The 144,179-nt window shown below is 40.7% G+C and overlaps 2 protein-coding genes across 3 annotated transcripts; both read right to left on the reverse strand.

Moving 5' to 3' along the window:
* Positions 1 to 6,289: 6,289 nt before the first annotated feature.
* On the reverse strand, positions 6,290 to 71,819 carry cplx1 (complexin 1). 2 transcript variants are annotated; one of them, XM_026183839.1, is made up of 4 exons: positions 71,422 to 71,819; positions 70,532 to 70,650; positions 18,460 to 18,635; positions 6,290 to 7,919 (listed from the first exon to the last, which is right to left on the reverse strand). In XM_026183839.1, the coding sequence occupies exons 2-4, from the start codon at positions 70,560 to 70,562 to the stop codon at positions 7,725 to 7,727; spliced, it is 402 nt and encodes a 133-aa protein (XP_026039624.1). In that variant the 5' UTR covers positions 70,563 to 70,650; positions 71,422 to 71,819; the 3' UTR covers positions 6,290 to 7,724. The 2 variants fall into 2 exon arrangements, with proteins under 2 accessions (XP_026039624.1, XP_026039633.1); XM_026183848.1 differs by lacking the exon at positions 71,422 to 71,819 and adding an exon at positions 70,881 to 71,080.
* Positions 71,820 to 104,055: 32,236 nt separating this feature from the next.
* LOC113031618 (uncharacterized) lies at positions 104,056 to 107,126 on the reverse strand. Its single transcript, XM_026183863.1, has 5 exons — positions 106,637 to 107,126; positions 105,497 to 105,747; positions 105,162 to 105,329; positions 104,946 to 105,041; positions 104,056 to 104,495 (listed from the first exon to the last, which is right to left on the reverse strand). The coding sequence occupies exons 2-5, from the start codon at positions 105,638 to 105,640 to the stop codon at positions 104,178 to 104,180; spliced, it is 726 nt and encodes a 241-aa protein (XP_026039648.1). The 5' UTR covers positions 105,641 to 105,747; positions 106,637 to 107,126; the 3' UTR covers positions 104,056 to 104,177.
* Positions 107,127 to 144,179: the final 37,053 nt, after the last annotated feature.

Here is a 144,179-nt window from a genome sequence, read left to right on the forward strand (position 1 = left end):
ACGCAAAAAACTAAATGCAGTATGGCCGAGTATTTTTCATTTGCTTCATTCAGTATTGTGGGATTACGAAAAAAGCTATCAAACCTGGATTGTTAGATCATGAATTAACTGTGGTTAACCACAAAAAGCATCAAGTCATGCTAGCTTTAGTTGGACATTTACTTTTTCATATATAGACAAGTAGGTTTGGATAGCCTCAGGTTATCACTCAGGTTATCTGTCTATTATTGTCATTTAGATTTATTGTTAATAGAGTTATATATTATATCACAACAGTGCGACAGCAGTTCTGTCCATGTTCCCATTAAGTTTTTTATAAAAGAGAAAAAAACACTGATTCCAGTTTCAGTGTGAATGTTGTAAAGCCAGGAGTCAGTGCCCAGTAGAGAGCAGTTAATTGACATCGACTGTTGCATGTCTATAGGACACCAATAGAGCCGTGGCTCTCCTGCTGCCTAAGTGCTGCTCAGAGAGCACAAAGGCTGCTGGGTTTGAAAAAGCTGCCTCAGTGCATGAATGCTAATGGAATTGATTTATACCTCCATTTCCTCCACAAGGGAGACTTGTGGACTTTTATTGCAGAGGGGGAACCAAGACCCTTCTGTGTGCTCAAAAGTGTGACGAGGTTGAAATCGTAGGAGGCAACTAAAATCATGATTTAAACAGAGTCCAGAGCTGTTATGAAAATCCACTGGGGAAATGACTGTGAGAATATAGTGGCACACACAGAGACAGATGTTGGTGGTTTTGGGTGTGTTTTAATTTATTTTTAAAACTTTTTAAAACGTATGTAAAGTGAAAGAGAAAATCTGTCCCGTCTTTTCTTTAACAGTGATCTCAGTTAGCGTACTAGTAATTTCGCAGCCTCGACTCTGGTGAAAATAGAAGAATATATGGGCTTTCTCTGAGTTAAGCTTGAGGAAATGCTTTGAATACATCTTTGCTTCATTTGGTGTTGTGAATGACTCCAGGTAACTTTAGAAAAGACATTTAGTCCATTTTTTATTCAAAAATTTGAAGGTTGTATTTAGTTGTTAATCTTAATATATTGCTGTTAATGCCATTTTAAATACTAATAATAACAACCTGTCAAGGGATGGGAGTATCTATGCGTGAAGAGCCGGCAGAGCATAAATTGCTCAGCATCTGTTGGAACAGACAGTAAGAAAGATTTTTCCCCATGTGCACTGGAAACCACATGTGGTTTCTGAAGTTCAACAGAATGCATCCAAATTGCCTGCTTTATCACACAAGTGAAAATACTATTATTTATGGATAAATTAACGTGTTTGTTATTCTTGTAAAAAAGCTGTGTATTTCTGAAAACACACGGCAGCGCTGCAGAGAAGAATGAAGAATGTCAGCATACCTTTACCAAGTGGAACTTGCTGATGCATGAGTGGGAGGTACATAAATGACAAGCCTTGAACAGTAAATGCTAAAATGTGATGCTTGTAACCTTGTGGGCAAGGAACATTAGAAATCCAAAATAGTGAGATAAGGAATAAACTCAGAAATGTCAAAACACATTAATTGAATAATTTGGTTTTACTTTCTGCCTGCTTTCTGTTCCCAAATTAAAACCAGCGCAAAAGTAGGGTGCCATCCCTCCTCGGCATTCCTTTATTATCTTTTCAGTGGATTTGTTTGATGTTAAAGGTCTGCTGTTACCCGTAAACCCATTATCACAGACGCACTTATGGCAACCAGTTTGCTATGAGAGATATGCCATTTGCATCTCTTTGATGTCTATGTACTCACTGTGACACGATCACAAGTCAGGTCTGCCTCCAATCACGATTTGAACGACAAACTGCATTCTGTTTACAGCCCTTTTCGCTTTTATTGAATAGATGTTGAAATTCCTTCTGAGAAAAAAAAAAGTAAAAAATGCACAACAGTCATGTTGAGATGAAAAACAGGTTTGACTGACACAAACAGTAACATGTGAAATACATTAAAGGTTTTTGCACATACTTCCTCAACGAATGCCATGCAATGGGATATGATCCATGACGGCAGGCCACGTCTCAGAGTCACAAAGCGGGGATGATCCCGCCTCCCAGAAACACACTACATGACTCTACCACTCCTTCCATATATTGTTTTCTTTTTTTTCTCTTGTACACACAGGTAGCTAAAGACTTGCTGCTGTACTGTTTGAATGCAGAAACACAAGACGATGAAAAATCATATGAAATCACTTTATTCTCAGTGTGCGGTGATTCCATTTTTGCAGGAAAGTTACAGACCGAAATATTAGTCTAAAATGGCATGCAGTGAGGCTAACAGGTGGCGCTTTGAAACACAGAGAGGACACGGAACGATTATATCAACAACCTTGCCTACATCGCACACCATAAGCATGCATACATGTTGGTCAACAAATAGGGAGCTACAGAGAAAGAGAGAGAGAGAGAGGAGGGGGGTGAGAAGATTTTGCAGTACAAAAGAATACACTAAATGAACATGTTTTTTTTTTCTCTCAAAATATCAACCACCAGAGGACAGGACCGGCTACAGACAAGAAAGAAAAACATACTGCACCAGACTAAATATCTTCTCAACAAGTACAGAAAAGAGAGAGACAGATGCAAGAAGAGAGAAACGTCAGACAGTTACATTCAAGTCACATCAAAAGATTTTTTTTTTCTTTTTTGTGCCATGTTTTTCAGGCAGCTTTTTAAATTCTATCAATGGCTGTATGAGTGGCACAAATGACTGACTGGGTGTCTGACACAGTCTACTGGACAACAGGATATTGATTACGCATGACTTGGGCAGTTTGTTTAGGCAGTGATCAAAAAGCCATTTGGAGCGCAATCAACCGACATTTACAAGATGATGATGATGATGATGATGAATGAGTCCATGATTATGTCAGTGGATGAGAAGCAAAGCTTGATCTGATTTCAGAGCACACTCACTCATAGCCTGAAGGAATGCACGCGCTAACGACGTTTGCTAAGGTGTTGTCGTCCTTTGCAGGGGCAGTAATTGTAGCTTTCTAGATTATTTTCTGGGCCAAAAAAAGAGATATTTCACTCATAAAGAAAGACCGTAGCTATAGGCTTGCTAATCCGCTAGCAATGAAAATATAAAATTCTTTAGCCGAGAACCCAATGAGACTCTAAGTGAAGGCTAAATATGTTTAACGTCTATGAAAAACATTACTAGAATACCTGAGAATTTTAAAATAAATCAGATATGCAGGAACTAAATGGGAATGACACCCCTTGACTAGGTCTAATACTACCAGCACTATTCTTTGGTTTGACTGAATAACTGCTGTGATGATGGATTTGAGTGCATGAAACATCTACTGGCTTCTAGCTAGCTGCTAACACACTGTAGGAACAGAGGCTGGCAAAGGCAGTTTACAGGTACAATAAAATCACAGGAAGTTCAATAAATGTGCTCTACAGATGATCTTACCACACTGTGCCATTTGATTTTGTTTTAACATATTCAGGGTATATATGTATATATTCACCATGATTACAGAGCTCACAAAACACAGAGAGAAGCTAAATTTCCCTTTCTCTACGCCACAGAAATACACAAGATCAGAATTAGTGTCATTTCATGGTTAGCTAGCTTAATAAAAACAGTCATAATGTGGCGAAACAGCTGGTTTTGAAAACCCTAATTTAACACCTACCTATGGCTACTGTGCACAAGTATTTTCCAACAAAATTTAACCGATCACTGCAAAAAGCACATTTATGATTTCCCCTAGACTTCATGCGGGACTTTTCCTAAATGGCAGCTAATATAACCTCTCCGCAGCAACATTTTAGTGCCATTAATCAGATTCAGTCTAGATAAATTTTGCGGTTACAGCATCAAATTTAAGTTATTCATTGTGATGTACTTGTAGGCTGAAAAGGCATTTACTGAGGTGTAGTGTAAATCTAAGTTTGCGTGTTACCAGCTCGAGTCTGGTGGAATGTCTGAAATATCTGGAATGTTTAACAAGACACTGGGAATGATGGAGAAATTTAAAGAAAAGGCATGAGGAGGATATATTTATTCCGTCCTCATTTGTTTTTAAATTTGTGCTATTACAGTTACCTGCAAGGCAGAGTAAACTGTAAACTATAAACAGCAGGTCAATGTTATTTTTTCAAGATGCCAAGGATGACTTTGATTTGTTAATGTCTGCTTGTAAAAACCTGCAGTTTGTAACTCTGAACACAAACCCTGGATGCCGTATGTCACGTGGATGAACACTTCTCACAACATTAAACGAATCATCCCACTTTCTCTCTTCCTTGTTTTAAGTAAATACCTCTGACCAATGAAGGCTTAACACTAGGAAGGCCCAGAGCCCAGCCATTTGGCTTTTCTACCTTTAAAACCCGGAGAGCAGCCAAATGGCTGGTAGGCTTTTAGCTAAGCTTTAGCTTCAGGCAAGTGGAAGCTAAATGGCTAGTCATTCATATGTAAATTGGGTTGTTACCGGGGAATTCTGGAGGGAGGGGAGTGGGGGTGTGTGGATGAGGGGGGGGGGGAGCTGCTAAAAGCGGTGAGCTTCCTTTTGTTTCATCTTGATGCATTCTCAATCATCCAGGGAAACAAATCTCCAAAAGTCACCAACTTGGAGTGTTTCAGTTTGCCATCTTAGGGAGAAATCAACACACATGGGTGTATGTCCTTTGTTGCTGAGATTTATTGATAAAAACAGTACAAAAAATCAACCATTTGTACACATTTTTACAAATAATTATAAAAAGTGAGTGAGTACATTTCAACATTTTCAGCAATCACTCACAATCCTGGCACTGCCATGGTATCTGTAGTCTGCATTTACCACATGTGTATCTGTTGCAGTGAACACATCGCACAGTGGCATGATTGTTCTTGCAATTGTGTTTGACCTGACACATGGCTCTTTTTCCAGGGCTCGGTGTGGAGGGTTGTGTCAAAGGCAACTGTTCTTTTCTTGCCTTCTTCGCAGCTACATGAGAGTGAGCTAACTCCCTTGCAAGCTCCACCAGGAAGTCCACCCGTCTTTCCTTCGTCCCGGAGCATGCTTGATACAGCACATGTGCATTCAGTGCTGCCATGTCAATCATGTTATAAAACACGGCAACTGGCCAGCGCCGTGTTCCTCTGCGGACAGTGTACTCCCAAACCATCTGGTCCATCTGGACCATCTGGGTTTTGTGCCTCGCCCCGCGCTGAAACACAAAAACGTGCTCCCCAGGATGGAAGCTGGCTCCAGCAGGTTTGTGAGGACCTCAGAGCTCAGCTTCAGGGCCTGCAGGGGGATGTCTGATCACAGCTACAGCTGCAGTTATTATATGATATAGCTGTTTACAACTAACATTTAAACTCTCCATTCCTTCAACCTCTGCTGCCACGCTGACGGCGTATGCGGCCAAACGGAAGAAGACAGTCTATATTCTTAGCAGCATGCACGGCGTGGTTCAGACTGATAACACTACCAAAAGGAAGCCAAACACTGTCACCCTTTACAACAAAACAAAGTGTGGCGTGGATGTGATGGACCAGATGGTTCGGGAGTACACTGTCCGCAGAGGAACACGGCGCTGGCCAGTTGCCGTGTTTTATAACATGATTGACATGGCAGCACTGAATGCACATGTGCTGTATCAAGCATGCTCCGGGACGAAGGAAAGACGGGTGGACTTCCTGGTGGAGCTTGCAAGGGAGTTAGCTCACTCTCATGTAGCTGCGAAGAAGGCAAGAAAAGAACAGTTGCCTTTGACACAACCCTCCACACCGAGCCCTGGAAAAAGAGCCATGTGTCAGGTCAAACACAATTGCAAGAACAATCATGCCACTGTGCGATGTGTTCACTGCAACAGATACACATGTGGTAAATGCAGACTACAGATACCATGGCAGTGCCAGGATTGTGAGTGATTGCTGAAAATGTTGAAATGTACTCACTCACTTTTTATAATTATTTGTAAAAATGTGTACAAATGGTTGATTTTTTGTACTGTTTTTATCAATAAATCTCAGCAACAAAGGACATACACCCATGTGTGTTGATTTCTCCCTAAGATGGCAAACTGAAACACTCCAAGTTGGTGACTTTTGGAGATTTGTTTCCCTGGATGATTGAGAATGCATCAAGATGAAACAAAAGGAAGCTCACCGCTTTTAGCAGCTCCCCCACCCCTCATCCACACACCCCCACTCCCCTCCCTCCAGAATTCCCAGGTAACAACCCAATTTACATATGAATGACTAGCCAATTTAGCTTCCACTTGCCTGAAGCTAAAGCTTAGCTAAAAGCCTACCAGCCATTTGGCTGGTGGCGGGTTTTAAAGGTAGAAAGGTAGAAGCCTGGGACTGCCAGTGTTAAGTCTCGCTACAGTAAGTAGCCACCCTCGCGTCTTTAACATCGACTAACATTAGGGATTAACTTCAAACACACAACAATGAAGATTGTCTGTTATTGCTGATTTGGGACTCAACTCCCATCAGTTAAACCAACGGACACGAGACAACTTCATTTTGAACAATATATTGCACTATTGTCACTGTCTGTTCACATATAGTGTATTCACAACATAGTTGTGTTTGGGAAGTGTCTTTTTAAAAAGTAAAATGATGAAAGTGTTAGCACGATTCAAAATTAACAAGCCTGGGCAAACGTTTACATTTCCTATTACAAAAAGCTGAGTGTGCAACACCACAGAAGGAAAAGAACTTTGTTTTTTTAAGCCTCAAACATGTATAGCCAGTGACTTTATAGAATTTAAGGATTTCATCTTACTCTTTTTAAGACAAACTTTATGGAGAACATTTATAATTTCCACCATGGAAGAACGTTTTAGACACAAAGTCAATTATCGCTTACTGTACACGGTGGTGGATGAGACGTTAACTAAATAAAAATGGAAAACCAGTTATTGCCTCAAATTTTCAGTGTATTTTGCTTCATCATAACAAAGGAAATGGTATCCATATATGTACTTCACAACTTTACTGCATGCTTAAAAAAGTAAACAAAACAAAGCAAAACAAAAAAGTTTCATTTCAACTGAATTCCTTCACTTTTGAGTTTACAGGTGTATTGGCTTTGCCAGTGTTCGTACTACACATTTACATTAAAACAGTGAGAACATATGGGACAGTTTGTGGGAATGATCCTAACCAAGGAGAACCAATAAAAATGCAAGTATATATACACTGTATGTATCAAATATTAGCAAGAACATAACAGGACGATTCAATTAAATTTGATATGATTTGGATCATTTCTTACAAGTTAAAAATATGGCTTATACTCTTAGTTATCTTGTTATACGTCATATTTCACTGATATATAGTACTCTTTTTATATAACCGAGGCTATTTACAAACAAAAAGGGTGGATGATGGGTGATATCTGGTCGTATTCTAAGTGCTGGGCATTTTGAAAACATGGCATCAGTTTGCCTTAAGTAAAGACATTCGATCTGTGTAGGTGTTGCATACTTTTTAAAACACGATAATAATCACAGGTTATCAAGAAAGATCTCTGTCAGAGATATTAAAAAGTATGAATCACTGTGAGATCAGAAAGTTTAACTTAAGGGCAAAATCACAGCATGTTGTGTAATTCCAGGACACTTAGAAGTTGAGTTGACTGGGTGGGAGGGAGGTGAAGAAAGGTGTGGCTGCAGCTGGAGGTGGGGCAGGGTGGTACAGCATTGATTAGATGGACATTGTAAGAAGTTAACCATTTTCCTGCCAGAACGCTGTTACTTTTTATTGAACATATCCATGAGTGGTGCAGGGATGAATTTCATGACCGTATCCACGATGCTCTCTTCTTCCTCCTCATCGCCGCAGCCAGCAGGAACTGCTTTTTTCGGGCGGGTGAGGCTGCCCTCGGAGGCCTGCTCCATAGCAGCTGCTGCCTCGGCTTCCTTCTCCTCCTTCTTCTTGATGCCATACTGCACGGTAAAAGGGAAAACAGGTAAAAACAAAAAATAGTTAGAAAATGAACACCCTGTAGAGGTTGCAATCAAGACAGAAGCAAAGGATGTTACCATAAAACCACCAAATCTGTACAGGTAGGCTAGATGGATGAGTTGACAAAAAATTGAATTTTAGCATAATTCCTTTAAGTTCATGTAGTCAGTTTTGTTACAATGATGAAAATGGTTCTTTCAGTTGAATAAAGTCTATCCTTCAAGCTCGGGTCCTCTACCAGAGGCCTGGGAGCTTGAGAGTCTTGCGCAGTATCTTAGCTGTTCCCAGGACTGCGCTCTTCTGGACAGAGATCTCCCGATATTGTTCCCGGGATGTGCTGGAGCCACTCGCCTAACTTGGGAGCCACTGCACCTAGTGCTCCGATTACCACTGGGTCCACTGTTACCTTCACCCTCCACATCTTCTCCAGCTGTTCTCTGAGCCCTTGGATTTTCTCGAGTTTCTCGTGTTCCTTCTTCCTGATGTTGCTGTCATTCGGAACCGTTACATCTATCGCTACGGCCGTCTTTTTCTGTTTGTCTACCACCATCAAGCCCGGTTGGTTAGCCACCACCATTAGGGGTGTCTCCCATTTTGACCTCGGGACTTCCAGGCCATACTTGGCACAGATGTTTCTGTATGCTATACCGGCCACTTGGTTACAGCGTTCCATGTATGCCCTGCCAGCTAGCATCTTGCACCCTGCTGTTATGTGCTGGATTGTCTCAGGGGCATCTTTACACAGCCTGCACCTGGGCTATGCTTCATGCATGAAACAACACCCCATTCTCATTCACATACTTCCACTATGTGTCAAACCCGCTTGAGTCTCACAAGATACACAAAGTGTCCTTTGTTGTTGAGTTGTGTTGCCTAAACATAACAAAGCATTGACCAAAATTTCTAAACAGAACAGTGTCCTGACTGACAAACTTAAGCCTTTCCCTACCACAACCCCCTCAAACTCCTATTTACCTAATTTGTTCTGTTCTTTGTTACCAGATGAAGGAGCTCTAAAATCACTCAGCATCTGATATTAGTATGGAGGGTTCAAAAGACACCTATGACAGCAAGATCTGACAGCAAAGCTGTATCTGATGACAAGGGATTAGAATATGCAGTTTTATTAAATTTGTATTAAATATTTACCAACCAACCTGCATAGTTAAGGCCAAAATTCTTCACCAATTATGATCAACTAATTTTGTCAAGAACTTAGGGATAGAAATATGAATGAGTAATAAATTTCATTGTTACATTTCATTAAGCAGTATATTTGCCTCTTTTTAAACTCAACCCTTTATAAAGTCTATTCCTTCTGTCAATTAGTGTCTGTCCAAAAACGTATTTATTATATTTGTAGACACAGGGCCTTAAGCTAGTTAATTGTTATTTTGTTTGTTTTGTTTTTTGCTTTAAAGGCTTGCAGAGAAAACTAGGATTCACTTTAAAATATCAGTTTCTTTTAAATATAGGAACATAAAGACATGAATATTTCAAGCAATTCCAGGAGGTGGTGACTGGTTAAAGCAATAAGTATTCTTATAAAGTAACAGATTTCTTAATTTGCATGGTTTAGCTTGAGGCTACACGCAAATTAGGCTAAACACAATGTATACAGCAACCTTTAGGTCCTGTTGCAACTGATTTCTGCAATTAGATGCAGAAAGAAGTTCAGGTTCTTGTTTTATTTTTGGTTATGTTTTTGTGGGTGTATATGGAGGCTTGAACTGCTGCTAGCTCTAATTTAACCTTCCTGGATATTTTATATAGCAATTACAGAGGCAGAGGCACTTGGCAGGTGTCCTGGACAAGGTTTGCTTTTAAAAAGCCCATTTTTAAGACTACTACTAAATCAAGAGTATGTTTGGAGAACAACAAGCTTGTTAAAACATTAAAGACATCAGCTGGGAAATGCATTCCACTAGTAAGTCCACTGACACAGCCATACTGTAATGTCTGTGAACAACTGCATTGAAGATAGTATGGAAATGATTTTGTATTTTATGAGTGATATTGTCACGGTTTGCGGGGGCAAGCCGTGTGGAATATATATAGGACCAAAAGGCGGCAGCTCTGGTGCAGGTGAGTGTTTATTAACAACAAAAATGCAAACAACAAAGGCGCTAGGAACATGAAACTGAAACCTAAACTGGGTAAACAACACAAACCAAGAATGACGGTGCAGGGAGGTCCGGGGAAATACATACAGGGAGACCGAGGGGAAACAACACAGACGAACCAGCAACTACTATGACAGAAGACACAACTTAAATACACTCAGAGAACACAGGGGGATTACATACAGGTGGGGACACAGCTGGGAGTAATTAACATGACGAGACTAGGGAGGCAAACTGAAAACACTCACATAAGACACAGACCTTCACAATAAAACAGGAACTTACACATGAAAGGACACAAACTAAGAAACGCGGACTAGATACAGGAACACACGGGCAGAACAGAGTAAACACTAACCAGAGGAAGAACAGAACCAAAATCGCGAAGAGAAAACACAAAACGCTGGGTCAAAAGGACCCAGGATCATGACAGTACCCCCCCCTCAAAGGCTGGCTCCAGACAGCCCAACAAGAAACAAAACAGCCAGAAAAAACAGAAAACAACCCGACCAGGGCGGGCGGCGGGGGCCCAGGAAGGAGGGCTCGAAGCAAAACAAAACCGGAGCACCAGAAGGCCAAAAGACAAAAACAAAAAACGAGCCCAAAACCAAAAGAAACGAAGCACACCAAAACACAGGAAAAAAACAGAGTCCAAAACAGAAGAGTTCAGGGGGCCGACAGCACAGGAGTCCAAAACAGTTCGGGGGGCCGGCCAGGGGGCCGACAGCACAGGAGTCCAAAACAGTTCGGGGGGCCGACCGTGCGGACGGCAACGGCGGCGACGTGGATACAGTTCGGGAGGCCGGCCGTGCGGACGGCAACGGCGGCCACTCAGGCGATGGCGGTCCGGGGGCCGGCCGTGCGGAAGGCAGCGGCGGCCACTCAGGCGATGGCGGTCCGGGGGCCGGCCGTGCGGAAGGCAGCGGCGGCCACTCAGGCGATGGCGGTCCGGGGGCCGGCCGTGCGGAAGGCAGCGGCGGCCACTCAGGCGATGGCGATCAGGGGGCCGGCCGCGCGGAAGGCAGCGGCGGCGCCCAAGTGTCAGGCGCACCGGCCGAGGCTTGGAGGGCACAGGACCAGGCGACGCTGAAGCAGAGGCAGGACCAGGCGTAACAGAAGCACAGGCAGAGGCCGGACCAGACGAGGATGAAGACTCGGATGAAGCCGGACCAGACGAGGCTGCAGCTGGCGATGAGGCTGCAGCTGGCGATGAGGCTGCAGCTGGCGATGAGGCTGCAGCTGGCGATGAGGCTGCAGCTGGCGATGAGGCTGCAGCAGGCGAAGGCGATGAGGCTGCAGCTGGCGATGAGGCTGCAGCAGGCGATGAGGCTGCAGCAGGCGATGAGGCTGCAGCAGGCGATGAGGCCGCAGCAGACGAAGGCTCTGAGGCCGCAGCAGACGAAGGCTCTGAGGCCGCAGCTGACGAAGGCTCTGAGGCCGCAGCTGACGAAGGCTCTGAGGCCGCAGCTGACGAAGCACAGGCTGGAGCTGCAGCTGACGAAGCACAGGCTGGAGCTGGCATAGCAGATGGTGGCTGGATGGGCTCCTCGGGCCCTCCAGCTGATGTGGCATGGTGCTGGTGCGGTTCTCCTGAACCCCCAGCTGACGAGGAAGGTTGCTGAACGGGCCCCTCGGACCCTCCAGCGGAGACAGGAGGCTGAACGGGCCCCTCGGACCCTCCAGCCGACGAGGCATGAGGCTGGTGTGGTTCTCCGGAACCACCAGCTGACGAGGAAGGCTGCTGGACGGGCTCCTCGGGCCCCCCAGCTGAAACAGGAAACAAAGGCCGGAGCGGTCCGTCGGACCCTCCAGCGGAGACAAGAGACGAAGGCCGGAGCGGTCCCTCGGGTGGCTGCTTAAACTCCAGGGGTCTAGAATCAGCTGAGGACTGGGACCTAGCCTCTGGGGAAGCCCTGGAGCGGCAAACTGTGCCAAAGGCGGCTGAACTACAAAAAGCACCTTGAGGTAAAATTATACTTTCTCCCTGCATGGAGTGAGTATGTGAGACCACTATTACTGGAGCCAGAGTTACGGGTAGCGGGGGCACTGGAGCTACTGGGGCCTGCGCTACAGGCGGCACTGGAGCTACTGGGGCCTGCGCTACAGGCGGCACTGGAGCTACTGGGGCCTGCGCTACAGGCGGCACTGGAGCTACTGGGGCCTGCGCTACAGGCGGCACTGGGGCCTGCGCTACAGGCGGCACTGGGGCCTGCGCTACAGGCGGCACTGGGGCCTGCGCTACAGGCGGCACTGGGGCCTGCGCTACAGGCGGCACTGGGGCCTGCGCTACAGGCGGCACTGGAGACTGAGCTGAGGGTGGCACTGGAGACTGAGCTGAGGGTGGCACTGGCTGCGGGGGAGCTAACTGGGCTGAGAGTGGCTGCGCGGGAGCTAACTGGGCTGAGAGTGGCTGCGGGGGAGGTGATATGCTGTTCACAAAGTCATCTGCCGCACAGAACACCGCCCCTGAATGAACAGTCATACAGTCCGCAAATGGAAAACAGTCCTCACTCACCACAGCCAGCGAATTAGAAGTCCGAACGTCCAGCTGTGGGGTGGCGCGCTTGCGGCGCGATCGGCGTCTCCTCCCCGCAGACGGCTCCGACGGGCCGGGCAAGATCACATCCGGCGAGTCGGGCAGCGAGGCAGGAGTGGCTGAGAGAAGGTGCGGTGTGAGCCGGAGAAAAGCCTGCATGGTCGGAGGAAGCGAGTCCAATAGCCATGGCAGGCCGGAAAAGAGCCGTTGCAGCCGGTCTTCTGCTGCGCGGCGAGGCTCTTCCGGGGGATGTTCCAGCCATAGGCTGAGAAGGATCTCCACATTGTATGTGATGTCGTCCTGGAGCTCCTCGGACGGATTTACTGCCGCTGGGTCCATGGTGGCTGGTTCGTTCTGTCACGGTTTGCGGGGGCAAGCCGTGTGGAATATATATAGGACCAAAAGGTAGTGATGGGACGTTCTGTATCGAGGCTTCGGAGCGTGTGTCGAGTAATGGAGGGGGCATTTCCGCGAAGCGCGTATCGAGGCTTGCTTCATTTATGGGAGGAGCTGAAAATGATGACGTCCGAAGCCTCGCTGCCCGGCTGTACCACGTGACTGGTTCATGAAGTGGTTCGAACTTTGCCGCGAGATATGACAGCGATATAAACCCCTCAGACTTCATTCAAAAATGTGGGTGTTTGATGGAGAGTTGCGGTTAGTGAGAGTTTGGAGACCGTTTGGAGGTTTATGAGAGTGAGGAAAGTCAGGAGAGAATGGAGCCAGCTAAGAAGAGGAGGATGTCCTCCCCTGTGTGGGAACATTTTGATCTTATTCCTCCCAACAAGGTATGTAAATTTCTACAGAAGATGTATTTTCATGATACTGATGGTGCAATACAATTTATGTTGAGCTGTCTTGACTTTTGTACAAGGTGAAGTGTTTTCTATGTGCCAGGGAGCTGGGATATAACAACACCTTATCCATGCTTAGGCACTACAGAGCTTTGCATGAGAATAAGGGGGACACCGATTGTGGAGCAAGACCAGGTGAGCCATCAAATGCAATGATAATATAGGATGCAGTAATGTTACTAAATGATATAACAATATTATACAACTGTTATAAGTTACGTATGTGATATTTATATTTGTGCTTTATCTTTATTGTCTTTCCTCAGGAGAACAATCTCAAATAGATGAAGACCTGGTCAGCATGGTGATTGAGGACTCCCAGCCATTTAGCATTGTGGAGGACAAAGGATTCAAAAGATTTGTTAAATCATTAAATCCTAGCTATGTTCTCCCCACTAAAAAGGTCATAAAAGCAGTGAAAATTTAGTTTTTACAGAATAAAATGTGAACAGGCAGTGTGTAGCTGTCCATACCTCAACGTTACAAAAGCACAACCACTGTCCACACCCCAACCACACCTCACCTCACAGTAAATGATCATTTCCATTTCAAGCATTTCCAAATAATCATTTCCCATACTGCCACTATAAATATACACAGTATACTGCCATCACTACAATATACATGTTTTACACACTCCTTTTGTTGTTGACATTTACAGGCTGTGTGCAAAATGCCACACTCTTCAAATTCATGCCAGCTATTATTTTTACGTCCAGTAGGTGTCCTGCTAGAGCAAATGAAGCTTCATGAAGCTTCGCGTTGGGGTGAACCAATTGGATGAAAAGCTTCAGTGCTTCATGGGGCTTCATCTGCCCATCACTACCAAAAGGCGGCAGCTCAGGTGCAGGTGAGTGTTTATTAACAACAAAAATGCAAACAACAAAGGCGCTAGGAACATGAAACTGAAACCTAAACTGGGTAAACTAACAACACAAACCAAGAATGACGGTGCAGGGAGGTCCGGGGAAATACATACAGGGAGACCGAGGGGAAACAACACAGACGAACCAGCAACTACTATGACAGAAGACACAACTTAAATACACTCAGAGAACACAGGGGGATTTTACATACAGGTGGGGACACAGCTGGGAGTAATTAACATGACGAGACTAGGGAGGCAAACTGAAAACACTCACATAAGACACAGACCTTCACAATAAAACAGGAACTTACACATGAAAGGACACAAACTAAGAAACGCGGACTAGATACAGGAACACACGGGCAGAACAGAGTAAACACTAACCAGAGGAAGAACAGAACCAAAATCGCGAAGAGAAAACACAAAACGCTGGGTCAAAAGGACCCAGGATCATGACAGATATGCCCATAACTAACCAAACACTGTGACAATATGACATGAAACATGAAACAAACAAGTCCAGACAGGCTGAAATAATTCATCGTTATTTCAACACGTTAGTTCAAGCACCACAATTGAACCTGAAGCTTTTATGAATTCAGAATAGATGGATAGATTGAATTTGTTGCCATACGGAAACTAGGATCCTGACCTCAATTTCTGCATTAAACCTGAGGATCTGTGTCCAGTTTTGTGTATTTTGTGCATTTGTGGTCATAGATTGAGAAAAATCAATACAGGAGGACTGCAAGGAAAAGGTTGCAGTGCACGGGGAGGTCAGCGGGCCGAGTGATAGTTGATCTTGAGGCAGGGAAGGGGAAAATGAGCTGCACTGCTCCATGACCTCTTGACTGCTTTGCCAGGCACACACTAATGTGATTCTGTGGCAATAAATATCTTAGAGGAGGAGTCGCAGTGTCCATTTCCACTGCAGAGAGGAACACAGGGCATAAGTGGGTATGTCTGTGGAGTGAAGCTGTATGACTGTTTGAGGGAACAACAGCTGAAAAAAAACTGTTGCTTTAAATATTTTTTGTTTTTTGCCTTCATGACTAAACCACTCTTTTGTCAAGATCTTATGTTTTTTCTCTTTGAGGTTTGAGGCTCAAAGACTTAATTACAGTTTAAAAAATGAAAAGACAGGCCTAAATCAGGTATCATAAGGAAAGAGTGGGAGTCGACCCTGGACAGGCCAACAGTCTATCACAGCACTAGCACAGCGACAGACTATAAGTCACATTTATGGCTGATTTGGATTAGCCAACAATGATTTTAGACATTATTTTTCAATTATACCGCATACTAAATTGTGTTTGATTACAATATATTATTTTAGGCTAGACTGGCTCAGATCAGGCCAACAGAAGAATCCTTCAGAACTGTTGAATTGTAGGTTTTCATTTCCTCGGTTCAGTTAAATCCACCGATTTTCAGAAACAGCATCAAATACTGATGTTTTGTCACATCTCAGCCTTAACCATCAAATGGTGAGGAACGACATCAATGCTAAAGGACAATGTTTGTGTATCTTTAGGTGGGTCAAACTCACAGCTCATCGGGTGTATTTGCTTGTAAACAATCCCTTGCATACATACACTGGGTAATATGCAATGTTAATGTTAAGTTAACAGCTTTTCCAAAACCTAACCAAATGCTTTAGGTGTCTTAAACTAAGAGGTGTCTTAAAAACAAAAAGAAAAAAAGAAAACCCAAGTGAAAATTAAGCAAAACAAAAACATGAAACTTCCATATAGGACACAAACTGCAGTCCCTAGCAAACGTTTGACTCACTCAGCCCCTCCAGGCTGCAAACGGACTGTCAGAGGTTGAGTGGTTGGTGGATGTTGTTGCCATTTTAAAAAATGATGTAATCTCTCAGCACTGATGCTTTCCTGTGTCCTCAGTAGTACATATGAGCATAGATATCATGTCGACTGCTTTACTGACAACATTTTATATACCAGTAATAATTCATAAACTGTCACAAATCTTTCAATACCAAAAGTATATTAACACTCCAGCTGCTGCAGTTGGAAAATGTGGGAATCCTCATATACATATCTTCAACAATGACTATTTTAAAGATGTGACTATGAAGAAAAGTTTAACTTCAGCAAGATCGAGAAGCTAAATATTTTTTGACTGGCTGGAGGGGTGTATCTTACTTCAGTACCTAAGAAATATTTCTTCTGAATTTCCGACAGAAATAAAACAAACATTGGTGTAATTGGTTGATGTAGCTCTCTTCTATAACTCCCTCTGTTTCCACTCGGTCTCTCTTTCTTTTTTAGACTTGTTCCACAGTAACAAAGACTTGCATCAGTTGAAATGAACAGCCATGCTTAGTCAGCCCCTCTCACCTTGCTATAATCAAACGCTTCCCAAAGATATGCTGTCATATTGCTCTTTTTTGAGAGAGCGAGAAGGAACTCCAAACATAGTTTTATAAGAGCTACACATAGAAAAGTTTCAGTCTCTCTCAGGGCATTCAAGTCAAATATCTAATGCATTATTAGCAGTGTCAAGGGTAACCCTTCCCGGCAAGCTGCAGACACTTTGATCATCATATCTTATTACAGCTTAATCAAATATTAATTTAGACATTATCAAAGCCAGAATTATCTTGGTGACATAAAAAGGGCCACTAAGTCAAGAATTTCCATTGAACTTTGAAAATGAACTCCAGAAGGGAATATGTTTAAGGATCTATATCCAGTAATTTAAAAAAAAAAATTAAGAGTGCAGAGTTTTAAATCAAAACAGAAGGACTAATATATAGTCCAGTTTTTTAAACCTCCATTCTCCATTAGCTAATTCATTTGAAAGTGCAATTTGCAGTATAAAGCTTGATTTATAGTACTTGTTGAATCCTAATAGAGCCATGCCAGAGAGGCTGATGCTGTTGATTATATTTGTGCAATGGTCTCGCTGCACTGTTTTGTGACCATGAGTGAAGCTGAGCTGTTTATGACGGGCCTGAAGCTAATCGGTCTCGAACAACAGTCACCAAAATGCAAGAGATGTTTTTTTTTTTAGAGCCGATTGAATTTATTGCAGCCAGTGTATAAAAGATGGATGTAACCACCATGACTTCACCTTCTGGTTCTGACCCTGCAGTTTGAAGCCTCAGTATGTTTATCACTATGTTTTTTTTCTTTGTTTTGTTTTTTAAGTCAGATGTTGCAGTTTTTGGATCAGAAAGGGTAACTGTTGAGTTATTAGCCAATATCACCTAGACTGGTTTGCAGCCTGGATTCATGGCCCTGTGTGGGCTGAACACAGACACATATATCACTGACGACTTTAGTTAACAAAATAGTAAAACCAAAACTGAAGCACAAACTTCTGGACAGTCTGTACCTCATCACAAAAACAAATATTTCTCAAATAATTTCATTACAAAAGCTCAAGCAGCATAAAATGAGCAGAAAGGTCCAGATCAGTGACTCCAACTGTCATCAAACACATGTAAAAAGTGCACGTTTTTAAGGAAGCCTGAGGAAATGCAGGTTTTGGGATGTTGAGTTTGATGCTTGGTTTATAGACATGTTAGCAGAACTATACGAGAAGCAAAAGCAGCATCTCTCTACGACTAAAGCCAATCCCACTTCGTTTTACAGAAGTTATATTTGGTTTTTTTACACTGTTTCTATTCTCTCCTTGTCCAATTTAGGGTCAGTCGGAGGCTAGAGCCTATTCTGTCTAGGGCAAGAGGCGGGGTATGCCCTAGACAGGCCAGTCTGTCACAGGGCTAATACAGACAAATGGGCAAGTGTTCATACTCACATTCACAGCTAACGTCAATTTAGAATCACCAGTTAACCTAACCCTACTACTTGCATGTGTTTGGACTGGGAGAGAAAGCTGGGGAGTACCCGGAGAAATGACACAATCTCCACACAGAAAGGCCCCGGACAGGTGGCGGAGCTGAACTCACGACCTCACGACCTTCTTGCTGTGAGGCTGTAACCATGCTGCCCAAGTTTACATTGCATATTTCTACTAAACAGACCTGTTTGTAAGCATGTATAACAGCTGAACAGCAGTTTGTTTAGTCTGTGGACTGGATAACAGTTTAAGAACAATGAGAGCTCTTTGAGCATGATTAACTCGTGAGGCTCTATTAGTATTGAAGTTTACCTTATCCCTGATGCCCTGTCGGATGTTTTCTCTCTCTGCCTCCATTCTTGCATATTTGGCCTTCCTCTCCTCTTCCTGTTGCCTCAGCGCTTCTTGTCTTTCCTCTTCTTTTTTCTGAGCATCAGGATCCTTCTCCTCCTCTCCACCAAGCATCTTGCCCATGTCTTTGGTGGCCCCTGTTGTTGGTAATAGACAGAAAGAAATTGTGAAATAAAAGAAATTCAGTCATTTCTTTTATGGAGTGACACTGGCAGTTCATAGTGATTGCACATAATAGATCACAGCTATCGGGCTGGTTTTCAACATCTGATGTGCCCAGCATTACATCTGAAATCTGGATAATTCAATAGATACTGCTTTGTATTTAAATCCTCTCTCAGGCCAGTGAAAGAGCAGCACTTGACTGAACCAAAGACAAAAGGGTCTGACAATAGAGAGAACAAGAGGTGAGCAGCACGAAGAGAGCTGAGATAAAAGACTGTAATAAATTATTAGCAATTCTCTTGATTGCCTTTGTGCTGCTCATTTTGGCCCTTTACTATCTCCAAGAGGAATTTAGATGCAAGCGCCCACTTGGACCATGGGTTAAGACCAGAGAACAAAGGGCATGGGGAGCAGTTGAAGGGACAATAACAATCAGACACAGGGGCTCATTCTGCTACTGACGTCTGAACTTATTAAATATGTAAAAACTGAGGATGGAGAATGTGGTAAAAAGATCTTCTGTGCTTCACAGCTGGCTGCTGAAGGTTTAACCAATGTGTATCTTATCTGTTCAATTTAAATGCTGCTTATCTTGGAAATTAAACATTCTATCACTGATCTGTATCTTAAATGTGAATGTTTGTCAGCGATGTTTACGTGGCATTAATGAAACACCTGATTCTGAATTTCGGGAAGTGTAAAAAAGAATAGAGAGAGAGAGATGCCAGAAAGTCTTTTTAATGAGGTGCTCTCTTGATGAAGGCTGGATTATCGAAAGTCCTGCTGGTGCTAGCAAAGCTGCAGCAGGCACTGACATACTGCTCTATCTGGACCACTTCTTTTGTGTATGTGTGTGTGTGTGTGTTAGTGGATTATCTGGTGTGTGTGCTGCAGGCGTCAATTGACATTCCTCATACGTCACTATATGGCCAGTGTGTTTATTTCCACCCCAGCGCCTCTTGGAATCATTCTGTAATTTACATCAAGCTTCAGCCAAGGAACACGCCTGCCTTTGTAGAAATACACGGGATGTAAGTGTCTGAACATTAATCACACACGGCAACCGTGAACTTTTTATAGGAAGAAAGAATATTAAAACATTGGCTTTGGAAAAAAAATGCATTAAACATGCCAGCTCCACACTGTCAAAGCTGTCAGAGCTCAAAGTAAGCCAAATACTGCGCTGGAAATTGATCAAATAAAAATATCTTCCACACAGATCTTTGCCCCTGAGAGGAAATATTTTGTTTGTTTTCCATTTGATTGTGTTTTAAAAGGTATGATTACTGGCCTAAGATACAAATCCATCCAGGAAAACATAACACTCACTGGTATTGATGCTTTATGCTTGAAATGGTGCCCGGGGTCATTTCAATGTTAAGCAATTCAGCTAACCAGTTCGCGACCCTTTTAGTGTCCTTCAGGATGAGTGTCCCACAGTCTTATTCACACTCAGAGCAACAAGAATGTTGGTTTAAAAACCCTCCGCTATCATCCTTAAAGTGACAATCACTTGAAAAGCCAAAGATCAAATCAGGAAGTTACCCAGGCTAATCCTGACTGTCAGTCTGCATGTTGAGCTGCTCCCGAGGTGCTTTTGCACACTGGCTTAACACGGAGCCCAGCCTGTATGTGCGGACTCCAGAGGCATTAGCTCTTCTTTCCGGCTCGCTGGCTGGAAGCAAGCCAGCACTCTAACAGTGGTCTGACGAATCTTGAACCCATGACTCTCTGCTCACTTCCAACTTGAAAGAAGGGAATTGATTTTAATGAGAACTGGACCTTTGGACATGGGTAAATTTGAAATACACTCGGTTCTCCCTCTGCCCTTGGCCCAGCGTACTTGCTTTCACTGTTAGGGCTTTTGCTTCCTCCACCGCTCTGGGCTTGACTGTAAAGCTGAGCTTCACTGGTTCTCTGGAGGAAACACTCAAAGACTGAGCCATCTGTTTAGGCGGTGAAATTGATGAGACAGCGATGACCTTAAGGTTCTTGGCTGTAGTTTGAGCTTGCCATATTGACATACCAGTACAAGCCCCAGTCGTTACTCATAAAGCGCAGGGTGATTGCTAATTAATGTTTCTTCACGGTAACTCTTTAATGTCTCTCACACATGGCATGCTGTCATATTGAGAAGGTAGTGCATCATCATTGATATCTGTGAGATTTTATGATATACATGTCAAACATCTGCTTGCACAGTGAGCAAACGTGAGCCCTTTAAAGGCAGTCTATGTAAAGTCTTATTTTGATAGTTTTATCTCTGCTAACCAGGTGGCACGTTGCTTTTGATAGTCCTCAGCGTCATTCAGCTGCCTCTTCAGTAAGCCTCCTCGTCTCTCAGTGACCGCAGACAGACTCTCTATGCCATCTTGGGCAACTTGTTCTTGTGCTCTCCAGCCTTGGGGAGCTTGGCATAGTAGCCTTTCTACAAGTGCAGTTTCTGGTGGGAGTATCCCTACAACTTGCAACAAAAGTTCTGCTGCTGCTAACTGAAATCATGAATTCATAGAAAGAAGAGAATCTCTGGAGATGCCATGACAACAGTGGCCTTCCTAACCTGCAGGTAGGAAAACTAAAGATGGGACGAGGTGGAGGAGGATGGCTGGTTACTTACAACTGCAAGTTTTACAATAAAGATTGTATTTGTTGTCAGTTTTTATTGTCTCTGCGGGTAGAAAGAAATAGCTGCTAGCTGTCATTATAGTTTAGTCTCTCTGTGAGGCTGTTATCTGTTCATATTTGCTATAGATGCCATAGTTTATTTCCAATTCTTAATATTAGTTAATTGACTTTACAGTGCCTACAATAAGGAGAGAATTTCAAATGAATTTTTGACTTCAGTCCAAAGTTGGCCTGTGATTAATCTCATCTCCACACTCAACGTGAGGTAAAAATTAACAAATAATGTTGTAGGAAAAAAGCTGCAAAAGCGTGTTTTTTAAAAGACACATGCTATCAGGATTACGATGCTGTTTTCATCTGCTGTTATGATCCTCTTGCTTTCTGTGCAATCACATGTTTTCCTTGCAGGCACCAAGGAACTCTGGGGTTTAATAATTAAAAACATTCTCTATGCATTTCTAAAGAATTCAGATTTGTTTTAGGTTACTTGTTTGGTATAACACAGAATATGTGTAGCCTAGAGATTATTTCTTTTTGTCTGTGCCTTGCCTCAGGTTGAAGTGCTGAATTAAACTTTGCTTTCCTGTGACTTTGTTGGTTGCTTGAGGAGATTTTCCAAATCTTGTATGAGCAGCAATTGTCACAGAAGCTGAGTAGACTCTACAAAGAAGATACCCTTAATCACTTAGGGCTAATACAGTCTTCTTTGGCCAAGCTGAACAGAGAAACTTTTAAAACTCAAAGTAGTTATTATACGTTAGAGTCTGCAGACACAAATTAAAATGCAGCACGACAGATACTGTTACCTTGTCTGGGTTTATACTTTATTAGATATATATTCCTACATTCCTGTCATCATGAGCTATTCTCACCATCTCATTTGCACTTCCACTGATACTGAAATGTAAATTTATGCTAGCAAAATTGGATCACACTATGCAGAAAATATATTTCTACCCCAAATTAAAGTCATATATAAAGGAGGTTTTGAAGGGTGTTTGATTTTTGTTTGATTAAATTGTACTCATCAGTATTGTCTCATATAAATAGGTTTTCAAAGTGAATCATATTCTTCTTTTCCAGTTAACTGACATATTTCTAATTGTCCAGATGAATAAGCTGTGTTATATTTAGGCATTTTTCAATAGAAAGAAGCTATAACATCAGACTGATATATCGTCTGTGGCTGATATAACTTTTTCTTCCTGATTTTTTGTCAGTTCCCATGTTGCTGTTATTCTACGCTCGCTTCTCCCAAACCTCTGCATGACTAATCTCAATGCTCAAGCCTAATTAGCTCATCTGATTGTGACAAAGTTGTTGTGTAAAACTATGAGACATTTATTGTTCCCCAAAGCCTTGGTATCATCAAAAGATGCCAGCTATGAAGTCTTGAAGTAGTACAGTGAGAAAGCCCTTGAGGAAGAGCTAAGAGCCTCAGTTATGGTTAGAAAAACATCATAAGATGGTTTAGAGTACTCCATTAGAAGACACAATGCACCACAAAATCAGTCTTTTACAGATTTATAAGATCACTTGTTGTTGTTGTTGTTGTTGTTGTTTTTTTTATGTTAAGACCATGAAAGGTTTTTAGTGGGTTGCTACATTACCTGCCCTTAGAGATTATTTAACCAAGCCAATCAAGCTCATGCACAAGGAGATATGATCTGTAATGTTCAAGATCAAAGTTGAAAGTTGAAAGTTAATGTATCCAAAAAACATTATATTATAAACCTTTCATCATACCCATGGCTCCTTTTTAATGCAAAGAGAAAGAGAGCGGTTCTTCATGGTATCTTATAATGTCTGTTAAGTAAGAAAACGCTGTTGAAATAACTAATATCAAATATATATCAAAGCAATCTCAGACTGTATGAGGATACCAGATCCAAACTACAACATGGTCAGCAATCAGCCAGGAAACAATGAACAATAACAATAATAATCTTAATCATGGGATAGAAAAAGCCTCCAAAGTCTCAAGACTATTTGTTGTACTATTTAAAAACAAAAATATCAATATTTTACCTCAGACTGTGAATCATTCCACACATATTAAAAAAAGTTGACCTCTTTATCTTAAACTCAGAATGTATTTTCATTCATTCAGAATGATTCCATTAATACTTTAAAAACGAATACACCTCATTAAATCTAAGCTTGAAACATGACATGAAACAAGACAATTATGTCTGTCTGCATGCTAACACATACAAAACGTATACTGAAGAAAACCATACTTTTAAGTTCAGTATATAATGAAATTTTTTGGACTGATTAAACACTTGAGATTTGAACACGGTGAAAAAAAAACCTAAATCTGACATTGCAATTGAGCCACCAATCTGAACATTTCAATCTGAGCCACAAAGATAAAAATGCTGATATTGCTGGAGGAAAATATAACAACAGAACCACTGAGTTCTGTAGCAAAGTTCATGGCAATCCATTCAATACTTGTTGAGACATCTAATTATAAAAAATGTCAACTTTAGGGTTGGTGAGCAAAAATCTCTTTCAGGGTACCATGAAAGGCAGAACCAAATTTCAGTGCAATTGACTGACTGGCTGAACTCATTCAATACCTGACAGACAGGTGTTGCCATTTCATGAATTATAACGCTTGAGTGTCTAAAACCATTTTTTTTCAGTCACTGCAATACACCAGAAGCACAGCATCAATGCAAATAATCACATCACTTCTATAAATAGAGTAAGCTGTATTTATGCGTGTCGTCTCATTACGGCTTTTAGGGGCATTTTTTTTTTAGTTCAGCTGAGACATAGGGGCTGATTATAAAGGAAGAAAAGACTTGGTGAGAATAAGGGTGAAAATTTAAAAGGGGATAAGGAAGAAGTTGGAAAGTTGTGGATGGTTGGTCTAGGGACGGATTAAACTGTGCAGAGTTACATAAAAGCTGGCATTGGATTTGGAAAAATGTGGAAGCATCAGTGGTACTCTGCATGTGTGCATGGATGAAACACTGGAAAATGAAAACAAAATGTACAGGTCTCCATTGTGCTATTAAAGTAAGATTGAGTGCATGTCCTCCAGGTGCATTTGAGCTCCAAGAGCATTTCCTCTGAGTAAGTGCGTGAGCTACAGTAGCGTGTTTCATCCTGATAGACTCGGTGAGATCACGAGATGTGTCCCCTGTGGAGCACAACGCATCTGAAGGACAGAAAGGGAAATGGGAGCAAAGTCAAAAGAAGGGAAAAGGGAAAGAAAAAAAAACAAATAAACAAGGTAACATGTAAAGTGTGAGCAAGAAAATTAGAGAGGTTGAAATAAAAACTGGCAGTGCAGAAGATTTAGAAGAAAACAGTATATCAGAGATAAGTTAAAGAGCTAAAAAACAACAACAACCAAACAAAAAAAACAAAACAACAACAATTAAAAAGAAATCAAGAGGAGAAAAGACATAAGCAGAAAGACAGGGCAGTGACTGGTAACAAAGGAAAAGCACAGAGTGAATGATAAATGAAGTTAGGTGGGAGAACAAAAGAATAATGAACATATTCCTAAATGACAAAAGATTTCTCAAAAATGATTTAATGCACTGTGAGAATGAGATTGCTGCTGCAGAAAAAAAGTGATAGCATAAGAGAGGAAAACAGCAGGACCAGCTCAAGGACTCTGTGTTCCTGCTCTCCCATCTGTCACTACTACTCAGCAGTCCCATAGCTGCCTACTGTCAGGTCCCCCCATCTTGACTCCAGTGGGTCGGACCATCTTCATCAGCCTCCCACCCCAACCTGGATGGTCCATAATCCCAGTGGGAAAACTACTAAAGACACCATGCATGGCTGCATTCTCTTTCAGTGCCTTCCACAAGTGGAATCCCACATCTTTTAGAAGCTATGACTCGTTCCCTCAAATTGCAAGATAAAATAATATATAAAATATATTTTTAAAACCTCAGAATGGTGTAATGTTACAGAGGAGGAAATTCACAATATTGCTGATAAGAGGTGAAATGTGGTTTTAATTTACGATGGGCAAAAAAAGGTGGGGCACATCCGGGAAAGGTCAGCAGCCCATCACAGGGCGAGCACAGAGAGAAACAATCACATCCACGCCAGTTAAGTTAACAAGCATGTCTTGGAAATCTAAATTGAGTTATTTAGATCAATGAATGGGCATGACGAACATCAGAGGAGGTATTATGTACCATGACTCATCAAAAACCAAAGTAAAGTAAGCACAAAGCTTTTACATTTACTGATAGATTAAAAAGGATGCTCCAGTTTTTCCAGATTTTAGATTAAAATAGTCTAAATACAATTTTAGATTTAAATAATCTAAAATAACTATGTGACAAAATTGGTGACCATTTTTTTAATTGGATTCAATAATTACCTCACATGCATTTTTCCTTGACTGGATTAAAACAGTCATGCTGATGTCAAGGAACCAATGGGGCGTCAGCGTAGGTGTTTATAAAGTGTCAAAATTTCTTGCCAACTTTTTAGAGGTGCCATAGAAGTTGTGGTTGCATCGTGATGCTTTAGATCTGTGGCTGTGTTTCAACTCCTACACAAAGTTTTATCAGTGTCAGACCTTGAAAAGATCTTTTGTTGAAGCAGCACTGAGTCACTTTTCACACTGAGCTGTCTGTTCCCGTCCTAACTATTGACTCGTTCTCGGAGACTGGTATGGTTTTTGGAACACAGCTGTCCTTGGAGAGCTCTAGCCACACTTAGTGTTGGAGAAAAGGAGAAAGCCCCGTTCAGTACAGAAGATTACTTCTCTATTGCTATGAGTGACAGGCTGACCAGGGAAAGATTATTTTATAGTGCAACTGCGCCAAGTTAAATCTTCTCTGTCCTTGAGCGAGAGACAGAACCATCTCCTTTTCATTCCTTGTACATTCTTATGCATAAGAGAGTGTCCTTTAAGTGGCCTTATGTATAACACTTTTCTTCTACCAAGGTAATTGAAAGCATTAACTCACTAAAATTAAAGCATTACGCTACGACAATAATAAGGAAAAACGGATGGCATATTGGTGGATAGAAAACAGATTCACTGTACAAGTTTGTATGGGGATCCCATTGTTTCTTCATTAACACTTTGCATTATAGCATATCATTACAACATGCCAATAAGGATCAGTTTTATTTAAAAGAATAACATAAAAGACACCATGTAGCCTTCATGGGGGACATGGCTAGCAGAAATAAAAATACTATGTAAATGAGGCATAAAAGAAACACCGAGCATTCTGACTTCCGAGTTATCACATCTATGAAACCATAAAGCTCCAGATTTTTTGAGTGTACACAGTAGTCCAATACAGATGCTATGACACTGAGCGAAAAGACTGGTGTAATACCAACCTAATGCCTAATTGTGGTAACCAAGGAAAAGCTATGCAATGTGTTTATCATTAAGCATGCGTTTAAAGCCATTATTCTCTATAAATGTAACCAAAGTGACAGAAAAGTTAAAGTCAAAACCAAAGTAACATGAAGCCAACCCCGCCCCATTGTGTTAAATAATTTTTGGAAGAGTGAAACAATGCGATGACGTGTTGGGAATTGAGTCTGTCCTTGCTGTTATAGGTTAAAAGGCAGTATGACAAAGGTAAGCTCAGCAGTCTTTTGCAGGGCCAGTACTGACAGACAGAAAGACATTCACACCTGTGACCAATTTATAGTCAGGACACCTGCACAGCCACAGGGAGAACATGCAAACTCACACACACGGATGCTAAAGTAAAATTTGGATTACTTTTTGATCTGAACAGGAAACATTAGACTGCTCTCCTTCCCTGTCAGCCACACACAGCCAAGCAGTTCCAGTGATGTTAAAGTGACACTAGAGAGTGTTGTTTTTAACTTCCTGTGGTATTTTTAGTGATTGCTTGAGAAGATCAGGAGTATGACAGCCCTCTAAAGTGGAGTGCAACTGGCCCTGATTTGTATCCATCTCAGGAAATCCCAGATGGATGAATTCAGATTTACTGAAGAGATGCAATACAGAAAAAGATACATGAAATAAAGAAGTGTGAATGAGGCCATATTGTCACCATCTGCAAATTCAGAGGAAAAACGATGTTTACTGCCCTATTTGTTTACAACATTTGATTTATGATGACAATCAATCTAGAGGATTTTGGTTGAGTATTTTTCTTTAATTTTACTTTAGGAATGAATGTTATTTAAAACCAATTTGAAGAACTAGATTAGAAAAATATTTATTGAATGACGTGGACATCCCAGTGTTCCAGCAAGTAAAAACTGATGATGCACGATGGGGGTAAAGTGGCCTCATTTTTCCAGATTCACTGAATACCTCAGTAAATCTCTGGGGCACAAGGGAAAAGGAGGCTTGAGCTACATCATTCCTGTGCTTTATCACCCATTTGCAACCAGTATCATTGGAAGGCAGCCTCGCAGAGGTTGGCCTTGGAGATGTGCAAGCAGCGACAGAGCACATTCATCACCTCTGAGGATGGCACCAAGCACGAGGCAATCCATCCATCCTCTTAAACACACATCAAACGCAGAGTTGTATATCAGAAACTTGAGGAGACATTAACTTAAATCAGTTTCCTAAAGACTCTAACTCAATCTCTACCCAAACCAAACATTACTAATATAGGGAACACATACCTACACAGTTACACAAACAAAAACAAATCAAAGTGTTCAATTGAAAATCAAAACAGCTGTATTATCGCATCATATTATGCAAGACAAACATTTTATAAGAACTTTATCTATCTGGGGGGGGAAAAGGCAAATCCAAGTAAGCCTTGAACAACAATCTCAAGTCAGGGATCATTTCCTTCTAAGATTACATAAAAAAAGCCCAAATAACCCTAAATGTAATCATTTCTGCCACAGTTATCTCCAGGGTAATACCACTTTCATCATGACATCCAGGCCTCATTATGATAACTGGCTTTGTATATGGAATCTAGGTCTGATTTCCTTTTCTGCCTCTTCCAATAAGGACTATCAGCGTTAGAGCATGTTCACCCAACCCCCCACAGCTCAGGGTGTCACGTTTGGTCGCGTGCCACAGATCACTGAGAGCAATAGCAGAACTTCATAAGCAATTACTATGGAGTCACTGCAGTAATGAGTCATAGGAGGGGACACTGCAGCAGGCTGAAACTCCACCAGCAGCACCAAAGACGCTGCCCCCATTGGAAGAAGAGGAGCAAGAAAACAGCGAGAAAATAAAGATCAAATATCAAAGTTTTAAATGGGAAATTTCCCAAAAAACAGATTAAGTTGAAAGAAACACACACACACACACACACACACACACACACACACACACACACACACACACACACACACACACACACACACTGTGCTGGTGTTCTCAGCCATGCCCTGCACAGTAACCTTTACTCAAAAGTCACATAACTGAACTTGAAAACAATGTAAGAGTACTTTAGGATGATGGACAGCAAACATTTTGGCATCAGAATATCCTCGATAGAAAATAGATTCTAGTTTTCATTGATCAGATATTTGGTTTCTACATTGTTTCAGCTGTTGTTTTGCTGTCCAAGGGGACAAAGAAGAGACCAAAAGGCAGTTTACCGGTTTAAAAAATAACTTTACTGCGGGACTCTTTTTTTATTTAGCAACCTTTACTATAAGATTTAATGATAGTATTCGAGTACTTCAGTTAACTGACAACAGCAAGTCTAGTTTTACAGAATGAATAGCTGATGAACATGTGATGTAGATTTCATGTATAGAAATTTCTCATCCTAAATCAACAACTTCCTTCTCTCACCTCAACCGGTCGCAGCAGATGGCCCCGCCCCTCCCTGAACCTGGTTCTGCTGGAGGCTTCTTCCTGTTAAAAGGGAGTTTTTCCTTACCACTGTCACCAAAGTGGTGCTCATAGGGGGTTATATGATTGTTGGGTTTTTCTCTGTATGTATTATTGTTGGGTCTAACTTACAATATAAAGCACCTTGAGGCAACTGTTGTTGTGATTTGGTGCTATATAAATAAAATTGAATTGAACTGAATATATGAAATGAATTCATTATTTGACACTAAGCTTTTGGTGACTGTGGGTGGCCTTGGTAATAAAGATTTCAACATTCCGTCATAGTAAATTATCCAAAAAGTGTGGTATCATAAAAACCTCATTGTCTCCTATGCCATCTGTTGTTTAAGCATTAAAAATTTGGCTTCTTCTAAAAGTTATTCATTAACTGTCCCCAAACTTGCACAGTCAACCAATACAAAAGTGTCCCTTTTACAAACACATCTGCTTCAATTGGGAGACAATTTAACTTTCAGCTGGGACCAATTTTTAGGTTTTGATTTCACTTCCTGTTCACTTGTGTTTGGTATCTGCCCTTACTATTATTGGAACCCCCCACTGTGTAGGTTTCCAACGCCATCTGAAAAACAATCTAAAAATGTGATCAAACAAGCAGGTGTTTAAGCGTCTGTTTAAAATATAGCTACAGTGCAGGTTATAATAGCAGCTTACACAAATGACCTATCGGATCATTTACTGGGGGAGGGCAGTCTCCACAATTTATAAAACTGCATGACTTTGTGGAGGTTAAGTCATCAATTCAAGGTTTCAACCTCTATCATAGCACCGCTGAAGAGTTCTTCAGCAAATTACTGCATATTTGACTGCTTCAAGGGCCCTGCTCTAAAAACCACAGATCTGTTATGGCAGACTCTGACCTGTCGACAGGGGATGAGAGATCAATAAGGTATCAGACAGTGCTTTGAAGGCATAATCTTACACCACGGCTCTTTTATTGCTATGTCTGAGTTTCTGAACGTTGCATATGCTCACATTAAAGAAGATATCCAAGCACAGCCAGCAAGACAGCTCATTAAAGCAGCGAGAGTTGAAGTATAAAAGTTGGCTTTCTAAATAAAATAAAGAGCCTTTGTACACTGAAGGCCAAATTTACAGTCATCTTCAGGTCAGATTTTAAGTTTTAGTTACAAAAAGTAGATGAAAAGTGGGAGCTAACTCTACTGACCTGTCATTTCCCCTTCCAGTTCAAATCTTCTCAGCCCATTGAACTGTCTAAACAGTTCTATTGGCTGCATCAAGCCAGTAGGTGAATAACCCCAGAAGTAACTCCTTTTGCATCAGTCTGAAGAAACACTGTGGAGAAGTATCCTCTACAAATCTGTTTCATTTTGTTGCACTTATGCTCAGAAACATTTGACTGCATGTATCTATACATTTTTGTGTGTTAAAATGTGTAGAGTGTTACTGAGTGTTTCTTATCCTTGGTGCTTTTCAAGTCTTGGATTGTTCATTGTACATGTTCAGTCATTTACTGATGAAAATTAAAAAGCACCTGTTTCATCTGCACCACACACAAAACAAACAGCAGCTGCTAGCTGTAGACCACCTGGAAGAGAATGAAGCAAGGCTTTACATCCATTTTTGATCCTTGCCGTCAAGATAACATGTACTCTGCACTCTGCTATAGGACTATCTGAGGTGGAGTTTTAGTTACATAAAGCCACAGTGACGTGTGAGAGCTCACCTGGAGGACGTGTTCTGAAAAATTCAGACATTCCTCTGGTTTACTGTCTTCATTTTAAGGAATTATTAAAGAAAGCACTGCAGCTTTAAGCCTAAAAAAGTTATTTTAGCATTAGTTACTGCTCTACTACTTATCCACACATTCACTCCATTCATATTTCACTTCAGCTTTCCACTGTTCCACAAATGTTGACTAGCAAGCTAATTAGCTCTGTGAAGACGCTGTTATGTGACGGGGGAAAAGTGAGCAGGTAATCAGCTCTACAATCACATTTAAATGAAATGTTCATTGATTAAATCTTTTATTGCTTTTCTATGAATGAACAATGGGAGTGTACTAAGCATAGTTTTTTTCAGTATGCTGGGGTAGTTCAGCACATTTTAAGGGCATTTCGCTGAAGCTAACAACCAGTTAGCTCACAAATTACAAATGTAATGTAAATACAAGTGTATTAAAATGTTTTTAGATGGATCAGGTGATTGTCCAAATTGTATCTGAACCAAAAATTTGATTCACTGTCAGCTCTGTAGCTCTCTTATTGTCACGGATTGCCGGGGCAAGCCGTGTGGAATGTAGGAAGGACCCAAAAGGCAGCAGCTCTGGTGCAGGTGAGTGTTTATTAACAGGGGTGGGTAAGTACAAACAGCGGTGGCGACAAAACATGAAACTGGAAACCTAAACTGGGTAAACTAATAAGACAAACCAGAACGAGGATGCAGGGAGGTCCGGAGAAATACATATGGGAAGACGCAGGGAGACCAAGGGGAAACAACACAGACGAACCAGCAATTACTAAGACAGAAAATACAACTTAAATACACTCAGAGAACACAGGGAGATTACACACAGGTGGGAAACACAGCTGGGAGTGATTAACATAACGAGACTAGGGAGGCAAACTGAAAACACTCACATAAGACGCAGACCTTCACAATAAAACAGGAACACACGGGCAGAACAGAGTAAACACTAAACAAAGGAAGAACAGAACCAAAATCGAAGAGAAAACACAAAATGCTGGGTCAAAAGGACCCAGGATCATGACACTTATTGACAAGAATATTATCAAGGATGTGCTCCAACACAGCAAAGAAAGACAAGTTAACCCAGGGAGCCATGCAAGAGATTTGCTTTGAGATAGTAAACGGAGAAATTTGTTTTTTGTAGACAAATATTTTATTAACATGATGACCTGTGGCTGTATGTCCATATAAACTAAAATCAGCGTTGCACAATGTTAATATCCTATAGAGTCTACGATTTGATTTTTACATATTTCAGCCACTTTAATGTTAAAAACATGGTTTTACAGCAGTTGCTACATTTAAAATGTCCTCATGTCTTAAACTGTAAAAGTGTAAACTACCAATAAGTCACTTTCAGGGCTGAATCATAAAAAGTGTTTTAAAAACAAGCTGTACAAACCTGTAGATGTAAATTATTCCTTCCTCACATATTCCTGAATACATTCGCTTTATTTTCGTGTCCTATTTATACATTTTTTTTTCACATATGTGAGATGTGACTTCTAACACATCAGAATTCATACCAGAGCTAATTAACAGGTTGATTAACAAATTCCTTCATTTTCTCTTATTACAGCTCAGATGAACAAACTCTCGTGCTTTATAATATTCATCAACGATAACCAGGCAGCCAGGGGCTATGTTTAGGAGAATCCAGCATTCCTACATTTACGTTTAGAATTAATATTTCCCACATGGTTAAAGATGCTAATGCAACTCCCTCGTCAGCTCTGCGATAAAATTCCCCATCAGCTATTCAGCAGACAGACTCTTTGATGTTATGGACAACAGCCTTTTCCAACATGACTTTCACTTTAACCAATTTCTGCATCTGTCATCTAAAAAACAATCATCCAATCACTGCCATAATCACATCCCGATCTGCCTGAACAGCCCATCACATCTAAAGGCTAACATTAAAGTAAAAGATCCTTGTGATCATTTAAAATACAGGAATAAATACAACTAGACGTTTTAAACCAACCAGTGAGATTAAGAATCTAAGCCTGCAGCATTCAAATCCCAGCAAGATGATTAAAGAGAGCAAAAGCTAGATGTTTACAGTTTAACAGACTTCTTCAAGTGGGTCAAACTTTTTTTATAAGCCAGCTTGTTTACTTTATTAATAAGGAATTGGGGCATCACAAAGAGTCAGTTCTCTGCTGCATTGACATTAATGAAAAGCTGACTTTATAAATTGATATTCAAAAATCCAATCTACATAAGCCAAGGTAAACAGAGTCTAAATCCCAAATTGTGGAATGACCTTTTTGGAAAGTCATCTTTTCAAATCTTGCAGCTCCTTAGAGAGCACCGTGAAGCTGCTGTCGCCTCCTGAAACAGGAATTATGAAAAAGCCAATGGACCCGAGCTCACTGAGATCCTCCTCGGGTATGTGTTGTCAGTATTATGCACATGCATATTGATCCCTAAGACCCTAGGCTTTGCTTGCCTTTCACCCTCCCCTAATATGCTTTTAGCTTTATAGCTCCAGTTTTGCCTCCTGCCTCTAATATCAGGGGCTGTGATTCAATCCTCTGTGCCTCCTGACAGCTTTGGAGAGCTTCGGTTTGGGAATTAGCTAGATGGATTCATGGTATCCTGATATGCGTTATCACTCCAGTCTCATCTTCCCCTGCCACTCCCTGAGTATACTCATCGATCACGTGAGGGAAATCTGATTTCAATGATAACCTAACACCATTACTCAAACATGAGATCGCGCCGACCTCTACGCCGTCACCCGTGGTTTGGATTTGTGCAGCTTTGGAGCATTTTGAGTGTGTGAAATATGAAAATGCAATTCATACCAATCCCTCGCACAGCATGAGTGGTCATGCAGGGGCGAAGACCGTGCATGCATATAGACTGTGGAGCTCTGCATGACTCAGATGAGGTTGCAATTTATAAATCTGCAGCTACAAGTGTGAAAAACAACAACTGCCACTTTACTTTATTTAATCTGCTGACCTATATGCTTGTCTGCAGTCCAATGTTCAACTCATGTCATTTTGAGGTAGTTGTAGTTTAAATATTTCTATTATAGACTAATTAATGGAGGAAGGCACACTGTACTTTGCTGACAGAACAATTTTGCTGCTGCTCCTTTATGTGCCACCATAACAGCCATGACCCCCTGAGGCTTGGAGTGCACACGATTTCCCTGTTGTCCCTAACACCAGTATGTCAATAGCCACTAATTTAGACTGGGAGCCAGCATTGATCAGTCTCATTATAGCACATTTTCCATCACATAGCTTTAACCTGATTAACAATAGTTCTCCTCATTAAGTATTTTGACTTGAGAACCAGCTTTCTGACTTACCACTAAATACTAAAATATATCTGACAATTATTAAATCTTAGATAACAGAGAAATTTTATAAACATGTTTTTTAGGTTGATACAACCACAAAAAAAAAAAAAAAAAAAAAAATAGGTCCACGTAAACCACCTAAAACCTGGGTGTTGAAAATAAGACCAGGGACTCAATCCGGATCACTTGTGAATGTGAAGGAAAGCATAAATTTTTGGACTTTTAAATGTTTTTTTTAATACTTATTACATCTTTTTCTGGTGGTCAGTGTGATGCCAGATTTGTTTCTGTAATTTTACACATTTATTTCTTAAAACTTAAGCTGAAAGAACCATATTCAAAAATGTATTTTATTTATTACAGCAGCATTTCTATATCGTGAAAATTTGGGACTGCTGGAACTGCACTTCTTTGTCTTATATTAAGCTATCTCAGGGATTACATGTGCTGTCAATTTACATATTCCTACTCTCACCTATGGTCATGAGCTGTGAGCAGTGATGGAAAGAATAAGAACATGGGTAGAGCGAGTGGAAATGACCTTGGGTTGAAGAGGTTCAGGCATCTGACCAGGATGCCTCTGGGGCACCTCTTAGGGTGAGGTGTGGAAGGAGGTCTTGGGGCAGAACCCGGACACGATGGAGCGATTACACCTCAGTAAATATTTGCAGTAACATTACCATCAAGATTCCTGAACAATCTGCATCCTTATACACAAATTACTGCTTCTGTTTCGAAGATTAAAAAGTCTCTCTGTCTCTCATTAGTGAAGGGTCAAAGAGTGAATTCTAAATTTTAAAATCCCAACGGGGTGATATCGTTCCCTTGAATTTATTTCCTATGATTACACTTCTACAGAGAGACCAGGTGCTCTTCATATTTTATATATTCAGACTTGGGAACTGGGTGAGCGCAAAACAACGTAAAAAAAAATGTGACACTTCGAAGTCAACCTGGCCTCAATGAACAAGTCTGACTGGCAGAGAAAGAGATTAATACAAATGCTAAAATATATTTTAACTCTTTGCACCGAGAGTAATAGAAACTCTGACTTTCCACTCCTGAATTTTTCTGACTTATCATCCTGTCTGGAAGTAAAGCGACAGTTGGTAATGGGATACAGCCGAGCTGATTCATACTGTGAATCAGAGCCTGTTGAATAATTATGGCCCCTCTCTTTGTCTTCAGCTCCATAGAATCTTCCACTGAAATGATATGTAATGTGATATTATGCAATAAAATGTTTCCTGTATTCCATCATAAAGGGTGGCCTTATTAATTATCAGACTCGTGAATTTGCAGAAGATGCATTTGGATTTATACCATTGCTTTACACTTCATGAAACGCATTAGTAGCTTTATTATGAGCCTCAGTTCGGCTTTTGCTCTGTAGCTGCTCGCCATTTTGATTTCTCGCTTTGCATTTCTATCTTACCTGCAAAATGCTCTTGTCATTATACTTGATTAGACAGTGTGCATACATTACTGTCTTTAAGTATACTAATTCATGAACAAATAACAACAGAACTTCTTATTTAGTGAGCTTTACATGTGCTGGTAGGCAGGCACTCATCTCCCAATAGAGCTGTTTTTAGCGTTTGTGCTTAACCTATAACACTAGCCCTCCTGTCGCATTCACCTCCCGCCCCGTGTTCCCAGTGGAAGTTGACTGGTATGTTTTAACAGCTCTTAAATTAGCACAACAAACATTTTTCGCCACCGAATTCAGTTCGGTGGGGGTCGTTCAGTGGGCCATTCAGTAAGTAAGTGAGTGGATTCCTAATAATTTCCTATGGCTGTCACTTTTGACCGGGAACACCATAGGTGTCACACAGTGTTTTGATTTGTTTATTGTTTATTTGCGGGGTTATTACTGTCTGTGTTTTGGTTTTGTATTTCTAGATCTTTCGTTCTTTTGTTCCATCTGTGTTCAAGTCAGTCATGTCCCTGTGTGAAGCCCATGTCCTCGAGTCTGTGTACTTCCTGTTTTACTTTGGTAGTGTTCAGTCTGTGTGCGTCAGGTTCTGTTTTTCTGTCCTCCGTCTCGTCATTGTAGTTCATGTCAGCTGCGTGTCCAAGGTGTTTACTCTTTGCCCTGTTTCCCTTTTGTATTTAGTGTCTACTCGCTGTCACGTCGCACCCTCAACCAGCTGTGTGTTCTGTCTGTCTATCTGCCTGCCTGCATACTTAGTTTGTAATCTCAGTTAAGTTCAGTTTGTGTACAGCGATAAAGCTGTTTTTCAGTTCACTTTCCACCTCCGTGAGTCTGCATATTGGGTCATTTTCCTGCCTGCCTGCACGCAGTCATGACAATAGGTGTAACAAGGTTGATTAAAACACTCAAAATTCAGTGAAAGAGGTGATCGTCACTTTTATATGTTCAAGTGCATAGTGTGGAGGATATCACAAGGCCTTCAGATGTAAAACACAATATTTATGAGTGTTTAAGGTTGTAAAGATTTGACCCGAACACAACGGGAAGGCTAGGTCAAGTCTTAAAATTTATTATGGTCCACATATACTTAATGGTTTTCTAGTTTCTGTGTTTTCCTATTTATGGCTTCATGTTTCCCAGATATGCACTCTTTGAAGGTTATTTCCCCCCACGAGTGTTACTGTCTTTGTTCTCGATGTTCTGCACTGGCTGTGTCTTGTTCCTCAATCAGCCCTCTCCCCGTCAGTCGGTCCTGTTTGCATCACCTTCTCCCTTCTTCATGCTCCTTTCTGTATTTTGAGTTTCTTTGATTTCTAGTTTGTTTATCTGTGGGTTTTGTGTAGTTGGTCGAGCATTTTTTGTTGTTATTCATCCTCATGTGTCCTCTATTTAGATTTTTCTCCCATGGATCTTAAAAAAAAAACACCTTTCAAAAAAAAAAAAGATGAGGTGATAATGTGAAAATGAAAAGTTTTATTATTTGTATGCTACAGAGGACAACGATAACTTAAAAAGCTCACACATATGTAAACAATGTTTTTGGCTCGCACCTTTCTCCAAATAGACGACTCCTACTTGTCACCCACTGTGAGAGCGGTACGGTAAGTAGGTGTAGCTGACAGCGATCCAACTAAAAACAAGCCGAAAGGTTATCTCTGCACAGCACACATTTACTTTATTTCACTTTCACTATTAATCCTAAGAAAGTCATGTGGCTGCAAATGGCTTTTCATAAAGGAAAAGAACTTCCATTAAATGACGTTTTTTCCCTCTTAAAGCCTGGCTTGACCTTCAGTTTGACAACCTCTGCTGTGACATGTCCACTAAGTTAGGTGTGAAAAGTGGAACTGTCTGCAGCATAAAAATCCCATCATGCCTTTCGTCTTGACTGAATCTTAATCGTGCCGCATGCTCTGGCACGCTTTCAGGCTTTCTTGGTGCTTGAGTATTTCTAGAGGTCCTCTGATGTTCACCGGGTGACTGGTCCCCTGCCTAACCCACAGCTCTTTGAAGTTCTTCTCAGGAAAAAAGAGGACAAGAAAATTGTAAGAATCAAACTCAGAATTCGGGTCAGCACACTTTCGGAGGCCTGATATACCCTCAATTTTTCTGTCTGCCTTTCAAGAAATTTAATACCTACGTCATAGAAAATGGAGTAATAGGAGAGGGTGAAGGTGAAAGAAGGAGAGAATCAAAGAGAGATTGGAGCAGCAGACAAAAGGAAACCAGGGAACCAAAAAAAAATCAAGAGAAAAAGAAAGAGGTCGAGAAACATCCTTTTTCTCCTGGGGAGAAAAAGGAAGTAGAGTGTGACAACAGGGCTTGCGATGCTGACTCATCCATATCGGTGACCTTGGCTGGCAGAGGAAGAGGAGCAGCACAGAATATCAATGTTTTCCCCTTGGATATAGAGTAGAAGGAAATGGGTCATACTTTACATGTTAAAACCTGACAAATCTGACAATTGAGGAGTTTTCTAACAATGTTTTTGGTTACATTCAAACATAACCACAGTTGGCTTTATTTTAGGTGGTCTGTTGATGAACTAACTGTACTAATAAGTTAATTTATTGGGTGGTACAACTGGGAATCCACTGACAGCATAGAGACACTTGCTCAGTAACAAGAAAAATAAGAAAATCATCTCACTGCCTGCTTTCCTTCTTATTGCTGTGATGTGTTCATGGTGCAAATGTTTTGTTTGGGTTTTTTTTTTTTTTTGTCATGGTGCTAAATGGAGTGACCTTTTTTGTTAGTGGTAACTTAAAGCAAGTTCTTGAACATCTCAACAAATAAAACAAATATGAACATTTAGCTAGCAGACACATTGGCTGTTATTCAAAGGTTGCATGAAAGTACTGTACTACGCCATTTAGTGCGGACAGACTCGGTTAGCTTGAGTATGTATGTACATCAAGTATTACATCAAGGGTAGCAGATATTAGTTTATATTCCAGCTGATGATGTTGATTAGATCCACTCACTGAATCCTTTTATACTATTTATCATGTCAAGAAGGTAAAAAAAAAAAGATTGTGATACATTTGCATCTATCTTGTTGAATTTAATTAGCTAAACAAAGGGCAGCAGTGCAGGTCAGCTGATCCCAGCCTGTAACATTTTATTAGGCAACTTTATTTCAAAGTGTTTCTTCTCGCCTTGCTACAGCGCTACACACTTTAACCCCTGACTGTAGTACAGAGACGGTTGTCCCCTCAACTAAACAAATGCAGTATACTCCTGCTTTGACATGCTAAAATCTTGTTTGCTAGCTAAATAAACAGCAAGTTAAACATAAGGGAATTTTAGTGAAAAACAGGCTTTTTCATGTCTCATAGCTTGGTTTCAACCAATCATATATTTAGTTCAATTATTTGAGCAGTGGGTGGACTCAGCCCTTTAAAAGACCACACTTCAGGTACATTATATGTGTGAAGGGAGTGGTGTTGGTGAGTGTCACTCCTGATAAAAGTGCTCCTCTGTGAGATACACAATCACCTCCAGCTGCAGACCTGCTGCTGTTTCTCTGATGTGTAACCTCAGAACGGAGGAAGGGCAGAAAAACCAGCATTTAATAATAAATATATTTTTGCTTCTTACTTCTATTGCTTTGGATTCATCATGTCAAACAAATTCAATTAAATCTGATGAAGTCAGGGAGTCTATTGAGAATTTTCTGACCTCTAAGAACAGAGCTGTATCAAAACACATTTCAAAGCCGCTTGACTATAAATGATCTGCCGGTGTGCTGATGTATCATGGGATGCTGTGGAGGTAAGGTCAGCGAGGACAGGCAGAACAGAGATGGATGTTCTATACTGGAACTCTGAGGGAAAATCATTAGTGTTAGTTTATGGTGTCTTTATTACAAACATTGATAAAATTACATAAAAGGATTTCCCACATGAAAAGGTAATTATGTTCTTTAGTGAGCCCGTCTAGTCCCAGTGGGAGAGTGCATATGGAGGGCATGCATTTGACTGTCTTTGGATAATTACAATGTCTTCGAATAAGCATGGGATACCACACAACACAGGAACGCACACAAACCATAAAAAGACAGTATTCTCCCAAAGTTGGAGGAATTAGGGGTGCTGAGGGTGCTGCATCACCCCCTGGTGAATGATGGAGGACTTGCATGTTCATGACGACAAAATAAATCAACAAATGAGTTTTCATTTGATTTTTTTCCCTTATATTACAGAGCGCTATGATATTTTAATTATAATATTAATAATTTTAGCGTAAGTGTTTAACAGTTGATCTATGGCGTGGTCACCACAAATCTTCCAAACAGGAAGACAAAATTTAGTATTTCCTCATGGATCCATCAAAGAGAGCAAAACTAGATTATCAGCAGCTCACAGCAGCAACTACAGTTCACAGGTAACTTACCTGTACCTTGCTAACTCTTTGGATGCAAGAAAGAAGAGGGTAATATTTATGAAGCTAGTAAATGGATACAACCATTTTTTAACTCTCTGCCACCTTACAGTCGGCGTATATGCACATTAGCACATTATTAACTGTCGCTTAATGATCCAATGCAGCTTGCTTTGCCTGCAAACTCTGTGTCGTATCATTAATAGATTAGATCATTGTAGGCTTTGCTGGTAAATAACGGAGTAGCTACTTGCCATTTCTTTGAACATTATTGACAGATACTGTGTCTGATGTACAATATATTTTGTGCATGTTTTTTGTTCTCACATTATTATATATATAAATGTATTTAACATACAATCCAAAGAGAAAGCATGAATAAAAATATATTTTAAAGCAACATCACTGATGCACATCTTTCTTTTATCTGTGTTCAGGCTGTCACAACTTCCCTCAGGTGTGCATTATATCAAGTACTCAAAGCAGAAGCGAAAGCATTTCCAAGAACTCTTACAGTACTCTGTTTTCATGTGTGCTGATCCTTCGAGTGGCGCAGAGGATTATCACTGTAGCAGGGTGTTGCTTTGCTTTAAACGGCAGAACATGGAACATGGAACATGAATTAAACACGTACAATAAAACAGATCACCCAAAGTGCCACAAAATTCTTCAAGCAGCAACAGATTATTTGGCAAACAGGAAGCTGAAGGAAATATTCATGAATCTTTGTTTGCAGGGAATCATCTTTTAGCATCAGTAGTCCCCGTTACTTTCTTTCACTACATTTGTATATAATCTTATGAACTGAACATTAAGCCGTGCCCTTTACCCTTTTATATAAATCTGAAAAAAGTATAACATTCACTTGCATAACCACAAAGCACAGCAATTTTTGAGGTGGTCATTTGTTTTTTTTTAACCACAAAGTAAAACTGAATTTTAGTATCCTTGTATTGGTAATCCTAGGTGTAATCTGAAATCAGATTTTGAAACAGAAGGACAAGTATAACACAATTCTTCCGCCTCCTACAGCAAAGAAACATTTAGGCATCTTTTAAATCACCGTTTTTGTGTTGCAGCCCACAACTTGACTAATTTTGGTTCAGCCTCAGCTCTTAGACTAACTCTTGCTTCCTATCCCAGCAAACAAGCTGCTTTCAGTGATAATACCACCACTACCCACCAGTAAATGGCAAGCAAATTTAGGAAACAGACATGAGCAAGTGCAACATTTAGCTGCTAAAGAGGCTTTAGGAGATGTTGGAGAGCCAAAAAGAGCTGAAAGGAGAAAGAATACAGGAGCAGCTGCTTGATCGCTGCTTGATGTTTCTAACCATATATATGATTATAAGACAATATAATATGTTGTGTATAGATATACAGTGGCTCATCTGCCTTCACCTCATCCTACTTCCAGCATCCTCCTCTGTCACATCAACTCTCTGCATGTCCTTCATTACGTCCATGAATCTCCTCTGAGGTTTTCCTCTTTTCCTCCTGCCTGGCAGCCCCGTATTCAACATCACTAGTCCAATAAATTCATCCAATCCTCATGTCCAAACCCTCTCAGTCTTTCCTCTCTTTGTTTCCAAACCAATAAATTTCAGCTGTCCTCTGACAAAGTCATTTCTAATTCTGTGCATCCTGGTATCTCCCAACGAAAACTCTTCCGCTCAACCTGCTGTCTTTTTGTCAGCACCACCCTCTCATAGCAGGTTTATCATCTTGTAAACCTCCCCTTTAAGTCCCGCTGCTATCCTTCTGTCACAAATCATCCCTGACACTTGTTTACACCCTTGGAGACCTCGGTGGATGTAAGCAAGATTTTAATGAATTGTTAACATGACCGCGCTCTGCACTCCTAAAAGGTTTTTATCAGAATTTATTTAAAACTTTTCAAGCTTCCATATTTACAGATAGAATAACAAACACGATGCAAACGCTACTGTGGCAGAAAGTGGTTTGTGACTCCACTGCAGGTGAGATGGACGCACCAGCGTGGCATCTACAGTCATGCCTCACCAGCTTAAAAGCTGTACCGGGTCCTGTATTGAGGGTTGTTGTGTGCGTGTGTAAATAAAACATGCTGAAACCAAGAGAACCGTGGTCCTGTCGTGCCTCTCACCTGTCACAGCTACCAAAAAAACAAACTCCTTAGGGGAGGTAAATATATTGTAGATACTCATAGACAAAGTATTGAATATATTAAGTTACCAGAAAATGTTAAAATGTGTAAGTTGCTAAATAGCAGATTTGATGTTTCCAGGTATTGAAGGTATTAAGCATCAGTTATGATGAGTACCGGGTTTCAGTGAGTAATTTTATCCAGATATAGCAGAAATCTGTCTTGTGGGACTGATCCAAAGTGTCACACACACACACACACACACACACACACACACACACACACACACACACACACACACACACACACACACACACACACACACACAATATGAAACCACTCACCACTCATATTCAGCTTTTTTTGTTCTTCCTGTGTCTGAGCTGGACAGCAGTACCAGTCATGCCAGAGCTCACTGAAACCTTCTGACAGTCTCGATGTCCAAGAGTCACAATGAGTCACACAAGGTCACGAGTCAGGACGAGATACACTCTCTGCCTGGAGTTGTATACATACCAACACAGAGCCACTACACAGTTTCTGAATTAGCATGTTAATGCAAGTGACAGGAGCAGCTCAGTCGGAAAATTAACCTTTTTTCCTCAGGGTTGAATGGCGGTGGCTGGCCATGTTCAACCCAGGAAGAGAAGCTTGTGTTTATCAGGTTTTAGGAGGCTAAATGGACCTGGAAGATGTCAGATGTGGAGTAAACTGATGTCAGACCAACTTAGATCACTCAGCTGCCTGAAGCTTGGCAGGAACACCACACTGTCAAAATAAGAGCGTGAGTACTTACATCATAAAATTGGAGACTGAAATCTCTCTATTTATAATATATGTACAGTATCTCACAAAAGTGAGTACGACCCTCACATTTTTGTAAATGTTAAACAGAACCCATCAGGACAACATTGACACTTTGATACAATGTAAAGTAGTCAGTGTACAGCTTGTATAACAGTGTAAATTTGATATCACCTCAAAATAACTCAACATACAGCTATCATTTGTCTAAACGACTGGTACCAAAAGTGAGTACACCCTAAAAGAAAATGTCCAAATTGTCCCCAATTAGACATTTTCCCTTCCTGGTGTCGTGTGATTTGTTAGGTCTCAGGTGCAAACGAGGCAAAAGTGTGTTGAATTTGGTGCTATTGCTCTCACACTCTCTCATACTGGTCACTGGAAGTTTAACATGGCTCATCATAGCAAAGAATTCTCTGAGGATCTGTAAAAAATAATTTTTACTCTACATAAAGATGGCCTGGGCTATAAGAATATTGCCAATACCCTGAAACTGAGCTGCAGCATGGCCAAGACCACAGTTTAACAGGACAGGTTTCCACTCAGAAAAACAAAACCTCGCCACAGTCGACAAAAGAAATTGAGTGCACATGCTTAGCATCATAATCAGAGGTTGTCTTTTGAAAATAGACGTATGAGTGCTGCCAACACTGCTGCAGAGTTTGAAGGCATGGAGGGTCACCCTTTTTTTTTTTTTCTACTCTTGCTCTTGATGAAGGCGGTCGCACTTTTCTCCTCTCCTCCTCTCCCTTAGCTTCCCTGCTTAGCCTCTTATGTCCTTGTCTAGTCTCGTGTCTTTTGTATTACTTTTCCCTGGAACACTCTCTCATAGTCTGTTCTCTAAAACCTAAAAGAGGAATTGTGGATTTGATCAACTGGTCCCTAAATGCAATTGACACCCCTTTAACGGGAGGTTTGGGCTTGGGTTAGCCTGAGTGCTGAAGATATCTACCTATTCGGAACCATGGTCACAGGGTTCTTGCTGATCGGAGCTGGCTTGGCCCTGACTTATCGAAGAATTAAGAAAGCGGAACCGGCTGTTCAAACCCCCACAAGGCTGCCCGCTGGGATTGAAATGATGGGAAGAGGCGTGAGTTTCTCAAAATGGGCTCATTGAGTCATCACGGATAAGATCGTAGAGAGGCTACGGCTGCCGTGAATACTCAGAACAAGACCTCTGAGCACAAATTGGATCACATCTTGGGGAGGCTCACTGCGGTCGTGAGTTCTCAGAATCGGCTCTTTGAGCACAAGAATGACAACATCACAGAAGCAAGGTTGATAACATCATGGAGAAGCTTACCGCTCTCCAACAGGAGATTGAGAGACCAGTGTCGGACTGTCAGAACAGCTTTGAAATTCGTATGAGCTGTTCGCACTAAAGTAAAAAGCACCATCCCTTCATGCGGAGACCCTTTCGGCGCCAGCTGTGGTCGCAAGGCTGGAGCCGAACAAAAACACCCTGATAACGACTGTGTTTAGTCTGTTCCTTCCCATGCAAGGCCACCTGGATTGGCTTGAAGACTGTTTACTTAGCCTAGCAGGGCGAAGGACACTGTCTCAGCTGAACTCTGGACACGCACACACATACACATACACTGATACGCACTCACTCATCCCCCCTCCCTTTCCAAACGCCTTCGATGGTTGTTCCCTCCTGGGAAGACGGCAGGTCTGAGCCTGCGCTGGAATGGTAGCGCTGGGCAGGATGGCTGCTGTGTTTGCTTCGGATTACTCCTCAACCCCCACCCGACCCTGTGGCTTGTCACGTGTTCCATACTGTTGTGCTGTGGACTTTTGTGTTTTTTTGTGCAGAGGAGTTTTTTTGTTTCTTGTTCTCATGCTGTCCTCCCAGGAGCCCAGCATGAGTAGAGGTCTCTTTTTTTCCTCTTGTACTTTCTCATTGTAGTGTATATTTCAGTCTTTGTTTTCTGTAACGCTACCGATCTCCGACCTGTATCCCCATGTGATGTCTGTGTTGTGTGTGTAAGGTCGGGGGGGGTCCTATTTCACTGCAGGGCAACCTGCACGTGGCGAATAAAGCCTTGATTGATTGATTGATTGTCAGTGTTCAGACCATACCTGCACACTGCATCAAATGGCTGTCTTCCCAGAATCCTCCTCTAAAGATAATGCACAAGAAAGCCTGCAAACAGTTTACTGAAGACAAGCAGACTCAGGACATGGATTACCTGTGGTCTGATGAGATCAAGATGAACTTATTTGGTTCAGATAGTGTCAAGAATGTTTGGCGGCAACCAGGTGAGGAGTACAAAGACAAGTGTGTCTTGCCTACAGTCAAGCATGGTGATGAGAGTGTCACGGTTTGGGGCTGCATGCGTGCTGCTGGCACTGCGGAACTACAGTTAATTGAGGGAACCATGAATGCCAACATCTACTGTGATATACTGAAGCAGAGCATGATCCCCTCCCTTCAGATAATGGGCCATGGGGCAGTATTCCAATATGATAATGACCCTAAACACACCTCCAAAAAAACCAGTGCCTTGCTTAATAAACTGAGGGTAAAGATACTTGACAGGCCAATCATGTCTCCAGGCTTAAAGCCTGTTGAGCATCTGTGGGGCATCCTCAAATGGAAGGTTGAGGAAGGCAAGGTGTCTAACATCCACCTGCTCCATGATGTCATCATGGAGGAGTGGAAGATGATTCAACCTGTGAACCTCTAGTGAACGCCATGCCCAACAGAGTTAAGGCAGTGTTGGAAAATAATGGTTGCCACACAAAATATTGAAATTTTAGGCGCAATTCAGACATTTTCACTTAGGGGTGTACTCACTTTTGTTGCCAGTGGTTTAGACAAATGATGGCTGCATGTTGAGTTATTTTGAGGTGACATCAAATTTACACTGTTATACAAGCTGTACACTGACTACTTTACATTGCATCAAAGTGTCATATCTTCAATGTTGTCCCATGAAAATATATGATAGAATATTTCCATAAATGTAAGGGGTGCACTCACTTTTGTGAGTAAGTGCATATAGCTTATATTAACCTGAGTGCAAAAGGACCTTCAAAGTACAGCTTTCTTTTTCTAGCACTGCTCCAATCAAAGTGCTTTTGTTAAGAATCTTGTGAGAGAAGGATTATTTCTTCTCTTATAATCCAATCAAAATCAACAAGATGACTCATATTATCAACACTACAAAATAGCGAAGGGAAAACTGACCCTTGGTGTTTTGCAACAGCAGAGATTTACCCCTTTGGTGTGGCTTTTTAGTTAACTTGATGCTGGCAGTATTGTTTTTAATCTGCCGACTCAAACATAAGGCCTCTTTGACGTATTGCCACTTTGGCGTTTCTCTCGTTATTCAAGTGATGCCCCCTGACAGCGAAAACAAAAGAAAACTAATTAATCAAAACTTCTTATGTCACGTGACTCAGTATCATCTCATTTTTCACACCAGCTAGAACCCTCATTAATTAGCAGCTTTACATTAGCATGCCATCAGTGCTGCTTTGCAAATCACTCTCTCCCTCTCTCATTTGCATGCTCTTCATCACGTCTTCTGACTCTCATTGTGTTTTTCTCAGCTTTGAGCTGAGCTTGACAAGCACAAGAACACACAACAGCCTTCAAGTGTAACCTCCTGTTAGGATTTCTTCTGTTTCCTTTTTGTAAATGTTGCCTATTGTGAGTCTTTGATGTCCCTGGAAATGTTAACGATATCTGCATTGAAGATAAATGAAGTAAAAGTTTAGTAAAGATATAAACTAATGTGATTGATGCAGAGTGAGCCTATATGGGGAGTGAGCGCACATACATTTTTCAGCCTAATGGACTGTGGTTGCTGGCATGTATGCATTAGCTGGTAAATGAATAGCTCTAATGAAACCTTTATTGTACTCCCCAGTTCTTTGTTTCCTGCCGGTGTATCTTAAATTTTAACGTGGAAATAAACTCAAAGGTCTGAAATCTCAAACCTGTTTTTCCTTCTGTAACTCTGGAGGTAAAATGGCAGTTTGCTGCATTTACAGGCTGCTCAGCGAACTGTTAAGAGGTACAAATATCAAAGATCGTCATTCATTAGTGACATAGCTGTGAGACAGCGAAGATATATGTGAATCGGAAACAACGTAACTGATGCAATATAGATTTGAGGTTGTGACATAAATTCATTATTGTTAAAACATTTTAAAGCATTTCTTCTTGTTTAATTTTAAAGACCAGCTAAAAAAGTACATTTTAAAAACACAAAAATCACTTTCCACCACCGGCATTTCACACAAATTATTATTATTATTTTTTTACAAATAGCTGGTAATCAACATGCAGTATTTAAGTTTTCATGAGTACATACATTTTGGATACAAAATAACAAGCAGTATGTGTTCACTGAGAATGTTGGTGATAGATTTGAGAGATAAACATGTAGTTTCTTGTCAAGTAACTATAAGATTTCAGTTTAAAAGGTTGAATCAACCTCATCACAGCGCAGACACCAAGCTTACTGCTATGCCTGCAGTAGACGACACAATCAAATGAAAGCCTACTACTCAGAAGCCAGGAAGGCAGAAATTCCCCTGAGCAGACATTTGTGTGTACTGGATCTTTCGCAGGACAAAAGAACAAACTTGTTTGGATGCTCTGATGGGTTCTGTTTAACAACACCTACAAGGCAATGGGCAGATGCAAAGATGCTGCTAGTTACATAACCCACACAGATGCACCTCCACACTGAAGTGACTGTGTGGCATTTCACGTCTGTGGTGTGATAAATGTGCCACGTAAAGCCAGTTAATGCGTTTCTGATGAATGTGTAGCTTCAGTTCAGGAGAATTTCTGAGCTTTTCTTATATATTTATAACTATTTTTCTGGCAAATGTATGACTTTATACTTTTTTTTAAATACTTTTATACTTTTTTATGCACCCATTTTGACTTTAATGACTTTAATCTCAGCAGTTGTAAATATTTTCTTAAAATAACAGCCCTATCCTTGTGCACTACTTTAAAGAAGACACACTTTATTGCCTGAAATTGTTACCTCTGAAGCATACGAGTGCATAAACTCTTTTTTCCTCCTGAACAGCTGCTGTCCTGTTTCTTATCTGCTCTGACAGGTCAAGGTTTTTATGCTGCTCGTTTGGCATGTGGGACAAGTCTCTTTGTAGCTCTATAGATATGGATTTAGAAGATATCTTCTCTATTGTCTTGGAGGACAAAAACCAGCATTGGCGTGCAAACTGTGCACTAACAAAGCTGTCAATTCTCTGTCACGATCACTGTGGCAATAGAAAGAGCAGCATGGCCCTCGGGCTGTTGTTGATTACTTGTTTTTTCAGTCAGTAGTCAGGAAGGTGACACGATTACACTAAAAATATATGTAGCTTTGAGTCAGTGATAGTCTGAATGCCTATAGAGAGAGTGACCTTCACAGCAAAGGTGCATCTCTACTTCTCTTTTAGAGACTTATGAAATCTATTCATGTCTGCATCCTTGGGCAGCGTGCTCATAAATGTCTGACAGGAGCTACTTTTTCATTCACCTCATTTCTGACCCTTAAATCTGAGAGGCAGGCTCACCTATTTGCATCAAGGTATGCACAAATAAATCATGTAAACAACAAACTGCCTTTCAACTTGCTTATTATTTCCCCCATCTAAACAAATCATTATATCTCTTAAATGTTCACCACACATACCCAGAATCTGATAGTTTAGTGCATCTGTTGTTGTGGCTTGAGGTCCTAGTTTTGTTGGGAGGTATTTGTTAATGTGACGCTTATGTTCAAATTGCACCTTAATACGTTCCCGATGTCCTCAGTGATTCATTATTCAGCTGGGAGGGATATAAGCGAGGCACACTAATTTGATGCCTCTCTCTTTTCCTGCCAGTGACACATTTAACTGTCCCCAAAATTGAGGCACTTGCCATCCAATTCACATCTGCAACCTAATTAGCGCTGCATTGTGGCAGTTGGCTTCTTTTTTATTCCTGTTTTTTTCCCCTGGAGTTTCTCTCTTCTCGGTGGCTTGGCATCTTACAGAGGATGTATTTGCTCAGTTCTTTAAACTAGCCTTCAGTTAAACACTGCACAGAACGTGGACACCGTTTAGCTGAGAAAATGCTACTATCGCAAAGACCAAATATGTCAGATTATGCAGATAAAAAAGCAAATATATCAAAATAGGGCTTTTTTTGGATAGAAATAGTAAAGGAGAAAAGCCACCTGAAGCACTAGAGTGATAGTCAGTTGAATGCAGAGTGTAGTTCCTATAAGTTTTACTCCGGTTCCTGCAGAGATTTGTTCTTTTTATTCATCCCCATGGCACAGACACGTGACTCAAAAGCTGCTTCCCTTGTGGGCAATGGTCAGTGAGAGTCAGTGAGGCATACATAGTGTGCTTCAAGTGCACTGGCTGGAAGCTTAAAGGTCCTGAACATATATGCCGACACCGAGAGCCAACAGTTATGCCTGCAGCGAACTAGTTCAATGAGACAGCCCAGAGCTGAAGGAGGGACCTAGTTGATGAAGGGAACTCTCACCCTCTTGGTCATGACTGGATGAAAGACCAGTGTCAAGTAACTTATGGTCTCAATCTTGCTGCTAAACACAATTTTCCATTACTAGTTAAAAACAGCTAATCTCAGGTCCCTTCTGCCAACAATGATGGTTTGATCCAGTTTCTTGAATCCCACCTACTGCTCTTTAGGTGGAATAATCCAGGTAGCTTCATAAAACCTTTTAGCAGTCAGTAGAAGTTAACGCCCCCACTCACAGTAACCCAACTGCTTTTTCTCCACACTCATATTGCATGTAGCTTCACAAATGTTCACAATATGAAGGTATCCCAAGCAAAATCTTTAGCACTTTGCCTTTAGTACTGTAGGGGGAAGAACTGATGAAAAACAAGGTCAAAATGGCTAAAAATCTATTATGACGTTTCTTTCTGAAATCTGTTGTTGTGCAGTGTTTCTTTTGTCACACAGGTCTCCCTTTAAACAATTCAACTGCTTCATGAAGACAAATTCAGCACTGAAACAGTGCAGTATCCAGATTTACTGGTTTCTTTTATGAAGGGATCTCATACAAATCTACTCAGACGAGTATTTTTAAACAATATCTGTAAAATATTGAACTTTAGCAAAATTGAAAAATAAATCATGTTATCTTTTAATTTGGCAGAATAGCTTAGATTTGTGTCATTTCACAGATTTTTTGTTTTAATGAAGAAACTGTTCAAAAAGTAAATCAAGGAAGCAAATTGCTTCCTTGCTGCTACAAAGCAGTAGTTGCTATTTGAAGACTTGTATAAGGAAAACTGACAAAAGTTCAAATGTTGTAAACTCTGCAGGAGGTAAATGCTGAAGGCAAACTCTAGGTGTGTGGGGGTGTCCACAAAGCAGAGCTGTATGAAAACCGGAAAATCCTTAATCAGCTTCAGGACTAGTGAGTTTATTGCCCACAATCATCAGCTGAGGTCAGGAGTTTGCTGGAGGATACATGAATCATGTTATGACTCAGTGCTCAAGTAGGAATAAATAAAAAAGGGATTCCACCCTCTGAAGGATTTCAGGTCAGAAAGAGACAAACCATGATACTCAATCAGCTGTGCTATTTTTACAGCATTTCCTTCTTTAAATCAATATAAAAATAAATAAAAGGACATTCGGGAATGAACACTTGCCTGACTTTCTGGATGAACTTACCTTAAAATCAGAACAGGACAAACAAAAATTAGTTAAACATCATATCTACTTTTTTAAACAACAGTAGAGCAAGTAGAAAAAATATAATTCTACTGTAACGTGCTTCTACCTCCCTGTGCTTCACTTCTGTCTGTACAAACTTCCCCGAAATATACGGAGGCTAACGTGGTCCTGAACTTGGCAGCATAGTCAGGGCAGCATTGGGCGCTCGCCATCATCCTGTTCTCATCTTCATGTCCCGTTCTCCAGCAAGTTCACTGCTACCAGGCCAAATACCACAAGCTATTAATCTTCAGCACCATACAATATCGTGAGTGCATACATTTTCCGCTTGGCTTGTCCCAGCAGGATTCGAACCACAGAAACCTTGGCAGTGCTTGAGACCAAGGACTGTTGAGGACACTCGGCATACGACAACCAGCAGGCTATAAAGCTTGTCCTGTACAGACTGCAAAAAGATAAGGTTCATAGTTACGCTTCTAGAAAACATCTAGATGAATGGGATAAGCTGGAAGAGTGACATAAATAGCAGAATTTGAATTTTTATTAATGCATGACTTCCTGATTCAGTTCTGTTTGAACTGGACTTCACAGCGTTGTCAATGAAAACAAAAGTTCCTGCTCGCAGTCCTTTGGATCCAAAGTCCTGTTGGCTTTTATTCCTGCCAGCTAATCAGGGACTAATCTACACCTGGGAAGCCATGTGAATTCTGTTAACACCAATTAACTAAGAAGAAAAACCAGCAGTAGTCATATCTGTAAAATACAGAGGAAAGAACTGCCCATGATTAAACAGAGGAAAAGCAATGTTAAGGTATTTAGACCTAAACTAGTGCATATGATCATGGCTGCTTTATATGCCAGTTGGGCCTATTCAGAGTTAGATGTATTAAGATAAACTAATGAGTTTGTTTGTTTTTAGTTTATTTTGGATAGCAAGAATCTAACATGCCATTTAAAATCACGTAAAAACATCTGAACAATTGTCATGACCAAAAACAAAGTATCAATACAGACAGAATTTTTCTCCACTTGTTTGTATTCTGTGAAGTTCAATGTTTTTTTACATTTTCGTGACATGCTAGACTTGTGGTGTGCTCAAATCTGACACTAGTCTTACAGACTTATGTTGGTCTACCTTTACCAAAAATGTCTGAAGCATGTGCATATCTGTGTCCAGTTTTAGTATTTATAAAATAAATATTTGCCCAAAAAATCTGTTTATCCAAAAAAAGTAAAAGATTCCTCATGATTCATGTTGAACTCAGTGATGTACAGATGCAGTTAAATTTGATTAGAGTTGACTAACTTGCCCTATCCATCATATCAAACCACACGTATCCTCTCATGGTCTTCATGTGAATATATCCATATCATATATGGAAGCATGTCTCTCTGTATGCTTGGCTCTGTATGGATATAATACTGTATGGATGAGGGAGATGCTGGAGGAGGCCAAAAGTGCACTATACCTTACAAAGCTCTCTTCAGTGATCTAAAGGATTAAATCACTTCCCTCCTTTAAGTACACCCTGCCTTATTTCATTTGATTCAGAGAATAAAACCCAAGTGATGGAAGCTAAAGATGGTGTAACTGCTGTTCACTGACTTTAAAAGAAAGAACACATATTTTAGATAATGGCTGTCCTCTAGGTATTGACTATTTGTTCCACCGGTAGAGTTGAGATGAGCAGAATCATAATTGTTCTGCTTCCTGGCTGAAAATCGCCTTGTAACCTTCACGGAAGTCTCAGTGGGCGTTCTGCTGTGTCTCTTTGATCTGCTGGCTTTCAGCTCCACCTTTCATTGCATCTCAGACAAAATCACCAGTGTGAATCCTTCGGGCTCACAACAACAGCACTAAACATGTCTGGATGAATGCCTGTGTGCAGGGTTAAGAAACGCACACCTGCAATGTTTGCAGCAGGCGTTAGCAGTGTTGTGATTAATGATATAGCAGAACAAATGCAGCTGAACAATTTAATGGACCCACAGCAGCTCAGCCTGCGGTAGATACAACTGACGGTCCTGTTTGTTTTCCATGAGAAATGTGTGTGTATCCATATGTTTGTGGATACACCGTGCAACGTAAAGGGGAAACACCCCAAATCCCATGTTCCCCAGCAATGGAGCGGAGAGCAATGCCATGCCAAGATGACATATTGAAGGGGGCGGCCATTTTGGATGCTGGTCAGGAAGGTGTAGAGAAGGTCAGCTGTTGCTTTTTGCCTTCGCCAGAGAATTACACATTGTTCCCATTGGAAAGAGCTGCACAGTGTGCTGCAGCAGAGAGCCAAGTGGAAAATTAGTGATTATCTAAGTAGGGAAACGTCACAATAGATATTTTAGGCAACAGTGTTTCCTTTACATAATCAGCCACAGATTTTGCATTAAATTCAAAGAGTCTTCTTATCACAAGCTTTTTTTAAACACTGTAATCCATTAAAAAAATTTTTTTAAAAAGATACTGTGTTCTTGCCTTCGTAGTCTGCAGCTTTAAGCAGCCTGTAGCTATCAACACTTTGAAGATTCTCATTAAAACAGAAAACAATATTTATACATAATTATCATATATTACCATAAAAACACAATAATTTTTATATATCCCTGTTTTGTGTATAGCTCTTTTTATTCCTATTTTTTTTATTGTTATTATTTTGCCATTTACAATTAGTTGATAAAGAGTCACTGAAGGAAATGTTATCTTTCCAGAATGACAAAGTATCTTAATCTTATTCTTATCTTACAAAACTTGATCCTCAATCAAAAACAGAAGTTTTTCCAGAAGTAAAGCTGGCAGTTTGTGCACTTCTAAGCGTTTGGATGCCACAAAATCCTTAAGCAACAGCCTTAAAAAGTATCTCCTTTGTTACAGATGTAGTAGCTATTAGCTTGGGTAAATAGTTAATAATAGTACACTTTAATTTTATACTTCAGACTAGTTCTGGATGACTCGGCTGTCTTTGTGCTGTACTTTACAATAACAAGGTGTCCTTTATTCAAACATCTGATGGTCTTCCTCTCCACGGCGCCGGTATTGTGTTTAAAGCCATTTGACCAGCATCACACAACACGAAGCAGCCATTTTGACATGTTGTTGCAAGGATTAACACAGGTGCAGGTAATTAATAAATATGACCATTACATTTAGTTGAGCGTAGAGCTGCTGGTTTGGGAACTCGTGGTATCTTTCAGATAAAGATACGGGTCAGGAAAGCCTGCTCATGTCTACTGGATAAACAGTATAAAATAAATGGACAGATAAACAGATACGCTTCCAGGGCCAGGGTATCTACTGACTTACTGGAACACACAGTAAACAGAATGGAACTATAATTAATGTTATAAATTACACCTGTGTTTACCCTGCTAAGACAGGTCAGAATGGCTGCTGTGAATGGGGCCTATTCACTGAGAGTTTCCTGCTATGAATAAGAGCCTTTTAGCGGCAGAACTGATTAACTACACTGTGTACATTTTTTTCCTCTCTTTATATTCAAAATTTTCCCCAAAGTTATTGCAGAGGTGCTTCTTAATCTCCCCGAGTCCCCTGACTCAAACTAAAGCAGTGTTGCTTGATGTTAAACCGCCATTAAGTGGACGGTGGAGGCCGGCACAGTGTTCCATGCATAATGTAGGTGACAAACAGATGACTCGTGTCCTCACAATTCAACCACTGCCGAGGTAGCGAGTGAGCCCATCTGTTGTGTGCATATGAGCGGCTAACGTGCTATGATGTATGTTTCTGCACACTGTTACATGCGAGTGTTAGCGTGTTTATTTCTTCATCTAGTGCCTTCATGCATGCCAATATGCACACATGAATCGGTCCCAGTTTGGCATGTTTGTGTTTGTAAGTGTTGTATATTTGTACTGTGTGTGTGGAAGTAACATGACTCCCATTTATAGGCAAATTTATTCATGAGCATATTTATTTTTTTTGTGTATATGTTACTCTTGGTAGACATTCATATGTTTATGAGTGTATGTTTTAATGCCGTTGCCACTTGATGGATTGAACTGGCTTCACTACATCTGCAGGGGTTTTTATAAGGTTACAGAATGACTCAGCCACTTCTTGGCCACGTGCATGAAAATTCACTTCACAACCCAACTTGTGCAAAGGAAAACAAACTGCAATATCTAACACTCCTGCAGCAGCCATTGATAACTTCTCACCCCTTGGTGAGTGCATGTGTCACAGTGGCAGGCGGTGTCTCTTTGCATCAGGATCCTACGGGTGGCACAGCGGGCCACAACACATCACTGATTCCTTCTGCCCTTGGTTCAGACAGCCCTGCCACTGCCAGTGTGTGTGTGTGTTTGCCAAATGTACAGCTGCTGACCCCTGCAGAAAGTTCTGGATGCTGCTGGGCTTCTGACAGGATGTCCTGGCCAATTCTTCTCTCTGTGCACTGTGCAAAGCCTGAAATGCAAACTACATGCTAATTTAAGAGCAGCCTTTTCCGATTTCCAGGGCTTCAAGTATTGCACTTTGATTTTGTCAAAACCCCTGGTGTCTCACACTTGGTGAACAAAGTGTCTGAGCCATGTTGAGCACTAGGTTATGGCAACAATGATACAGGTCCATCATTTAGCTGTAAAGGAACTCTGGTGTCTTATTTAAAGACAGTAGTTCTGCTATTTTTGGACAGTCAAGCTTAATGTTGTAATTCTGCACATTATAACCTAATTAATTACATTTTGGTTGTTAAAACTGAGTAAATGTAAAATGCAAAGGAAAATTAAAAAGTGAGTGAGGGCAAAGTGAAAAAACAAAGCTCCCATTAACCGTGGTCTCCGAGGCCTCTTCCTGCTGTGCGATACTGCAGAATTTGGTATTGATCCAATACCAAATGCAGGACCATTACTGACAATACGTGGCGATCGTGGTTGAAGGTGATGATTGTGGCTCAAGAGTTGGCAGTTTGTCTTGTAATCGGAAGGTTGCCAGTTCAAGCCCAGGCTCCAACAGTCTTGGCCGTTGTGTCCTTGGCCAAGACACCTCACCTGCTGCCCACTACTGGTGGTCAGAGGGCCTGGTGACGCCAGTGTCCAGCAGCCTCGCCTCTGTCAGTGCGCCCCAGGGCAGCTGTGGCTACAATGTAGCTTGCCATCACCAGTGTGTGAATGGGTTGATGACTGAATGTAGTGTAGTGCTTTGGGGTCCATAGGGACCAAGTAAAGCGCTAAAGAAAGAATCTAAATTAACCCAACTAACCTACCAGACTTAAAATGGCAAATTTTAAGGCTTTGGATAACTTGAATCTCTAAAAATGTATTAATAAACACATTTCCTTACATTGCACTTTTACTTTCATTTTTACAGCCAGCCAGTATGTAACACTGGATATTTTATGGTCTTTATCCTACAATACTCTCTATAGATTAGAATTAACTAAATTGGAACTGCGACATAATTCATTTCTTTTGGTGCTTGCCATCATAACATTACATTTAAGTCTATCCTTGATATACAGCAAGCCTTTTACAGCCTTCTATAGCTGCATGGACAAAGCATTATAGTATATATAAGATGCCTTCCATTATGTGTGTCTGGGGTGAGAGCAGCAGCCCCAGCAGGAAGCCCTTTAGCTTCACTTTTACATTCGTGCACTGTACCACTGTGGTGGGAAAAGTCATCCTACTGCCAGGAAATCATACACGATTAGTTTTTGTCTGATTAAATGTCAGGAACGCTGACTGGTGATGCATAAAATCAATGAGCAGATTATGTTAAAGAAATTATAATTGACTTAGAATATATTTCTTAAGATTTATTGAATAAATTTGAAGGAACAAAAAGATAGGGGGCAAAGCTGAAGGTGGAAAAATTGAAGATCTTTGATGGGAGTTACCAGGAGGGATGAATTAAAAATGAGTGCATCGGAAAAAGGAAGGCTGAGATGGTTTAGATAAAGGATGATGAACCTCGAGCAATAGGAAAAAAGGATTTTGAAGATGGGGTAAAAAGTTTTCTGTCTTATTTATGTTTTGCAGTTACCGAGCATGTTTACTGTAGTTTTCGAACTTTTGCCACAAAACCACGTGTTAAAATTAAAGAAGTTTGGTGTAACCATACCAACTGATCTTATAACTGACATTTCAGCTACACTAATCTTTGTTCACCATTTTAATTTCTGAGATATAAGAACAACAGAAGCAGTTTTTGGAACAGATGGAATTTTATATCCAAAATTATGAAAATGTTTTCAAGTACAGGACTACTTCTCTGTCAAATCCAGCCTGCCATGCTGGTGTTACACTAAATATTTGACAACAATATCAAACGTGTATGAAATGTCAGCGATCAGCCAACAACAACGATATCATATTCTACATTAAGCAGTGAAGTCGTTGTGTACATGTACAGAAGCTGTCAAAAGTACAACATTAATATTTCTATACAGTTATATTTTACATTACATTTGAAAGCACTCGAGAGCCACAAACCTGTCCATAAAAAATAAGAGGTGAGTCAACTGCAGATGTTGGCACCGTTCCTACCAGATAATGCTGATATACTGTATAACACTGCACGCACAAACTCAATCACGTAGGAGCTCCATAACATTAATGCGTGCTATCCAATCATCCCTCTCACTAGCGTATAGTTAAGTGCCATGCCGGCTCGGCGTACACTATTAACTGCTTTCTAGGTCAAAGCGTGAATCAGTAATAAGCATCAGTGGCTCTCACACAGAACAGTGTCTCTCAGCTCTCTGGCGAGGCAGGTAGGAGTGTTTTGATTCCCTGAACTCCTCGCCAAGATCACACACACACGCACAAAAAAATATCCATTTGGAGTTGTAATTAGCACCGAGAAGCAAGAGAACTGTGGTGTTTGTATGTTTAGGTTCAGAAAGGCTCATTTGTCTGCACGGCTCACTGAGCGGAACTGCCACGTGGTGAAACTGCGCGTGTTTTTGCTTATTTGTCATGCCGATGGCAGTCCTAGTAATGCCATTTGCATTATTTAGTAAATATGGATTCACCCAGTTAATTAGCGAGAGACATGGATTTGCTCACCTCTTCAAACAAGAAGGTGAAGGGCAATAATCAAACCAAGGATAAATGTATATTCAGCTGAGCACAAAGACTAAATGATTCATCTATCAGTGAACTTTGTTTCTGAGGCTGATGAGACATGTTAGAAAGAGAGCAGAAAGATTTTCACTAATTACGTGTGTGATAACATCACTGATCTACATGCAGATACACACAGTAAGTTGCTTATACACTGCTACAGTATTAATGTGGGGGAAATGAGTCTAAAAATCTAAAGAAAACCAGCACAAAAACACTTTTCTTATGTGATTGATATTCCTGATCTGTAGATCATTTTCACCTCATTTAACCACATTTAAACAAGAATGTTTTTTTTGGTGTCCAGAATAGGTGTGCGTTTATGCCTGTATTCTGCTTATTTCTTTCATGACTTCACTCACAATAGAAGCCTGAGGGAATTTCCCTGCTGAAAGTGAAAAGTTTAGATTGACAGATGTGTTGGTCACATGGGGACTCCCTTTGCAGTTGATGGGCTGCCCACTCACGGCAAGTTGTTGCAGGGCAGAAAACCCCCACAGACTTCTGAATGTCAGTCTATTGTTGTTACTATATAAGGAATATAACTATATAACACTTTGCAAAGAGCATCTGGTAGGTTGTAGCTCCCGTAACCTGAGAAACTTGTGCTTTGATTCACACTAAAACCTTGTTTTTGTCTTTGCATCACTGAAAGCCTCTGATGTCAGATTTTCACAAACTTGTATTGACTTAAACACCAAGTCAACTGCTACTTTTCTCTTTTAACACTTTTTGCCAATAAGTGGAGATTTTATTATGTATCACGATAAGCTGCTTTGGCTCAGATGTTTGTTTTTTGTTCACTTAAAGATAGTAATACAGTGTGAGAATATGGCATTTTCTCTGATTCGCGACTATTTGTGTGCCCCAGTTAGACTCAGAATTATTCAAGGTTAAGGGAAGATAATTTTCCTTTTTAAATGATAACAGTATCCTTGTGTGTATACACCTCAATTTGCTTCAAAACCTATGATGGATGATTTGTTAAAAAGAATGGCCAGTGCCCAAATCAGAATTTAATTCAGTTCAATTCAATTCAAGGACTTTATATTGTAAGGTAGACCCTACAATAATAAAAAGAAAACAGAGAAAACGCCAACAATCATACCATATGAGTAAGTGCTTTGGCCAACTTCCCCTGACAGATGACAGGAAAGGGCTGCTTACATTTCTGGTCCAGCTGCAGCTGTAACACTAGCTGGTAGCCTTTGTGATGTTTTTTAAGTGGTCATCTGAATTGTTAGTTAGTTGTGGTTTTGCCTACAGAAGAATGCGATTGTTGTTCTTCTTAACTCACATAACTTGTGAGATAGTGACTCATCACAACTGACAGAAGGGGACATAAGTGCACACAAAGCTGACACAAATTCACTTTTTGTGTATCTGATGTCATTAAATCCCATGCCACACCTGGACTTGTATCACGGAACACCAGTGTCGCTCTGCACACCATTTTGAAACCACTGGGCTGTAACTTGAGTTTCAGAAAATTCCCCCAGGTTAGTCCCTGTCACTTGCTCTGTGATCATCGCCCAGACAAAAACACAGTCTGACATGAAGGCCTTCAGGGTGACTTGCTGGACCATGATGACAAGTAAAACATCCATACATCAATCATCTTCAGGCAGGCATTTTTTTAAATTGGCCCTTTCAGTTCAGCCAGGTGGAGGGAAAAAAAAAACATCTTTTGTGTGGAAATTCTTCCTTTTTCATGGTGATTTTGAAAGTGTTTCTTAAGTATAACTTTAGAGCCGAGTACACAAATAAGCAGTTAGCATCTAGCCTTTGTCTAACATCTGTCAGCTCCTGATAGAAATATATTACATTTCATTTGAAGGTGGCAATGTATCCTTTTCGCCTTCTAGTATATTACATTTAAATCCCATTACACAATAATGTAGTTCAGAACCACGTTACTGTTGATGTTTTTAAGTTAGCGAATTTTGATGGAATCTGATTAAGATATATCAGAATTACTCAGTTTAAAATGTTTCCAGACACAGTGAGCAATTTGGGATTTATTTTTCTCATGTAAAGATTGATCCACTGATCCATGCATTTTCTTCCAGTTATTCAATTCATCTTCAAGGGGATATGTACAACAATAAATAATTGAAACATGCATTTATAAAGCCTGCCAGAATACAGCAGTTGGTCACATTGTGGTTCAAAGGAGCTGAATTGTGTATTCAGAAATGTGCACTCTTAAAAAAAATGTCTCTGCACCACGCATGATAAAAACTGCTGCAGCGGAGGTGTCTAAAAATGGCAGATATCATTACCGCAGCTCAATTTATCAGCATTACATTGCCTTCCTTCTTGCCTCATTTCTTTGAATTCACTTAAAATTGGTTAATATCCACCATAAAACATTATTCTTTATATGCCAAGTCAGCTGAAAGCCATTTAAGTGTGAAGAAACTCATCTGAATTGTTCACGGAGATTGCACACTCGGGCACGGAGGTTTTACATGAAATCCAGCAGGAAGTGTGTCATGTTGAAATTACATGTTGTGTTATCTAAGCTTGTGGTTTAATAGTCAACTCTTCTAAATAAAATAAGTTATGTTTTAAAACGGATGATTTTTTTTTTCATTACAGGCCTGAGGGACCAAAATAGCTTGTTGCAATAACACAAGCATGCCGGCAGGACTTCAGCTGCTTTACGATCGCACTTCAGTTTCCTGTTTTTCAATAGTTTAAATGAAAGAATAACTAAAAAAAAGAAAATTGTGCCTTTACAGTTTTAAAACTGACTCTCTATTATCAGTGCAAAGGCTCCTCTGTTTAAGGACAGTAAGAGGATGGAGGTCATGCCTGTAGCTCTAAGGCTCATTAGTGAGAGTGGACAGAGCGTGAGGATGAGTGGGGTGGAAGACGAAAGGCAGAACTCTATGAGGACAAGCAAAGAGTAAAAGCATGGAGTAGAGGGCACGGAAAAGCCATTAATTTACAAATGTAGGTTTGTTTGAGGATTCTTTGAGGGAAAGGAAATCCACATTAGTGCTAAGAAAAGTGTGATTTGAAAGCACAAAAGTAATTATGTGCAATACAGAAACTCATGGCGCTGTCTGAACTAGCAAACAGCATCAGCGGGTGAGTAAGGTCATGTGGGAGTTGTATATCTTCATACAGACATATATGCTCCAGGGTTCTCCAGCTAATCCTAATTAATCCTTTAGGATAATTATGTTTTATCACCTATGTAATCGCACAGCCACAGTAACACTGTCACTATTAGTCATGACACTTCAAATTAATGCATTTTTTTTTTTTGCACAACTCTATGTGGACTGTATTTTCACACAAACATGGCACCCACGTTAGCTTAACATACGCACTTTATGTGAGTATTTGTGCGGCTAAATGTAGCGATGCTGTTATTTTCAGCAGTGGTTCAAAGCTTTTTATGTGTGACGACTACAGATGAGCTTATGACGGAACCGTCAGATTGGCTTATGTGTCCCTCCACTCGTCAGATGTTTAGTGCTTATACTGACTGTAATATTGCACATAGTCATAAAAGTTTAGCTTGGCCATAGAATAATTTGCACATTTTTCTCTTTTTCTCAGTAGGCCTAGTGAAGTAATCAGTACAAATATACAGATGTGTTTATGAGTACCAAACATTATTTTTAGGTAAACCGCTGAGAATCAGAGGGATGCAATGAGATATGACATAACTATGATCAGTTGGAAATTCTGATAAACACTGAGACTCAGATCTTAACAGCAGATAAAAAATTAGGATAGGGCTGTTTGTCTTCCAGTTTTTATGGAAACCCATTTGGAAATCACTGGATGCCTGAATGTTAGAATATTCTTCCTGTCCGTACCTGATACTGTGCGCTCTTGGTTCACGTCTCTGACCTTTGTTAACAAAAAGCTGAACTACTCTTGAGGACTACCTTCAGTCCATACGCACTTCAGAGGTAGTCGCTATGTTTGACAGCAATTGTACACAAAATGTACACGTAAAATTCATTTTCTCTTTTAAATCACATAGTGCTGGTAAATCACAAGTAACCTATGAGATAAGAAACGTGTCACAAAGAAGAGCTGGAGCTGAAAACTGACAGTATTGTGGGCGTTCTTTTACGTCCCTCGAATGTGTATATTGGTATTGGCATTCCCTAGTGTTATTATCTGTTGACACAGAAGTTTGTCTAGAGAATGTTTACATGTTTGCCAAGTGGATATGTGAAGCTGCAGGCTGCTGTATCTGCATTGTTGTGGTGCAGTTTGCCCTCCTGTGGTTTACAGCTGGGGGCACGAGGCCCGTCGCATCCCACTGATTATGGCCCCAGAGTGCGTGTGTGTGTGTGTGTGTGTGTGTGTGTGTGTGTGTGTGTGTGTGTGTGTGTGTGTGTGTGTGTGTGTGTGTGTGTGTGTGTGTATGATCCTCGGTTTGTTTATCATGTCACTAACTTTGAATGTGATGTTTTTCTCTTGGTTGTGTGTGTCCGTGTTCATGCATCTATTGTTTGCCTGTTTCATGTTGTTTGTGCTTGTTTGTGTGTTTGTCATTTCTGTTGCAGTCTTACTTGGAAAGCCAAAAGAAAAACCCAGAAACACACACACACACACACACACACACACACACACACACACACACACACACACACACACACACACACACACCTACCTTATCATCTAATGCCAGCTAAAGCCAACTACTAAGGTCCACCCTAGTCTCTCTGTTTGTCACAGACTTTGTCACTCTCTCCCTCTAGCTCACTCCCTCTCTATCCCGCTGTCACTACGCACAAAAAACACACTAAGAAACACACACATGCACACACACCTACACACATATTCAGACAAACATATCCTTCTTTCCCCTGTGGCTGCCTGATTGAGGTTTCTTTGCCTCGCCCTTCAGATTTACTGTAATCGGTGAAGGAGGACGGCAGGAAAGAAATAGATGGAAAGTTAAATTGAAGGATGGGAGAGCAAAGAAGGGATAAAATTAGTGATCCAGTAAAATAAGAGAGGCTTAGGGAGCTGATCTGGGAGGGTGGGTGGAGGGGGTGATGTGGAAGTGAGAGAGGTAGTGACACGAGGTGGAGTAAAGGTTTGGTCTCAAAGAGGGATACAGTGATGCAACCAAAACCTTGGTTGGTTGCTAGCAGTGGTGAAATTGAGTACAGAGTACAGAAAACAGAGAGTGTTTACCTTCAAAGTAAAAGTTGCACATTTTGAAGCATGTTGGTTGGAGAAATAAGCCACAACCTTTACTTTGGAGGTGAACGTTCTGTTCCAGTTTGTGTCAGTGATGGCGTAATACCACCCTGCACCACAAGATGGTACACTGAGTTGGTGTAACTTTAATTTAACCAGGCACATGAATAACTTTCAGTGGCAGCCGGGCAAAAACAAAAAATATCAAAAGTGAAACAGCAGCACACATCAAACAACATCAACACACTCAGAGGTAAAGCGCTGCCCCCTGGTGGTGAAAGGGTAATTACGAAATGTACCTTTAAGTATGATTTGAAACTTCCAATAAATACAAATTTTAGAAATCATAAAATTGTATAAATCATTTTTCTATGACCTTTTACCACAACTTCAGCTAATCAGATGATGCGATGGCAAAGAAGGAAAAAAAAACAGAAATCGGAGAATGATGAGCTTTGAAAGCTAGCAAGCCACTAGTGAATGAAAAACTGAAAAAAGTCACCTTAAATAAAAAAGGATTGGGGAACCATCCATCTCATCACATTTGAACAGCATCCATAGCTGCAAACTCAGTGGCTTATAGTTTCTCATATGAGGCTGACTGGTCCAAACTTTCTCCTGCAATGAGTTTCTCCACCACTTCTGTCGCCTTTCTACAAAGGTCAGACATTTTTCATGCACTTATGTACACATGCATGTGCACCAGTCATTTTAACTTCCTTCAAAAAAAAGAAATCAGCTGCTATTGTCATTTCTGTGTTGAGGTCAGGCTGGAAGGCTAGAGAGAGACTCAGAGGCTGCTGAGGACAGAAAACAACTCCAATTAAAGAGAGATTACAGCTTCTGCCGGTCCACAGTGCAGCGTGACTTTACAACATCTGCCGTCAGCGGCTGATGATAAAACACCAAGTTTTAAAGATCAATTTGTCACTTTTCATCTCCTCCTACACCTCATTTACTTCCAAGGCTGAGGGCAGGAGGAGGCCAGAAGAGAAGGGGGGAGGAGGAAGGAGATGGAACTGCAGCCTTATTGCGAGAAAGAGGTGAGAGTGAGAGAGCTGACTTCTCTTTACGAGCACTTTTGATGATGTCATTTGGAATAAATCCTTCCCTCTGCCCCCTGGCATGGATTCCCGTTTTTGAAATAAGAGCTCTTCATGCACACACAAACATGCACACACAAACATGCACACATTGCTTTAACAGCAATGGACATCAAATCAATTCCTCATTTGTCCTGATTTTTTTTCTCCCTATGTGACACTAATGAGCTGTATCAAGCAGTTCTAAAACACAGATCCAGGAAGTTCAGGGTGGGATTTATCCCAATAAAATGTTTAGTCTGCATACAAGTTGTACATTGTAATATGTGCATAAGAAACCTTTTATTTTGTGTCATATTTCCACCACACATAACTGTTTGAAGCAGGAACCGTTTTGAAATATGTCCTTGGAGAAGTGAAGGTTAGAGAGCTAAACCTGATGTAAACAAAGCCAAACACACAGAAGGATTGCATGCTTAGGAAGAAGGTCTCACTTTCATAACCTTCTTTCTCTTTTTCACTTCTTCCTCACGCCGTTTTTATTCTGGCTCGATAAAAGTTTGAATCTGGGTTCAGCTTTGTTCAGGATTACATGTTTTAATAATAATAATGATGAATTTGCTTCACCCACACTGGTACATGACGGCTAATGATAGGGTGATGTGATGTCAATCAAACACAGACTGTACACACTCACACAGTCAAACTCTTCGTCACACTCATTGTGCCCTCACCCTTTTTACTGTTTCTCTGTAATTAGCATGACACTGGACCTTCACTGTGAAAATACAAATCCATATGTTTAGTGTGTTTGTCACAAATCACGTGAGTTGCCAGATTGTCTGTGAAGCACAAATTAAGAATCTCTTTTAGCAGATTTATTTTGGTTATTGCAAACACTGTTTGTTCTGCTATACACATCTGATTGTGGTTACTCTCAGCATTAGTTTAAAATATTTTAACAAGCGTAAAATCCCTCATATAAACACTTAAAACAACACTTAAAACAAATCCTGCAAAATTAACAAAAGCAATTATTTTTGACACTTAAAAACTGATATGCATTATCTTGAAACTAGCCTAAGGAGGCCAAATGAAAGAAAGCACATGAATGACTATTAATCATTTCATAGCTGGATTAGCTGTCTTAGGTGAGTTTAAAATTATATTTTTGTGAAAAGTGACTAGAAACAGCAGAAGGCAGTTAATTATGCTACCTTGATCTGTTCAATATAGACCACACCAGAAAGAGCCACTGCAGCACTATGGTGCACTTAGGTGGCATATTGACTAGTCAGAGGAATGAACTGTTACGCTACCACAGAAAGCTAACACCCAGCCACTGGGCATGGCAGGATTATTTAGTCATGTTCTCCGAGCTAGCTGACATACTAAGTTTCACCATCCAGTTAATAATCAAGAAATAAATGAATAATAAATGATTAAATTCACATTTGGGAAACTGATCTGAATAGTTTAGGGCAGCGGTCCCCAACCTTTTTTGTGCCACGGACCGGTTTGTGCCCGACAATATTTTCACGGACCGGCCTTTAAGGTGTCGCGGATAAATACAACAAAATAAAACTAGTAACGGAACCGAAAAAAATAAGATTTATTCATAACACACGTGAAAAGACCCAGGAAAACAGAGTTAACGAAAAAAAAACTATAACAAAATAACGCTAAAAAACGATAAAAACCCTGAAAACCATACATTTCACACCCGAGTCTCACTCTCGTGGCCCGGTACCAAATGACTCACGGACCGGTACCGGTCCGAGGCCCGGGGTTTGAGGACCGCTGGTTTAGGGTGTTGTGGAGCACCTCCCTCACTCTCTGACCTCAGTAAATATTTTCCGGATGATTTTAAGGACTCTGATGTTAGTTTCAGGTTATTTTGATTAAAGTGTGAAGTTCATTTTGTAAGTTTTAGTCAGTATAACAGTCAGAATGGAGTCATAGGTTTGTCATAGTTTTTCATAGTTATGCTTGGTGTTTCATAGTTTCACGTTTTCAGCCGAAATAAAGGCTCGCCTTCTGTTTGCAAACCAGCTCCTTGCCTCCAGTGTCTGCTTTTGGGTCTGCTTTAACAAACACACCGGCACTGTGCCCGACAATAGTGCGTGACACAGATCCACCACTCCCTTGCCGTGTCCAGTTTCAAGCAACCAAGATGGTGAAGGTGAAAAAACACAGCTTAAGGCTTCATAACAGGACTTTACTCGCCAGTGAGCAGAGATGGGCAGTAACGTGTTACAGTAACGTGTTACAAGTAACGCGTTACTGTAATCTCATTACTTTTTTCAAGTAACGAGTAAAGTAAGGGATTACTATTGCAAAAACAGTAATTAGATTACCGTTACTTTCCCGTAGTAACGCTGCGTTACTGCGTTACTAAAACTGTGATTTTTTGCGAGAATGTCTCATGACAGTGATGTAAGCGAGTGCGCCGTTCGTGACAACAGCTGTGTGCAGATCAACAATGGATCATATATCGAGTGCAGGAGAGAGTATGAGCGTGCAGCGTTTAAAGCGTGGAAGTACTGACCTTATTTTGAGTTTGATTTCATAAAAAGTGACAAAAACATTAGTGTCCGTTGTGCGTGGGAAGAAAACTTCTTTTTACAGCAAAAACCCCCCTAAACTTCCGAGCAAGCACCGAGTGCGAAACGATGTAATGGGAAACTCACAGAGAAACTCGCGGATTCTTCCGCTGACCGCGGCACACCTGCACCAGGGTAAACCTCCGCCTGCCCCACTCCTGCTTTACAGGTGAAAATAGAGCAACAGGACCGCTGAGTCTTTGACTTTATTTATTTTCTGCTGTGTTTTACTTGCATCTATGTGAAAGAGTGAGTGTAAACACAAAAAATATTTTATTTTATGTGCTGGGATGTGCAGAAAATAGGTTTACATGTTAAACTAATTTCTTCAAGTCAGAGAATGGTGCATATAATTAAATTTTTGCTTGATGCATAAAGTTAAAAGATTAAAACTAATAAAACAAGTTTAAAAAAGAGACTTTTCCATTTGATTACATTTTGTATGATGGATTATGCAGAAAAAGTAGAATTGGGCTGAAAGATCTATCGCTTTATCACCTATTCAGGTTGTAAATCGTGTTTTTAAAAAGTAACTAAGTAACTAAGTAAGTAATTAATTACTTTTGAAAATAAGTAATCAGTAAAGTAACGGGATTACTTTTTTGGGGAAGTAATCAGTAATTAGTTACTGATTACTTTTTTCAAGTAACTTGACCAACACTGCCAGTGAGTGACATCACATCTTTTATACTCTCTATGATAGCAGGGGACTTGGGTAGAAGTGGATATAGGTGCAACAGTGAGGATGTTTTGTGACAACTTCTGTTTTTGCCTCTCTGGGTGTCTCCTGCCTCAAAGCTCAGTGTTGTACAGAGTTATATGTCAAAATACACCAAAATGGAGGATGAGGGGTTGAGGATGGAGTATGTAGTTACCACTGGTTAGCATCATTACTCTATCAGTACTCACAAACTTTGATTGACAGAGTAAACACACAAACACAAACCAGCGTATTTGTTCTAACATCTTTTTCAAAGTCTTCTCTGCATGGATCCTTGACATGAAAACATTTTTGAGACCCCCTGATCTATGACTTGCATTTCAAAGGACGAAAGGTTCGCGGATGGCAGATGAGTACACCTTGCAAGGCGACCTTTCTCTTCAGCGTATGAAACAGACAGAGCACAGATCGGTGCCTAGATGGGAGCAGATGGAGTGTGAGTTTCTCCTAAGAGCGCGCAGAGAGAACGAGAAGTGAGATAATAGCTCACAGCTAATCCACTGCACACTAAAAACTCATTACTTCTTAAGAAGAAAACAAAAAACTTGCTCCCCGAGATGGAAAGAAATACTCTGCTCAAGGTGAAGACCTTGGCACAGCCTGCCTGATTTTCCTCATGTGTGCAGTTTCTTTTATGTGCGGTTCAGCAGATTTGACTCGTTTTTATTGACGGGGAGCTTTGTACCAGCCTGGCAGTGGGCACCTGCAGCTCCCAGGACACCCACTAACTTAACAGCCAAATGTTTGAACACACGATGAACACATTGCTACGGAACCTGTCAAAAACACAAAACAGGAAGCTTCGTAAGTACATATAATAAATATTTTACATGTGTAGACTTTTCGATGCAATATTAATCATCAGTGCCATTGAATTATAAGTATTCTATAGGTTTTTCTTTGCCTGAATCATAACAATTTCTTAACGAATTTGTCTAGGATCGTATAGACTGGAACACAGGTAGCTGTGTGTTTTACATCAGTGATGGTTGCTTTTACATCACTGAAGAGAGAAGCAACAGCAAGTAGGAAGATCCCCAAAAAAGTTTCAGGTATTTGAGATTAAAAGAAATTTGCTGTTCAGAGGAGCGATGAAGGTATATTTTTTAAAAAGTCCTTGTCATCTGCACTTGTCATTGTGCCTCTGATGATGATCATTGCCAGAAGTGGGAGACAAAAGCTGTGCACTCAAGGTTTAAAAGAAGATTACGCACCCATTTCACCTTGCATTTCACTTGATTATTCAGTAAATGCCTCCAGATTGCTTTGATGCTACCCTGACTAGTAACAGGGAGCATTATGCTGCTCCTGTTTTTGCATGATGTAACTTGGGATGATTGGTTACAACAGCCTTTAGGGCACTACGTCAAACTGCAACCCAACTGTGATCTTCAGCTACCTCTAAGAAGATGTTAGCTAAGGATCTGGAGATCATGGCGGAAGAAGAATCGGGGAAAAGGTGGCAAGCAGGACGTCCAGTAACAGTAATTTCAAACTGGCTTTTAGTTTGTTTTTTTAGAGCTTCATGAAACAAAAGTCTGTGAGACAGACAATGAGCTGATCTTCTTGCTGTGGGAAAAGTAATATTAGCATGCTTGCTTTGTCTTACTGTAATACACTAGCATTGCATTTCACAGTTTCACTGCATTTGACCAGCGACTAGCTCTCCAAATCTTTTAACTTGTTAAAAACATGCATGTGTAGCTGTCCATATGGTGGGCAGTGGAGGGTTGCCAGGGTGGGATTTCTGAGTCTTACAGTGGTGTAAAAATGAATCACAATTCAAACATGTGGGGGTATCCAGCTGTAAAACTGTATGGCCTTAAAAAGACATTTTGCAAGAAATGAAATTCAATCCCCAAATTTAACATTTTAATAACAAATACCTGCTCATCAAAGAATTGTAATGTTTAAAATAAATAACTAAAGCTTGATTTGTGCGTTTCACTTGATTACTCTGTAAATGATTAATTAGTAGTTTCCATCCAAATGTTTTTAATGTTCTATATAATGAATGCACATATTTGAAGAGACCTCCTTGTAGAAAAGTGGAGTAGGCAGGTTTTTGTCTCCTATAGGAATGTAAAGGCTAAAGAGTGCATGGAAGAAGAAGAAGCCATTGTAGCATAGTCATCATATTAATGAGCCACTGACAAAAAATTAAATTAAATTAAAAAAAATGTCCAACTGGCAAAATGACAAGTTCACAAAATGACACCAGATACCAGAAGCATCATTTTAAATCCAGCATTCAGCGAAAATGTTGCCATTCTGTTATATATTCATGAATAAAGACAATCAGAAGAACATTCCCCGCCATACATTATGTACTACATTACGTTTCAAAAAAATTTACTGTGATTCATATTAAAATATGTTGGATCCTCCCTCGATAAAATAATTCACATCGTCATCGAGTTTTACAATTTTTTTTTTTAATTTATTTTGCGTAACGTCGAAAACAGACACGCAGTTGGAGAGATTAACTGCTCTGATCACAAAGCGACCTCCGCAAACGCAGCTTACATGTGCTTGAAAAGTCAAACAGCCTTTTGTTACCTTTGCTGTTCAGGGGGAAGGTAAACCACTTTCATTCTTTGAACTGTCCCACGAATCATCACGAACCATCCGCTGCTTTGTGAAAACCATCTCCGTCATTTCACCTTCCACTGCACTGTCTGCATATTCATAACAAGTTCATACCCCTTCAAAATTCATTACTCTGTTTTGGTATTCACATGTTCAGGGATTCACTGCAGCACAAGCCATTAGAAAATCACCCCCGTGCCTGCACGCGGGAATGAAATTATTTAAGATTAGATTGTGCCTTGATTATCTTTTCTTCCTCAGGTGGAAAATGTGCGTTCAGCATCTCGTGATAAGGAGTCGCTGCAGAGTCCCGGCCAAAAGGCATCTCTGTGTTTTTGATGGGTAAGACTGAAAAACGATAAAAACGTTTTTAACTCGTCTTGGTGAAAAATTTGAACTTCTTCGAACATAAAATGCCCCTTTGACTGCACTGGTTTAATCGCGTTAGAAATCATGAGCTCACTGAAGTATGCGCCACAGGGGTCAACTGCGCCACGCGCGCAAAGACCAACCAGCAGATGTGGAAGAAATGCGCAAAAAAAGCACCAAAGCGCAAAACAGGAAAGAAAAAGAGAGAAATTCTTGAGATGTGACAATCCAATAATGTTTGCGTGGAAAAGGAGGGTGTTGGATACAAAAGTAATCACTTTGGAGAGTAATTAAACCTCTACAAGAAGCAGAAACATCGGCGGACTCACACTCATCACATCCGTCGTTACAGCGGATAAAAAGGGAAGAACTTACCTCCCAGCGCTTGTTTCATAACGAAATTCATGATGATGGCTTTTAATTCCCTGCCTTCCTTATCCGAGCGATGTTACATTCAATAGTTGCGGAAGATGAGAAGTCCTTTGTTGCCAGATCTGCAAATTAAAACGACAAGCACGTTAAGCACGGAGACGTGTATTCAGCTTAGGCTACAGTCGACGCTCTTTATACTACATTTGTTAAGCTGAAATATGAAACGGTGATTTCTGAAATGTTTGTAAGAGGTGCTTTTGCGTGTAAAACACATTTCTTCGATGCGCCAACTGAAGGGCACCGAGGTCAATGGTTCGAACACAAAAGCGCCAAACATGTCACAACTACTGACCAGCTCAGAAACTACTGCTCGCGGTTTATCTGCGAACGTTTTGCTTTAAAATATTTTCCAGGACAGCTGACGATCGTTCAAACCGTGTACGGCTAAGCTTTGCCTGCAGTCAGAGCACTTCTGAGAAAGTGCACCGTGAAAGACCCTCAGTCTGGCAGGACGGTCTGCTGTCACGCATGTGAATCCCGGACTAAACCACTCCTGTGTATTTTTCCTGATCATGTGGTAAAACTTTCCATCCTCCATTGGAGGGACGTGGACTCAGCCATCCCGCTTCAACATTAGAAAAAAGAAAAAGCTACTCGCACGTTAATGAAGCAGAAATATCGAGCTATGCACGCATGTCTACAGCTGAAATTGCAGTTGGAACATATGTTCAAAATGACCCCCCTTTTATGCATGCATGTGCTGGGATTGTGTGAAAGGAGAGGCACACATGCACTTCCTAGTAGCTGCGAGCCTGGTTTCAGCACCACGGCGAGTGGATAGCTCCCTAAACCGTTGGCTTGTGTTGAAGCAGCTGCATCAAGCGTCGATTTACCTCCGTCCGGCGCCTGAATGAAATTCTCCTGGCACACTCACACACCGAGCACGGATCGAGGAGCAGAGCTTCAGCTGCAGTACCCTCCGGAACGAACTTATCCTGCAGCAGGCAACAGCAGCACGGGCTAATCTAACTGCTCGTTCCTTGCATCTCCGTCTCCCGGGGCTGGAAAAAGGACGTCCTTGGTGCTTCCTCCTGCTTGCCGCTTCGTCTTCCTGCACTCACTCACTCACTCACTCACTCACACTCACACGTAGAGACAAGGAGGAGGAGTGGAGGGGGTGGCGGTTTGCGGAGGGTGAAGCAGCTGCCGTTAACACTGTGATGGGAAGCAGCGAATGAATCACATGGAGGGATGGAGAGAGAAACGTCCCACTAACGTCCCCCTGACCGATAGAGAGAGATCAATTATTCAGCCCTGACGCTGGCTGGCTGCTCGGTCCTACAGCCCGCCCTCCCATCTCTGAAACGAGAAGGGGGACTCGGTGTGTGCTTAAAACGGTGGTGCAGAATATCAGCTATAGGCTGGGGGTGTTAGGAGACACAACATTTCTCGCTTCTTGGCTTGGAGGTGTCGTTTTCTTTTAGGTGACCCACATTTGGTTTGCATTCAGGTGTCCCCATGTGTGTGTGTGTGTGTGTGTGTGGGGGGGGGGGGGGGGGGGGGGATTCTCTGTATCCAACTGTTCGTTCCTTCCTTTTAAATTATATCCACTTCTCTCTTTAAACAGCGTCAGTGTCGTGCACAGACTCTGTAAGGGACACGGACCTAAGGGGGAAGAAGGCACCTCTGCTGTTTTACATTCATTCATGTTGTGGATCGCGGCGGGTGGGGGGGGTTGCTCCAGTATTTAAGGATATGCAAAAAAAAAAAACAAAAGACAAAACAGAAACAGAAACAGGTCCTTTATGTCCAAGAGAGTGGTGTGTGTCACTGTAATACTACCCTGCACACAAAGAGATTTTCTTCTCTTACCTTTAATTTGACTTGCTTGTGTAAGTGTGGGATGTACTTGGCAGGAAAATAAATCGCAGACATGCATGAAAAAGGAAGGTGTTGGTTGCACAGCGTCAATAAAATTGATAACAAAAAGAGTAAAAACTGACGTGAAAGAGACTCAGAGAGGACACACAAACTAAATGAACATAAACAACATGAGGCATAAGTGTGCAGGCGGGAAAGAAAGGGAGTGCCTCACAAAGAATTAGGCTTTGAAGTAAAGCGGGAAGTAAAATGAAAGAAAGACCAAGTCATGAAAAGAGCAGAGACACACAGACACGGGGGACGCAACACGAAAAAGGAAAACACTCAGCAAAGAATGAGGTAAGCAAAAATTACCAGGGATAATTACAAAGACCATGACAGTGTTGTAGAGTTTGTTTTATATTGAATTTGTCATTCAGGAAAGACTTTCACCAACATCTGGTCTACTAAATAGAAAGATTGATGCTTTTTTGCTTTTTTTTTCATCTGCATGGAAACAAAAGTTTGTATTTCATCTTTATTGGAAATCAAATGCTGATTGAAACTTTAATCATATAGGATTAGTTTAAAGATTTATGGATGTAGTGATGAAGGGTTGGTGCAGCAGAGGAGGATGGCATGACCAGGGCGACCTTGAGACTGATCATCTGTTGTGGAGACCACTACACGGAGGAGGAGGAGAAGGAAGAAGAAGACTATGCTGATTTGATGATGTTTACTTTTCACAGCAAGTGAAAAGTAAATGCATGTCTCCTGCAGGTCTGGGGGACCTTTGAGAATATGTGGAGGCATAGTTTACAGATTTTATAATGCTGTAAGGAATTTAAGGACTTTGATAGCAGTTCCATCCATCCATTCTCTTCTTCTTATCCAGGTCACAGGGGTGTGGAGCCTATTCTAGCTTGAGAGCAATTCATCTTCTGAAAAATAATCCAAGTTCTATTAGAATTTTACACATAGAAATGATAGACAAGCTCTCTTGGCCTCAGGAGCCTTGATTTCGACATTTTTTTGTAAAGTCATCTCTTGCTATTTACCAATGGTTTAAATTCCAGGAGCACCCAGGAAAGGAATCGGACCATTTTTATTTTCTACCCTGAGAGTGCTGCTTTATTGGATAGGTGCACTGATTTTAGGTATTTTCATAGCTTTTATGTCACGATCTGCAGATGCAGATCATGTATTTGAAGCGGGGACCCAAATGCAGATGCTTGGACTCAAGTTAGCAGAAGCTAGCTTTATTAAGGCTGCACAAAACTACAAAACGAAGGCAAGAATAAGACTAACAGTAAACTAACACTAAGAACTTGGATCGTGGCAGGGAAACATGGAGGGAGAACTGACGATCTGACAAAAAGCAAGGGGAGACTGGGACAAACAATGCAGGTGTTTAGGAGAGTGGAGACAGCAGGGAAACGAAGCTGGAACAAATTAGACACAAATAGGGAGAGCAAAACTGAATATAACACATATGAGATGAGGTACTGTCAAAATAAAACAGGAAGTGACACGTATACGTGAGCTGACACTAGGATGGGGACAGCAAACAGTGGAAGACATGACAGGCTGAGGAGACACTAGGAAACAGGTCAGGAGACGAAACACAAAGGCATGACAGACACAGGAAAGGTGAGCGATATAAACAGCGAGAGAGAGAGTGGGCAAACAGAGACATGACTGGGGAAAGACACATAAAAACAGAGGACATGACAGATTCTCACTGGAGACACAGGGACGAGACAAAGATACAAAAGGAACCCAATATGACCCAAAAAAAACCCCCAAACTCAGGGACAGTAGAAGAACTGAACTAAAGAACTAAACTGAAGACTAAGCTGTATAGAGCTTAAATAATCATTATAATACAAAGAAAGAATCAAAAATACAAAACAAACTCAAAATGCTGGGTATTTCTCTTTTTATTTTTTTAAATCACCTGTCTTGTGTTCATTAGCGTTTACTTTTTCCCTGTGTTAATTAGCATGAAGTGCTCTGCATATTTTTTGCCTGATTTATATCCAGAAACTTTATTTTGTGTGTCTTGAATGTTTGTGTTTCTCTTGTGTGTTTTCAGGTCAGCATTTTACCCGCTCTTTCATTTGAAACCTCCTTGTTTTCTAATATTTTGGGTGCCTTGCTTGAACTTTACTTGGACTTATCTTGTTTTCTCCTTTAGCTGTTTTTCAGCATCCATCAGTTGATTAGTAATTTTGGTATTTTACAGCCTGTTTCGTTGTGCATTTCAGGAAGATTTTGGAAAGAACCCTGCAACATAAAACCAGGGGTTCAAAAAAGGATCGTGTTAATGTGAAGAAAGTCACAACCACACCGCTCTGACCTCTCAAAGCTTTTTTAAAAATAGATGCAACTAAAATCAGATCTTCACCGGATTTAAGGTCTACTCTAGTGTGAAGGCAAACATACACCAGTTAATAAAGCCTGGTGTATTTGTCTTGCGAATAAAGATGATTAAATGATCATTGTTGTATTGTTTTTGTTGCTTTGATTTTATAACTATATATCCACCTGTGTAGTGAATGGGACTCTTTCATTCAGCTTCATTCTACTGAATTATATTCAGCTTTTCTTATTGCTCTGTTTGATGGGAAAATAATGAGCCTCCACTGATTTGCACATCATTTTGTTCACAATATGAATGTCAGTCACTGATGACACAAGCATATATTTTCTTTCTCTTCAAATCAATTAATTTTTTTTCCCTTTTCTTCTCTTAACTCATGTCAGACCCTAAATTTCACCCATAAAATTAGTTTAAGCTCTGTTTAAAGAGAGAAATCTACCTTCAGCTATTTTTTTTATTGATTGCTGTGTCTTTAGCATTTGACATGCTGACCGAGGCCTGTAGAACTGAGATGTAGCTCTTGTTTTTTTGCAGTTTCTCTGAGCATTGCACAGTCTGACCTTAGGATAGATTCGCAGGGACATCTATTCCTTAGAAGACTGGCAGCCGTCTTGAATGTTTCTCACTTGTCAGTGATCCTTCATGCTGAAGAATGAACTGCAGATTATTTGGAAATGGCCTTACAACACTTCTCATACTGACAAGCGGCAGCAATTGTTTCTTTAAGCCCGTTGCAGATGTCTTTCCTCCCTGTCATCATGTTAACACACACCTGAATGCTCCAGATAAGAAAACTGCAAAACGTCTGCTTTCATAGCGGTGCTCACACTCACTGATGATCAGTTAATCAAGTGTATTTGATTAACAGCACCTGGCTACTATTTATGCTTTTCGTTTTGAAGCAGTAAGGATGTATTTGATTTTTTCAAACAATGTTTCTGCATTTTGTCGTATTTTTTTACAAAAACATAATTACATGGCGCATATGATGTATTTTGTAGTTCATCTGAGGTTTTGTTTAAATAATTTTAAGACATCCTGAGATGCACATTATTCTTTATTATGTCCTGATTATGTTCTTGTATTTTATTTGTGACCACGATTTCTCTCTTAGAGAAATGTAATGGCAGTGACTGTACCAAAACTGTGCTGGCAACATACCCCCATATCAATACAAAAACCCAACAGATTCTCTCAATGAAGGTCTTCGGCATGTGTGCAATTCGCTTTAATTCGTCGCCCATCTGTATCCACCTGTTTCCCCAACTTGTAATAAGAAGTCACATGTATCATTTTATACATTTAGAACATTTGTATATGAAATTTTAACATTGTGTTCAGTACACGTTAGATGTAACCCTACCTCTGTCTACCGAGCGAGCTTGAAGCCTGGCAGACGTTATATGATTTATATTGAGCCTGCTTCAGTCCATAATGCCACTTGAGCCCTTTTTGTTCCCAGTTCATAACATTTTTTCTTATCAGGATCTTGCTTTCAGGGAGGTTTAACCTGCTAGGCGTATCTCCCAACATAATACAGTATTAAATTTTATCTTGATAGATGATGTGCTCTGCAAATTTATGCAAAGCTCTGACACTAAAACTTCCACGTCTTACATGCTTTCAGATGTTCCTCATTTAGCATCCCATTCAGCATTCAAACTTGCTCTTTGGTTTGCATGATTTGTATGTAAAATCATGCCAATATGAGGCCCTTCACCATTCAGCTGTATTGCAGGGACTTGACATGTTTCCTGGAATTAGGCTTCATGTAGAGAATTTTAATCCCCGTTTTCGTTTTATCTTACTTGCTCACCTATTTGAGGATTCTCAGTAACAAAAGGTTGAGCAGTCTGCCAAACTCAGGTAATTAGGCTTTCTCAGTTTTCACGAATACTGTACTCAGATGGGTGAAAATTCTACCAATTTTCTAGGTTATGTGTTTAACTGCATATACATGAAGCTTGATTTTCACAGAAGTCACTGCCAGTGAAAAGATATAACAGCAAACTGGAAGGAATATTGTGTCCAAAGCTTTTCCTTGGGTTAAAGCATCACATAGGATGCATTTGGCTGTCCTTGGAGAGGCTTCAGCATAAAGGAGAGAGTATGTAAACCTTGTCTTTTAGTTTTATAACAGGTGTTGTATATACAGAGAAATTATGAATACATTTTTGTAGTTTTGAACTCATTTGGTCAGGAGGTGAACTTAAACTTAAATGTGAGGTGTAGAGTTTCTAAAAAATGATTCCTTGCAGGAAGAGCATAATTCACCACTGCTGAACCTTTCCTAATCCCTTTGGCTCCTTCTTGACATACGCCATCAAAGAGCCACTGGGAGAATAGCAAGGCTAGATTCTGCATGTATTGCTAACGTCACCTTACAGGATTTCTGGAAGTCCTTAAACTTCAAAGTGAACTCTCCTTTTCATTTTGCAATGAGTGCTATTTTCATGCAGACTCTCTATTTTCTATTTACTGTTTTTTTTTTCTTTTTTATCCAGTTTCTCTGTATATGTTTTTAGGGAACATGTCTTTCCACCATAGCACAGCAATACTAAAGCTTGGATTGATATTTATAGTGAAAGAGATGTAAAAATGAATTTGTAAGGCATAAAATGGCATACAGATCTTTGGAAGAGTAAATATGTTGCACAAATAAAGTGAATAAGAGATACAAATAAAATAAATACACCCAGACACCAAAAATATACAGTAACTATCAAATTCGAGTTCTGCACTTGACACAGGCTGCCCTCTAGGATGCCTTCGAGTCAAAGCATGAGTCCACCTATAAACCTCCATCTGTGCCTTCCATCCAGTGCAGTCATAATTCACGTGACGGGATTTGTTAACAGAGAGCTGATGGGGATTTGTTTGATCATTATTCAGCCACTCAATCAACTGTACTGATCAATTATAGAGCTGTAAATATTCATAGCACTTGTTGTATCTGGGCACTAAACACGACCCCGAATCCTTGAGCAATCTATTAAACAAAAATTAAGGTCAAATCAAAAGGCATGTGAAGTTTTATATTTTTAATGTGAAACTTAATATTTAATATTTTTACATTTTTAAAGGTATTCTGACATTTGTTTTCACTTCTGGGGCTCTAACCTAGTAGTAATGTATCCAGTGAGAGTAGATGATGTGTTTTGGTTGGCTATAACAGATGGATAAATGGATGTAGCCGTCGGGCCAAAATCCTGCATTCTTTCTATAGATCAGCAGGGGGCGACTCCTCTCGTTGCAAAAAGAAGTCAGATTATATATAAGTGCACAAAAACAATGCCCTCATAGCTAATTGGATTTATGACCCCAGTGAATGCTGTTTTGGGGTTGAGTCACAATTTTTAAGTCCTTTTTATTAAAACATTATTTATTATCGTGGCTCAAGAGTTGGGAGTTCGCCTTGTAATTGGAAGGTTGCCGGTTTGAGCCCCGGCTTGGACAGTCTCGGTCGTTGTGTACTTGGGCAAGACACTTCACCTGTTGCCTACTGGTGGTGGTCAGAGGGCGTGGTGGCGCCAGTGTCCGGCAGCCTCGCTTCTGTCAGTGCGCCCCAGGGTGCCTGTGGCTACAATGTAGCTTGCCATCACCAGTGTGTGAATGTGTGTGTGAATGGGTGGATGACTGGACATGTAAAGCGCTTTGGGGTCCTTAGGGACTAGTAAAGCGCTATATAAATACAGGCCATTTACCATTTACAGGCCATTATGACATTATGTCCATTTTGCAAATAATTATTATCCTGTTTACAGTAAGATAACTGAAAAAGCATAATGTGTGTTTTAGAAAACAGCTACTTTAATAAATCGTTGAAATGGTCACTGCTAGAATGCTGTTTTTTGCAGCATATGTATTTTAACTTTTTTTTTTTACTTGAAGTAATTAATCAGATTATTAGGGCGTATGTACCTTTTGGTTTATTATTTTTCAAAGTCCAAGTATTTGGAAGTTTTACACCCTGACTAAAACCCTTTTCATTTGATGATACCAGTGTTCTTATATTTGGAGCCACTGGTGCTGCCAAAAAGACAGGAGGGCGAGCTGAGGATTTTAAGATTTTCATTGGGAGTGACCAGAATGGACAGAATAAGAAACAAGTACCTCAGAGGGACAGCTCAGGCTGAGCAGTTTGGAGACAAAGAGAGGCAAGGCTGAGGGGATTTGGACAAAGGAGGGATAGTGGATATATTTGACAAAAGATGTGGAATATGAGCTGCCGGGTACAGCTCAGTGAGAAGATTCATGGATGTAGTGAAGGAGGACATGCAGAGGGTTTGTGTGATAGAGGGGGATGCAAGGGATAGGGTGTGCTGGAGGCGGATGATGCAGTGTGGCAATCCTTAAAAGGATCAGCCAAAAAAAAAAAAGATGATGGACGGGAGGAAAACGAAGATAAGTAATGAGTACCTTTAAAAATTGCAGAGTTAAATAGACTGTTCACATCTGTCCACACAGAACAGTTAGAAACTGTAGAAACTCAAGGACATGATGACACAAAATACCACATTGACTGAGGGTAACGCGGTGCTTGCGGAGGAGCTGAACCACTTCTTCGCACGCTTTGAGGTGAAGGGACCAGAGGCAGCAGCAGCAAAAACATCGGACAGCAGCAGCAGCCCAAGCCTCATAGTGCAGGAATATGAGGTGAGGCGCACACTGAGGGCAGTGAACCCCAGGAAGGCCGCCGGACCAGATGGGGTAACCGCAAGGGTCCTAAAAGAGTGTGCAGACCAGCTGGCTGGGGTCTTGACTAAGATCTTCAACACTTCACTGTCCCAGTCCTGCATCCCGCCGTGCCTAAAGTCAGCCACAATTGTCCCACTGCCAAAGCGTACTAACATTAGCAGCCTCAACGACTACCGACCAGTTGCTCTAACACCTGTTATAATTAGAGATGGACCGATCCGATATTACGTATTGGTATCGGTCCGATACTGACCTAAATTACTGGATTGGATATCGGAGAAAAACATAAAAAATGTAATCCGATCCATTAAATATCACGAAAGCACCTCACAAAACTTGCAACACGCCGTAACTCACCTCAGAACGTTAGCACGTCGGAGCAGTATGCATCACGTGATAGAGCGGCTGTGGCATGCGGGACCTGTCGGTGGTCTGGATAGCATTTGGAGCTTCGCTAGCAACCCGGCATTTCATCTCCGACAAAGTTATCCCGAGAGAAGTAAAGCAAGTGTGTAAGTCCATCTCTGAATGTTTGTAAAGCATTCCTGCGTTAAGCTTAACAAGCGACTGCCTCTCCTGCTGCTACTTCAATCATGAAACTGCTTAACGATCAGCTGATCGGCTTTTCTCTCGCGAGTCCGTGTCTCTAGTTTGCTTTTGGCCCACTTCGCACCAGAAAGAGGAAACCAGCGGCTGAACAACAGCAGCACGTTTAAGCTTGATCAGCTGTTGTTAGAATTTATTTAATATTACTTTCTACTCGAGGATCTTTTTCTACGTAGCTGACGCTGGTAACTGTGCAGGGGCGGATCTAGCAAAGTTTAGCCAGGGGGGCCGATAGGGCATTAACAGGGAAAAGGGGGCACAAAGACATACTTTTCTTTCTTATTCTCATTTAAAATGTCGAGCTTTTAATAAATAATTATCTGACACCCAAAGTTTTAATTTGATGTAAAATGAATAGAAGTCAATTACTGTATATAGTGACTATTAAGTCTAATATATATACCCTAGTAAGCTTTCCTTTGGGAAGGTACCATCTGTGCAGTCTGCAATTTTGTTGAAGAAAGATGTTGAATCTATTTAATATTTCTTGAAAAATAATTGATTTTTGTGCATTTTTTTTCACACTGCATCAAATTAAGGTTGATTACGTCGATTAAGCATCATGAGGTGGAGCGTGAGGGGTGGTTCCCTATTTTTTATTTATTTATTTTTGTTGTTGCTGGGAGTTGGAACCCTATTAGTTAGGTTGCTTAATATTTATGCTAAGTACTCTTTAAAATACCAGAATAGGGAGGATGGTGTAGGTTTAAGTTTATTAGATTGATCAGTATTGCTGAACTATGAAATAATTTTTTTTGCATACAGGTATAACAGAATAGCTTTAGTGTAGTTGTTGTTTTAAACTTGAGTATGAACTTATACAAAATGCAGCAAGATATTTAAAAAGCAGTTTTGTTGATTAAAAAACACTATATCGGATTCATATCGGTATCGGCAGATATCCAAATTTATGATATCGGTATCGGTATCGGACATAAAAAAGTGGTATCGTGCCATCTCTAGTTATAATGAAGTGCTTCGAGAAACTGGTCCAACGTCATATCATGTCCTGCCTGCCACCCACACTCGACCCGCTCCAGTTCGCATACAGAGCTAACAGATCACCTGAAGATGCCATTGCTACAACGCTCCACACCGCCATCTCTCACCTGGAAGTGCAGGGCCGTTACACCAGGCTGCTCTTTGTTGACTTTAGCTCTGCTTTCAATACGATACTCCCGGACAGACTAATAGTTAAACTGCTGGAAATCGGACTTCCTTCTACCACCTGCCACTGGATCAGAGACTTCCTCTCAGACCGTGTACAGAGAGTTAGAGTGGGGCCTCATCTTTCCCCAGCCCTCAGCCTTAACACCGGCTCTCCACAAGGCTGTGTACTGTACACTCTGTACACACATGACTGTGTTAGTACCCACCCAGACAACACAGTCATCAAGTTTGCAGATGATACCACCGTGGTGGGGCTTATCTCAGGGGGAGATGAGACGGCGTACAGAGCTGAAGTTCAGAGGCTGTCAGATTGGTGTGTAGATAACAACCTGGACCTCAATACCACCAAGACAAAAGAACTGGTAGTTGACTTCAGAAGGAGGAAGTCTGAGCTGCAGCCTGTCAGCACCAACGGGGAGTGCGTGGAAAGGGTCTCCAGTTTCAAGTTTCTGGGTGTGCACACAGACACAGACCTCCAATGGAGCTCTAACACCTCTGGAGTTTTAAAGAAGGCCCAACAGCGTCTCCACTTTCTGAGAATCCTCAGAAAAATGGACCTGAAGAAGGAGCTGCTGACCGTCTTCTACTGCTGCTCCATTGAAAGTGTGCTGACATATTGCATCGGTGTGTGGTTCTCCAGCTGCACCACAGTACACAGAAAGGCACTCCAGAGGGTCATCAATATGGCCCAAAAAATCATTGGACATCCTCTTCCCTCCCTGAAGGACCTGTACAGCACTCGCTGTCTCAAGAGGGCACGCAGCATCCTACGGGACTGTACTCACCCAGGACACCGGGTGTTTAAGCTGCTGCCATCTGGCAGGAGGTTCAGGCTGCTGAGGTCCCGAACAAATAGACTCAAGGACAGCTTTTACAACAGGGCAATAGCCCTGATCAATGTAAATAGCTGACCTGACTGGCTACCTACCTGGACTTTTTGGGGTAAAAGCAGTAACAATAATAATATTTATATTTATAACAAGGTGCAATAACAATTAATGTGCAATAATACCAGTGTGCAATACAAATACACTTCTTCTTTTTTATTACTAAGTTATTATACTGTGTTGTGTTGTTTGCGTTGCGTTGTGATGTGATGTGTCGTATCGGGTCGTGTTGTGTTATATGTAGTGCCTACGTAGGACAGTTTTCCAATTTCATTGTACTATTGTACTATGTATGACGTGCAATGACAATAAAGAGTTATCTTATGTTATCTTATCTTAAAAAGAGCAGGTCCTGAGATTAAACCTTTCTCAACTTCAAAGTGAGAAACTGAAACAAGGGATTGCTTTGACTGACATGTGACAGGGTGGAAAATGCATTAAAAGGTTACCTAGACAACCAGAGCCTTGAATGTCCACTAGCAGCCAGCCATCACCAGTTATGAGCAACTTCCTGTGTGGACATCCCTTCAATGTCAGAGGTATTGTGCAGTATATACTAAATATTCTGTCTTCATCCATGGAGAAGAAGAGTTTTACCATTGATACCTTCCAAATCTGCAGAGCGTTTGATTAGATTAAAGTGACGGATAGTCCAAATCTAGCTGTTATTCCAGACCCGAGTTCTACTCTGTGCTTTAAACCTAACCTGATGTAATAACCTTGGGAACTCTGTCAAAGGAGCAACAACATGATAAGTTCACTTTTCCTCGGTGCACAAGGAGTACAAAAAGGCACAACACACACTCACATGTACACTCTCCTCTCTTGCACACATGCTGTACTCCCCTGACGTCTTGTTAATGCAGCTCAGGCCCACTCTTAGACACTAGATCCTCCTTTCTTTTCCCCTCTCACTGTATATCTACTAGTGACACACTCACACGTACATGCACACACACAGAAAGTGTGGCTGAAATCAGAGGATACCCACTGACCTGCCAAACTTTATGCATTTAAGCAAGAAGGTGGCCTGCAGATCAACATGGGAAGCCAGCAAGACACCACTGACGCATTGTATTATTTCCCCTGTGTGGCTGCTGATATGTGCTCAGCTCACAAATTTCCCCAGAGGACGAGTTGTGTGACCTGTAGACTGGAGTATGAGGGCAAATGCTTGTTACTTGTAATGTCGGCTTGCTTCTTGTTTGTCCTCATTAAATGTACTCACAAGCAGAGAAATCAGGCAATCTGCTTTGAAATGAGGATTATTAGTTGTTTTATGTAATCTTGCATATATAGTATTATCCTTCATAAAGATAACATACAGTAGACCATGTTTGATTTGAAAACGGCTTTATAATGTGTAAATCATCTTAGGTCGACATGTCGTTCTATTCATCATGGCTTGTTATGGAAATTATGATGAAACCAGGTTTGCCTTGTTCGGGAGATGCCGGTGAGTAATATAAACTTTTATCATTTTTATAATGGAAGGTGCTTCATATCAAGGACAAGAGAGATGAACATGTTCCAAGTGCTAATCTCACACAGAGTTTCATTTACTCCCTTCTACAGCTACTTTCAACATAAGTATGTCTCTGCTGAGAGGCAAATGAAACACTGGTCACCATTATCCAACAGACTCCACTGGGCGTGACCTTTCAAGTCTCCCCAGAACAGAGAAGCCTCATCAAATACAGTGATTGGCACCAAAAATATATATTACACAAACTTTCTATGTCTATATCATATCATATCAAACAACAAAATACTCTGTAAATAATACAGTTTATTGGAAAACAACATCATTTATCTGTTTTCAAATTACTGTTGAAAAATAAACCTGCTTTATAAGTTATTTAATTAGGTTAGTTCAGTTCAATTTGATTCTGTTTGATTTTATTTACATGGCACTAAATCACAACAACAGGTGCCTCAAGACATTTTATGCTGTAAGGTAAAAATCCTACAATAATACAAAGAAAACCCAAACAATCAGACGACTCCCTCTGAGCAAGCTTTTGGTGACAGTGGCAAAAAATCCTCCCTTTTAGCAGGAAGAACCCTCAGAAGAAGGGCTCAGCCATCGTTTGGGGTTGAGAGGAGAAAGAAGGACAACAAACATGCTGTGGAAGAGAGACAGAGATGAATAATAACTATGATCAAACTCAAAGAGGTGTATAAACCCTCAGAAATACTCAGTACATTATGGGAATCCCCCAGCAGCCTAGACCATTTGCAACAAAGCTAAGGGAGGATTCAGGCTCACCTGATCCAACCCTAACTATATGCTTTATCAAAAAGAAGTTTTAATAAAAGTAGAGATAGTGTCTGTCTCCTGAATCCAAACTGGAAGCTGGTTCCACAGAAGAGGGGCCTGAAAGCTGAAGGCTCTCCCTCCCATTCTACTTTTAAATACAATAGGAGCAACGAGTAAGCCTGCACTCTGAGAGCAAAGAGCTCTAATAGGGTCATTCTGTACTATAAGATAAGATGGCGCCTGATAGCTCATTAGCGAAACGTCAGATTTGGCTTAAAATGTTTACTTTGCTAAGGTTAGAGGAACCTTTGACGCTGAGATCATAACTGACACTAAAGGAAGAATCTTTACATCTTTAAAGGAGTGATGAAGCAGTTATATATTATTGTAGCACGAGCTGCACAGTGTGACTGCGCATGCTCGAACAATCACATTTTTAAAAAATTCCCAAATACAGCTGATCAGTGTGTTTTATGGTAAATTGCACACACTTGATTATTTGTGAGTTGTTTCAGGTATCAGTTGGAGTGATGAGTAAGGGATCACATTATCACTCTGTCAGAATTAACAAATCAGTGTTGTACAGTATAATTAGCTAGTTTATGAATTACCAGCTTACTTTTGAGTGGGTGTTACACAAAGTTATGATTTCTTAATTTTCAGCAATGATTTAAAATTAGTTGTTTTTCCAGTTATCATGGCAGAAATCCAGCCAGTATTTACTGTTAGTGTTTTACAACTTGTGACATTAAAAATAAAAGTATTTGTATAAATACAATAAAAAAAAATTCACAGTGAGAACAGTCTATTTGTTATTGTACATAATCCCACAATGGCATCCAGTCTTACTCACAGTAGAGTGGTTATGCAGAAATTATATCTTCTACAGGGACTGTAGGACTGTAGTTACATTAAGGTGGTTATTTTATAGTCTTTTCTGGTTTGACATGGATGGATGGATGGATGAACTATGAAGATGAGATCATCAGGGCAGTGCATCAAAGATCCATTAGCCCTGAAATTAATAAAGAACACTAATTTCCCTCAAGGCTTCCCCACAATGCAAGTGTGGGAAGAGATTTCAGTCAAATAGTTTGAATAATTTTCCGTTTTTAAATTTTCTTTCAATTTCTCTACTTCTAAATATCAAAAAGTCAAAACTTTTCAATTACATATATCTGCAAGTTGGAATCTGTCAGCGAAGCCAATATTCAGTTTACAGACTCCCTGCTCTGTCTTTCCCCTTTGGTGTTGTTTCTTTTTATTGTTGATAGACCTGGAGAAATTAATGTTTTATTAATATGCATTCACAGTGGCTGCACTTGCATGATTAAATTGCTCACAATTAAGTACTACTGTGGAGTTTTGCACTTTACTCATACTAAAATAAATGCTTGAGCTGTGCCTCTGAATACCACCCAAAGGCCTTATTCTAGTGGACTAATCCAGGACGATGTTATTAATTCTGCTCTTTACTTGAGTAGCATGAAAGTCTGATATTGACTGGGGAGGAAAAAGCAGATGAAGGTTTAAACCTTGTAAATCAAAAAGTGTCAAAAAATGGATTTACAGTCTAGGCGACCGAGTGGTCCTTTGATATCCTGATCGAATGTAAATGAAAGAGACGGGGATGGAAAACTTCAAAACTATTGTTGCTCTGACAGCATTATTTGGTTTTCTTTACCACCGAGTACGTTTTTGTTGCTCATGCACAAGAGGACTGCAGCAGTAAACCAGCCTGACACGGGAGTGTATAAGTCAACTGCAGCAAGCACAGCAACTGAAATCTGAGTTAGAATCTACGCTGTAGAAGTTTGTACTCCATCACCTTTCCTCTGACAGCTCACTACAGCCAGAGGGAGGTACACAGACACAGAGACAAATACACTCACAGCTCTTTTGCATTGAGTTGATACACACCCAGTCATTTCACTGGGATCAAATGACTTTTTTGTGGGATTGTTTTGAGAACAATTGTGGCAACAGAGTGGAAACTCCATCATGAGATCTTAAAAACTGAAAATTGCAAATATAAATAAATATGACTTCCAGTTTCATGCATAGTGATTCATATTTTGTGTGGTGCTTTCCGAGGTCTCATACAGGTTAAAGCACTCAAATGTTCGCTTAAAAGAATCAGAAACTAAAGTTACGTAATGATCCTGCTTCCTATATTCAACACATTTTCATTCCTGTAACACATTCATGCTTGCGGATGTCAATCAAAATAAAGTGCTTATCTTCAAATGTTGCAAATGCAAATGCAAATGTTCGACTTGCTGTGTGAACTATATGTCTCAATATCAAAGGAACTCCTTAATGTGTGTTTTGAGGGTAATTTCTGGTCCCCATTGCACTGCTACATCAGATCTTTGGGTTCCTCCACTGTCCAAATCCTCCTTGAGCCCCTGGACTGAGGTATGACTTCCTGAGGTTTTATTAGATCCAGTTAACTGAAAAGCTTTATAGCAGATGCCTGCAATACTGAGCATGTATTGCATCCATATATCATACAGAACATTAGTCAAAATGTTGTTGTGCAAGAAGAAACATAGATTTTGGATAATCGTGCAGAGCGGCAATTGCACATAAAAGGGTTGTCTTTCCAGTGGTTTCAATCAAGATTTCTTTGCATTTTGTCATGGGCTGTTAAATTCCTGATTTTTCTGCTTCAGCCCGTTGATGAAGGAAGCTCTCTGAAGAAGGAAGAGTTTCTGCAGTCACATGTAATTTTTCTTCTTCTTTCTTTTGTAGTTGAGTGTCTGTAAAAGCTGTAAAAAAAAATGTACCACATTCATATAGGTACGTATGCTATCCACCAACAAGTGTTTTCAGTTTTTAACTAAACTATACACTCATATTTACGTTATTATTATTTTTTTTGCCTTCATAATTGTCTTTGGTTTTTGTAACATGGATTCAGCAAGTTGCTGGAAACATTCCTCGTGGATTTTGGTCCATATTGACATGGTAGAGTCACACAGTTGCCTCAGCTCTCCAAATCCCAAAGGGTTTGGGATCTCATTACTGTGGAGGCCATCTGAGTGCAGTAAACTGACTGTCATGTTCAACAAACAGGGCAATCCACCCCCAGACGATGGGTACACTGTGGTTATAAAGGAATGGGCATGGTTAGCAACGATGCTCAGGTAGGCTGTGGCATGGAAATGATGGTTGGTTGGTGTTAAAGAACTGAAAGTGTATCAAAATAAATAGCTACCACCATTACACCACCAACAGCAGCCTGAATCATTGATACAAGCCAGGATGGATACATGCTTTCATGCTGTTTATGCCCAAAGGCTTGTCAGACCGGAAAACATTTTTCCAGTCTTCTGTTGTCCAATTTTGCAGATTGTAGCCTGTTGTTAGTTGACAGTAGTGGCACCTGGTGTGCTGCTTCAAGGTTCAGTGTTGGAAGGCATAATCATAATTAGCTATTGTAGGGTCTTTGCCTTACAATATAAAGTGACTTGAGGCAACTGTTGTTTTGATGTGTTGTTTTGCCATGTCAGTAAAATTGAATTGAATTGAATTCTTTGGCAATTGTTACCTTTGTTGTAACAAGTGATTATTTGAGTTACCTTTGATTTCCAATTAACTCAGAGCAGCTGGGCCATTCTCCTTTGATGTCCAGCATAAACAGAGCATTTTCAACTGCTCCTTACTGGATATTTTCTCTTTCTCTGAATATTCTTTGTAAAGCCTAGAGTTGGTTGTGTTGGAAAATCCCAGCTGGTTCTGAACTTGTAAGACCAGCCCATCACCAACAACCATCCATCACCATTCTGCTGCTCTGCTTGAGCTTGAGAAGGCTGTCTTCACTAGGTCTAAATGCCTACATGCATTGAACCGCTAACATGGGATTGGCTAATTACACTTTTGAATTAAGAAGCAGTTGAAGACATGTAATAAAGTAGCATACAAGTATACAATTTGATATGCTTCAAACGCCAAACTCTGTTTTGGTAAAAGAAGCTATGTTTGAAATTTCATTAGATTTCAAAGTCCATGTACCAGCTACAGACTCACTTTCTGACAAAAAGTGAAAAGCTGAATATTTTAACAGCTACCACAGAGTGCAGATGATTAATCAGTAAATCTCTCTCTCTCTCTCTCCTCTCAGCTCTGGTGTCAAGCAGGAAATCCTCAGCATTTATTCCTATGGAGATGCCACATGCACTGATAAGGACATAATTGAAAACACCCAGAGGGCTGGATTGTGTGTCACTCATGCTTCAGTCAGAACCGCAGCAACCCCCAGACTATTATATATCTTGGAATATATTCCTGCAGTGTTTTCCAGGGTTTTGCTTTAGTCTTTGGGTGCAAATTGGCATATTTTTATACTTTATTAACAAATTTATCTTCCTCTGAACCTTGTTAGAGGAGGTCATCATCTTGAGCAAAGGAGCAGAGTGATACTGAAATTTCCTATTACTCAACATCATCTGCTACATTCTTTTTTCACCCACATCCATCTCTCCTCATGTCTACTTTATTATTTTTACATCAATCAAATTCTTTACGCTTGCATATATATATTTTTTTATTATATATCTATATTATATTTTTAGACTGATTCAGATTTTACGGGGGATATTAAAGTATCAGACAATCATTTGCAGACAGATGTGTGCCTACTTATGTATTTACTCATTTTTTCCTATCATTATCTTTTTTCCTGTTTGGTCCCAGCATTTCAGCTCTTGATGATTAGGAAATGGATCACGGGTAACAATGTTCTGTGAAAGAAAATGAGCTGCTGAAATGAATTGTGGTTATGCTCCTAAATTGGTTCAGCGACTGGATGGTGTCTATAATTCACATGTGAAAGGACAGCAGATGTGATGTATTTCTAAAGAGAGGAAAACTGACAGCTAAAATCAGAGGGTACAGCCTCAGAATGCACTTATGTACGAGTCCAGGCTTTCAGGGTTCTGCTAGTACAATTTGCTCCATTTTGAGCAGTGACTATGGAAGATTGACTATTTTCCCACTTATAAATCACTTATGGCCATAATAAATAACTGTTTCAGAGATTTAGCAGTACTTCCCAAACTCTAATTAAGCATCGTTTTGGTAAGAGGATGTAGCAATGAAGTTAATTAAGCACTCTAATACTGTCTTGGTACAGGCTGTTCCCATAGTTTTCCTTTTGTTTATCCCCTGTGTTTCTAAGTGCTGTCCTTTCCCCTGTCATCTATTCTTTCCTACCTCTCTCTCTCTCTCTCTTTCTTTTTACTTCTTTTCCTCACTAGCTACTTACCTACAGGGAGTGCAGAATTATTAGGCAAATCAGTATTTTGTCCACATCATCCTCTTCATGCATGTTGTCTTACTCCAAGCTGTATAGGCTCGAAAGCCTACTACCAATTAAGCATATTAGGTGATGTGCATCTCTGTAATGAGAAGGGGTGTGGTCTAATGACATCAACACCCTATATCAGGTGTGCATAATTATTAGGCAACGTCCTTTCCTTTGGCAAAATGGGTCAAAAGAAGGACTTGACAGGCTCAGAAAAGTCAAAAATAGTGAGATATCTTGCAGAGGGATGCAGCAGTCTCAAAATTGCAAAGCTTCTGAAGCGTGATCATCGAACAATCAAGCGTTTCATTCAAAATAGTCAACAGGGTCGCAAGAAGCGTGTGGAAAAACCAAGGCGCAAAATAACTGCCCATGAACTGAGAAAAGTCAAGCGTGCAGCTGCCAAGATGCCACTTGCCACCAGTTTGGCCATATTTCAGAGCTGCAACATCACTGGAGTGCCCAAAAGCACAAGGTGTGCAATACTCAGAGACATGGCCAAAGTAAGAAAGGCTGAAAGACGACCACCACTGAACAAGACACACAAGCTGAAATGTCAAGACTGGGCCAAGAAATATCTCAAGACTGGTTTTTCTAAGGTTTTATGGACTGATGAAATGAGAGTGAGTCTTGATGGGCCAGATGGATGGGCCCGTGGCTGGATGGTAAAGGGCAGAGAGCTCCAGTCCGACTCAGACGCCAGCAAGGTGGAGGTGGAGTACTGGTTTGGGCTGGTATCATCAAAGATGAGCTTGTGGGGCCTTTTCGGGGTGAGGATGGAGTCAAGCTCAACTCCCAGTCCTACTGCCAGTTTCTGGAAGATACCTTCTTCAAGCAGTGGTACAGGAAGAAGTCTGCATCCTTCAAGAAAAACATGATTTTCATGCAGGACAATGCTCCATCACACGCGTCCAAGTACTCTACAGCGTGGCTGGCAAGAAAGGGTATAAAAGAAGAAAAACTAATGACATGGCCTCCTTGTTCACCTGATCTGAACCCCATTGAGAACCTGTGGTCCATCATCAAATGTGAGATTTACAAGGAGGGAAAACAGTACACCTCTCTGAACAGTGTCTGGGAGGCTGTGATTGCTGCTGCACGCAATGTTGATGGTGAACAGATCAAAACACTGACAGAATCCATGGATGGCAGGCTTTTGAGTGTCCTTGCAAAGAAAGGTGGCTATATTGGTCGCTGATTTGTTTTTGTTTTGTTTTTGAATGTCAGAAATGTATATTTGTGAATGTGGAGATGTTATATTGGTGTCACTGGTAAAAATAAATAATTGAAATGGGTATATATTTGTTTTTTGTTAAGTTGCCTAATAATTATGCACAGTAATAGTCACCTGCACACACAGATATCCCCCTAAAATAGCTAAAACTAAAAACTACTTCCAAAAACATTCAGCTTTGATATTAATGAGTTTTTTGGGTTCATTGAGAACATGGTTGTTGTTCAATAATAAAATTATTCCTCAAAAATACAACTTGCCTAATAATTCTGCACTCCCTATATTTATATGTTTGCTGACCTTTCAGATTTTGGTTGCACCTGATTATTCATTTAGTTCTCAGTGTATTCTCAGTGTCTGTAACCAGATTTGGCAACTGGGGGTCAGTCAGCCAGGTTCTCCACAGCACTACATCTACAGCCTGAGCCTGGATAGGCAGAGGGCTGGCTACCAGGTGTGTGTTACTCCTCCACACTGAAGAGAGCAAGTTGAGGTGGTTTGGGAATCAGCCTCCCCTCCTAAGTGAGGTGTTCTGGACATGTCCTAACTAAGAAGAGACGCTGGGTGATACTCAGAATATGCTTGAGAGATTATATCTCTTGGCTGCCTTGGGAACACCTTCCTGTTCCACGCAAAGAGCTACAAGTGTCACAGTCAGCACTGGTTTGTTTTGAATTTCTGTCCTCTAAGCCTGAACTCCCTTTGGAGTGGAGTTCTGAAGTTTCCCACTCGACAGCCAGACTATCTGTTCATCATCATCCTCATCCGCCACAGTATGTAAGGGCCATCTTTTGCATCTAGTCTCCGCCAGATTGTCTGCCTCCTAAATGGGTAGCCCTCATTTGCTGAAGAACCCAGGCCTCATCTCCATTACCTACTCTTTCCTGTAAACTGACTGTTTTCTCAAGGCCACCTGTGGATACTCTCCTCTCACCTGACTGCTCACCCTCCAGCGACAGCCGTCCCCCCAAGAACAAACCAGTGCGCTCATTCCCTTCTCTCAATTTATCTCATAAATACCTTTGTGGAAAAATCTGGACCATGTGGATTAACCTCTGTCTCCTCTCTCTTCCAGTGAAACTCCTCAGACCTGGAAAATAACAACTGTGTTCCGATCCATGCTCCCACTGCTGCCACTTCCCTGTTCAGAATAAAGACTGAAAACCTGTATTTGGGGGATTTTTTTGGTCCTGCTCTTGAGCCATTGTATGATTTAATGGACACACAATGGACCTATGAAACTTTTAAAAAGGAATGTGAAGTTTGGTTTATGTCGATTAGTCATGTGGTCACATTAGGGGTCAGTTCAATTTTTTTTCAATGGACTTCAGTTAAAACTTGACAGAATAGTTAGTTAGCATTTTTCCTCCTTTGTTAAAGAAAGAGAAATAATCTTCTTCCACAGCTGTAACAGTATATTTAACATGAGACTATTAAATGTCTAGACTCAATATACAATTTTTTCCAAGTTCCAGTGAAAAACTATTTTCTACTTTCTTTTGAAAAGTTTTGGGCTTCTGCTGATTTTAAACAATTTTGGCTGCACAGCATGCCTTTGGAGTGATGGAAACTCCACTGGTCTGTTTGTGTGGTTTCAGAGGTTAGAAAAGGGCACTTGGAGACCCAGTGGGAGAAGCATCATGGGTAGTCCACCCCCACCAAAACTCTGTGCACACCACTGTGATCATGTTCCTCAGCTTTTAGAGAGAAATATGTTTTCTACAGCTCTGGTTTTTCAAACTACTCTCTGGTTCTTCTTCTCCAACTTCTTTATTAGAAGTAAACAAGTATTTTTTTCATTTCTGTTGAGCATATTTCACAAATGATTTTGATACCAGGTCTGCAAGAAGAAAAGTGTGGTAACACAATCATAGTTGCATGATTATATTGATCTTTCTCTGGACCACTGGGAAAAATACACTTACTCCCCTCTTCTTCCTCATTTCCCTCTATATCCTTTTACCTTCAAACATCCACAGATATGAGAGCAATGTGATAGCCATTTATTTTACCTTGAAGTGTGGCAAAGGGGGAATGTTTTTTCAAAGTGTATGAAGCATGCATAATTGGCTTTTTGTCTTGAAGTGCAACAGTTTGGTTAAAATCTAATTCTCTTGTGGGAGTCTGTGAATAGGTTCTTTTGTTAGAACAATGACTAGTCATCGTAGGCCGCAAAAGATTCATTTCTGCAGGGAGTTTCCACACCCTGTTTGCTTAAAGGCTGAAGAGGAGGGGTAAACTGAGTCTCTTTAGTATCAATTCTCAGTGTTAATAATGCACCCCACCATGCAGGTCTGAGTCATGATGGAAGAAGGTTTAGCCAGAAAGTGCAAATATTATTCAGCTTAACCATGCCCTGCACATTCTGAAGTGGATCCAGAGTCATTACCAGGCCTAACGAGATGTGCATTGCCTCTTTTGTATTTTCAGTCTGCAATCTTTCTCTCGGGGTAGACTGGTCCCAGGTAAGGGCTCAGAGGTCTTCAGGGCAAATAATCTTACATATACATATAAAAAAAAAAAAACACCCAGCACACCCCTGCGGGCGGTTTATCCTTCAAGCTTGGGTCCTCTACCAGAGGCCTGGGAGCTTGAGGGCCCTGCGCAGTATCTTAGCTGTTCCCAGGACTGCGCTCTTCTGGACAGAGATCTCCGATGTTGTTCCCGGGATCTGCTGGAGCCACTCGCCTAGCTTGGGAGTCACCGCACCTAGTGCTCCGATTACCACGGGGACCACCGTTACCTTCACCCTCCACATCCTCTAGAGCTCTTCTCTGAGCCCTTGGTATTTCTCCAGCTTCTCGTGTTCCTTCTTCCTGATATTGCTGTCATTCGGAACCGCTACATCGATCACTACGGCCGTCTTCTTCTGTTTGTCTACCACCACTATGTCCGGTTGGTTAGCCACCACCATTTTGTCCGTCTGTATCTGGAAGTCCCACAGGATCTTAGCTCGGTCATTCTCCACCACCTTTGGGGGCATCTCCCATTTTGACCTCGGAACTTCCAGATTATACTCGGCACAGATGTTCCTGTACACTATGCCGCCCACTTGGTTATGGCGTTCCATGTATGCCTTGCCTGCTAGCATCTTGCACCCTGCTGTTATGTGCTGGATTGTCTCTGGGGCATGTTTACACAGCCTGCACCTGGGGTCTTGCCTGGTGTGATAGACCCCAGCCTCTATGGATCTTGTACTCAGAGCTTGTTCTTGTGCTGCCATGATTAGTGCCTCTGTGCTGTCTTTCAGTCCAGCTTTGTCCAGCCACTGGTAGGATTTCTGGATATCAGCCACCTCCTCTATCTGCCGGTGGTACATACCGTGCAGGGACCTGTCCTTCCATGATGGTTCCTCGTCTCCCTCCTCTTTCTTGGGTTTCTGCTGCCTGAGGTATTCACTGAGCACTCGGTCAGTTGGGGCCATCTTCCCAATGTATTCTTGGATGTTCGTTGTCTCATCCTGGACTGTGGTGCTGACACTCACCAGTCCCCGGCCCCCTTCCTTCCGCTTAGCGTACAGCCTCAGGGTGCTGGACTTGGGGTGAAACCCTCCATGCATGGTAAGGAGCTTTCTTGTCTTTATGTCAGTGGCTTCTATCTCCTCCTTTGGCCAGCCTATTATCCCAGCAGGGTACCTGATCACGGGCAGGGCGTACGTGTTGATGGCCCCGATCTTGTTCTTACCATTCAGCTGACTCCTCAGGACTTGCCTGACCCTCTGCAGGTACTTGGTGGTTGCAGCCTTTCTAGCGGCCTCTTCATGGTTCCCATTCGCCTGCGGGATCCCCAGGTACTTGTAACTGTCCTCTATGTCTGCAATGTTGCCTTCTGGTAGTTCAATCCCCTCAGTTCTGACTACCTTCCCTCTCTTTGTTACCATCCGACTACACTTCTCCAGTCCGAATGACATTCCAATGTCATTGCTGTATAGCCTGGTAGTGTGGATCAGTGAATCGATGTCTCGTTCACTCTTGGCATACAGCTTGATGTCATCCATGTACAGGAGGTGGCTGACAACTGCTCCGTTCCGTAGTCGGTATCCGTAGCCAGTCTTGTTAATGATCTCACTGAGGGGGTTCAGGCCTATGTGGAACAGCAGTGGGGACAGAGCATCTCCTTGGTAGATCCCGCACTTGATGGTGACTTGTGCTATGGGCTTGGAGTTGGCCTCTAGTGTTGTACGCCACATCCCCATTGAGTTCCTGATGAAGGCTCTTAGGGTCCCATTGATCTTGTACAATTCTAGGCATTCCAGTATCCAGCTGTGGGGCATTGAGTCATAGGCCTTCTTGTAATCAATCCAGGCAGTGCACAGGTTGGTCAGTCTGGTCTTGCAGTCTCGGCTGACTGTTCTGTCTACCAGTAGCTGGTGTTTTGCGCCTCTGGTATTCTTGCCAATCCCTTTCTGTGTCCCGCTCATGTATTGACCCCATGTGCCTGTTCATCCCCAAGGACCCCAATATATATATATATATATATATATATATATATATATATATATATATATATATATATATATATATATATATATATATATATAGGAGCTTTGTTTGTATTATGACAGAAAATGGCACAAGCTGATTAAAATAGAAAATAAATCTCATTCTGTTAGTTTGCCAAAAGGGGCCTGGGCCCAAAGTCTGCTCCTTTGGAACTGTTAGACTTTATAGAGCAAAGAAGCATTAAGTTAATTTCTCATTTTCACACATGTATACTAGAAGGCAAAGCTATATATAAAATTAAAAAGGCCATGGGTTTTATTTAAATACCATACCAAAGTATTATAGACTATTAGAGTATATAGACTAAGCATGCAAGCAAGGTTTGAAATGCAGTAATGAACAAAATACCAAATCAAAGTTAATTTCTCCAACATGATTTGTGGTTAAATGTTACTTTCTTACTTTTTTTTTCCCCTCGGGAAATTCAACAGGAGCAAAAGAATGGAGAAAACCAGCACTATGAATACAAGCCAGCGTGTCCTAATGCCGGTCCAACCCTCCCCAAATAAATGGGGAGAGAACAAAGGCAAGACTGTGGAGGTGTGTTGGGGTAATCTTGAAGGAAGAGGATGTGAACAGTGTTGTGGATGTGTACAGAGTGACAGACAGGATCATGAAATGTGATGTTGAATGTTGTCAGTCTGCATACCCCACAGGTTGGATGTCAGAAGAGAAAGACCAGCTCTGCAGTGAGCTGGCTGAAATAATGGAGAGCGTTCCCAGAGGGGAGAGAGTAGTGATTGGAGCAGACTTCAGTGGCTCTATGGAGAGGATGTGGCTCAGGTGTTAGAGCAGGTTGTCTACCAATCAGAAGGCTGGTCGATCCCTGGCTCCTCCAGTCCATGTGTCAGAATATCTTTGGGCCAGATACTGAACTCCAGTGTTGTCCCTGAAGCATCTATGCATGGGTTTGTGTGTGTGTGTGTCTGTGTCTGTGTGTGTGTTAGCTAAAAAAACACTTAAGCATACATAAAAGCACTGTCTGAATGTGTGTAACTTAGTAGAAAGTGCTTTGAGAGCTTAAATTAACTAATTATGAAAGGCACTATATAAGTACCGGTCCATTCCAGAGATGACGATGAGGTGTTGTGTAGGCAAAGAAATGGAAAAGGATGGGTCGCAGTGGGCTCTGCAAAGAGCATTGAAATGGCTGTGGTGTACTTCAAGAAGAGGGTGGAGCAAAGAGTGACACAGAAAAGTGGAGGAAAGTGCACACAGGTGGACTACATCTTAAGCAGAAGGTCCAATCTAAAGGAGACAGAACACTGCAAGGTGGTGTCAGGGGAGATAGTAGCTAGCAAGCATCAGATGATATTCTGTAGGATGACTTTGGAAATCAAGAACAGAAATTAATGACCAAGCCAAAGATTAAATTGTTGAAGTGAAAGAAAGAAGAATGTCACACAGAGTTCAGCAAGGAGGCTGAAACAGGCTCTGGGTGGTAGGATCCAGTCATTCAGAAATGACAACCGCTCGACAGAGGTAAGAAGACAAGGAGTCTTAGTGGTAGAATGAGGAAGTACAGGAAAGTATTCAAGATGGTGATGAAAAATGATGAATGTGTACAGGAATACTGGGTGACTAACAGCATACAGAAGGAGAGAGGAAGCAAAGGAAAAGGCTTATAGTGAGTTGACAGGCTGAACAAAAAAGAAGGACTAGCTAACAGTTAGCTAAATAGTGAAAGAAACTTAAGGATCGGAGCTATTGCACTTTTGTATTTCTAATTGGTTTTTAATTTAATTTAATTTTGACTTTTTAGTTTTAATTCAGTTACTAAAACTAAACTGTTCATTTCAGTTTTTAGTTTTTTGAAAATGTTTTTTTCATTTATTTTTTGTTAGTTTTGGTCTTTAGTAATTATTATTGTATGGGCGGCATATATCAGAGGCAAGATTTAGAAAAAATCAGTACAGGTATTACAACAAAAAAACAGAGCGTTTAAAAAGCAGTTGACTCAGCAGTTGTCTTGTAGACATCCAATGTTTCAATTAATTCATGTGTCAAAGGTTCACAAGGCATGTTTTGATAAAATTATTTACCAGACTAACCAACACTAAAACTAATTATATTTCCTCTCGATTTTTATTTTATTTTATTTTTCCCAGTTGACTTTGAATGCAGAAAATGAGATAGAGAGAAGAGGAAAGATGGAGGAAAGTTAATGAATCAGTCAAGAGTGGAAAAGCAGATGGACGAGAGCCTGGAAAGGTGCAGAAATCCATTGAAGAGAAGAGGAATTAAGGTCAGTAGAAGCAAGACAGAATAATGTGTGTGAATGAGAGAAAAACAGGTGGGAAGGTGAACATGCAAGAAGTAGAGAAGGTGAAGTTTGAGATGAGTTTAAATACCTGAGGTTAACCATCCAAAGCAATGGACAGTGCACAAAAAGAGGTGAAGAAAAGAGTGCAGGCAGGGTAGAGACAAAGGTCAGCGGTGATTTGTGACAGAAGGAGAGCCGCAATGGTTTGGTTTGGACATGTGCAGAGGAGGCATAGTGGATATACTGGACAAGGGATATTGAAGATGTAACTATCAGGCAGGAGGAAAAGAGGAAGACCTCAGAGAAGATTCATGCATGTAGTGAAGAAGGACATGCAGAGGGTTGGTGTGACAGAAGATGATGTTAGGAATAGGGTGAGGTGGGAGCAGGTAAACCCACTGTGGTGACCTCTAAAGAGGAGCTAAAGAAGAAGATAAACATCTCTTCTAGCTTTCATCTTGAACTCCAAGGAGCTTGGAAAGAAAGCAACTGAACTTCTGTAAGTTTTTTGAAGACCTGAATGGCTGATAACTATAAAGACACCGGGAACTCGTTTAATCACTACACTGCAATCACTGGGATTTTTTCTAGAAATGAAAGGTTGAAAATCAATAAATGTACATTAAAAACATATTTTAACAGCATTTAACCTGTTTCATACATCTTACATTTACCAAAGAGGGCATCAAGCCATACTAAAACTAAAAGGGATGTGGCATGATTTGTGTAGCATTACATTTGTTGTAACTGCAGTTGAAGATTTAGAAGGAAGTGTTTCATTAAAAATAATGTGTGATGGCTTATGATCAAAATCTGTTATTATTTATTCCCTAAAATAAGCTTTGATCAAAGTCTAGATTAAGCTGACGTGAGCATCAGTATTTAAGTGTCTCATATCCAAAGAGATCAAGATTCTTCATGTTATTTTTTACATTTTTGCAAATGTTTTTGGGTTAAAATCTTTTGTCTGCCTACCAGAAGGAAGGAGAATTTTCCACTGCCATTGCATGAAAAGGCCAATAAACTGGCACTTCAGCTTTGGCATTTGCACTCATTATTACTGGTTGATTGTAATATAAATCTTTACTAAAGCAGTTATATAACTTTAATGACCCACAGTTTACTTTGGCCTGTCTCTGACCTCTGAAATCTGCTTGCTTTTCAGATTTTAACTTGATTATGTCTCTGCTATTGCAGACAAAAGAACATTTTTCAACTTTCTTTCCAGCTCCTTTTCATATTTGAGATGAAGCTGAAGATTTCCAGCTACAGGTTCAGACTAAGTTCACAAAGACACTGCTGCTGCATCATGATAGATCAGATACCTCGTCTTCTGCTGGGCACGAACTACAGTGACAGTGACACTCAGACAGAAGAGAAGAAAATAAAGAGTCTGATTTCTCAGACTAGCTTGAAATGAAATGTTTGCTTTACCAAGTTTTATTAAAGGTTCTGCAAACATTTGTTTCATTCTAAGATTTTTTGAAGAAGAAACTTATTCATGGCAATAACCGTTATATGTAGCTTCCTCCATAAGTATAATACAATAAAGGGAGGAATCAGCATGAAGTGTTGTATTCAGGGTTGCTATCGCTGGCTGCTAGAGCACCTTTACTGTGTCTTCAGTGTGGACATCAAGTTTTTAAAAAGATGTCTTGATAATTGTGGTGAGAGTGCTCCGTAATGGGAACTGTTCTGCTTTCTGAAGCTTTGTGTACTGCAGTTTGTTACTATACGGGCACGCTAATGATTCAGTCACCAGAGTAAAAATGAGACGGCAACATACTTATGACCACTTTTGATTCTAAGGCAGTTGCACAGGTTGGCTGGTAGGAGGCCATCAACCACCAAATAATCTCAGTCTGACTGAGACTGACTGCAGTCACTCTCAGACTGATTGTTGAAGGCTGGCAAATAATCGCTGTCTAATTTATAATTGCAAACAAATTGTCAAAACACTGCAGTCAGTCTGCACCAATGAGAACAACTCTCTTTGCAATAGGGGACTTTAGTCAGCAGGTCGTTGACTAGTGTATTGGTTATGTTCATTATTAAATGCAATAATTAAATTATTAAAGGCAAGATTGCTGAGCACCTATATAATTTTCAATTTCAATTGCCATCCAGCAGCAATCACGAAACTATTTGTAGAGGAATTTCTTAATTTCTTTGAGGTTCTGGTCAGACTCAGTTCTATGTGTGTAAATGGCAACAGATTTGTGATTTCAAAGATTTATGTCAATCAATCGCTAGCGTTAGTGTTCATTGTATAAATACAAAGAGTATGCAGGTAATTACCAACTTGAGCCGATTCAATCACATACTGAGACTGACTCTCTCTTCTTGCTGTTGTAATGTGTCAAAGTCACTTTGAAGATAGCATCTCACTATGAGCGGTCACAGAACTGGTACACATCGTTGAAGCAATCATTTCAAAGGACTTACATTGTAAGTTCATTGCACGTAGTCTTCTTCAAACCACTGTTTTCCCTGCTGACTGTAGTATAAGCAAACTCTACACTAGAAAATAATATAATAAGAACTGTGTATCCCTGGTTGCCACAGCTGTTTTTGCGTGTGTGCTAAAGGGAACATAATATCTTGTTACGACCTACCTTACTTCAGTGTTTTATTTCCATCATCCATTCACTGTGATTTGTCTGTGGAAGAGTTATGGTACCATTACTATACAAATGTTTCATCACAGATGAAAATAAAAATGTAGCTCTTGATGGATCCTTTCACTTCACAGCAGCTTGAGTTTAAAATTTACCTTCTAACATTTAACTTACCTTAACTTAACTTACTATTTGACTTTTTTCTGTCTTACTATATCTGTTGAACCAATTGCTAGGCAACTGACAGCACTGTTAGTGCTTACTATTGCACGAGTTAGAATAATTAATGTGGTGGAATAACAGGAATCACAGGCACCTGTGATGAAAGCAGTCCAGAGGTGCACAAGAAGATGACCTTGTAGGGAAGATTTCCAAATTTAAACGTATGTGCATGAGCACACTCTATACATCTATACATACATCTTTAACTTTTTTACTCCCAGACGATCTCAAACTAATAAACAATACTTACAGCACAGACTGGATATAACGAAAGGATGGCATCACAGTTTCAGATGCAATACTGTGCAATCATGAATCCACATTATCTTCCACAGATCCTGTGTTGGTTTGTACATGTCTGAGAAGCTGAAGAAGAAAATGAGTTACCAACTGAGTCCTAATAGCAGACTGTAGATTTTAGCAGCTGAATAAAAGTGCTCAAATGTAATCCAGACCCTGGATCAGAGCTCCGAGGAGGCTACAGTTTCTCTTTCTTTCTTTTTTTAAACTTCTTGATTATAGGAAACCTTCCACGACTCCCCTTGCATGCCAGTGTGAAAGCAAAGAGGCTGTTGCTGCACTGCAGTCAGTCTCAGTGGGATAGGGGGCCAATGGTGGTAAAAATAAAATGTTTGACCAGAGCTGACTCATTCTGGCTGATTCCCAGAAGACAACAGAACTAGACCTGGTGCACAAGAAAAAGGGTAAATGAGAAAATAACATGGCAGAATTTTAAGCATTTAACATATTTTCAGAGGACTTAAAATGTAAAAATGTATAACTTATTTATTATTTAATTTTGAATATATAATTTTAGTTACCAGTGTGTGGTATAAAGGAGTAAAAGCCTTGTGATAAAAGCTTAAGATCAACACAGAGAGTAGCCAAGACTGTTTACCACAGAGTTACACCATGATGACTTTTTCCCCCCAAGCAAAAATAAAAGTGATCAATGTGGAACACATGGCAGGTTTGCCTTTCCCCGCTATGCTCTCATTTGGTATTAATAGAAATGATCAATATTTAATGAAGGTCTGTGTGGGTTTTCAGGGAACTTGTGTGAGGCACAGGTGTGCAAGAGAAAGTTATAAGTGCTGTATTTATTATTTCAATACATCACGAAGGAGGGAAAAGTTCTCAAAGATCATCAAATGCTGTTGAAAATGTTGTTTGTTCTATTTAAACCACAGCCTTAAGCTGCTGTTTTAGGACACAGTCCAATTTACCACTTGATTAAAGGGAAAATGTCCAAAACAGTTAGATGAGAATCTTAATTCGATCAAACTGAAGTCAGAAGAATCTGAGGCCAAAATGCACAACATCATTTTTTCGGGCCCAAAATATGAAATATGCAATTATTACTGACTAGAAGCGAACACTGCATCATGTTCCAAAGGTGTTCAAATGCATTAACACCTGTAAGCTTGACATTTTAAAGTGCAGACATCTGATGAAGAGTGCAGTGCTCACAGCATCACCTTGCGGATGGTGATAATTTCGTACACTTTGACTTTCAATTCTTCTTTGTTGCACTTGTCAGATCCACCTCACCGAGCAAAACATCCAGGTGGACAAAATGGAAGACTGTTACAGAAACACAATGTGCAGACAGTAAATGGGCACATCATTTTATGTCAAGGCTGAAAGTAAGCGGGGATATGAAAAATACTGAACAAGGATCAGCAAAGAGCATTTCCTTAGAAATACTTTCTTAGAAATGGCTTTCACCAAGACAAATTTCACATCCTTCATTATTGGGGTATTTTTTAAGGTGGTTTTGTATACTTGACAAAATGTAATGTTACATTTGATATTCACTATCAGTTATTTGACTGTCAAATAAATTAAAATGTGATTAAATTAAACAGCTTAACTCAGACATGAGTGAAAGCAAATCCATCTATATGAAAGAAAAATGTTCTTTAAGCCCTTAACACCGGTTACCACTTCCACTTCACAGATTAATTATAATTTATTCATTTTTCTATAACCAAATAATTAATTACAATGAAAAAAGCCAAAAGCTAAATGAGCAAATTATCATTTTTAGGTGGCAGCTTTCTGAGGAGTATAATATGGAGGAGGTTCAACATAACCAGGCTTTCTTTGTTTAGCTGGTTTGACGAAACCTAAAGCCCAAGTCAGAGATAAAAAGAGTCACGATGGTTGTTATCAACTTTCAAACATTCCAAACATTAGATAAAGCCAAAGACTACCCGGTGAAGACAATGAAATGGAACAAGAGTTAGTTAAACAGCTGTATTGATGTCTCTGTTCGAAAATGCTAAAAAGATGACCTAAGAAGATGCCTGGAGCCAGAGTAAAATTCAAAATCCTAATCTTAAATTGTCAGGTGGAGTAAGCACACTTATCAGGTGAGGAGCAGGCAAAAGGTTAGAAAACAGTTCACAAGGAAGACATGCAAACTAGGAAAATAAAAAATGAAAATAAAACAACATGAATACAATCATGGAAGCTACACTGTAAAACCCAATAAGTTAATTTTACTCAAAACTTTTGGTGAAACTGATTACATAAAATATTTTAAGTAACTAAAACTTAAAAATAAAAGTTAAATAAACACACTTTATTTATTAGCTTTAGATAAATATTTTTAAGTACCATTGATAAATGTTTTTATGTTATATCCACATTTTTGGTTTAGTACTCTCTACTTGATATTTTGAGTTTCAAGTACAAATCTAGCTCAAGTAACTTTAAGGAATTAATTTTTAGTTTCAAAATGTTAACCATTTTAAGCTAATACAACTCAAAAATTTTAAATACAAATGCTTGTAATATCCAAATCTACTGTGTTTTGAATTTGATTAAAAATAAAAAGTGCCCAAAATAATTACACTTGTAAAAACATAAGACAGAAAATATAAATTCAAGTTACAGATTTATTGAGTTACTTTGACACAAAAAGCCCAAGGTGGCACAAGGTTACAATATTAGAAATAAAGAATTTCACAACATGTTTTAAGAGTATTCAAATTTGATTAACACATGAGTATGGCCTTTTTATTAAAAAAAACAAACAAAAGGAAAAGAAAATCCTGCATTATTAGGTGGGAAAACCGAATGAAAGTAATAGTATAGTGCAGCTAATACACTGAAATATAATTGGTAACCTTTTTAATATGCCAGTACTGTGGTTATGCAAAATGCACATTTGTAGAGTGCAATCACAGTCTCAACAACAAAGCAATAAAATTTTAAATAGAAAAATACTTCTTTAGAGACATAAACAAAGTGTTATAAACCTCCTTAGCGCCTTATGTCAGTTATGAGTAGTTCAGGAGGAACGTTCCTTAAGTGACATTCAAGATCCCACCTAGAAGCCAGAAATGAGATTGTCCTTCATTTTCTCTATAGATTTACAGTTATCTGACTAAAAACACAATCAAAATCAACTAAAACACAAGTGATGATGGGGGGAAAAAAATAAATAAAAATAATAAAATCACCCCTTTTACTTTGGATGTGGCTTTTAGATAATGAAGTATGAAACAGTCTGCAAAGATTTCTTTATTCTATTCTCTCTTTTTATAAAAAACTTATCCAGACTTGGAAACATGATAAACTGAATTACTTGCTTTAACAGGCACTTGAGGGCTGTGTAGGAATCCTGGACATTATTCTGCTGCCAAAAGATCATTTTTAAGACTCAGCACTTTGGGCTTCAACTTCCCACCCTTCAGACCCATCAAAACTTTCTGAATAAAGTCAAAAATGTTGGCCAAACATTTTGGGTAGCTTAGGTGCAGGACGTCAGTCAGTCCAAATATTACTAGAAATGCATCAGCCAGGGTGGTGAAAACAATGATCATGTTACCCTCGACCAAAACTGCAGTCTTCTCAGGGCAGAAGAATGTTGCATCGCTGGAATTGGCTCTGATCAGGAGGAGTCCAAGTGGCACTTCACTAATATCTGGTCTATCAGAATGCATCATCTACAGAAAACAAAATTACTACATGTTAGTGCATTCCTATTTCTCTTAGTTTCATCTATACAAGTCACATTTCTGGATTATTACTAGCTCAGAAATCAATTGTTTGAACAACAAAAAAGCCACAACACACCAAGATTTGAGAAAACAAACTGACAAAAATAGTACTTTTAGTAAAGCAAAGTCATACCTCTTCGTAGCAATAACAACAGAAAGTCAATAGGAGTTATATATTTTTTTCATTTGTACAGTGATGTATGGTTGGGCTAGGAACATTATAGAAGGTCTATGCACATTAAAAACATGTAGTGTTTCCATTATGTGACATGGACACTGTTGTAGACAGATCCAAGCATGGAGATGCTTCTCAAACTCTCAAAGTATCATAATGTTTTGAGAAATCTAAACAAGGATGCTACTAAGATATTGTTCACAACTTTGTCCAAAACTTACATCCCATGTTTTGATGAAGGTAGAGGTGTCTTCGTACAAATAGGCAGAGAGGGCATGAAGCACACCAGCACTTTGCGCATGGATATCAGCTTGTTCCTACATCACAAGAAAATTTTTATTTTAAATTATTGGCTAACCTAGTCAAGAATGGTAATTAAAATTGAAAAATTGATCAAATCAAATGAAGCTCAAAAAACAAGACAAAAACTCACTAACCTGGAGATTATAGCTTCTGAAGAGCTGAGACAGGACATCAGACACGTTCCCTGTGCAAACAGCTTTCTTTCTGAATAAGCTCTGGAGCCGGGGAGCATGTTGGTCCAGCACAGCATAAAAGTGGTTCTTCAGGTGGAGGTTTGTAATCCTGTGGAATTCTGCACAGATCTGAACACACAGGATACATTTGTGTTTACAAGTTTCAATTAGTCTATAAATCTTTGCAAAATACATCAAAATCCTTACACTCCAAAGGCATAATTTGTTCAGACAGGCCAGATAACAGGGGTTGATATAAAATACATCTTGTTAGATACATCGATATACATTCTTACCTGGGACTGGGATTTCAGAGTAGGCCAGCAATCCAGGATGTGACCTACTGGTAGGTCATCATTGATGATCTCTTTGCATTGCAAGGCCAAAGTTGTGAGCATCAGCTTTGTAATCAGGATTCTTTTCACTTTTCTCGACTTCATCTACAATCTGTAGTCTTAGCTGGTCAAGGTAAACAGCATCTTCACCCCTGAAAATTTACTTCTGCCCTGGCATGGACATAACAGTAAAACACAGAAGACAAGACAGACTACACAGAGAACAGAAAAGACACACAACCAAGGAGACACAGATGAAACATAACCAGCCCAGAACTCAACTAAACCTTAACTAATAATAACAACAATACAAGAACTTCACCTCATTTCAATATAACATAAGAAAGCAAAACTACAAAATAAACTCAAAATGCTGGTTCACAGACCCAGCCCCTGACAGATAAAAAACTAAGTCTTTCACTAATGAACACTGGGCATCAGAATAAAATAAAACGAAAAAATAACTGTTTGGTAAATATATTATTGATGGATTCACCCTTAAGCTAACCTAAAATAGACCAGGCACAACAATTTTACAGTTCAGAAGATTCTACATTTCAACTTGGTATACATAACTATTTGCAATGTAAACCAAGTTCTACCGCGTAATTATGTAATGATTATTCACTGCTTTTGTAAGTATGTCCTGTGCCTACAATTTTGCTGCCCCAGTTTTAATATGTACAACTCCAGAGAACTAAACGTAAGTTTTAAGTTCCACTAGTTAGCAAATGGGCTAGCCAATATCAATATCCACGTATGCGCTAAGTGTGAAGCAGCGCAGCAGTGCATATTGATTCAACAATTTAACCACAAGGCAGTTTATAATCTGCAAATCCAGAAATGCCTTCTAAAGACTTCTTTTAAAATAGTAAGAGATTAGAAAAGTTATTAACACATTATTAGTCCCAGGGACTAATAATGTGTTATACGAAATATGAGCGTATTAGCATAATTCATGCAAACACTTTGGGGCCAAGCCGACATGGATAAAACGACGCATGCATGTAATTCTTAAATGCCTGCTAGAGTTGTACATTTATGACGATAAAAACCCATATTACAACGGAGAACTATAGTTAAAGAAAAAATAAAACTTACCACAAAGCGCTCCTGAAGATGCCGCGAAGGCGGTAAATGCAGCTAGCCAAGTGCAGAGCGTTAGCTGTTCCAGTTCAAAAGTCCGTAACATACCATAGCATGCCCTCCTTTATCCAGCGTCAAAGGCAATGCCGCAAAAAACCCGTTGACAAATGTTTTTATTTCTGTTCGGATATTAACGTTCCACAAGTTTCTTTCGGGGTAATGAGCGGGCATTCGCACTCGAAGCGAGGAATCCAAGATGGTTGCCAGCACTTCATAAAGAAACAGGTGGCGCACGTAGGTACGTACGTAGGCACGTAAGTGACGTCAGTGTTAAAACTCAAATTATTTGAGCGCAATGCTAGAAACTAATCAATATATTCAAGTACTGATAACTTGAAAAAACAAAATTGTTCAAACTACTCAAAAAAATAAAGGTGTATGAACTTATAACAGGTTTTTAAGTAGTTGGAACTCATTTCATTTATCAAAGTATTACTATTCGGTCTTACAGTGTAGACGGTAATAAAAACATGGAAAGATACCTTGGTTGGCCTTTACTCGAGTTTTCTACCACAGTTCAAATTGTTAGTTTGGCTGCTGATTTGAACTGGCTTGAAGTATAGACGTGCGAGTGTGTGATGGTCTTTTCCTGTGTGTTAGCCTGCACCCTTCTGTACTATGATGTTAGATACACTCCAGCTGACTGTGAACCTACATTTAGCAAGCAGTAAAAAACTTTAACTGTGTCCCAGCTCACTGTTTTGCATGATTTGCAGTTGTCTTTCATGAGCTTGTAGTCTGAATCATTGGTACTTTAAGATCCCAACTACACAATATTTTTCAATGTTTCTCTATTCTGAGACAATACAAATAGTGTCTGACGCACGCACTGCAATGGGCGGAGGCAAATATTCTTCCTCATTAAATTTATTAGGAGTCTAAAGGTCACAGAGGCCATCATCACGCAGGCTTTAGGTGATTTGGGCAGAAGGGTGAAATCTTGTTATATCTCCTAATGAGCAGAGAATAGCACCAACAGCACCACAACACATGACGATGTTGAGGGCCAGTCTGGCACCTTGTTTTGGTGACATTCTTGTCCCTGCTCAGGCTTCAGAAGTAAGGACAAGGTTGGGGACAGCGAAAGTGTACAGGGACACTCTCACCCGAGCCACCTCCTTCCTCTGCTCGTTTTTTCCCAGTGAGTCAGCCAACTGACAGCAAGTACAGGCTGCTAATGAGGGCAAAGCTCACTCACTGTGACTCCCGGCTCATTGCGAAGGTCGCTGTCATTACCAGAGCGTACACTGAAATAAGTGAGAGAGATGCGGGTTGAGGAAAAGTGATTAATTGTCACACCACTTTCAAGGACAGATACGAAAATCTGCTTTTGCTTCACCATGATTAATACAGAATCGGTGTTAGGAGCTGTCCAGGCTCTTTCATTTTTAAGTTATTTACAGTGTATTGGTTGAAGTGTTTTTCATATATTATTTTTTAGCAGATAAAAGGTAATCGTACCTGTGCTGAGTGGTGACAGGGCATTCTGTGGTGCATTTTAATGTTCTTTACAGTATGAAAGAACTGAAAAGCTTGCTTTGTCAGACCGACTAATGTATGCCATTAGCAGTGAAATGAAAAGCAGGAGACCAGATGAAATAAAACAACAAACCCGAAAGCACACAAAGCCACATAAAAAGGCTGCAAATACTGAAGCTTTTTAAGACACTGTGCATTGGATGTGTCATTTGATACAGGGGATTACTTAGTTAACCTGCTGAATTATAATGAGCTCAGCTTTCACGCAGTTGCTTTTTAACTTCACCTTCTCATCTAACCAAATATATCCAAATTGCATTGTTTAAAAAAAAAGAAGTGATCCCGTGATCCTGCTCATGTTATGTTTTTTGATACCTTAAAGTCATAAACAAGGTAAAAAAAAAATGCTGGTAAGTCCATTCATTGTCAATGAATCGAATGAAAACCAACTTGGTCTTCCTAAGGATTGGATTTGATTCCTCTGCACTACAGAACTCCTTGATTAATTAATTCTAATTGTACTAAATAATAAATAAATTGCACAATATATTTTAAGCGTTACATTCCAAAAAAATGTCACGTGTAGCAAATATGGTATGATACAAATTTAAACTCATATGCAAATTTACACTTATTTTTTAAATTTGTCAGAAACTGTATTTAAAGGGTAAATTAAACAAACAAAAAATTCCCAAAAAAACCAAACATTTTCTGGATATTATTCCAGGGTTTAGGCTTAAAACGGTTCAAGAAACAGATGCAGCTAAACAAAAGTGCATATCTTTAATTTTATGATTTAGAAGGAAGAGATAAGGAGGTCATGTTTTTACACTTCCTTCTGACTGTCACAGTGCAGCCCTTTTTTTCATGTATCTTTCTTTCCTGATTCAGTGTTGAGTTTAACTTGTGGTTTAATAATAACCTGATGATCAAGTTTATTTTTGTTGCTCATTCTGATTGGAAGATGAGTGAAGTTGTAATGGTTACTTTTTGTTTCTAAAGTCTCATCTCTTAAAGTCAAGTTTAATAAGTTTGTTAGTGGTTTTTCTTTGCATTACACTCTTCACCAGCTCATTACACTGTCAGCTCTGCTGCCTGGGCAGAAGCCTGTAATCCCAGAGGATCTGAGGAGGTAACAACTTGTTTTCAGAGCTTTGTGCTGTTCCAGCAATCATCATGCGGAATGTGAGGTGTTGGGCAATGGTAGAGATGGACTGAACGAGTTTTTGTAGCCTGAATATTGAGCCACTGGATGCTGGAATGCATCCATGTTACTTCCTCGGGGAATTCATCATTGCTGTTGCTGTTTGAATCCAACATTCAGTTTGGCTTCCTCCATCAGAGGTCATCGGTGGCTGTGGCGAATGGCTATGAATAATTAATGAATCCTGACTAACCTCTGTGTTGCTTACTTACTTTCTACCAGCTAAACACTTTCTCAAACATCTGTATCCGATTCACTAAAGAAAGCTCAGATATTAAAAAAACAAAAACATTTACCAATCCATACCAGAATACAAGCTTTCACCTTTGTATTATTTTATTATTTTTAAGTTTTGATTTATGGAATGACCTCGCTCACTTTTTATATTTAAGTCCATTCCTTAGTTTACTTCTCTATTTTATCTGTCTGAGCTATTTTGTTCAACACTGTGTTTATTTAAGTTGTTCAGGTTTCAGTAAGTTCCCAAGTTTTTCTTTATAATAATAAATTTCCACTTTATCAAGCCTGTAAGGCTGTTTTTGCATTTGTTATTAACCCATCTAAATATCTTCTTGACTACCTGGTTTGTCAGGAATCATTTTCCCTGCTTTCCCAACACATAACAACCACATACCTGATATAACCTCAGAAAATGTAATAAAAAGCTTTGTATGCCTGCTTAAAACCTTGCACATCCTGTGGGAGCGACATTCAACATCCAGACTGAGATGCAGCTTTACTTTACAAAGTTTTGATGCCGGTATATTTTGTGCAATGTTTGTAGGTATATATACACTTGCACACATGATAACATGCATCCTTCTGTTCCTGCCATCTTTTAGCCTGTTGGATCCTCGACACTGATTTGCAAACTTGTTATTCTGAGTTACCATTTGGGTGGGTATCATCTTGTAAACCTGATGAATTGGTTATTTTCTATAGAGAGAATAAACGTAATATTTCTCAGACTGAAAATGTTAAATTATGGTTGTGCAGACACTACTCAGCGATCTCTCTGAGAGCGGTAGAGTTATAAATGAGATAGGCATCCTAACAAGATGGAAATTCAGCTGTGCTACCAATTCGGATTTCACCACTTCTTTCATTTCCACATCAAAAGCAGATTTTTCTTCAGTGAAAAGAAATTTCAGAAGTGTAAACAAAAAGACTGGGTGCACACACATTCAGCTTCTACTGCAAAATCCCCTTTGCTTATATGGAAACACTGTTTTTCAAGATGTGCATGCACTGAAAAGCTCTTTTTATGCGTTTCTTGTCTTCTCTTGTGTGGAGGATACATGCCAAAAGAATAAGCGTAGCCCACATTATCAAACGCTTGACATATTTTTGACACTGACCTCAGGTGACAGCAGACGATATATAATATGAAATGCAAATCTGCGTAGCACCTATGGACTATGCATGCATCATACCTGGACTTTAACAGAATATAATTTGAATATAAGTTACTTCTGTGTTATCAGAGCAGTACAGGCTTGTTAAACAGCCATCTTAACACCCACCCACACACCCCTTGTCCTTCAACATCCTCACACTTTTTTCCAGTCAGTAGACCCTTCTCTTCCATGCAGACCAGTCCCTCATTATCCAGCTCTGCAGGTTTACCACCTGGTTACTCCAGTCTCATGTCAGTTTGTGTTTGTTGCCTTGTCTCAAGTGACCCAGCCTTTTTTTTCCCCTCCGCATGCTTAACAACCTGGCTGTCTATTTTTTTGACCTTAGCTTGTTCCTAGACCTCAGCATATCCCCATAGAAAAGGTTTACATGTTTTGGGCAGACAGCCAGTGACCTGGTAGAAATCTGCCAGCTGGCTTTGACCTGAAATTCTCTGCTTTAGAGTTCACCCTTCTCAGTTTGTGTTAACATGCTCCTGTTATACTCTTTTCCTTTTAACTAAACCTCTCTGGAAAGTTATTTATTCTGTTTTTTGATTGGTAAATGACAATCGTTAGGTTTTAAATCATCTAGGTAAGAGCATTTATTTTCTTTATGCAGGGTATCTGCAGGTACTATGTGACTGTGTGGATGATTACACAAAGATTTAAACATTTTTGGAGTGGGTAGATTTTAAATATAATATTTATGTTTGCATATTTATATCCCTGATTATGTTCCTGCAAAATAAACCAAAGACAAATATCCAGCTTTCGTTGGATTAAAATGTTTTCCACAGTATTTTTTTCCCTACCACTGGAAACACACTTGGGAACACAACTCAAAATTTGCACAACAAAAGTGCTTTTGCTAATGTGGTAAACCTGAAACATTTAGTTGTCAGAGCAAGTCAAAAAAGTGAATATTGTTATTATGCAAATGCTAATTCACTTTCCCTGTCTGAGAAAAGAGCAGCAGTGGTGCCTCTTTCGGGCTAATGTAATATTACATAGACATCTGCAGGCTTTGTGGTTATATCTGAGCCCCTAAAAGCCTCGAATGGACTCAATTATGCTTCCATCAGAAGAAATGAATCAGAATGTATTCCCCTTATCTCCTTTGGCCCCCAAGCTTCTTTCTCCTCCCCAAAAAATCGACACTGAAGTCGCAGAATGCAGCCGTCAAAGAGATTAGATCCACTCAGGTCAGCCGCAGTAATACAGGCAGAGATGGGAAATTAGTACAAGCCAGCAGCCAAGTGATGAAATAAGAGAAGTTAATAGTGGTCAGTTTTAATTTCATGCTAATGTAATGATATTTGGATGGTGTTTAACTTCATTAAATGTTATAAACTTGGTAGGCGCTTTATTAGGAGCACCATATAAAACTTTGAATGTTCAGCCTTTGCTCTCCAATTAGCTGAAAATGGTGTTTGGATTCATTGAGATAATGAAAACATTCATTTGCAATTCTGAACCCTGGCAATATGATTGCATCTCATGATTTCTGCAGATTAGTCAGTCTCCTGTTTTACCACATCTTATAGTGTTTCTCTTGGATAGAATTAATGTCAATAAAGTGCTCACCTCACTAAGGTTCATTATGTGGATAGAAATGCAAACTTACCATTGGGTTTATGAAACGGGAGCACCTGACCATATGTTAGTGAGTCAGAATCATTCCAAATCTATAAAATATGGAAACGCTTTTTACCTCGAGGCAATGTTGTGAGAAAGAAAGAAACTCGAACAACAGGGTAAGAGGAGGGATTCAAAAAAGTGGAACCTTTCCAAACTGTTTCCACGGGAGACTGAATTAACAGAGGTTTGGAAAATCATTTTAAATAGACTACAAACTTTAAAAGAAGCACAGAGAGCTTCTGTGCTCATCTCGGTCTTAAGCCCAAGTTCAGTTCACTCACTGCGATAAAAAACATCAAGATTCTCCCACATCTAATAGAAAACCAGGAAATTAGACAGTTAGTGATGACGTGATGTGATGTGAAAATATTTAAAACAGAAGATTAAAGCTTACAAATGTTCATGCAGTTCTTTGTTATTTCTTTTAACTCAGCATTTGTCTTTGTATACTTTAAATACTCAACTAAAGGAAATAATATTAAAAATTGCAATAATGGTATAATGAGCAGTAGTAGTCATATTACCTAGTTTTAGTAATAGCAGCAGTACATAAAGTATGAACAAATTCAGGTGTGAAAAAATTTATGTATCACAGATTTGTGCATTGTCATTTTAAACCACTGTGATGTCATCATTATTGAAAACAACTGTCTGAGTGATCAATAATGTCACGGTACTGGGTCCGTGACCCAGTGTTTTGGGTTTGGTGTGTTTGTTGATTATTAGTGTTATTCATAGGTTTGGTTCTTCTTATTGTTCTCAGTATGTTAGGATTCTTTAGGTTTCTGTTATTATAGTTTCCTGTGTTCCACATTTCATGTCATGTCTGCAGGTCTCAGTGTCTGTGTCTTTGTGAATGTCTCTTCTTTCCTGTTTTACTTTGACAGTCTAGGTTAGTGTTGGCAGTTTTGCTTCCTCCTGGTCTCGTTGTGTGTGATTATGAGGGAATGTGTGTCATTCCCTCGTTATCCCTCTGTGTATTTAAGCCCTTTGTCCTCCTCTGTTTGCTGCTGGTCATCTGTGTATCACCCACTGCATTTCCCATGTTCCACATCTCGGGTTCTCAGGTCTTTTGTTTATTTTTAGGTTTTTCCCAGTTTAGGTTTTGCTACTTTAGTGATGGTCGCCTTTGGCACCAAAAAGTTGATTCTGTTAATTTGGACGTAGCATTTTCAGAATCAATCTTTTGGGATTTGGTGATGGTGCATGCATGAAGACGGTCGCGATGCATTTTGCATTTTGCTCTGCCGAAATAAAGGATCACTTTTGCTTTAAGTCCATCATCGTCTGTGTCTTCATTCGGGTCTCTCCAGTCCACAAGTCTGCTATGGCAGATGTGACAGATAACACCAAACAGTGGAATATGAGTGCCATTCCATTTACCCCTTTTTCAAAGAACATTAACGTCCTAAGACCTGAACTCTTCCACATCATGCATTTTTAATTTCTCTTTGATATTTGAGCTGATTGGGACCTGATGAATGTAAAAACAAAGAATTACCAGATTTTTTCCCCTTATTTTTGTTTCTAAGAAAAATGAGAGCCACATATGAGGATATTCATTTAAAATTTCGATAGAACAGTAGCAGTGTAATGTCCTCGTAAGTGGATAGCAGGCCCTTGTAGGGCAAAATTCAGTATTTTGGTCTAAATAACCCAAAATGTGATGTCCACATACACTCAACAAAAATATAAACGCAACACCTTTGTTACTGCTCCCATTCCCCATGGGATGGACATAGAGACCTAAAATTCATTCCAGATACACAATATAACCATCCATCCCAAACAGTGGTCACAAATCAGTCCAAATGTGTGGTAGTGGGCACATCTGCTATATTGAGATAATCCATCCCACCTCACAGGTGTGCCACATCAGGATGCTGATCTGACATCATGAGTAGTGCACAGGTGTACCTCAGACTGCCCACAACAAAAGGCCACCCTGGAATGTGCAGTTTTGTCTCACAGCAAAATGCCACAGATGCCACAAGCAATGAGGGAGCGTGCAATTGGCATGCTGACAGCAGGAATGTCAACCAGATCTGTCGCCCGTGCATTGAATGTTCATTTCTCAACCATAAGCTGTCTCCACAGGCATTTCAGAGAATATGGCAGCACATCCAACCGGCCTCACAACCGCAGACCTCATGTAACCACACCAGCCCAGGACCTCCACATCCAGCAGGTTCACCTCCAAGATCGTCTGAGACCAGCCACCCAGACAGCTGCTGGAACAATTGGTTTGCACAACCAAACAATTTCTGCACAAACTGTCAGAAACCGTCTCAGGGACGCTCAACTGCATGCCTGTCGTCCTCATCGGGGTCTTGACCTGACTCCAGCTCGTCGCCGTAACAGACTTGTGTGGGCAAATGCTCACATTCGATGGCGTCTGGCACGTTGGAGAGGTGTGCGCTTCACGAATGAATCATGGTTCACATTGTTCAGGGCAGATGGCAGCTGAGAATGTCCCAGTTCTTGCATGGCCAGCATACTCACCGGACATGTCACCCATTGAGCATGTTCGGGATGTGCTTGACCGGCGTATACGACAGCGTGTACCAGTTCCCACGAATATCCAACAACCTCGCACAGCCATTGAAGTGAAGTGGACCAACATTCCACAGGCCACAATTGACAATCTGATAGACTCCATGCGACGATGTGTTGCACTGCATGAGGCAAATGGTGGTCACACCAGATACTGACGGGTTCTGGGTCCCCAGACCCCCAATAGCGCAAAAAACTGCACATTCCAGGGTGGCCTTTTGTTGTGGGCAGTCTGAGGTACACCTGTGCACTACTCATGATGTCAGATCAGCATCCTGATGTGGCACACCTGTGAGGTGGGATGGATTATCTCAATATAGCAGATGTGCCCACTACCACACATTTGGACTGATTTGTGACCACTGTTTGGGATGGATGGTTATATTGTGTATCTGGAATGAATTTTAGGTCTCTACGTCCATCCCATGGGGAATGGGAGCAGTAACAATGGTGTTGCGTTTATATTTTTGTTGAGTGTATGTGGACGCCAGGTCCTAGGAGGTTAAAATACAGATACACCTTTAATATTTTGGAATCCTTGGACTGAAATACTCAGATTCGTGTGTATTTATGCAAAGTGATACTGTATTTATGCAACTAAGAATAGAAAATAGCCTCTGCAAAGACATAACACAGAGTCAGAATATATTTTTGGTTGACTGAATGTGCTCTGAATGAAACAAGGAACAGGAAGGACTGGAGCATTGTGATAACTGCAGGTTGAATCATGTTTGCACATGAGCAACAACTCCATCAGCCATGTGCCCCATGTGGCACCAGCCACACTCGGATGATTACATATCATATTACCTCACCTAAAGAGATAAGAAAATCCATTTTAAAAGGTTCACATTATGACATTGGAGATACTGCAAAGACAGAGGAATGAGTAACACCCATCTCTCTTCCTCATGAAGTTGCTTTCTTTGCGTATGAGATAGTTTGCATATGAGATGAAACATGAGAAGCTGTGGACATATTTATTGACGGGCATTTCTTTGGCGATTAGACCACTTCCTTTCCTGGAGTGCTGGGCTGGTTTATATCACAACAAATCATTTTGAGGAATATTACCCCAGCGCAATAAATCTCAACAATAAAAAGTGTCATTACCCTTCTATCGTACAGCAAAGTCGTGCTTTTTTATGTGCTCCAATCTGTTAGGAATTTCTGAAACATTGGTGTTTGGTATTGGTGTAATATCAAATGATTCACTGTAACCAACTCGAAAGATGTCAAATTCAATTTTGCTGGAAAGAAAAATGCTGGAAAGAGTCAATACAGTATTGATGTGTCTTAAACTAGAAGCTTTTTAGTGTCTGCCATCTTCTGTTGCACACTCACCAGTGTCTCCTCTGATCTGAATGTTTGGGCAACCATGAGTTTTAAATCTCATGAAGATTTGAAGTCATCATTTATTTTGCACTGTTTGTAGCTGAGCAGACACTGAAGTCCGACATTGCTGGTTTCAATAAATAATCTAATCTTTGAGTTTGGTCCTTATTTTTGTTTCTGAATTCCTGGATTCCTGTTTTAATTTATTACTTTAGTAAATAATTGTGAGTTTTATTTTTGGCGATATTAAGTCTTTGTAAACTGTTTTCACTTTGGTTCTGCTTTTGCTGTGCTTTGTTCATGTCTTTTCTCTTGTTTTAATAGCAATAGTTGTAGTTCCCTCAATGTTCCCCTCTTGGTCCCTCCCTTTATCTTTCTGAATCAGACTGTGAGTATTCTAGTTTCTGTGCATGTCTTTTGGTTATTATTTTAAAGACTGACTCTCTGTTGTTTAAACTTTTGCTTTTTAATCGGTGCATGTGTGCTTGTATGCATATGTGACCACAGGCCTGTAATATGAAGCAGGATTTAATTTTATCTTGGTAATTCAGGGTGCTTCAGAAGTGCTTCACTTCTTCCCGGGGTATAGGCTGTGGTAACTTTAATATAGCCTGGTTAGAGATCAGTGGGTATGAAATCACCACCTACTGACCAATCAATTCTCTGGAAAATGGCATCACCATTCCTGGAAGAATCCTCTGTGCACAAACAGCAGGAGAGTCTCATTGTATAGATTTGTCATGCTTCATAAAATCACATAGTCACTCTCCTGCCTGGACTTGGCAGACATTCCCGAATCATCAAGTTACAGATAACAGAAAGATTCTTATAGTAAAAATAAAAATTAAAAAAAAATACTATTCCCCTAAAAGACAGTGAGCTCTCTCAGTGTTTATTGATACCTCTTGGTCAAAGGAGCTTGCAAAGAAAAGCGTCTGGACTTCTTTAAGTTGCTTGAAGACGTTTCACCTCTCATCCGAGAAGCTTCTTCAGTTCTAAGGTCAAATGGTGGAGAGTCCCAGATATAAACCTAGTGGGAGTATCCCCCCACAGAGGGACAAAAGGACCCCCTGATGATCCTCTAATCGCTGGGTGTGGGTCCCAATCAGCTCAGGCAAGGTGGGTCTCAATGGCTCAGGCGAGGTGGGTCCCAATGGCTCAGGACTACAAGCAGACTACTAACATCAGCAATGGACAGGAGAAAAGGGCAGGTAAAATACCTCTTGTTATTATTATCTCAGTCACTTGCCCTTTGTCAAGTCACCTCACATTGCTGTGCTTTCCGTGTTCTCCCCAGTGTTGTAGTTATTCTTCATGATTCCTGGTTTTCTTTTTAGACTGTTTCCCTCTTGTCGCTTCTTTATTAAATCCTCACCCTACATTAACCTTGATGTCCTGCGTACTTCTGTGGGGTCTGCGAATGCAACCACTTTCCACACAGAAGATCTTGACAGCTAAAGTACCATCTAACTCTGGAAAGGAAGAAGGATGAAGGACATGTATGCTCTCATTAGTGTGGCGGTTTTCATTAGGAACACTGCCTTATTTTATTGTGTGTATGTTACCTCAACCTCCACTAGGAGGGGGCTGGCCCAGTGGGTGTGAGTTTTTTTTAAAACTGTTCCCAGACCATGAACAGGGAGCTAGACCGATTTAGTTGGCTTCATTAAGGGCTGAGTCATCATTAAACTGTTTGTCCGCCCTACTGCCTGCAAGCAAAGTTTATATCAGAGTGCTTTTGCTACACTTTACCCTCCACATTTCACAACAAGCTACCCTATATTATGGTCATTTGTATGGAAAATATAATTTGCATTAAGCAGTTTGCTTTAACACTACAACATGGGTATTTAGTCCCATACAAGATTTCTAACCCATTTTATGGAGTCACTTGTTAAATGTTGCCACTCTGGCAGCGGTCTTGCCAAGTCCTGTTACAAGTTTATTTAAATTTATGAAAGAAAGCAAATAATTTTCATCACATTTTTTACTGCTAAAAACTTTCATGTGTGCTCATCTGTTGTTGTCTTCTTCCTCTGCCATTCTCTCTCTCTCTCTGTTGTCCTAGTGATCCCCTCTTCCTTTCCATCCTTTCAGTGCCTTTAGCCAGCAGCACAGTATCACAGTATGAGTGTTGAAACCATAATGAAGTATAGCTCTGTAAGCTTAACAGGAAGAGCACCTTTAAGAGGTGACCATTTAGAAATGGAATCAACAGTTTTTTCTTTGACGAAAAAGTGTAATAATAATAATAATAATAACAATAATAATAATAATAATAATAATAATGCAAGTAAAACTGAACTATTACATGGATATTGGTTCTTCAGTTGTGAGGTGCCGAAGGCCCTCCACTGGTGAAGGCACACTAGCTCCTTCATTTGGATCCATCCAAAATTTCAGGTCATTAATCCATTCCAACTGTGAGCTATTGCTAAAGCTAACTTCTGGATTAGCTTGCATGTCATCTGAAAATCTCAATAAAATAATGGGAATGATTTCATCCTGAATTGACTGTTAAAGAAAAGAAAAGAAAGAAAGAAAGAAAGAAAGAAAGAAAGAAAGAAAGAAAGAAAGAAAGAAAGAAAGAAAGAAAGAAAGAAAGAAAGAAAGAAAGAAAGAAAGAAAGAAAGAAAGAAAGAAAGAAAGAAAGAAAGAAAGAAAGAAAGGGTACTAGGGCATCCCTAGTTTTTCCAGTTTCCTCTGCCATGCCTGTTTCATTCATTTTGGAAGTAACATATTCACTAACTAGCTGACTCTGGGAGAGACTACTAACATCAGCAATGGACAGGAGAAAAGGGCAGGTAAAATACAGACTACTAGATTATACCTATTACATCATTTTCCCATTTCACATCTATACAACGTTCAAACTAGGTCCACACTTTGCACCTCCAATTATGACCCAACTTGGATCTCACTTTGATGTTCAGCATTTAAACTTTGGACTGGTTAAATTTTGGGGATGTCATGCATGAAATTTACATCATTGATAAATGTAGTATTTTTTTTTAAATTTACAAATATCAGCATTGTTTTCAACATAAAACATATGAATATGGATTGTTTATAAGCAAACACGATTTCTTATGTGTTGGCATAGCCTAGCCTTCATTTTTACACGTATCCTGTTTTACTGAAGCGGACGCACCTGCACAGCATCCGTAATCACGCCTCACCGGCTGTTAAAATCTGTACTGGGTCCTGAAATTGTGTTGTTGGTAGTGTGTATGTGTATGCAATCGTGCAAATAAAAGTAGATGCTGAAAAGCATGGAAACATGGTCAGGTCTGTCGTGCATCGTTCACAATGTGTTTGTGATCTGTAGCCTGCTCTGAGAGAAGTTGCGACGGAAGGTACGAGAAGGGCAAATGTGTATGTGTATGCATGAACCGGACTATATGCTCGAGAATCTTTGTTGACTGTAAATGGCCAGTACACAGAGGTCCTACAGACGTCAACGCTAGACATTCAGCAAACATCAAAAAAAGATGTCACCTGCAAAAACCTACAACACAACTCCTTCAGTGGATCAAAATCTGATTCACCCTATGGATGGAACCAATGCACATGGGCCTGTGTACACATGGGTAATCTGACTAGCCTGCAGCGCATATTGCACATGTGCGAACTTAGAGAACATTACTGCTTCATGCAGCTACAGTCAACATCTCAGACCTACTTCACCAACACTCTTAAATAAAGTCATGTGAATTTACGTTATGAATAAAATGAAGTACACCCACTTCCATCTTCCCTACACTAACAAGAACACATGTTTGTGACCACACAGTCGAGACTATTCCTAACCCTAACTGTGCATTTGCATCAGTGCTGCAGCACTTTTCACTTATGTTTCCCTGTTTGTCTCGTAGGTGGGAGGAACACAACGTCTGCCATCTTTGTTACAGAATTCTCTCAAGGATTTCTGTTCTAAGGATTTATTTTTATTCTATAGGATTTGAGGTGGATTCAAATCTAGCACAATAAAATGCAAGTATCAGAGCTGTTAAAGACACACATGTAGACTTATTTATACCAGAGCAGAGTGCAATCATACACTATGTTAATTTGTAGATTTTGTAGGATAGAAGTCACAAAACTGACAGCGTTTCCTATAACTGTACTGTTATTGGTGATTTCACATCCATTCTGTTGAAAGTAGGAAACCGGTATTCCTGTAATGGCAGCAGGCTGCAAACTCTTGTCACTTGCTGTGCGCTGTCAGTTCGAGAATTCAGAAATTTTTGAGTCGAGCATGCTGAACTCTGTGCCATGGGCAGGTCCGACACTCCTCAAACATGCCGCTCTTTTGCTTTCAAAATTGGCGATGACATTTCATCGCAGAAGTGAAAGACATGTCAAAAAGAACTATGTGAAGACATTTCAGATTTTTTCTGTCACTCAGCTAAATTTCAAGTTAACTTGTTGATAACAGAGTTGATGTTTTTTTTTTTCTTTTAAAGAAAGCTGCCCAGACATCTTGTGACAAACCATGACAGTCACCTGTCATGGTCCTGAGTTTTTTTGTATGATGTTGAGTTTTAGTTTGTAGAACCTTTGGTTCCTGTTTCATTTTATTATTCTAGTCTCCCCAGTGTTTCCTTGTCAGTTCCTCTGTTCTGTCTTAGTGTCTGTTGCCCTGTTTCTGTCTTCTTGTTTGTGTCCCTTCTTGTCTCTGTCTTTAGGGTTTGTCTTTTAATGCTGTTCAGTGCTTGCTCTTAGGGGATTTTTCTTAACATTGTTCTCATTGCCAAATCAGGCAAATCTAATGTCAGGAGTCTAAATTGGACCTCTAGCTTTGAAGTTTTAAAAAGGTTTACTGGCATTTTCTCAAAGGGAAACAGCTGGGATTCGCAGCCAGAGAAACACTGGAGGTCTTCACAACTCAGGAGGTCTGGTCTGCCAGATAGGAGAGGGAGATTAGCCAGGACAGTTTAGGAGAGTGAAAACTTGGATCAGAATAGGATTTGGTGCTAATTTGGGAGGCTCAAGGCAAGAGCTGTGGGGGAAGGAACTGGTCAAGGTTCCTCTGGTGGAGATTTGAGCCGAAAAAGGTGGGTAAGCTGGGAGCAAACAGGTACGTTTTCCGCAGAGTTTCTTGGTTTGGTTTCTAAGGATCACATAAAAACACATCTGTAGCCTAAGGAAGACAAGCAACAGCAACTGTCCACCAGAATAGTCAACAACAGGTGTTCAGTCTGAAGCATGGAAAACCAGGAAGCATCAAGTGAGTAGAAAACAGTAAAACAGAGAAAAAACAGCCATAACAATTATAACAATAACAATCACCATAAAAATCAGTTGTGTTGATGAGATGAACCTGTCTCCCTCCTCTCCTGTTTCTAATCCTCAGTTAGTCTGCAGGGGTTTTTTTTTTCCTTTCCTTCGTCTGTGTTATCTTTTTATTGTGCTGCCTCAGAAATGTTCAGAAATCTACTGGTTTATTTTTGTTTTTGTTTTGTGCTTTTTTAACTCATCATCCCTGCTTTGGATTCTGGTTTGGCTTCCACATTTCTGAAAAGGATTTCGGTTTCATGTTGGGCAGTTCCTGAACCTTCCATGATGCTAACATCCAAAAACACACTTAGCATATCGGCATATTGGATTCACTGTGCTGGCTTGCAGTATGTTATATAATTTAATCAGAAATGTAGCAATATGCATCATAGTGCTTTTTTCATTAATGTGCTTAGTATTTCTAAGTGAACAGAATAAAACTAAAGGCATTTCATTTAAAGATGCCAGTATTTATGGTATACACTTGTTCAGAATAGGCACAGTCACTAGAATACAGCACTACAAGAGTGTTAGTCTATTTTGTTGCCTGCATTTGACCACATGTTGCCCTCACACCTTATATCTTACTCTGGGTAGAATGTTTTTATCCGTCCGATAAATCCTGGCAACCTTTTTGCAGACATGTCTACAATTCAAGCACTCACTGTATCCATGAGGGACACCTCGTCACACCACTGATGGTCATGAGCGTTTCACCTCTGAGAGGAAAAGATCTCCTCTATGGGGTGGGGATGGAAAGAAGACAGTGGCACCACTCTATGAAGATCTGGTCTCAGATTTGATTGAAGTTAATTATGCTCCTCCCCTTTGTGAGTGTGGACGCTTCATCTCTTTGCTCTTGAATGCTTTGCTTCTTATATTGATTTTTATTGATTTTTATGCTGATTTTTTCCCTTTTTTCCGTGTGAGCTTGCCTACGATAACTTCTGGACACTTGTAGATCATTAGGACTAGAGTGTTCTTAACAGAAACAGCAACATTTTATGGTTACCTTGTCCTCAGCGCTCCGTGTGTCTGTGGCCTAGACACAGCTGAAGCCTGATTACAGCGTCTGGGCACCGAGCAGCCTCAATAGCCTGGAAAGGTGCTAACCGCTAGGCTAACTAGCAACAAGATGCCTTCCCTCTCCACAGATGACTACCACAGCCTCCTGCAGAAGATTGCAGTACTGGAGACAAAAATTCATCGCTTAGAAGTAAACGTGGAGGTAAATGGACTGTGTGGAAATGAAACAACCTTGCCTTTGATTCAAAACAATGGCGATGAGCAAGCTAGTACACAGCTAAGGAGCACAGATAACATGACCAAGAAAGTAGACTCTGTGCATTATTATAAATCCTCAAGTGATAATCCCCCCTTAGACTGTCTTGGTGCAAAACCAAGACATAAATCATGTCTCCTGGAAGGGGGAGGACGTATCACAGGCAGGGCACAGCGAGCTGAAATCTCTGAAACCGACTGGCCTTCACTTCCTACGAGACAGAGAAGCTCTTCTACCCCTGTATACGGGAGGAAACAGGACTGGACAACCGTGAATAGGAAGGTTAACAACAAACCTCCAAAACAACTGAATATGAAACTGCAGAACAGATTTGCTCCACTATCAAAGGACCCTGGATCTATATCGGACAACCATCCATCTAAAAGCAGCGAAATAAGGTCTGAAAATCTGTTGAAAAGTGAAAGGCCACAGGGAAAGCTAAAGGCTAGGCCTGAAACTCTGATTGTGGGTGACTCTGCCGTAAAGGATGTACAAATGATGTGCGGTAAGAACACTAAAGTCCTCTGCTTTCCTAAGGATATGGTCAACAACCTGAAGGAGAGAATTCTTCAAATTGCAGATGAATATCCAACTGTGACAAACATTGTTCTGCATACAGGGTCAAACGATGTGTCCAAACAACAGTCGGAGGTTCTGAAACGGGACTTTACTGGATTATTAAATACTGTAAACTCTCTGAATGCAGCTGTATTCATCAGTGGACCTGTACCGCCGGTCAGAGGAGGAGACGAGAGATTCAGCAGGTTGTTTACACTGAATAAATGGCTTATATCAGCATGTGCTGACCACTCAGTGCATTTTATCGACAACTTTAATATTTTTTGGGAACGCAGGCATCTGTTCAAAGCAAATGGATTTAATTTTAACAAGTCAGGGGTGAAACTGTTCACCTCCAACTTGTTTTATTCCATATGTCATCCATCCGTGCTTGGTGCCAAGGCTGAGATAAACGAGGAGTTATCTCATAAAGAGGAACAAACAGTACTCCAAGAACAGACAAAGCCCAGCAGAAACCTTGAGGAGGAGCTCCATTTGCCCCCACCCGGGAAGAGCCTCAGAAAGGAGAGACATCCATGGCATCTGAGGAAGAGCCTCAGAAAGGAGAGACATCTAAGGCAAGAAGAGAGGTCCCTATTTGCCTCCAACTCTCTCAACAATACCAACGACCAGGACAAGGGACCACGACCTTCCCCAGTCCCCCAAACCCCTGACAGGCCATCACCCTCCTCCCCCTCCCTTTCTCCCTCCTCCCCACACCTGAAATTCACTGAGGAGATGATGGAGCGGGTCAATGCTGGGCTCAGATCTACCCCCCGTCCCAATCCCTTTTTGTCCCCCATAAACCCCCCCACCAGAGCGGCCAAAGGTTCGCCATCGAGCCCCACCCTCAACAGAGCAATCGAAGTCACATTGCCCAGCCTCGCCCCCCTTAGTTCCTCTTCATGCCCTGTCTCTGCAGTCTGATGTGTGAAGGGTCCGGGCTGTGAGGATTATGGCAGTGATGACTTTTCCCAGGAGAAGCTGGGACCCTGTTTACTAGAAGGTTTTAAAATTTCTGTACTTTTAGGTGACAGGAGACATGTGGCCTGGTCAAAACACAGAGAGCTGCACTCTAAAAGATCTTTAAACATAGTAAACATACCTTGTGTGCCACAGACTGCTCCCAAACACGAGGGGACAAGTAATACCTCTAAAACACTTAAGTTGGCTTTATTAAACATTAGATCTCTAGCTGGGAAAACATTTTTAATTAATGATTTAATCACTGAGCACAGCCTTGATTTTATGTTTTTAACTGAAACTTGGTTGGACCAAAGTAACAGTGGAGCTGTTCTCATCGAGACGACCCCTCCTAACTACAGTTTTATCAGTGAGGTCAGGGCGAGCAGGAGAGGAGGAGGGGTTGCTGTCTTATTTAATGAATCATTTCAATGTAAGCAGCTATCTCCTGGAAGTTTTCAGTCTTTTGAATATGTGGCTTTACAGCTGAAGGCCCCATCCAAAGTTGTGTTTCTTAATGTTTACAGGCCTCCCAAATACTGCACAGACTTTTTTAATGACCTCAGTGAACTGCTGTCTGTGATCTGTGTTGATTTTGACTGTGTAATTATTGCTGGGGATTTTAACATTCATGTGGACAACCCTCAGGACAAAGGGACTAAAGACCTGAGTAACACTCTGGGCAACTTTGGGCTGACTCAGCATGTAACAGAGGCCACACATAATAGAGGACACACTCTTGACCTACTGATCTCCAAAGGCCTGAGCATTTCAAAGGTTACTGTGTCTGATGTGGGCCTGTCTGATCATTACTGTGTTTTCTTTGAAAGTAAAATCTCAGCCCACACAAATATATCAACAACAGTGATCACAAAACGGTGTATAACTGAACACAGTAGTGCAATTTTTAACCAGGTCTTCCCATTAACACCTGACCTGTCCAGAGGGTCAGTCAATGAGCTCGTCAATAGCTTCAATGCTAACATGTTAAATGTAATGGACACTATTGCTCCCATTAAGGTGAAGGTTATCTCTGGAAGGAAAAAGTCTCCATGGAGAAACTCCACACTGGTGAAAAAAGAGAGTGTAGGAAAGCTGAGCGCAGATGGAGAAAAACAAACCTCCAGGTTCATTATGACATCTATAAAGAGAAACTTCACAATTATAATTTACAACTGAGGAGTGCAAGGAGGTCTTACTTCTCTGACATCATCACTAAAAACAGCCATAATGCTCGGGTCTTATTTTCTACAGTTGACAGGCTAACAAACCCTCCTGTGTCAGTGGCAGCTGAACTTCATTCGACCATGGCCTGCAATGACTTTGCCAAATTCTTCACTGAAAAAATCCAAAAAATTAGACAAGCAATTGGTACATCAACAGCAGATCCAGGATATGTACTGTGTCCACCAAAAAACTGTTTAAACACCATGAAACAGTTTCAACCTATTAACAGCAAAGACCTGGAGGACATCTTAGGTAAACTGAACTCCTCCTCCTGCTGTTTAGATGTCCTGCCAACAAGTTTTTTCAAAAAGGTCTCAAAGACTTTAGAGTCAGACCTGTTACAGATCGTCAACTTTTCTTTATTATCAGGTGTGTTTCCAGAATCACTAAAAACTGCTGTAATCAAACCTATACTGAAAAAGGACAATCTTGACAAGACACAAATGAACAACTACAGGCCGATCTCAAATCTCCCGTTTTTAAGTAAGATCATTGAAAAAGCAGTTTCTCAACAGCTCAGTTACTTCTTAAAACAGAATAATTGCTACGATGCCTTCCAGTCAGGTTTTAGACAGAACCACAGCACTGAAACCGCTCTGACCAAAGTGTTTAATGACATATGTCTGAATACAGACAGTGGAAAAATGTCAGTCCTAGTTTTACTGGATCTCAGTGCAGCATTTGATACAGTTGACCACAACATATTACTCAAACGACTGGAGAACTGGACAGGTCTTTCAGGAACTGTACTAAACTGGTTCAAAACATACGTAGAAAACAGGAAATACTTTGTATCAATAGGTAACTTCACATCTGAGCAGACAAGTATCACATGTGGAGTTCCCCAAGGTTCCATCTTGGGACCCCTTCTGTTTAACATCTACATGCTCCCACTGGCACAGATTATAAACAACAACAAAATAAACTATCACAGCTATGCAGATGACACACAAATATATATCACAATGTCACCAGGAGACCGAGGCCCTGTACAGGCTCTTGGTAAATGCATGGAGGAAATCAATGACTGGTTGTGCCACAATTTTCTCCAGCTAAACAAAAACAAAACTGAGGTAATAGTCTTTGGCGCCAAAGAAAAACGATTACAGGTCACCAGAGAACTTCAATCTATACATCTAAAAACCACAAACCAGGCGAGAAATTTGGGTATAGTGATGGATGCAGACCTAAACTTAGAAAAACACATTAAGACAATAACAAAGTCAGCTTACTATCACCTCAAGAATATATCAAGGATAAAAGATCTGATGTCTCAACAGGACCTGGAAAAACTAGTCCATGCATTCATCTTTAGTAGGCTTGATTACTGTAACAGCATCTTTACAGGTCTACCTAAAAAATCAGTCAGACAACTACAGCTCATTCAGAACTCTGCTGCTCGAGTCCTCACTAAGACCAAAAAAGTGGACCACATCAGTCCAGCTCTGAGGTCCTTACACTGGCTGCCTGTCCGTCAGAGGATAGACTTTAAAGTTCTGATGCTGGCCTATAAAGCTCTGAATGGTTTAGGACCAAAATACATCAATGACCTCCTGACCCAGTATGAACCATCCAGATCCCTCAGGTCATCTGGATCCGGTCTTTTATCAGTTCCCAGAGTCAAAACCAGACACGGAGAAGCTGCATTCAACTTTTATGCTCCTTATATCTGGAACAAACTCCCAGAAAGCCTCAGATCAGCTGAAACACTCAGTTTATTTAAATCCAGGTTGAAGACTCACCTGTTCTCAGCTGCATTTGAATAAAGCACCAAATCCACACTTTAAGCTTAAATTTCAAAACTTACATTTAACTACTGATTTTATCTACTGTTCTGATTTTATCTGTTTTGATTTTATATACTGTTGTTTGTTTGTTTGTTTGTTAATTAGTTAGTTAGTTTATTTGCTTGTTTTAATCAATTTTAAATCATGCTTTTTATTTGTTCTTGTTTCTAATGTCTCTGTAAAGCACTTTGAATCACCTTGTTGTTGAATTGTGCTATACAAATAAACTTGCCTTGCCTTGCCTTGCCTTAATCAAACTAGTTTAGATACGCTTCTAACTCTGTGTATTTGTCATCTGTTTTTAATCACTGGTTGTGTGGTAACTGCAGTTCATTCCCTTTTTTCTTTTGTTTTTGTTTTTGCCACATCTACAACCTGAATTCATACTCTCGTGGTTCTCACTGTTACATTAAAATCCGTATCCTCCCGGTATTGGAGGTAATCTTAGTCTAATCTTTTGCTGACAGACGGCTTTGGTGTAATCGAGATTCCTGGGGTCCCAAAAGTTCAAGCTAAACCTCAGTATGACTCTAACCAGAGGCCCATACTATATGGCAGGTTAGGTTCTGATATCTTCAGGCTTAATCCTTGGTTTCCCGTATTACTAAGGTGGTTTACATAACAGGACACGTCGCCATGGTAACAAAAGAATAAAATATCCAACACTTCACATGTCTGCTTCAATTAATTTTTGTTCTTTTAGCATAAAAGTTACGAGTCAACCTTTTATTTTTACATATTGTTGTAGAAAATGAGGGAAGTGTGGCTGTAAAACCTTGATTATGTTTGATAGGTTTGTAGCTTGAACCCATCCGCTGGAACGTTGAAGACAATATAATTACACTGCTAAGCAAGACACAAATAAGCAAAGTTCTTCATGTTACTCGTGCACGGGAGAGACCGGACAGAGCGCCGTCCCTTCGCTTGACCCCAGTCGCTCTCGTCCGTCCTCCCGTAACACTGTCCTTTTATTGAGGTTACATGAATATGCATAGGTTCATTAACATACGACGTCTACATACAAACAAAGAGTACCTTGCCTGTGTGTGTGTGTGTGTGTGTGTGTGTGTGTGTGTGTGTGTGTGTGTGTGTGTGTGTGTTAGTTGCTGATCAAAGGGTCAAACATCCTTGGTCAGGAAGAGGGTAGACTAGCAGGAATTTACCTGCTAATTGTTTAATTCTCTGTGGGGCTCAGGGAGCAAAAGTGACAACATGCTGGGATGGGTTTCGGTTCAAAACAATTACTAAACAGTCTGGATTTCACCTGATCTGTATCGGATTGGAGACACAGCTTTTATGTGTCAGTGAAAACAGTGAAACTTTGGTCAATAAATTCTGTATGAAAGAAACAGCTTACTCTATATTTTGCTGAAATTGTATCGAGTAAATCCCATAATTAGTACCATCTTCATTCAGTCATTCACATGTGTCATTAAATTACATGTTAGTTTTTTATGGAAGCGCTTAATGACAATGCTCCTGGGCAATTTAACATTATGTTAAAGTATTTACTGAAAATGCTTTGCAAATAGCCAAAACAAGCCAAGTATCTGTGAGAGATAAAGCAGAGGTACAAAATTAAAATCACCTGCAGTGCTCTGTGAGGAGCTTGTAATGAGTCAGCAGGTAGGTTATGTGTTTTGCTAATGGACATTTTTTTGTTTACTGATAATGGAGACATTTGCTGCGTTCACATTCTGATAAACACATACAGGAGGGAAAAAGTAAAAGGGAAAATCCTATTTCAAAGGAGGTTGATGTCACACAGGCATGATCCCAATTAACCCTGGTTATCATGGTACATCAGTTCAGTGTGCATTGGGTCAGCATTCCTCAATACTGACCCAATGCACACCTCTTTAACATTCATGTGAAAAATGTCACACAGCATCTCAGTACATTGACTATTATGTGTTTTAAATGCATGATTCTCTTAAAACTACATCAGATCGGTGTGGTGTCACCAGTGATGTGGATGCTGTACTGATCTGCAGTTTACCTGTCGATCTGTGTTCCTGCCCTCGCCTATTGTCACAAGCTTTGGGTAGCGATGGAAGGAAGAAGATCACAGATAGGAGCAGCAAAAATGAGCTTCCTCCAAAGGTAGCTGAGCTCTGCATGAGAACTTGCCAGTTGCTGCTAGACACCCAACCTCTGGAAAGTAACTGCTGTTGCTGTTACATCCATCCATCCAGGCCAGCCCTGGGGCCTCATCCCGGTGGGACATGCCCGGAACACCTCACACAGGAGGCACCCAGGAGGCATCCTTGTCAGATGCCTGAACCACCTCAGCTGGCTCCTTTTGATGTGGAAGACCAGCGGCTCTACTCTGAGCCTCTCCCGGATGGTTGGACTTCTCACCCCATCTCTAAGGGAGAGGCCAGCCACCCTTCAGAGGAAGCTCATTATCGCTTGTATCTGCGATCTCATTCTATCGTAGATCGACCGGTAAATTGAGAGCTTTGCTTTTACACTCAGCTCTCTCTTCACCACGACTGCTGCTGTTACAGTTAGATCAAAATTTCTCAGAAAAGGCTTTTCCTGGCAGACTCTAGACTTGTGGTCAAGACCGCCTAAACCAAGACCAAGACAATACCAAGATCAGAGGGTATTGAGACCAAGACAAGACCAAGACAGACCGAGACAAGACCAAGACCGAGACAAAAAAGTCTTTAAACTGCAGCCAGTTGCTTTATGGGTGTCAGGCATGTGTTTATGTGTTTTTGCGATGCACTCGCACAGCCCTCCTCACTGCTGTCTACTGTCTCACTCCCTTACTGAGAGGACAGACGCACGCTCCACTTGACTGTCGTGTCTCTCACCCTCTCTGTTTTTCGCATAATGATATTATCCTATATCTTCGCATGTGATTGGCCACAATATGGAGGGATTGGAGTATAGCTGAGCCACTGTGAGCTGAGCAGTGAAAGGAAATTAAGTGAGAAGCCGGCTCTCACTCAATGGGAGTCGACTCTTCTGATTCACTACAAAGCACTGGGGGTTGGGAAGCTCATCTTGTAACCGGAAGGTTACCGGTTCGATCCCCTGCTCTGTCTGTCTTGGTCGCTGTGTCCTTGGGCAAGACACTTCACCTACTGCCTACTGGTATTGGCCAGAGGGGCCGATGGCGCGATGTGGCAGCCTCACTTCTGTCAGTCTGCCCCAGGGCAGTTGTGGCTGCACCTTTAGCTTGCCTCCATCAGTGTGTGAATGTGAGACCGAATGAATAGTGGAATTGTAAAGTGCTTTGAGGGTCTTGAAAAGCGCTATATAAATGCAATCCATTAAAGCGCAGCTCTTAGAGCTGATGCTTTCGCACATGACACATTATCGAACGTTACATTGTGTGTCATGGATACTGTTGACTCCAAATCTCCCGACCACTATGTCGATCAGAGACAGCAACACCGAGACAGCGAGACCAAGACAAGACCGAGGGATCTGAGACCAAGACAAGACCGAGGGATCTGAGACCAAGACAAGACCAAAACCACGTAAAAGTGGTCTCGAGACCAAGACCGGTCTCGAGAAATCCAACTCTAGCGGACACATCCTACATTATTTGCTGTAAACAGAAACACTCAATTAAATGGTCACACGTTCAAGGAAGGGCAATAAAAAGAGTTACCTGCCTGGGATAGAAGGGTTTGAATGTGTGACCTTTTGAATTTAATGGTATTCTGTCATTTTTAACCTCCATGCTTACATAGCACGGTCCAACTGGAGCGCTGCTCTGTCATCATGACAAAGGCACAAAGCTAGACGTCACACAATCCTATAATAAGACAAAATGAGATGAGATTAAATGCTTCACGGTGATCACAGCCCTGTCGTTACGACAATAACAGGAAGACTCATGTCATACGAATGAAAAATTAGATTACATTTCATTACTGAGTATTCAATTACATTACAGAAGGGCAGATTTGTTTTGTTTGGATCAGTTCAAGTTATTTGTGATGAATGGAAAGAAGATAAGATGGCGAAACATTTACATTTCAGAACAACAGGATAAATGTGAAATGACAGTGTGATTGCGATTTTAACTGCACAGCGACAGTTGTGTGATATTGTTCGTCTTGCTTATTAATCAGTCCTCTTGTCATGACTCACAACGAGAGTTGGAGTTGAGAGAAAGAAGCCGGCAGCACATTATCTCAGCCAGATGTTACGCTTTTTGTAGCCTGGGAAAGAAAAACATTTCCACTTCCAGAGCTCATCTTTCTTACACCTTAGTAATTAATGCTTCCTTTATTTTAGAGACTTTGTAATATTTAATATTTGTACATGAGGGTGTCATAGAGTGCCTTTTATACACAATTTTTTAAAACGATTTAAATATAGAATTAAACAATGTATAACACCATCACAAATAACTAAATCCCAGTAACGATTAACAACAAATAACTATTTAGATTTCATAGACATTCATGCCATGGAGTTATCCAACTCCATTTCATCTCTGAGCCCACGCTGTTATAAAGAAAGTCTTCTTTCCATTTCTAATGTTGTTTCATTACTCATCAACTCTGCAGCTGATTGGAGCCATAACGACTGAAAAAGTGCATTCTTTGTGTGCAGGATGTGGTGACAGAACATTTTGCTGGCAGTACATCCTCTGATTTGCATTCTAATTAGCACTCTAGCAAAATGGCAATAGTCTTAAAAACTGTTGTTGCCTATTACACCTGCACACTTGGCTCGTTCCTAATGGCTAGATGCGTTTTGGAGAGAAAACTTTCAGTTTTTGAATTCTGTGACAGTTTTTGCATGATGATAAAGTTTTCCACACCAAGCCGGCACACAATTTTAGCACATGCAAAACAGTTTCAAAGCAAGCAAAATTTCATTGCAGTGTGAGTAATGACTGTGGCTCACATTTAACATGCGTTTAATTAGATAGCAGATCATTTAAACTGCCGCATTGCCCTGCAGAAAATCTTTTTAATCAGGCGTACAGAGCACATGGAACTTTAACAGAAGCTCTTGCTGAGGACCACTGAAGTCCACATTGGTCATTATGTTATTTATACTGTATTGTGACAGAAAATCCATGAAAATATGAGAGAGAGTTGTTGTGTGGTACAAATGTGGCATTTGCTGTGTTTATGGAGAAGTACAGAAGCAGTCTGGAGTTTCACTGTGTCTTTGTGGATCAGAGAAAGCAGATAACAGGGTGCCAAGAGAGGAACTGTGGCACTGCATGAGGAAGTCAGGAGTGGCAGAGAAGTATGTGAGGGTGGTGCAGGACATCTATTACACCAATTCAGTTTTCAGGTAGGTGCAACAGATGAGATTAAGGTGGACTTTGTATTTTATCAGGGATCTGTCCTGTTTGTGATGGTGTTGGACAGGCTGACAGATGAGATCAGGCAGGGGTCTCAGTGAACTATGATGATTACAGATGGAAGAGGTAGGTGGAAGAGAGCCTGGAGAGGTGGAGGTGTGCACTGGAGAGAGGAATAAGTTCCACTCATCATGTTGCAGAGCAAAGAAATTAGCTTGGCTCTTTTGGGAACTTTCCAATATAAAAGGAGAGACCTCATGTAAGAATTCCTAACCAGTACTTCCTTTGCTCCGAGGTAGAGAGACTTCTTAAATTATTTGCACCACAATTTCCAGCAATTTACATGCTGATAAGTAGATCCATCTCCTTGGAAATTTCAGTTGGGGCAGTGACTTAATACACTATTGTTTTTCATAGAGTACGTCTTTTTTCTTCCTGACAAACATTCAGAAGAAGCTATAAATTCTTGTTTGCAGCAACCGCGTTCAAAAGCTCCTATTGAACTTCCATCCAATGTTCTATTATTCTTATCTCCTTTTGCATGTTGAAAGCTTCCGGGCTTATTTGACTCCAAACTATCTCCAAGTTATTTGGCTTCGCCTCAAGTGCGAGTCAACAACCCATAAATCTCAGCAGCTGATGAAGCAGCCTGTAAACATAAAGACGCTTAAAATAAATCACACTCGCTGCAGCCACTCTTCTCTTGGTGGCCCCTTCCCTCTCAAGCTGAGGCACCACTTAGGCACTTCAAGTTTCACATTTCAGTGCAGAATAAATCATCCAATAATCCCCAGGACAGATTGCTGTCACTTCCCAAAACAGAAAGCTGCCCATATTCTTGTCACAGCATAAAGCATCAAAAGTGTTCCATCTGTACACTTTGAGAAGCGAGCATGTTTGTTTAATGTGAAAAAATCACCCTTCAATCATTTTTAGTGTCTAAAGTTTCTAATAAAAAAGTTAACTGTGGAAAATGTGTGTTTTAAAAACACCGTGTGGTGTCCTCCTTCCTGTAAGCCTCATTTCGATTTCTTTATGGCAAATAAATCTTTTCGCTCAGGTTTGAAGAATTAATCGAAAAAGTATTGGCATAACAACAATAAGGTCAGCACAGCATTTGACACAAGCTACAATATGTGATTAGTGCCAACTCCTCATAATCTGTATTGAATGGTCCTACTTGCTTCTCTGCACCATTATTGTCATGTTTTATTTTTCACACTCTGAAAGCAGCAAATCCCCGGCTGTTCAAAACTGCCATTTCCCTCCCATTAGTTTGACAAAAAACGAGTCAATGCATGTGACTAATCATTCATCATAATCCCTAATGAGTTTTAAAGATTGAAATAAGCTCAGACCTTTGTCACTGCAAAGCCCACCATTTAGATTCTGTGTCCGCCACGATTTGTATGCATTATTTTAGTAGTTGTGAGTTACACCGACTATAGTGGCAGAGAGATATATGACTACTGAACAATTTTGACTACATTCAGTAAAAATTAAAAATGTTGCACGATAAAGTTGTGGTTTGGGCGTAAATTATATAAATGATAGACGTAGCTAGGTCATCCACCAGGTTTGGACTCCACATTTTAAAACTGCAATACTAGCTCTCCAGTTGCTGCAATGCAGGGTTTTTGGAGCCAGAACTGAGCATATTTGGATACAAGCTTGCTTTGTTGGCAGGCTGTATTCATAGACTATATGGCTGAATTGCAAAGATACAGATATCCGAGTCAGTGCCAAGTGACACCGAAGTAAGATTTCTGAAGATTTCAATCACCAAAATTGGAGCATTGACTTCTTGGATGGTATGTTGGCACAGTTAAGCACACAGCAAGTCATGCTATTTGTCAGTTAATTCATCTGAAAATGGCACCAGCACCACTAACACAGTGGCAAAGTCCAGTTTAGCAACTTAAAGGTTGAGGCTTAATAGATGCCATAATTTTGAAGGGGTAAACTATCCAAATCAGTGCTTTAAAGTCTGAAAATTCAACCCTGTTGGGATTCACTTTATTTTTTAAACCAGCCGCAAGAGTAAAAGGAACTTTTTGGCACCTCTGCATTGGCTTCATTTTTCAGCCCTCTGTTGTGAAATAAACTTTAACTTGGGAAGAATAGACACTGGACAAGCTTGAGCTGTGAATCTCATTGGTTTCATTACTCATTAACAGGCGTGTCAAACATGAGGCCTGGGGTCCAGAATCAGCCTGCCAGAGATTTCAATTTCGCCCACTGGAAGACTTTGGAAGGAAATTTTGGCCTTGTAATTTTTTTATAACCAAGTCTTTCATACTACACCAACGTAATTAGGTAATAATGACAAAAAAGTTACTGTTTTGTTACCATTATTTAAAATTCTACTTTTGTTTTTAAACAACTGGTCCGCAGTATGTTTATTTCTTACAGTTTAAGCCCAAAGAGTCATGCCAACAGATTTCTTTCATTTCCTACAGCAGCATTTCTTTATCAAAGAAATCTGAGATGTGAGACGTACCTTTGAAATTGCACCTTTTCTTATATTAAGATGTCTCACTGATTAAATTTGTAGTTAAGCTTCTTCAGACTGAAAGAAGGGGGAGTTTCACAGGTTTAGTGATGCTGATCGATGCTGATCATGCCTTGAACTCTTATTTTGATTCGGAGTCCTTTGAAGCTGCCTTGAACACCTCCAGATAAGGAACCGGTGCTTCCAGCACTTCAGCCTTTACGCTGTGGAAGGAGATCATCTGCAGTACATCATCACCTCCTGCACTAGAAAAAGAAACACTACCCTGAGACACAGCAGGCGAGTAGTACGACACCAGTCAGAGGGAATAGTTTAAAAGTTATGCACAGAAAAAGATTCATTCTTTGGGGTTTGGAGCCCCAGCGCTGCAGTTCTGAGATTTCATCTGCAATGCGTCTGCATCAGTGGAATATTGTTTGTGTGGGTTTTCGCTCTTGTTTTCTCTATTTTCTTCTCCCACTTAAGCTTTTCATGTTTTTCAGACGTGAATACAACACAATCAGCTTAACCAAAGACCCATTACAGTTGCAACCCTCACAAAAATGAAAATCGCCTTTTCTCAATCAGATGTCCCAGTCTTCAGTTTTCAAGTACACTATGTGGCAGAGTATATGGATTGTATGTCTGCATATGTTATCTACAGGGTAATGTCTCTGATTACTAGTGAGATGAAGATTTCTGCGTGGGAGATTTAAGCTCCCTGCGGTGTCTGTGCTGAGCAGGGAACAAAGGCAGCACATGGCGCACATATCTCCCATGTGTCTCTACATCAGATCATAATATTTTGGGAAACTGGGGCAATGAAGTAAGTATTTGATAGAAAATAGTGATGGTATACAGTCTCCACTTGCCTGGGGTGGCAAGAAAAGCACAAAGGAGGGGGTTGTTGGTTTCTTTTCTTTTCCAAAATAAATCTGTCACAGGACAGGCTCTGCAAATTAGCTTAGGCTGTAAATGGTATTTGGTATATTCTTGGTTCATATGAAACATCCCCGTATATATTATATATATCCCCATATGTATTGTTTTATATATACAGTAATAAATATATATATCATAAAATCTAATGATTCTATAGAGAACTTAAGTGACAAAAGAGACAATTTGAAAACCATTTACATGAAGAAAAAAATAATCAGCAGAAGCTTCAAAGCAGCAGAGATGTATGTTTTAAAACTGAGTATTTGTAGTTCTAGTCATGCAGTACCTAAACAAATGTTATTCACACACAAATAATGAATCATTATTAACTGACTAAGATTTATTACTGCATATCAACTCATATCCAAATTGAGTCCCAAGGCAATGATCAATATCACAGTTGTATAATCAACGTGTGCTGTTTGGTCCTGAGGGAGACTGGAAGGTATACAGGTTTATAAAAAAATAAAAAAAAGATCTTGTTGACATTCTGCATGCTCGCTGCTTCTTGCAGTCATGGTCCAAACAGCTCTGATGAAGTATTGATTTTTTTTCTGGTCTGTGCAATGACAATAACTTTAAGCACTGACAGAATATGTAAACGATCTTTGGGCAGCTCCCTCTGTTGCTGTCTTAGTGCTTGCTTCCTTAAAAAATGTAATGGTGCCTGGTAAATATTAATGTAAACACAAACAAGGCAAATTGCCCCCAGTGAGATTAGGATGCAGGGAGCAGAGCCAAAACAATTTGGACTATACATTGTGCTTTTTCAGTATCTGTGCTACTGAAGCGAATGAGACCTTAGAAAACCTGCGTCACTGTATGGAGGTGTGGGACCTGATTGGCCTGAGGTGCTGACCTGAGGGGTCAAATGGGTGGCGGGCGGGGTACAATGGTCACCTGTGATGGCCCTGGTTCACTTGAGACAGGAGGATCTGGCAATGGCCTCCAGGGTGCCATAGGGCAGCCAATGATTTTTTGTGATGGTGTTAATTACCCTCTGTGCAGCCTCTCTGTTCTCAGTAGTGACCAGTGTTGGGACTAACGCGTTATTAAGTAACGCGTTACAGCACGGTAACTATTTATTATGCCAAAATCAGGAACGCGTTAATCGTTACTGGGATTTAGATAGGGTCGTTATTCGTTACTTCGTGTGGTGGCTGTCGCGGAGCTTCCACAGATTCAGTAACATTAGCAAGTGGTGGAGGCTTTCAGGTGGATGAGGGAAAGGGGACGCAGGAGGAGGAGAGACCCGAAGCAGCCGCCGGTCCGAGTGTCAGGTGAACTGAACTTAAGGTAAGAAGTTATGACCTGCAGTCCATCTGGGTCAGATATAAATCAAGTTTAGGTGGAGTTTATTTTCGTTGTGCTGACTTTTTAAAGTCAGTTACAATAACTCGTACTGCGTACTCGCTAGTATGACGGAGTTTCTATACAGCTGGGTGGGTGCTATGATGTTACTGATAGTGAACTTTATTTTGTTCATAAGGTTAATTATTAGAGTTTCCAACCATCCCGTAAAAAACGGAATCGTTCCGTATTCAGAGAAAATATTACATGTTTCGTAATATTTTCGTTTCATATTGAGGTGAAAAGGAACACAGTTTGTCCCTGACTTCAGCTAGCATGAAAAAGACACAAAGCTGGAGTTATTCTGTGTTTACGCTGCACAGCTGCCTCTTCTTCTCTCATTGTCTCCCCTCCCTCTCCCGTTTCTACTTCAATCATGAAACTGATCAATGATCAGCTGATCGGCTTTTCTCTCTCGTTTGTTTATCGCCCACTTCTCGCCAGAAAGAAGAAACCAGTGGATGTAGCACTAAACAACAGCTGCACGTTTAAGCCTGATCAGCTGTTGTTAGAATTTATTTAATATTACTTTCTAGTATCAGTTGATGTTTGCTGGAGCCACAGCTGTAAAACTTGCTGGTCATGATATCTGTTTGGATACGTGGTGAGAGGGAAACATGAAGATGAAACCAGGAGATGTCCTTACTGAATCATCAGAGCTGTGATGGAGAAACAGGTTTACCTTTTAGGTGACATGAATGAGTTGAAGGGAAGTTATGAACTGTTTCTGAGAGACAAACAACACCAGGATCCTTTTTTAGGTAGCTGACAGCTGGTAACTGTGCAGGGGCGGGTCTAGCAAAGTGTTGCCAGTGGGCCATTAACAGGGAAAGGGGGGCACAAAGAAGTACTTTTCTTTCTTATTCTCATTTAAAATGTCTAGCTTTTAAAAAGTAATTATCTGAATCTTACAACAAACGATTGATAGATTGATACATATATACCATCAAAACAGTGTACATCACTGTCACAACAGCGCTTGTTTTCATTCAAAGGCTTTATGATTTTTCCTATAATGGCGGACCGGTCAGTCAAAAGGCCCAGGCTGATTTTTGTCCCAGTCCAGCCCTGTATGCAGCTCATCTGCAGTCTGGTGTTACCTACATCTTCCTATTCAGAAGGCAGAATTTCCGAGCTCTGAGTACAATCGAAAGCACCATGACTGCAGTTTTCGTGTTGGATGTAAAAAGTGCACATGACGCTGTGACGTAGGCTAGGGATTTCTCTCGTGGAAATATGCACATTATCTTTTCCTTTCTATTGGTAGGTGGCACAGTGCACTTGTTGCAAGTAAGCAAGCTAGAAGACTGGCAAAGTTATGGAAGCAACACATTAACAAGAGAATTCTGAGTAAAAGCAAAGTTACTTTCCCTAGTAACTAGTTACTTTGAAAGTAACAAGTAACTTGAAGTAACTGAGTTACTTTTGATAGCAGTAACTAGTAATGTAACTAAGTTACTATTTTAAACTTACCCAACACTGGTAGTGACCCCTGCGTACCTAACACCCAGGCAGTATGAGAGCACGCTCTCCACCAAGGAGCAGTAAAAGCGCTCTGTGAGGGGTAATCGTGGTGGTATCCTCTATGGACCGATATGCTCTGGAAGCAAACTGGTGGGAGTCAAGCATGGGGTGTAGATAGTCTCTGATGTGCTTAGACACTATCTGCTAGAAATACTTCATGACTACAAAGGGCAGGGCTATAGGTCTGTAGTCATTGAGAATGTTTATGCCAGTCTTTTTTGAGGATGGGAATGATGGTGGCAGCCTTTAAACAGGTGGGAACCATAGCATGAGTCAGGTAGATGTTGAACAGCCTGGTGAGGATCCCTGCCAGTTGGTCTGGCAGACAAAACTTCTAAAACTGTTCTTAACATTGTTTGAGATAGAAAACACTGGGGTGTGTTATATGTGAGTGAAGACCAAGTGACAGAATAAGTGCCCACTCTTGACTTCACAATGAAAGAATGAATTCCTGCACTTCATAAAATTCGCTAAAGGACCAGTCCATTGAAATGTGAAAAACTCAGTGAAAATGTGTTTGCAACTGCAGGTTCAATGCACCTTGGCATTGAGTACCTAAGCCTGGTACTCTGCTCAAAGGGTGGAAAGGCATTCTTAATGCAGTTCAACTGTTAAGGTAAATTGGCATTGCATTGCTTTAACAGACCCAAATCTATTAGTTCTTAATTAGCACAGTAAGTATGAATATAATGTGATCTACTTGGATCATACAAAAGCAACAAAACAAGAGTCAGCACCATATTCGACAATGAAAAATGTTGTGACCTTTTTTCTTTTTTTTTTCAACTGCAGGGAGTGCAGAATTATTAGGCAAATGAGTATTTTGTCCACATCATCCTCTTCATGCATGTTGTCTTACTCCAAGCTGTATAGGCTCGAAAGCCTACTACCAATTAAGCATATTAGGTGATGTGCATCTCTGTAATGAGAAGGGGTGTGGTCTAAGGACATCAACACCCTATATCAGGTGTGCATAATTATTAGGCAACGTCCTTTCCTTTGGCAAAATGGGTCAAAAGAAGGACTTGACAGGCTCAGAAAAGTCAAAAATAGTGAGATATCTTGCAGAGGGATGCAGCAGTCTCAAAATTGCAAAGCTTCTGAAGCGTGATCATCGAACAATCAAGCGTTTCATTCAAAATAGTCAACAGGGTCGCAAGAAGCGTGTGGAAAAACCAAGGTGCAAAATAACTGCCCATGAACTGAGAAAAGTCAAGCGTGCAGCTGCCAAGATGCCACTTGCCACCAGTTTGGCCATATTTCAGAGCTGCAACATCACTGGAGTGCCCAAAAGCACAAGGTGTGCAATACTCAGAGACATGGCCAAGGTAAGAAAGGCTGAAAGACGACCACCACTGAACAAGACACACAAGCTGAAACGTCAAGACTGGGCCAAGAAATATCTCAAGACTGATTTTTCTAAGGTTTTATGGACTGATGAAATGAGAGTGAGTCTTGATGGGCCAGATGGATGGGCCCGTGGCTGGATTGGTAAAGGGCAGAGAACTCCAGTCCGACTCAGACGCCAGCAAGGTGGAGGTGGAGTACTGGTTTGGGCTGGTATCATCAAAGATGAGCTTGTGGGGCCTTTTCGGTATATATATATATGATGGTCTGATGGTTGTCTCTCTCCTTGCGCTAACACACTAGTTCCCACCCATGTAATTGAGCATTGCATGGCACATCCAACATACTGTTTTACTTTAGTGCATGACTCGCTTACCTTCAGGGTCATACGTCACATGAAAACCAAAATAATTCCAAACGCCAGATCTGAATGAGGGTGGGGAGGTCCATGTTGCAAGGAGAGCTTAACTTCTGTCTCGCTAGCTTGCCCTGCGCTCTTCCTTCTGACGATGCTGTCTGTTTTGAGCGCTCAGTGAATCTGCGTTCGACTACTCCGCCTAGGCTGCACTGTCGAGCCTAGGCGGAGTAGTCGAACGCAGATTCACTGAGCGCTCAACACAGACAGCATCGTCAGAAGGAAAGTTGATAAAATAAATTAAAAATTTTGTATTGTTCGATACATATGCGTACCGAACCAAAAGCACGGGTCAATACATGAGCGGGACACAGAAAGGAATTGGCAAGAATACCAGAGGCGCAAAACACCAGCTACTGGTAGGCAGAACAGTCAGCCGAGACTGCAAGACCAGACTGACCAACCTGTGCACGGCCTGGATTGATTACAAGAAGGCCTATGACTCAATGCCCCACAGCTGGATACTGGAATGCCTAGAATTGTACAAGATCAATGGGACCCTAAGAGCCTTCATCAGGAACTCAATGGGGATGTGGCGTACAACACTAGAGGCCAACTCCAAGCCCATAGCACAAGTCACCATCAAGTGCGGGATCTACCAAGGAGATGCTCTGTCCCCACTGCTGTTCTGCATAGGCCTGAACCCCCTCAGTGAGTTCATTAACAAGACTGGCTACGGATACCGACTACGGAATGGAGCAGTTGTCAGCCACCTCCTGTACATGGATGACATCAAGCTGTATGCCAATAGTGAGCGAGACATCGATTCACTGATCCACACTACCAGGCTATACAGCAATGACATTGGAATGTCGTTCGGACTGGAGAAGTGTAGTCGGATGGTAACAAAGAGAGGGAAGGTAGTCAGAACTTAGAGGATTGAACTACCACAAGGCAACATTGCAGACATAGAGGACAGTTACAAGTACCTGGGGATCCCGCAGGCGAATGGGAACCATGAAGAGGCCGCTAGAAAAGCTGCAACCACCAAGTACCTGCAGAGGGTCAGGCAAGTCCTGAGGAGTCAGCTGAATGGTAAGAACAAGATCCGGGCCATCAACACGTACGCCCTGCCCGTGATCAGGTACCCTGCTGGGGTAATAGGCTGGCCAAAGGAGGAGATAGAAGCCACTGACATAAAGACAAGAAAGCTCCTTACCATGCATGGAGGGTTTCACCCCAAGTCCAGCACCCTGAGGCTGTACGCTAAGCGGAAGGAAGGGGGCCGGGGACTGGTGAGTGTCAGCACCACAGTCCAGGATGAGACAACGAACATCCAAGAATACATTGGGAAGATGGCCCCAACTGACCGAGTGCTCAGTGAATACCTCAGGCAGCAGAAACCCAAGAAAGAGGAGGGAGACGAGGAACCATCATGGAAGGACAGGCCCCTGCATGGTATGTACCACCGGCAGATAGAGGAGGTGGCTGATATCCAGAAATCCTACCAGTGGCTGGACAAAGCTGGACTGAAAGACAGCACAGAGGCACTAGTCATGGCAGCACAAGAACAAGCTCTGAGCACAAGATCCATAGAGGCTGGGGTCTATCACACCAGGCAAGACCCCAGGTGCAGGCTGTGTAAAGATGCCCCAGAGACAATCCAGCACATAACAGCAGGGTGCAAGATGCTAGCAGGCAAGGCATACATGGAACGCCATAACCAAGTGGCCGGCATAGTGTACAGGAACATCTGTGCCGAGTATAACCTGGAAGTCCCGAGGTCAAAATGGGAGATGCCCCCAAGGGTGGTGGAGAATGACCGAGCTAAGATCCTGTGGGACTTCCAGATACAGACGGACAAAATGGTGGTGGCTAACCAACCGGACATAGTGGTGGTAGACAAACAGAAGAAGACGGCCGTAGTGATTGATGTAGCGGTTCCGAATGACAGCAATATCAGGAAGAAGGAACACGAGAAGCTGGAGAAATACCAAGGGCTCAGAGAAGAGCTCGAGAGGATGTGGAGGGTGAAGGTGACGGTGGTCCCCGTGGTAATCGGAGCACTAGGTGCGGTGACTCCCAAGCTAGGTGAGTGGCTCCAGCAGATCCCGGGAATAACATCGGAGATCTCTGTCCAGAAGAGCGCAGTCCTAGGAACAGCTAAGATACTGCGCAGGACCCTCAAGCTCCCAGGCCTCTGGTAGAGGACCCGAGCTTGAAGGATAAACCGTCCGCAGGGGCGTGCTGGGTGTTTTTTATATATATATATATATATATATATATATATATATATATATATATATATATATATATATATATATATATATATAAAACATATACTTTATTTACAGCATAAGAACGTATCCTGATCGGGGAAAGAATAATTAAAAACATAAAACTGAACCCAATAAAAGGTCCATTCCACAGTCAATGGGCTGAAGCCCCCCAAGGTTCCCAATCAGTCTCTGCCACACTTAAGGCTGATAACCCACCGAACTCCACCAGTGGGGCCAGGCCGACAGCGTCCTCCAGTAGAGTACTCCGCTCAGCTTCTGCTAAACACAGTGAAGCAATAGCAGTCACCCATCATAATGTAACAGGGATGTCTTTATACATTTTTCCCTCATATTTACCCCCATTACATGTGTTGTTGCTCTTACTCTGAGTTTAGTCTTTAAGTTTTCTTAGTGATAGTTCTCTGCTTCCTTGATGTTCCTTTGTACAGTGTATGACCTTCGTCTTGTGTATTTAGTATTCAGTTTTATTTTCCCCGGTCTTGTTTCCCTGATTAGTTCCAGCTGTGTTCACTGATGTTTCCCATCTTCCTAATTGCCTTATGTGAGTTTATAACCTTTGTTTCAGTTTAGTTCTTTGTTGTGGGCTCCTTCAAGTTGGTTGCCAACCGCCGTTAAAAAGAAAGAAGAAGAAGAGAAGTTCTTTGTTGTGTCATCCTGTTACTATGCATTCTGTTTCTCCTCTGGATACTGTGTACTGCTGCTACTAATTCAGTAGTCCTGTACCTCCCATATCCTAGTTCATTTCTGTTCCCACAATTCCTAACACCCAGTGTTCCTAAAATGTCCCTGGGTTTCCTTGTGGATTCCATGACTACATCTGACAGCTTGGACAGTTGACAGATGCAGAGAAGTTGGAAAAAATCACAGCTTTTATTGCTGGGAAGAGATAAATGCACTACATAGTGCATGGAAGAAGCAAATTACTAGAAAGGAGTGTTAAAAAAATGCTGTGCAAGTGTTTTATTCTCTTTAGTAGTCTGCATACCTGAAGACCAACAAACAGCAGGTAGTTGTGAACCACAACAATTATGATGTATTATTTAATACTACTAAAACTCAGAAAAGCAGCTCTATGAATGTAATGTCAAGCCAATGCAAAATGGAGGAAGTAAAGGTTTTAGTTAAAAACAGTGACATCATTGATAAGGTTTGTTTTCCTAAATACATGCACAGCAAATCAAAGTAAAAATTCTCTGTGG

The sequence above is a fragment of the Astatotilapia calliptera genome, chromosome 2 (assembly GCF_900246225.1).
Source record: "Astatotilapia calliptera chromosome 2, fAstCal1.2, whole genome shotgun sequence".
NCBI classification, from domain to species: Eukaryota; Metazoa; Chordata; class Actinopteri; order Cichliformes; family Cichlidae; genus Astatotilapia; species Astatotilapia calliptera.

What these genes read in the sequence shown, in the direction of transcription:
- cplx1 (XM_026183839.1), bottom strand. Translation starts at nt 70,562, where the DNA reads ATGAATTTCGTTATGAAACAAGCGCTGGGAG. An exon ending in TATGAAACAAGCGCTGGGAG is followed by an intron (nt 18,636 to 70,531) that starts GTAAGTTCTTCC and finishes TACCAACAACAG; the next exon opens with GGGCCACCAAAGACATGGGC. An exon ending in GACAGGGCATCAGGGATAAG is followed by an intron (nt 7,920 to 18,459) that starts GTAAACTTCAAT and finishes TTTACCGTGCAG; the next exon opens with TATGGCATCAAGAAGAAGGA.
- LOC113031618 (XM_026183863.1), bottom strand. Translation starts at nt 105,640, where the DNA reads ATGAAGTCGAGAAAAGTGAAAAGAATCCTGATTACAAAGCTGATGCTC. An exon ending in CTCTGAAATCCCAGTCCCAG is followed by an intron (nt 105,330 to 105,496) that starts GTAAGAATGTAT and finishes CTGTGTGTTCAG; the next exon opens with ATCTGTGCAGAATTCCACAG. An exon ending in CCTTCATCAAAACATGGGAT is followed by an intron (nt 104,496 to 104,945) that starts GTAAGTTTTGGA and finishes TGTTTTCTGTAG; the next exon opens with ATGATGCATTCTGATAGACC.